The sequence below is a fragment of the Primulina eburnea genome, chromosome 7, assembly GCF_022965805.1.
Source record: "Primulina eburnea isolate SZY01 chromosome 7, ASM2296580v1, whole genome shotgun sequence".
Classification (NCBI taxonomy): Eukaryota; Viridiplantae; Streptophyta; class Magnoliopsida; order Lamiales; family Gesneriaceae; genus Primulina; species Primulina eburnea.
The window spans coordinates 2,772,550-2,903,553 of NC_133107.1; the positions used below are offsets into that span (position 1 = coordinate 2,772,550).

Below are 131,004 nucleotides of genomic sequence, written 5' to 3' on the forward strand. Positions count from 1 at the left end.
GACATATATTATTAACATCTGAATATCCATAAACAAATTTGTATTTATTTATTTTATCACATTTATTTATTTTTGAATCATTTTAAGTGTTTTACCAAACTATTTTTATACATCCAACTTTCATATCTTTTACAAAATATTTAATCGATTTCAGATATTATTTTTAGTTTACAAACTCGGTTTATTTTCTCGTTGCTCGGTAATCTTTTAACATTTCAAAAACAAATTATTATAGCTCTTTTAATCATAAAATATTTTAAAGTGTTTATTCACTCTATTAATATCTTTTTTATTCTAATACATTTTATATCCTAACAGGAAGACAGAAACAACAGACATAACTCTATATTACCAAATCAGGCTCCATCTATTTATCATCGATCCAAAGTTCGAACAAGATACAGTGTAAAAATAAGAAAAATCAACTAGATGGTGTCTTGTCTTTCTTCCCAGCCAAAATCATCGAAATCTGTAGTCCTCGACTGAAAGCTTGATTGAAAAGAAGCCTCGTCTGGAATTCGGATACGAAGGGGAACCAAGATAACACAACCACCGGCATGAAGATAATGAGCCCCATTATGGCTTCATACGCTCTAGACAGCTCCATCACCGAATCCCATATCCCAATACCCTTTAAACACGGCCTACATGCTTGAGCAATCTGTAAATATGAAAAGTAAGTACCAGAACTTGCCTGTCAAATCAATAAACTGTCGATAGCATATGAAACTTACCAGAATAAGGGCCCAACCAGTGGGCATGAAGGCCAAGAGAGCGGCAAATATATCACTAACAGTTAGATCACACACCACAAATAGTACAATCATAACCGATACAAATCCAAGGAACAAAAGCGCTTTTAGAATCCTGGACATAAGCTGAAAGTCGGTACCAAATCTTCGTCTACCCATTGACACCATCTGTTGTAAAAAAAAATGGTTATAAAAGCCAGTGAATATTTGTGTTAACGTAGAGGTGGCGAAGAACTGAGGAGATAAAGGCTTACCTTTAAGACCAGAAGAGCGGTTAACAAAACAAACCAAGAAAGGCCATAAACCTGTGGTGATGATAGCAAGAAAAAGCGATGACGGGAAACAGAGAAGAGAAGGATGAAAAGCAGAAGAAAATAACAAAATAGATATTAGAATAACAGAACAAAAAAGAGATTGCAATAACAGCTATTACCAAGATATTCTTGCTTCCATGTGATATCTTAAGCTGGTACACGATCCCGAATTGGTAAATGAAAAAGCGGAATGCAAGGACAATCTCAAGAATTATACCCCTCATATTTGTGTATTTCAAGTGTTCTTGTTCTTCATTCCACCAGGATTCCCAGCTTTTATCAGGAGAGATCCCAATCCCACCACGGTTTCCCATCCACCTTTTCCAATCCGTCCAATCATCCACTGTTTTTTGCCACTCGAATCCGGATGGATTAAAAATAAAAGGTGCAAATAACCAGGAAGCAACGAGGAACCACATTGAAAAGGTGATGAAGAAGTACAGCGATGAATTGCGATAAGAATGTCCGTAGAGCTCATAAACTATCAACAGTATTAAAAGCTCTAAACCCTTTACAAAGTGACTACGAGAATACATTCTGTAATTATCAGCAAACTTGTCATGAAAAACAACAAAACCACGACCGGTGGCTCGGTATTTGGCGCCTCCATGCAGAATAGTTCTGCCATAATAATGGGCTTTAGTCCCAAGCTGAAATGTGAAGAATACAGACGCCAGCTGCAGTTGCATGATTATGAAATCACCAATAGCAGTGCGAAATCCTCTTTCGAGAGCAATTTCCATCACCATAGGTAGCACAAGCAACAAGCCAAGCTGAAAGAAGGACTGGGTAGCCAAAGCCTCCTCCAGAGCTTTACTCTGACGCAAAGATGGATCCTCTAGAATTCGTCTTTCCAACCCACTCAAGACCATATATAGGCGTCCATATAAGAACACATAAACGGTAAGAACAGTAACCTGGAAATTTCCAGGTCGAACCCAAATTAATTAAGGTTGATTTAATAAGACGCAAATGATGGAAAATGCAAGGACACAACTTGATCAGACAGATTGGCACTTGGATTATATCACTGATCGCCAATGTTCTTCATAAAAAGGGAAGGTGGGGATATACTTCAACAAGATTATCTAAGGAGATTAAACAAGTAGCTTAGATCGTATATGGATTGAGTCGTTGAAATTCCATGAGTTTCAATATATAATAGTTGTTTGGTAAATTTTGGTTTAGAGAATTCATATTCTTTCAATTTTAACCCTGATTATGATGGATTCCAAATACATTCAACATGGTGTCATTTAAAAGTCATTTTCTAAATCATTCCTCGAATCAAATATCTTTTTTCAAATCAAATCTTTCCATCCAAATACAACTTCTGGATACATTTGGATGGGATGATTAAAAATAAAAGGATTTTAAAACCAAGAATAAAATGCATCCCACTTATTTAGGTAATTTTGATATCCACAAATTTGAAATCCCTCTCCTTATATTTGTTTATTAAGTAATAAAATGCATTTCAAATTCCTACAAAATTGAGTCATTTGAATCATTTCCTCGAATTATTTTCACAAATCCAAATACGACCTCTGTTCACTTGTGAATTTTCATATTGATAAATCTAATATTAAAGCTAATTTAAGTAACTGCTGATATTAGCAACAATGAGCATCGAACGACATATAATTTGAGAAAGCATGATAAGAAGTGTGAGTAATCTTGTGTATACCATACTACTGAAGTAAAAGCCCACAGTGGTGAAGTAGAAGGACAACATTCTATAAAAATCAAAGCGACGTCCAAGTCTGTAGACATCTCGGCTAAGCGTCTGCTCACCATTGCCATTTGCAACCTTTGCCTCAAAAAGAGATATCTGGTTCATACCAACATCTCGGCCCTTGCCTACTTGAATGTATTCATGATGTGTTACATAGCCCCTACGTAAAGTTGAATTGTAACCTAGAGAAAGCAATAAAGTTAAGTAGCAACCTAGAGAAAGTAACTCAATCAACAAGTTAAATAACAAAAAAGTAACTTAGATTGCACTTGGATTGATGGATTTAAGGATTGGATTTTTACTAAAAAAATTATTGAAATTGCATAACTTGATATGGAGTGGATTTTCACTTTAATGTTATTCATCCAAATTCCAAGCAAGTCATGGAATTTGAAATTCATCAATCCAAGCACAACTTTAAAGAAAATTAAAAATAAAATCACCAGAAAATATATCTTCACTCAAGTTTATTACTCTCGAAGCTTTGCTTATGCCCCCTCTTGTCAAATGAAAGAGTCTATCAAAAATGTCAGGATGCCCATAGTGGAACCTTACCCTGTTTAAGAAAAATGTGATATTGAAAACAAAAATATATCACCAAAATTTAATTGAGTTCAGACTAGCCTTAAAACCATGAGGTGCAGATCAACAATCATCAGCAAAATCAACACCAGAATGCAGGACAAGCTTAAGAGTTAAGACACTATCTGAAGCATTTAGAAGCATCGACAACATCAAGTTAACAAACCAAGAATGAAAATTTCATTTGAATTGATACATCACAAACAAAGTTATAATGCCGCAATGTTAAAGAAATTGGCTGTTGTGGAAAACCATTTACCTTAAAGGGTTTGCCAAAATTCTTTGACCAATGGTGACAAAACTAGTTTCTTGATTGGACATGAACCAGGCGAGTGAAGAAACGCTGTGATAAAAAGAAAGGAGTCAATCAAGTACAAATTTACCATACCTATTAGTCGATATAGAGCAGCCCTGTGAATCCAAAAACAAACCTTCCAGTGAAAATATGCTCCCTTATACCCAATATTGTGGGCCTTCTTTGTCCATGATGAGTTTTTAAAAATTCCTCCAACACATTACGCATCTTGAAAGCTTCCTCAAAATAATTATCCTGAGGAATAAAAATTATTGATAGAATTATGTTCATTTAGATGGACAGTTATAATATAAGATCTATTTCCCCTCCAGCAGGAGAAAAGAGAGCCAATTGTCGACAATACTGCTATGCTACATCCATTAGCCTTGCCTGGATTCTATCATAGAATCCATTTGGGAGAAAATGAATATCATTTTTTATTATTATAATTTTACTAATGTTACATCGTTAAGATAGGTTCTTTGTTTGAATTGAGACCTTCTAAAAGTAGTTTGGTATTACTACAGTAGCAATCCAAACATCGCCTTATTATTCGTTCTACCACAGACTGCCACACAGAACAACAGGGACAACTGTTGCTACCCGACAAAAATTAACAGCAGCTGCTGGAAAGAATATCGGTACCGGCATCACTCGAGTGTTAAAAATTAAGAAGTGTCTCCCATGAGTTTATTCATACTAGCATCTCCCGAGTATTTTTGTTTTGAACGTAAAAAAAAAGGTTTTTTTCGGTAGATACTCACCCAAACCAATTTCCAATCTTGTATGTCGACAAAGAAAATTACACTGACCTGATTCATGTCTATGGTCTGCAAAGCTTCTCCACGAGTAAAAATAATAGCATGATTTTGATTTTCAGGTTTACCCTCACCAATTTTTGGATTACCGGGAAGCTTGATACGATATATTTCCTGGCAACAAGGCATTTAGACATCAACAAAGCAAGCAAAAAGATGAGTCATAGTTGAACTAGAGTTCACAGATCCTTTATTTCTTTCCACCAAAAAATTTCTTTGCAGAAGGCCTAGTCATGGTGAACTTCATACCTCATCCAACTTGTCCCCTCCCTTGACCAGGACAGAATAATAAATCTTCTCAGAGTTTCCATTGACTGTCTCTTCCCTCTCATCTATATAAGCAACACGAAGAGATGCATGCCTACAAGGATTTATCTGAAAATTTGTAAAAACTATATCGATATTTCCAAAATTGAGTCATTTCTTAGATTGAAACTTACGTCAGCATTAGATTCAAAATATTGGCATAGCAGCGCTGATCTCGAATATCCCTGGATTTTTTCTGCATACCGTAAACTTGACAAGACACTACATAGGTGAATTTCAGATCGGCCAAAGCTTGTGCTTGTTCCTTGAGTATCCTGTAGTCACTCTGATTTTTATCAATTGCCCGATAACCACCAAAAATAGCTGGATAAGAACCATGAAATGTTGGTTAACCTATGACTTTGCACCAATTGAAAGCTTATAAAAAGAAACCCAAAAATAGTGAAAATTTACAGTTAAAAGATTAGAGAAAGAGATCCACCAACCCTTATCATCAGCAAAATCCAAAAAGCATTGAAGTTCCAAAGCCTCCCTATAGTACATCATCCCTCTAACTGGTGTTCCAACAAGAAAAACATAGAATTAATGGCCAAAACAAAAGCATTGTAACCTTATTATTTTTAAATGTAAAGCCAATAATTGACTGACCTGTCCGAGATAGAGTCTGAGCCCGGTTAGATACCCATTGACGAACCAATTCTGCCTGGTCTTTCCCGGCATAAACCAATTTCGAATCATTGATCCGTTCCTCGTAGTTTTTCCACTCGTCTTTTAATGAGACAGTCAGCAGTGCAAGAGTATATTACAATAGCCATAATGATAATCTAAAGCACAGAAGTGAAGAATCCAAAACTCACCCGGATATATTTTCTGGAGGTAAAATAGAATACTTATGCCGTCCTCATTTTCCTTGTTAAGCTCGTCGGTCGAATAAAGAACCTCTTCTTTATAGTATGGTGTCAAAATACTGAGGAATATAAATGACATTGAACTTTTACGAGAATAGCGAATGACCGTTCATCGTTACTATTATGTTTCTCATATAATATAGAAATTAAAGTTATTCATTAACAGATAAAAAATCCTTAAAATACATTTCCAATTCACATAAACTGGTAAAAGATGAAGTCGCGGCATAATGGGGACACTTTTCATCTTCTGCGATATAGTTTGACCAAACTCTTCTACAGAAGCACAAAATATTTCTTCAAACTGACGCATTTCAATTGAATGAAATTTACAATCAAAACTTCTAATTGCACACATAACAATGGAATAAAATATTTAGGTGATGCATCATCAAGCGCCAAAGGGTAGGGTAATGTGATCCTAAAAAAAGCAAACAAAGTCTCATTTGTCAGAGTGCATGTAAGATTCTAAAACCGTTATATGCCACTTTGTTGTTTGAATGACAAGATCTTGGGCAAAATTGTCAATTCTCACGTTCATAACAACCCAAGGTTCCTCCAGAAATCAAAGACTGCTCAGATAATCCAGTCTAAGAAATACTGACATATTTTTTGTTTCTAAAATTCTAAATGAACTATAAGCTTTATATAAAATACTACAAAAACATCTCATATATACATATTTATTGAGATGTCAGACCTTTTAAAAACTATTTTCGGTACATCAAAAGCGAATTCACTAAACATAGCACCAAAATCATATGATAACTAGATTAAAATGATAGGATTTAATAAATACATTCCATTCCCACATTCTTCATGTAATTCAAGTTACTAATATCCACCATTTTTCCTCGCCCCACGTGTCACTAAATCATTCACAATCTTACCAAAAAAGTCTAGCAACATTACTTTTTCAAAAAATTCAGTAAAGAAGTACATATTTAAAAGAATCAATCAATTGTGCAACTTAATACAGAAATGCATGTATTTTGCCCGAAATTTTTACCACGTCCTATATATCATTCGTATGATTTCAAATGGAAAAAAACAGACTTGAGGTTTTAAATTATATTTCTCGTATCTAATTTGTTTCCTTTCCAAAATCCTATTGACTAAATCAATGATGTCTAGCTTTCCAAGGTAAATGATACATCTTTGTTATATCTATATCTATCAGGTAAACAATATTTAGTCCACATTAGTTAGAGTGTGGATCCTTTGCGCAACATCAAAAATACCAAGGACATTCGAATTGAGGCCCAAGACTTGAAGACTTCTCATGAAGCCACACCTCTTAACAGGATAAAATTTAGCTGCGTAATTAATAAATTACAGTGTTTTCCTTGAACATATCAAATTCATTGAAATGTGAGTCAGCACACAAGAAATGTGAGGCTTTCTGGTTGAGAACTGACCTAAAAGAGAGCATGTTACGAACTTTTGGGGCTCTAGGCATTATCATAAATAAGGAATTGGCAAAAAAAGTCAGGCGTCGACGAGCTTCTAAATTCATGGGCACATTTATTGCTGATTCTTTCACTGTCAAAAGCAAATGAAGTCTGACAACCTACACAATATTTAAAACATAAGGAAAAAATTTCCAAAAACAAAGAAAAATTAATAAAAGAAAATATCAAAATAGAATTGTGAAATTTATCAAAGTGACGGCCCAATACCTTTTCCCTCCACGACCTGCTATGTAAGAGATCAATGTTTATGTTTTGAAACTTCTCCTCTTTTTTGTTATTTTCTTGAAATGTATAAACTTCCTTCAGAACCCTGACAGAAGAAAGGAAATAGTACATCTAAAAACATTGAAAGTAAACTGTTATAAAGAAAGCAGTTAACATTATCGACAGAGATACATACTCATGGCCATTATTCATCACATCCTGGATGATAATCTCTATAATATCCTGGAAAGTGTTAATTATATGAGATCTATATGACTGATCATCTCCATTTTCTTCCATCTGCAAACATACAACATTTGTAACACAGAAATGGCAAGACAAAAATTGATTTCCATAAGGAATTTGGTGAAGAAGACACTTCAATAATCAAACTTACAAGAAGGTTTAAAAATTTATCCAATTTATCACTTAGCAAAGGCAGGCCACTCATCCGAAATTCCTTCAAGAATCTTTGATTCCCAATGCTCCTTTCCACTTCACGACATATTCTCCAAATAACTCTAAAAATGGACAAAGATTCAATAAAATAAAAAACTATTTCATCAAGGATAACACTAGATTTCCTTGTCCATGAACAAATATAATCATAAATTCAGGATCATTAAGAGTTTATGGGGCAAAAGGAAAGTTAACCAATCATGTCTCTTACTTCTTTTCCCCGTCATTCACCAGAAGGGCAATTAGGATGTCCCTCAGTGTCTCATAGCATTCAATAATTGCAAAATACATGAAATCGTCAGTCTTAATTTTCTTGAAGAGATCAGCATCTTCCCTCTCATTGTAGTCTTTTGCCATGTCTAATGCGATTGGAATCTACTCGCAAAATGAAGTAATGAGTAGAGAAGAAAAGCACTTGACAGTTCAATAAGGGGGAACCAAACTAATTTCACCTTGCTAGCAAGTAAGAAAGGAGGCCACTGGACAACAGAGACTTCACCAGATGAATATGGAACAAGAAGCAGGTCTCTTTCCCTGAAAATTTGATGCAGAGATAAACTTTCCAACAATTAGGTTTTAAAACATGCTGACAACAAGAAATCAAAATACCAACTTGTGGCTGATCAAATCCTCGTTTCTCATAGATAGTATAAATTCATTCCACATTTGCGAGAACTTTGCAATGCTTATCCTTTCTGTCGTGTCATCCTGCCATAACAGCTTACACATCAACCAGCAAAAGAGTACATAGGTGTAAATTTCAATAGACAAATCACAAAAGACAGAAAATGATTTGTGAGATATTAAATAAAGAATAACGACCATGAAATATGTTTCTCGCATACCTAAATAGATATATTCAAACCATCCAATGATCATGAGAACACGCACAAATTTTATTACCTGCAGATTTTGTCTGGCTTCCTCTTTGGAATATGGAACAAGGCGCTCGCTGAAAGCTGACGGAACAGATTCGAATCTAGCCCTTATCATACCAAGTGTCCGGATCTACAATTTGGGGGGAGAGAAAGAGAGGAAGAAAGACAGAGAAAAATTAGTATGACAGCAAAGTTAACCATGAACATCATCTTTTCCACTCTGTAAAGCACTCAATGAGTTCTGTAACTAAGCATGACAGCAAACAAACAGATTTTAACAATATCAAACCAAATTATAAAATAAGAACCCTTTACCTCTCCAAGATGACTGAATGCTCCATGTATCCCACCCACAAGAGTTGCGAAAATGGCATACCATATTTGGGTATCCATAAAATAGACCTAAATGCAAGTAATCATTTGATATGATATAAATTCGCATTTCGGGAATAAATTTTCACATTGATATATGTTTTATTACGTACCAAAACAATTGGAGCCCATATTGCAATAACAACACCAATATTATGGGTAACTGCATCATGTAACAAAAGCAAATTGATTCCATCACAATCTTGAAAGTAACAAACAATAAATTTTTCTTGCGGAAAAGAAGTTGCCATTAGGAAAAATTCATGAAAGTGCAAATAATATTTTTTCCAAGCGGCAAAGAAATTACCATTAGGAAAAAATTCATGCCAATCATAGCTACTGACAGTGAGATTCATGATGGTCTTTGTTGGTTCAATTAATGGCAATATCTAATCAGATAAAAAAGAAGGTGTTAAAAATATGAATAAAACTGATACAACACATTTTTAACACAAAAATACAAGATCTTGAGTGTGCATTTAAAAAGAATCCTCCCCATTCTAAGACATGCTTATGTCTGGAAACCGAAACAAAAGAATTGAATACAATATGCACTATGCAGGTAGATCAAGCCTTGATCTCATAAGAAAAAGTAAGCTGGTATGTCAAATTTAAAGTCAGAACCTGTAATTGAGTGTAAAATTAAACTTGTTTATTTTATTCCTGGTTTTGGACACTAGAACTGAGAGTCAAAATACATATTTACAAAAAGTATTTTGAGCTTCTCCATGAATTCTCCAATCCACACCAGCTTACTTGGAGCGAGAAACCTTGTATATTGATTCATATAAAAATATGATGAATACAAGTAATCTCAGAAGACTCTATATCTGTCTGTTCAGTACAGAAAGCAAAATAGGCCTAAGCGATTGTCCAGATTTCACGTCATCCCCCCAAATTCATTGAAGATGCTCTCTCTTGACATCATCAATCTTTGTATGTACAATTCTATCTTCAATAAACAATGAATAATTCTATCTTCAAGAAACAATGAATATGCCACATAAAGTTTCCATCGTGGTACAAGCAGAAGTGAAATAATGCTCAGAAACAGCTAGAGAACAGTTTTAGTTTCAGGAACATAATGCCTAGGGTAGAAGCCTATGGCTTGAGAGAAATACATATTCAATGCTATAAGAATGAAAAAAGTCCAATACTCACCAAGTGTTGCTCGATATATCAAAGAAATAAAATATGAAACTCCTACAATACAGAAAGATATTACCTCAACATAAAAGCTGAATGCTAGCTTGCTTATTAGCAGTGTAATCCAAAAGAGTGTGTATCTAAACATAAAGAAGGTTACAGATAAAATTAGGCAAAACTAGGAAAGATGAACTTGAACTTGTTCAGATCTTCTTATCCATATGCTTCTTACTTTAGAAGAGAACACATGTCTTCATGCATGCCTCTTCCAACATATAGCTTCGGCTAAAAATACAGTGATGACACTCGAAATTATCCACTAAAACATCAATTTCATCAATAGCATAGATTTGCAAAGAAACATACCTGAGCCCACCACATCAACATGATAATAATACGCCAATCTGAACGTTCCATGGATCTCCTCAGGAAAGGAAATAGAAACAGAAAGGCAGCTAATATATTTGGTATTAAATAAATTGCAACACAGTAATAATACAATGAATGGCTCTGCCAATCTGCTCCCAAATTATTGAAGAATTTCAGTAGCCCCGATGGATTCTGAAAAGATCTTGAATAAGTAACTGGCATGATCACTAGCCAAAATGCAGCAACTATAAATTTCAGGAGATACCGGAGTATCTGGAATGACTTTAGGCTCCTCCAGGCCTTAAAACTAAGGACTATATCCAGGACAGCTGCAGTAAAGAAAGGTAGACTTGTAGTGAATTTTATTACAGCTATAGTGGAAGACACTCTTTAGTCTGTTAAAACACAACTGGAAAAATAACTGACACTGATTAGAGACTTTAGTCAGAGATAGAAGAAACAAAAATCAAAATATCAAAGAGACAGAACGTATAGACAAAAAAAATAAAAAGATTTTCAGCAGCTCTTCCGCTTCCAGGATAAATTCTGAACATGGAGTCATGGACACAACAGTGAACACATAAAAGATTATCACAAGTACCTCTCAAAAAATTTAAAAAGGCTGCGGTGACAAATATGCTTGAAACACTTCGATAGACAACATCATCGAAAAGAACACTTGAGGATCCACGCTGATGCCATGCAATTATTATCATCGCCTGAAATATAAAGGGGGGTTCATATCTACACCAACCAACCAACCAAGTAAAAATCGAGAAAAAAATAGCGACTCAAAACATATTAATGAATAAAATAATCAAATTACAAGCTTTCATAATGTTGCACCATTTAGATGGGGTCCACAACCGAAGATGCTAAATAAATATAATAGGATATGAAGTTACAAGGGTGGATTTCTTGCCGTTTTACTCGAATACCCTTTAACAGAAACAGCTGATACAAATCTTCATTTCATTCTATTACAACCCCATTCACTAAGCATAAGCACATGCCAATCCTCACTTCACAAATTATAGCAGGTCAAACAACAAATCTAACCTGATATACAAACCATAAAATGCAAATCCAGATATAAAAAAAAAACAATTGTAATAAGGATGGAGATTCTAGACCAGGTCATCCAGTGATCCAACATAGCTTAAAATCGATAGAGAGAAATTTTTTACGTTCTTAATTATTGCTCATCCCTCTTCATCTCTCAGGCACCCATCATCTCCCTGATGAAGTTATTTGTTCTTAATTATTGCTCATCCCTCTTCATCTCTCAGGCACCCATCATCTCCCTGATGAAGTTATTTGTTCTAGATGTTTCCATTAAAAGGCATCAATTAAAATCTAATTAGATTCCAAAACCTTTTTTCCTCCTATTCTTCTACCAAAAATCCTTCTTCGGTTGTGCTCTATGATTTGAATGCAAGGGAAGTTTTCTTAGAGCTGATCAACATAACATCAATTAAGATAAATATAAGCCAACAAATCCATACATGGAAGATTAACAGAAAGATGTATGAAATTGAAGTACCTGGAGAGCCAATATAAAAAAAATCCACATTCTGTCAAAGTCCCGATAAAGGTGCCAAAATGTACGAACTTCAACAAAATTTGTCTTGGGTTTTCCCACAGGCTGGTTATCCTTCTGCGAGACTAATGAAATCAGTATGCTCTTCATTTTAGCAGATAGAATAGTATATAGGCAGTAACAAGTGAAGTAACACTCTCATAAGAATGTTATGTGATTGAGCAGCAATCTTTTTTTCTGTTTTTTTCTTGAAAGTTAGTTTTCATGTAACTAGATCAATAACAAAGACAAGGAAGCAACATGCAAGATATCAGGAAAGGCAGCTTACTTGTTATCGAATAAGAATTGAACATCGAAGTTAAGTGAATGTGTTGTTCATCAAATAAACATGCATGGAAAGTTAACTTTGCTACAAAACAGCATGTTGAAATCAATGGTTCAGGACACATCTAAAAATTCCTAGATTCCTACTTATTGCATACGAAACCATGTCAAACTGCACCTGAAGGTAATCTAGGGTGGTTTCAGTATAAAATAAGAGACGCAAAGAAAAATGAGGACGAGACATGAAAAGAAAACCCTTATACTTCTCTTTTATGTGCAAACAAATTGCAGAAAATACCTTATTTGCTGGCTTAGCCGTATCTGAATGCACAAAAAAATCCCCTTTTCCATCCAATGGCCATTTTAGCTTTGAACTCTTTCCACTCCTGTATAAGGAGTAAAAGGAATGTCAAGAACCAACAAAGGTAAATCAAAGAATGAGAGATCTACTAAACTAGAAAGATAGGATTGATAATCCATTAAATCACCAAAAGTATTCATTAAGATCATCATAGTTTCTCCAGGTTGAATGGCTTGCTTTCCCATCTTTGTTCCCACTGGCTTCCTTCATGAATGAAGATTATTGATTTAGAAAGCAAAACAATGTATATGACCAAAAGTAGGTAAGTAAAGATGTACCTTTCGAAGAACCTCATAAAGAGGTGTCACAACTTCCTTGAGAAATGCTTCCTCGCCTTTGGGATTTATTATAAATGTATCTCCAGTGACTTGTTGGACATTGCCAAACAGAAATCCATGCATCTCTTTTGCCATCTTGTATGCAGAAGAAATGAGAGTCACATTTTCCATTAAAGAAGACAAACACAAAAGAACCAATAAGTGGTGGACAGCTTACTGATTAAAAATAGAAATCATAAATAAAAATAAATATTCGAGATGTTTAAACATTAGCTTGTTTACTATTTCATTATTTTAAGAAAGGAGCTACCCTTTTTAATGATAGTTAAAAGTTGCATGTCAGGAAACATGCAAAATCAAATAACGTGATATCAAACGCGTCAAAGCCAACAATCTGTGGTCAAGATGTCATTTTAAAGCATAATATTACTCTTATGACTATCTTCCCATAAAGAGTTAACCATTGAGAGTGTATAAATTTATTTTCATCATCAAGCTCCCTTTCACGAGCTGAGCAAAATTCTATATGAGAACAAGCAATATAAAATGCAGCATATTATCATATCCAATTTGAAGCCAGGCCACTGAGCCTCATGGATGGCGCACTAACATTCTATGATATACGTACGGATTAAAAACAACACAGGCAAGTAACATAATATTTCAACATAATATTTCCCTTTTCTTGACATTATAAACAAACTATCAACATATATAGTTCCATAGCGAGGAAGATGTAATAGTTAATTACTGAAAAGGAACATACATGGTGAAAAATAAAGCATATGCATTCTGGCATAAAACGAATATTTGAAGCTTCACCCCAAATCAGAAGATAAAGTCCAATATAAAGAAGTCGTGCCTGTTGCCTCCTATCCCGAGGAGACCTGCTAGAATAAGATTGATTATCATCACCTGGTATGAGGTGATAATGTAGCTGTAAAGAATTCAACTTACTCTAGAATTGGGTCAAAATGTAAGTATTTACACCATGACCGATAGTTTTTAAAAATTTTGTTCATCAATTCCTTGATCGTTTCGTCATCCAACTGCAGTAACATTTATCATCATTATTCCAGATACATCATAAAGAAAAGAAAAGGCATGCAGTTCTCATAAAAATAGAGGCAAGGGGACAGTAAACATATTATAATTATCTGATTTTATTGGTGCAATAATAGGATGAATGAAATACTTACTTGCTCATAGCCATGAGGATTTTTCTTTCTTACATCCATATTTGCAAGAAGCAATATCAAGTGCTCCCGCTGATTTGCTACATTTCCTTTCTTTAATACCCAACAATGAACAAAAAATATGTAATCAACTGCCAAATTCATGAATATGTCAAAACGAAAAAATGAATAAAGTTGCATCGGATTCAAGTCAGTATGCTGATGATTAAAACTTACTATGTCAAAATTCCCATAGAAGTTAAATTTTAGAATAAATATTTTATTGTTGTCCCCCAAAGTCAAGATCCCCGAGACATTGATTAACCATTACTTTTTCCTATTGCCTTTTCTTTTCATTTTGTTTTTACTTTATTTTGGGTATATTTAGTCTTCTATTCAATTTCTTTTGATTACCCCAACATTGGAAGGAATAGCACACAAGTAAGGTCACAAGACAATTTCAATCTGCTTTTATTGAAACAAATTCCTGGTGCTACATGGCACGTTCGTATCACTCTGCTTAGCCACATAAACGAGATCATTTTCACTGAAGTGGTCAGTGGGAAAGTGGATGAGAAAAAATGAAATGTTTTTTAAGCATATTCAAAATATCACATCGATCGTGATAATTTAAATATCCATTGCTTATTACAATACGACACAAAATTATGCAATAGAATGGATAATAAGATAAAGAAACATAAAAATAAGAAACCATCCCTGTTAAAATCATAATATTATATATATGCTTTGAAGGACTGTATTTATACTTTGTAGATTATTCTGTTTTTTTAGGTGTAGTATTCTTTATTGGTTCTATTCTTTTTGTTTTTCAAGTTGATGTGATTAATATTCGCACGAATGAAATGAGACTATTAATAAAAAAACATATAGTAAATAATTCCATCCCATGGAATTGGATAATTAGATTTATTTTTTGAACCAAACAAGCTATAAATACTATTAATCAAACCTACACTAATCAAGGTAACTAAATTAAAAATTATATTATTTTGTACCAAATAATTTGGGATAATGGTTATCAATTTAAGAAAACTTTATGTACATAAATAGGTGACCATGTACCCTAGTTTTTATTCAAGAAAACCAACTTAATAACAGCAGAACCGTGTCTAGTTATTCTCCTTGTTTATTTCCTTTCAGATATGCGTTCACTATACATCCATTATTACCCAGATGGATGGCATCGTGGTGTGAATTCACTACCACCATTTAAAACTCAAGTTGCATATCTAGCTCATTGTAGCCAAAAAACAACTTATTGTTAACAAGTAGTCAAATACATCTACCAAAATCCTCACGAGACATGTATCTTGCTGTACAATTAAGTTACCTGAGTTTACCTGAAAACCAAATATTACAGCAAGCCATTCAAGAATGTCATGGGTGGGCCTCTCCTTCTCTGTAGAAGTTAGAAATGATGGAAGACCTTCCATATTACGAATTGCTCGGAGGGCTGCTTTAATCTGGTCAAGAAAATTAATGGTAAAAGGAACATAGATATCTGTAGACATCAACAATACTCGACATTTGAGGAGCATTTCGTAATATAACCTCAGGAAGTTTCATAATTTCTGGCTCAACTCCGACAGCGTACAAGGGAAGAATATTGTAGTGCTCGTTTTGCTCTTTCTTCTCCTCGACATCTTTGGCATATTTTTGGGTCTGCATACATTGTATTAATCAAGAGCAAATATATCATGGAATACTGAAGTAAAAAATACTCCAAAATTTTGAGAATCACAGAGAATACCATAAATCAAACCTCATTATCAACTTTTGATGAAGGTACCACTGTCTTCAGCACATCATACAACACAGTTGCAATCTGATAAATCTTAGCTATCTCCTCCCTTTAAAAAGAAAAACAAAATAAAAGGAGCAATAATTAAACAGTGACATATAAGTCCTTAAATGTGGATCAAAAATAGAACTGGTTAGAGGTAAAGCCTCACGGTTTTTTTGTATATTGGCCCTCTCTTATGTTTTTCTTGCAGAAGTTCTGGTAATATTTCTGGATTTCTCTAGGATCATCATTAGCAAGTATATGTTCTGTTTCAAGTTCTTCCTGCGATAATTGAAGAAGTAAAGAAGAACAAATTAGAGTTGAACCAATAAAAGATTATATCAAGCTTATCAGATAGAAAGTATCAAGATAACTCTGTAATGTCTGATATAAATTAAATATTTGCAAATTTCTTTCTGGTGATTCATTGTCATCAACTTTATATATCCTAGGAAATTTGAAATTAGGACACCACTAACTGAAATATTTATATAAAAAAAAATTAAATAATTATGAAATACTACACTGAACTCTTATTACTTTTTTTTATATAAGAAACGATATTTTATTATAATAATGTGTCAAATTACAATAGTGGACTAGTGGTAGGATTGAATTATAAGAATCTATAATATAGGGATAATATATGAAATATAAGTATAATAACATAATTATTTTTTTAACTCCAATAATCATAGTACTCAAGCGAAATGCTGCCTTAGACAAGAACATGGAGTCTTATCATTCGCACAAAACGACAAGAGGATTGAATTATAAGAATCTATAATATAGGGATAATATATTGATACATAAGTATAACATAATTATTTTTTTAACTCCAATAATCATAGTACTCAAGCGAAATGCTGGATTAGACAAGGACACGGAGTCTTATCATTCGCACCAAATGACAAAAAACTAATGAATTTTACACATTCTAATTTGCGAACATGACGAACATGACTCGGGATTGTGGAACTTCCGTTTACTTCAGCCGTTAAAAAGAAACTACATGGAGTTGGTTAAGTTTCAACCAGAATACACTTCTAAGTCTTCTTTTGACTATTAGTTTTATTGGTTTCTAAATATTGCGAATACCAAAACCAACTTAAGCATTACAGACCCACCTTTTGAAGTCTATGTAGTAAATATGTCTTAAACTGTCGAACACCCCGTCCGCTTGAAGTTGGATCCATTCGGTGCGCCTTCTCAAATGCATGGAAGCGACCTACAAATAAATGTAACAAGAAGAAGAACAAGTTAACTTCTGAACATATTGATTAGGGAATGAATAATAAAAATTTATACACTGTTAATTCTTTTGCATGGTTTCAATTAAAAAAAAAGGTTCCAGATTCAAAAGATAAAAATTTGCCCATGTCTAGTCGATTTCTTATTTTAAGTAGTAGTAAAGAAAATCAAACAAGAGGTAGAAGTGGACATGATTGTGAGTGAGGGTGAAAATGACAGCTGGGAATGACAAAACGGATCTATTGTGGCTTTACCAGCATTTAATCTAAAGTTCATTTTCCATGACATGGATCGGAGTCCAATTATCTATATTCTACAGTGACATCAAGGACTTACATGAGAAAAAAGATAAATTGAAGAGCAATTAATGACTCAGCAAAACTAGCAAACAGATCTTCATCGAGAGCCGAGAGGATATTTAGCAGGAACAGAATGGATTCTTCCCTTTGAAAGAGAGCAGAAAGAACCAAGCTGTAATCACCCTATGCATTATGTTAAGTTCATAAATGAAAGAACCAAATATTGTTTTCTTAAATAAAACAAAAGAAAAGCACCGAACTGTATGGGATGGATATGTCAGATAATAATTTTTTCAAACTAATAAAAAACTGGTTGTGAATGTTATACATTGCAGTACCATATTTTAACAAGTAGATGCCAATAATGCAATTACAGAGAGAATCTTGGATAGCAATCAAATAGACACAAAAATGCAATTAATTATCGAAGCCGCGAAGTTTATTAAAGTTCTCTTAAAGTAGGAAAATTTTGAAAACTGCTGAATATATAAAACTACGGTCATCCTTCCTACAACATGCTTGAACTTTACAGCAACTTAATGGAAAAACTAGTCTTAAAATGGTGAGAATTTGCAAACCATCCGTGTTCAAACTATGGCAAGAATCTCACTCTTACACATCATTTAACGCCAAATATTTGCTTAGATGTCCGCAAATCTAAGACATTAATTCACTATTTAGGTAACAATTATTTGATTGGTTTGTACCGACTACAAATGAAACACTACAATCCTAGCAAGTCAGACGAGATAAACCAAATGAAAATATAGTACGCGTGTATGTGTGCTCAAACTTCAATATATACTCGATCTTACAGAGATAAGCAACACGGCGATTCTCTGGCTCAATCTCATTCGCCACACGCAGGATAGGGGCAATGGAAGCAAGAGACGATGGCACTGTCTCACTGTCCACGGTGGTGTTATCATCACCTGCCTCCACCATGGAGGCCATTTTTGTCATCCTCCTCGACATAGATCTTTGCGGGCCCACATCTTTGGTCCCACTTGAACTCGCCATATTAACAAGCTACCATTAAAAATCCTCTCTTTTTTCTTCTTTTTCCTTCTGAAACTGATAGAACCATCAAAACCCTTCTGAATTTCCCCGGAGAAAGCGTAAAAGAACATGTCAATTGGTGTGCATATATACACACAATAAAGAAAAGGGTACACGGAGATGGATACTTTGGAGCAGCGGTGGGGCAAAACCTTTAAATTTTTCTAACGGGTTTTCTCTAGGAAGAAGAAAAGAATGTGGGTGAATAACGATGTGTAAAGAAATATTTGTCTGATCTGTGATCATGGGGGTGTTTCTATACGCTTTGCTTTAGTGATGTTTAAGAGTAGTGGGAAGCAAGTGGGGTATTGCTCGCTTTAAAAACTTCGTTCAAATCGCACCATTGATTATTGGCTTCGATGAGAGGATTTGGAGGAGGGTGGAATTTTCGAGGGAGAATTGCACAACGTTATAACCATTTCTACGACATTTGTTTCTCCCTCCTCTTTACATTGCATTCATCAAAAGTACATAATCTCAAGAAGATTGAATATCAATCCATAATCTTGGTCAAATTTAATTTTTTAAAAATAACTTTTTAAAATATATTGGATTGTTTTTTTCAACACAAATATGATATTGTTTTAAATTAGAAATTTATATTATTTTATTAAGTTTGAGACACTTAAACTAATTAACTAATTAACTCATAGTATATTTTAATAATTATATATACTAATAAAATGTTAGAATTTTAATGCAAGTTATATGTAGTTAAATGTTAGAATTTTAATGTAAGTTATATGTAGTCCATCGGATAGAGTCATTGTTTCTTGGTGTTTATATTATAGGTTCAATTTTCACTGAGTTCATTTTTTTATTCTTTTATTTTTCAATTTCTTCACTATTTTTTATAAATATATTTTGATCCTCATTTAAATATGAATCAAAAGAATTATAAAAAAATATTATACAAGCATACAACGCGTGCGTTGCGTACGTCGATGTACTAGTATATAATATAATTGTATACACTACTGACATGACTTGAGCTTGAAGTGTTTTTCTTTTCTTTTTTAGAATAGGAGAATGATATTGTTTCAATTACAGAGATATAATATAACTGAGCTTGAAGTGTTTTCTTTTTTCCTTTTTTTTAAGAATATAAGTATGGTCATAGCCTCATCGGCATATTGGAGTGTTTTCAATTAAACATGAGAATGTATGTTTGACCGATGACAATATTATTTTATTCATGACACAATAAACTAACGTCTTCTAATAAAATATTTAATTCATACCTTAAAAAGTTAAGGAATTGATTGACTGGAGAGAATCATCAAATTGAAAAAGGAAAGTATCCATTATTTCTATGGATTAAAAATGTTTCCGATTCTATGTGACTGCATCAGACTTTGGTCAAGAAAATCGATTTGTATAGTATTTTAAAGGGAAAAAATAATAAAATTTATATGCTTTGTTTAAATACAACACGTCTTGCTCTCTTTTTCAAGAAAATTATTATATAATTCGAAGATCTTAAATTTTGTATAATTAATTCGAAGAAATGAGAGTGCCATATCATCTGTTGAAGACGATTGGGAGAATAAATACAGCACTGCAAGGTTTGTATCACCGTGAAGCCCAGCCCAAACCTTGTATGAACATAAAATATATCGGCCTTCAAAAAAAGTGGAAAAAAAAATATTGTTATTGTTGAAATATTATTTAAAATGTGAAAAATATTTGTGTTGAAAATGTGAATGTTGAATATTGAAAAATAGGTGTTGAATATTGAAAATTAGTGTGTGATGATGTAGGTAATGATGTATTTTATTTTTGGATTATGTGTAAAGATTTCCTATAAATAGATCTCTCATTTGTGAAGAAAATCACAATTGAGTAGAGAGAAAAATATTATAAAGTGTGTAGTTTGGTAAATTTTGAGAGTTTGAGATTTTTACTTTTTACCATAAATTTTTACTTTTTCACAACACGTTATCAGCACGAAGCTCTAAAAGTCCTACATATTTTTCCAAGCTCCAAACAGAAGAAAAAGGTAACAAAAGTAATTATATTTATTTTACTGTTATTTGTTTATTGTGTATTTATTTAATATACAATATAATGTTATTATTAGAAATAATAAAAATAAATTTTTCATAAACTTGTTATAAATCTTGGGAGGATGTTAAGACGACATCCCACACTCCCGGCAAGGGATACGACAAGTATAAAAGCCTATAAGGTTTTTAAACAAAATAAATTATGACAGTCGTTATAATATTATGATATGATATATATAATTATTTAAACATGTCTAATATTATATATACCATATTATTACCATAAAATTATACAAATACATACATTTATTCTTTTATTCACCAACGGTCATAAACGGTAACAAAACGGCTAGTTTTTGCCCTATAAATATGATCTCTCAAACTCATTCAATCACCCCAACTTTCTCTTCTTCTCTAAAAATTATTCTTCATCAAATTTTCGGAGAAAAAAGAAGATGGCTTTCGCAAGGTTATTTTTAATTATTTTAGTTATCATACTCACGAGTCTTGTATTTATCGGAGAATATCCTCCTCGTGTGTTTTCTTTATTTTTACGAATACTTGTGCTTGTTGTTTATCCATTACTTTGTATTGCAATATTCATTAACTAATAAAATGCATCGTGATTTTTAGTACCACCATGGCAAACTTGACAAAGCTCGAATTCATCGCTCTTGACATTACTGGGAAAAATTATATGCCATGGACTCTCGATGTAGAAATGCATCTTGAGTCATTAGGTCTAAATGAGACCATAAAAGAAAATGGCATATGCACATCACAAGAAAAGGCAAGAGCCATGATATTTTTGCGTCGACATCTCGACGATGGATTAAAATGTGAATATATGACTGAAAAAGATCCCATGGCTTTATGGAAGGGATTAAAAGAAAGATTCGAACATATAAGGGAAGTTATACTTCCGATCGCTAGGGATGAATGGAATACGTTAAGATTCCAAGACTTTAAAAAAGTCAGCGATTACAACTCGGCGATGTATAGAATAATCTCGCAGTTGAAATTTTGTGGGCACGAGATTACAGAATTGGAAAAGCTTGAGAAAACATTTTCCACTTTTCACGCATCGAATATAACTCTACAACAACAATATAGAGTGCGTGGATTTTTGAGATATTCTGAACTTATCGACTGTCTCCTTGTGGCGGAAAAGAATAACGAGCTATTAATGAGAAATCATCAGGCACGACCTACTGGTTCAACGGCATTTCCTGAAGCAAATGTCGTAAGCAAAAATGAATTTAAATCTGGCAACCAAAATCAAAGTTATAGACAAGATTTTGGTCGAGGACGAAATCGAGGTCGTGGTCGTGGACGTGGTCGGGGACGTGGAAATAGTCGTGGTCGTGGACGCGGTCGTGGTTTTGAAAATAATCGAGATAGTTACTTCAATAACTCATCTCAAAGGAACGTCCCAAATCATCCACCGAAAAGGCATCAAGAGAACATGAGTGTAAATGAAAATCACTCAAAAAGATTTGAAAGTTCTTGTTTCAGATGTGGTACTCCAGGACATTGGTCCCGTATTTGTCGAGCCCCTGAGCACCTTTGCAAACTTTATAAAGAATCAATAAAGGGGAAAGAAAAGAAGACCAACTTCGCTGAAAACAGTGAACATTTGAGTAATTCAACTCATTTTGATGCTGGAGATTTTCTGATTGATTTCTCAGACAATGATCAATTTGCGGGTGGAATAAATATGTAAAACATTTTATTTTTCATGTAATTGTATGATAATATTTTATCGTGTGTTATATTTTGGCATATGTATTGTATTGTATTTTTATAAATGTATTGTCAGTAATTTTATTTCATTACATATTTTTTTGAAGTTCAAATATGGAAAATACTATGAACAAAGATGAAGTTTGCATACCTGATAGTGGTACAACGCACACTATCCTCCGAGATAAAAGATATTTCTTGGAACTAAAACCAACAAAAACAATAGTGAATACAATATCAGGTCCTGTAGACTTGATTAAAGGTTGTGGTAAAGCACAATTTTTGTTACCTAATGGTACAAAATTTTTGATCAATGATGCTTTATATTCACCACAATCGAAAAGAAATTTGTTGAGTTTTAATGATATATATTCCAATGGGTATGATACTCAAACAATGAATGAAGGGAATGAGAAATATATGTGTCTTACCACATATAAATCAGGAAAGAAATATGTAGTTGAAAAACTACCAATGCTACCTACTGGATTGCATTATACATATATAAGTCCAATTGAATCAAACATGGTAGTTGATAATTCTTCAATACTGATCAATTGGCATGATCGATTAGAACATCCTGGTTCAACAATGATGCGAAGAATTATAGAAAATACACATGGTCATCCATTGAAAGACCAGAAGATCTTTCAGAATAATAAGTTTCAATGTAAAGCATGTTCTCTCGGAAAACTTATTATAAGACCATCACCAACCAAAATCCAAACTGAATCACCAATGTTTCTTGAACGTATTCAGGGTGATATTTGTGGACCAATCCATCCACCATGTGGACCATTCAGATACTTTATGGTATTGATTGATGCCTCCAGCAGATGGTCACATGTATGTTTATTGTCAACTCGAAATGTTGCATTTGCAAGATTACTTGCTCAAATAATAAAATTGAGGAATCAATTTCCCGATTATACAATCAAGAAAATTAGACTTGATAATGCTGGTGAATTTACTTCCCAGACTTTCAATGATTATTGTATGTCTATGGGAATCATTGTTGAGCATCCTGTTGCTCATGTACATACACAGAATGGATTGGCTGAATCATTGATTAAACGTCTGCAAATGATTGCTAGACCAATGATTATGAAAACAAAACTCCCTATTTCTATATGGGGACATGCAATTTTACATGCCGCTGCATTAATTCGCATCAGACCAAGTGCATATCATAAATACTCCCCATTACAGCTTGCATTTGGTCAAGAACCAGACATTTCTCATCTGAGAATTTTTGGATGTATGGTGTATGTGCCTATTGCACCACCGCAACGAAAGAAAATGGGACCTCAAAGAAAGGTTGGAATTTATATCGGTTATGATAGTCCATCAATCATTCGATATCTTGAACCTCAGACAGGAGACGTGTTCACAGCACGTTTTGCTGATTGTCATTTTAATGAGGAAATCTTCCCAATGTTAGGGGGAGAACAGAAACATACCGAAAAGGAAATTACGTGGTATGTATCATCATTGTTACATATGGATCCAAGAACAAAACAATGTGAAAAGGATGTACAGCAGATTGTGCACTTGCAAAGAATAGCAAATCAAATACCAGATGCATTTGCAGACACAAAAGGGGTAACTAAATCATATATACATGCTGCAAATGCCCCTGCTCGAATTGAAATTCCAAAGAAACAAATTGAAAATACTCATGATGTCATTAAACGCCTGAAGCGTGGAAGGCCAGTCGGTTCCAAGGATAAAAATCCTCGAAAAAGAAAATTCATAGAGAAACACGATGATCACAAAATAGAGAATGATGTTCCTGAAGAAACACATGATGATCACAAAATAGATAATGATGTTCCTGAAGAAACACATGATGATGAAAATGTTCTGTCAGAACCACAAACTGACGAGAATCGTGAAATATCTATCAATTACATTAATACTGGAAAAATATGGAACCGAAAAGATATAGAAGAAATTGATGATATATTTTCTTATAATGTGGCAATCGACATCATAAATGATAATGAAGATCATGAACCAAAATCTTTTGGTGAATGTAAAAATCGACAGGATTGGGTAAAATGGAAAGATGCTATCCAGGTTGAATTGGATTCGCTAAATAAACGTAATGTTTTTGGACCTATAGTCCTTACACCTGAAGGTGTAAAACCTGTTGGATACAAATGGGTTTTTATTCGAAAGCGAAATGAGAAAAATGAAATAGTAAGATATAAAGCTCGACTTGTTGCACAAGGTTTTTCTCAAAGGCCTGGAATTGATTATGAAGAAACGTATTCTCCCGTGATGGATGCAATTACGTTTCGGTATTTGATTAGCTTGGCGGTATCTGAAAATTTAGAAATGCGTCTTATGGATGTTGTTACAGCTTACTTATATGGATCACTTGATAGTAATATATATATATGAAAATCCCTGAAGGATTTAAGATGTCTGAAGCACAAAGTTCAAAACTCAGGGAATGTTATTCTGTGAAATTACAAAGATCATTATATGGGTTAAAGCAATCAGGTCGAATATGGTATAATCGACTAAGTGATCATTTGATGAAAAAGAGATATGTAAATAATTCAATATGCCCTTGTGTTTTCATTAAGAAAACAACATCCGGATGCGTAATTATTGCTGTATATGTTGATGATTTAAACATCATTGGAACGAATAAGGAAATTCAAGAAGTTGTGTCATACTTGAAGGAAGAATTTGAAATGAAGGATCTTGGAAAAACCAAGTATTGTCTGGGTTTACAAATTGAACAAAAAAAATGTGGAATGTTTGTTCACCAGACAAATTATACAGAAAAGATCCTTAAACGTTTTAATATAGATAAAGCAAATCCTTTAAGTACTCCAATGGTTGTTAGATCATTAAACATAGAAAAGGATCCATTCCGTCCATGTGAAGATGATGAAGATATTCTTGGTCCAGAAGTACCATATCTAAGTGCCATTGGTGCCCTTATGTACCTTACAAATTGTACAAGGCCTGATATATCTTTTGCCGTAAATCTGTTGGCAAGATTTAGCACATATCCAACAAAGAGACACTGGAACGGAATTAAACATATATTCCGTTATCTACGAGGAACGACAGACTTGGGACTTTTGTATTCAAAAGATGCTAATTCAAGTATGATTGGTTATGCTGATGCTGGATACTTATCTGATCCACACAAGGCACGTTCCCAAACTGGATATGTATTTACTCGTGGAGGCACTGCAATTTCTTGGCGTTCACAGAAACAAACGCTCGTAACTACTTCATCAAATCATGCTGAGATTATTGCACTACATGAAGCAAGTCGTGAATGTGTGTGGTTAAAATCAATGACCCAACATATCCAAATCTCATGCGGATTATCATTCGATGAGAAACCTGTGATACTATATGAAGATAATGCTGCATGTGTTGCTCAAATGAAAGAAGGATACATAAAAAGCGACAGAACTAAACATATTCCTCCTAAGTTCTTCGCATTCACCAAGGAGCTTGAGAAGAATAAATGTATTGATGTTCGTCACATTCAATCAAGTGAAAACTCATCAGATCTCTTCACAAAGGCACTTCCTACGTCAATATTCAGAAAGCACATATAATATTGGGATGCGCAATCTACGAAATTTGTGAAGAATTGTTCATGTCAACATCAGGGGGAGTTTACGTGACTGCACTCTTTTTCCCTTACTATGGTTTTTATCCCAATGGGTTTTTCCAAGTAAGGTTTTTAACGAGGCAGTACAAAACACGTAATGAAGACATCATCGTATCATGATCATCATCACAAGGGGGAGTGTTGAAATATTATTTAAAATGTGAAAAATATTTGTGTTGAAAATGTGAATGTTGAATGTTGAAAAATAGGTGTTGAATATTGAAAATTAGTGTGTGATGATGTAGGTAATGATGTATTTTATTTTTGGATTATGTGTAAAGATTTCCTATAAATAGATCTCTCATTTGTGAAGAAAATCACAATTGAGTAGAGAGAAAAATATTATAAAGTGTGTAGTTTGGTAAATTTTGAGAGTTTGAGATTTATACTTTTTACCATAAATTTTTACTTTTTCACAACAGTTATTAGGTTATATCTCTTTTGTTACATATTATAATCAATTAAAAAAATTAAATTTTAAGTTATAATAAAAAAATTAACGAGATATGGGACAGAAAATTTTAAAACATAAAATCGAAATATCATTTTAAAATTAAAATAGAAGTAATAATAAGTTTAAAATTCTGTTTTGTATATTTTTTTTTTACATTTGATAATATTAAAAAATTTAATTATATTCTTTTGAGTAATTAATATTATAAATAATTTGAAGTACTAACGAATTTACTAAAAAAAAATTCACGGGATACAATTGTCATTATTTGGTATTAAATTAAATTTGAGTGTATTTAACAAAATGTGAAGTTTAAGTAATGCTTTTCTATTTATAATAACTGATTTAAAAAATATGACATCGATACGATGAAGAAATTCATTCGACTTGAAAACGAGAAACGAAACATAATCGTATTATGTAACTTAACTAATAAAAGTATATTCTCCTGAAATATTTTTTGTGAGACCAGAAATAAGACTAAGATCTCCTGATTTTGAATAAAACATGCACGAAATGCTATTAAATAAAATTATTCAAAAAACCTTTTTTTAAAGGAAAATTATTCAAAACCTTTTTTTAAAAAAAAAATATTCAAAACCTAAGACATGGTGTTTGGGAGTAAAACGACGAGTAAAGACAATTTATCAAATTTTGGTAGTGTCCAGCAGAATGTATTGTCTATTCATATTGGAATGTAATTGCTATTCTTAATTGGGTTATGGAAAATATATTACAAAAAATTGGATTCTATTCAACTTCCACTAAAAATTCGAGTGTGATAAAGTTGGGCGAACTCTACTATTTGACGTGTGATGTGTACATTTCGGTAGCGTGCAAATTATTTTAGTGAAATAAATAATGTTGGACAAGCATTGTGCAATAAATTCGTTGGAGAACTGAACTCGCGAATCATTGATCAAACTTTCACATATTCTATCAACTCGAACACTCTCAGAAAGACAATATTGATCCATGTTTTATTATTACAGGATTTTTTGCATCAAACTCTCATGTTAAATATCAAGAAATGCACATTTCTCTCATGTGAAAATTAAGCAGGTATTATAGGTCTTAACATTTTATACAAATTGTACGAACACCCTCTGCACCACTTGAAATTTAAGTCTTTCGATTATATATCATGGAACAACTATCAAAATAACCAGCGGGAAAAACTTTAAGAAATAACACCTTATTTTCTACCAACAGTATTTCAGGCTTAATAAATTTGTTCGGACGTTATCTATGCTAACCAGAAGTTGCAAGATCGAGCTGGATGACACAAATACAGCAATCGACGGCGTCTGATTAGTATATATAATGTTCGAACTGATCCAGTCATCCTAAAATATGACTTGTAAAAAATTATTTTGTTCGTTGGTCATTTTGATCACTAATTTATGAGATAAAATAAAAATATTTCGAGTAGGTCTCTTGTGAGACGGTACTATTATAATAGAAAGTAATACATTTTCATGGATGACCCAAATAAAAGATCAGTCTCATAAAATACGATTTGTGAGATCGTCTCACACAAATTTTTGTCAAATATTTCAGCGGGTTATATATCCAAATAATGCAGAGTATGTTCGTGTAACTTTTATGAAAATACTGAGATCTAGAATATTTGTTTAATTTCGATATTTCACCTCGAGTTTGGTGTAAATAACTCTATTATTATTATATTATATAAATGAACCGTTCTTCCGTGAGTATATATCATAAGTTGTTCTACAATACGTGTTGCAAATTAGATTCAATGTACGTACGTATATGCTCCTCGAAAAAGGAGGTAGATAAATAAATACAAATACGTACACTGCCAACAATTTTTGAATTATTATTTTTTTAATATACGGAACAGTGCTGCCACCAATTATAAATTAAAAACCTTTTTTTAATATACGGAACAGTGCTGCTCCTCGAAATTAAAGTGATACGGATTGTGTTAGTGGAATAATTATGGATGGATCATCCAATAAATTATTGTTTTTAATCAAATAAATTAAAATTATATTTTAAAAGCAAAGTTATCATGTCACGTGTAATGGTATTCATTCGTTCACTTTAACGTGTGTTGATTTAATGTATGAACTGCTGCTCTTCTTTATGAATGGGAAAAAGGCTAATACGTAGGCTTAGTTGGAAAATCTTGTTAAAAGCTTTTTTATACTACTTATATTATTATTTAATAGCAGTAACTATATATACATATATATATTTATATAGACACACACTATGTGATATAAAAAATATGATAGTTTATTAGAAAATTGTGACGTGACGCTGACATATTCAATATCACGTCAGTATTCTAAAGATGAATAAAATAAAAAATTTATATATTAGCAGAGGCCAAATAGATAGATAACACAACACCATTATAATGAAGTGAAATGTGGTTTGCATCCACTATAGTAAAATGTTCAATTAATTTTATAAGAATGATTCAGAAGTAGAGCGTCATGTTCTCTAAATCGCAATTTGAAAGATATACCAAAATTTTTTTACTGCACATACACAATATATACATACACAAGCAAGCAAACCCGAAATCCCGTCCATCTGTTGCCTCAAATTCGAGCTAATGGTTCTTTTTGTGGTGGTGACTGGTGAGTGAACCTTAAACCCTCGTGTAGCCTAGAAAATCGGGTCAGGCCGGGCAAGAAAAAATGCTACCGGACAAAATCCAGTATCCGATCCAAACTATTCGAAATCTGAAAAAATCCGACGGGTGCCCACCACACCATTTCAAAAATTAATGTAAAAGATCCAATATGCATGGTTACCTTGAAAGTTGTAGCACCAGTTCAATATTTAATGTGAATTATCGAAATTTGCATAAATAAAGTGGAAAATGTATTCCTTTTGCTTGCTTTTTCTCTCTTCCCAAATAAATAAACATCGTCGCCTTGTTTTTATTCGCTCTCAATTTATCATACAATACGTACGACTCGAATTGTCGATTCCCATTGTCTGGGTACGCAGGTTGCATACTTTAGACTATTTTTTTGGTAATGGGTAAAGACAATAATTTCAGGTAAATCATTCAGAGGTGCAAAAAATTAAACAACACTTCTTTTTACTGGCCAAGGGAAAACACTTTCTTGACCAATTATATAACTTTTTCTTTTATTTTTTAAAAAGTGAAATGTGTAATAATGGGATGATATTTTCTTTAAATTTTTGACCCCACTAGTTTATTATCTAATTTATATTTATATAATAGTTGTCATCTCCAACGATTTTACGGAATTAAAAATAATATTTTTGACATAAAAATAATAAATTTTCCAAAAAAGATCAACTAAAATCATTCGTGAGACGGTGAGATTCGAATGTTAATGTTATTTCTCTTTTAAAATTTTTTTATAATTTACTTGGTTCGGGAAATTGCCCCTTTAAATTAAAATTTTATTAGATAGTATAAGTTAAATTTTAAATTGTTCCAAAAAAAGTAATAAAAACACAAAAAAACTTATTTCTTTAATACAATATATACACATTTAATGCCAACCACATTCAAACACTACATGTTTAGTCAAACAAAAAGTTTCACAATTTTGTCTTCTCGACTTACATCAAACATTATCCAATAATTTCAACAGATATTTTCATAAAACTCGACAGACCATGCCCTACGGGAAGTTTACATGATATTTTAACATCATATTATATACACGAGTTAAAATACTAATCGTTTTGATATATACAAAATTAATCACAAACTTTACAAAATAATCTTATATTCGAAAGTTCATATCGACTATGGGTTTTTTATAAAAATAATTTAATTTTTAAAATTAATTTCAAAAGTAATTTAAAAAAAATGTTTTCAAAAATAATGTAATCAGTGCTTTGGAAGCGCGGACGCTGCGCACGTGGAGCAGCGTCCGCGCTTACGAAGCGCGGACAATGGTCCAGTCAGCGACACAAGGTTTTAGCGACGGACTGCATATAACAACCGTCTCTAAATTCATCGGCGACGGTTTACAACACCGTCGCTAAAATATAGCGACAGTTTCAAAACCGTTGCTCATATGAACTGAGCGACGGTTTAAAATTGTCGCTATATTTTAGCGACGGTTAACTCACCGTCGCTAAATGCCAAAATTTTTGGAGTCAAAAAATAAAATTTTAATTTAAAAATTAAATTAGTTTTTTAAAAAACCCATCCAATATATTTCTCATATTTACAGACAAATGACAATGTCAATTAATCGTGAACATATCTTGATTCCAAAATTTTTAATTAATTCAACGGCTTACATCTTTGCAGCGTGCAATGTGCGCTGCGGAAAAAAAGTTTGCGCGCTGCGCAAAACCAAAAGGAGTCGATAAAATGAAATTTTAATTTAAAAATTAAATTATTTTTTAAAAAAACTCATCCAATATATTTCTCATATTTACAGACAAATTACAATGTCAATTAATCGTGAACATAACTTGATTCCAAAATTTTCAATTAATTCAACGGCTCACATCTTTGCAGCGTGCAATGTGCGCTGCGGAAGGAAATATGCGCGCTGCCAAAAGTCAAAAAAATGAAATTTTAATTTAAAAATTAAATTATTTTTTTTAAAAAAATCCCTCCAATAACAAATGAAAATGTCATTTTGTTAATTAATTGAAAATTTTGGAATCAAGCTATGTTCGATTAATTGGAAAATTTGAAATCAAGGTTTGTTCACTGATTAATTGACATTGTCATTTGTCTATAAATATAAGAAATATATTGGAGGGGTTTTTTTTTAAAAAAAAATAATTTAATTTTTAAATTAAAATTCCATTTTTTCGACTTTATGTGGTTTTTCGCTACACGCAAATTCTCTTTCCGCAGCTCACATGGTACGCTGCAAAGATGTAAGCAGTTCGATTAATTGAAAATTTTGGAATCAAGGTATGTTCACGATGAATTGACATTGTCATTTGTCTGAAAATATGAGAAATATAACGGAGGGGTTTTTTTTTTTTAAAAAATAATATCATTTTTTTTGATTTTGTGAAATTTTTGACATATAGCGACGATTTACAAACTGTCGCTGTGTCCATAGCACCGACAAAGGTAGCGACGGTTGTAAAAATCGTCGCCGATTTAGATTTAGCGACGGTATGAGAACGGTCGCTGATGCCGTTTGAGCGACGGTGTTTATATACAGTCCGTCGCTAAAAATTTCGTCACTCACTGACTGGACCATCGTCCGTGCTTCGTAAGCGCGGACGCTGCTCCACGTGAGCATCATCCGTCAGCGTCCGCGCTTACAAATCGCGGATTACATTACTTTTGAAAACGTTTTTTTTTAAAATTATTTTTGAAATTAATTTTAAAAATTAAATTATTTAAAAAAAAAAACCCTATCGACTATCGACTAATGGGATAAATGTTTGTGCTTCGTCATCATTGTGGTATTCGAAAATTACTGACTTGAGAATTTTAGCTAAAATATACATTGTACTAATTCTAGCAGCAAAATAATCAGTTCGATTTTTTTGACAACCCCATATGGAACACTTTGATATGTGATGGAAAAATGAATGTCAAGTCTATTTACAATGTGATTATATGTTCCTAGATTAATGGGGAATAGTCGATATATACCCCACTATTTTGATTGGTTTACACATTCTCGTTTTCCTTTTTTTTTTTTTATTTACCTTTCCCCCTCCTTTAAATTTTTTAAAATATTTTAATAATAAATATTTATCAATTGTTTTTAAAAACATCACCAATACATAAAATAATAATGATAATGATTGTCGTGATAATTACCATAATCATTATTATAATCAGAAATATTAATAAGCAATAAACTAACAAAACATTGAAAACAATAACAAATAAATGCTAAAACTTAATATCAGTACCATTAATTATAAATTAACAAATAAGTTTAACGTATTGAATGACTATTATTCTGAAAAAAATTAATTGAAAGGTAATTGTATTGTTATAAATAATCACATTCCATTAATTTTTTTTTTCTACTACCAATAATAGGAATGATGTACATTTACATTTTACCATTCCGTTTTTTATTCTTATTAATTTAATGTCAAATCTGATTGTGTTTTTATACTACGAGAAATCCACGGTGGTTACCTTTCAAGTAAACCTCGAGCTAATATAATATCATGTACATCACGCTTGTGAGATAAAACTACAATGAACAAGTCATGTGTGACAATTACCCACCCAAAAAGATGTTGATAGCTTTAGTTGAATCCCGATCATTAGTCAAACGTTCATTATGATTATGCTATTTTTTTTATTACACTAAGCATGAAATGAAAGTGATGTTTATTGAATTTAGATAAGAATTCTAAAATAAATTTATAAATCATAATATTATATATAATATGTAAAAAAAAAATAAAGAGTAAGTAACTTGTGAGATGGTCTCACGAAATTTTTATCTGTCAGACGGGTCAACCCTACCGATATTCAAAATAAAAAGTAATACTCTTATAATAAAAGGTAATATTTTTTCATGGAGGACTCATATAAGAGATCTGTCTCACAAAATACGACCTGTGAGACCGTCTAACACAATTTTTTTGTCAAAAATAAATAAACAAATAAATGTATATTCATTGTTGTTTATTTGTTGCAAATTTAAAAGGATACAATTTATTTTGTTATAACTTAATCAACTACTCAACATTAACGCTAACGAACCATAAGTTTATCTCATTAAGATTAAGAAATCAAATCAAACAAAATTTAAAGAAAGATATATAAGAATATAATCACGAGAGTTGCAGTAACTTTACTCATAATTGATTGAAGTTTCATGCTTATCAAAAATCATAATATCCACATAATCGATACTATATAATTAACGAGACAGAATATCTTGGTACAAAATATTTCATATTACATTTAAGATCATACTCAAAAGTGTATACAAAATTGAATATTTAGTAGTTTATTGGAAATTTTTAGATCTTATATATATTGATAAATAATCACTCTTAATTGTACGTTACAAATATATATATATATATATATATTTGAAAAACAATGCAGTCTGCAATCATATGGATCGGAGGACAAGTTGGTATATTTGCGTTTCCCTCCTTCCCAGTAAAGTTGACTGTTCAAATTCTGTGTCTTTTTAATTTAATGGAGGTTCACACCACTTTCTTTCTTGTGTAATTACTTTCACTTTTTTACTATCTCTGTAAATTATTCGTTTTTCTCACTCAACTCCTATAAATGTAGTATACAGTGTACAGTTAATACTTCCTCATTTGCTTTCTCTTTACTATTTACTCTGTCTTTCTCCCTCTCTCTCTCTCTCTCACCGGTTTCCTCCATTGTAAACCAAGCTTCCGCCCCAGCTTCTTTGATGCACCTCTTTCCCCACATTCACACAATCCCAACTAAGGTTTCACCATACTCTTGCTTTTATTAGCCAATTCTGAAGTGAACTCTGTAATTCCACCATTGAAGTTAATTGAGATGTCTCTGCTTATAAAGATTGGGTTTTTTGTCTGCCATTGTTTGAGTTAATTTGGTTCCGTTCTTACATTTTTTATGTATATTTTTTTCTTGAATGCGCTTTGGCCCACTGCCGGTTACACCTTTTGACTTGTAAACTACTCTTCTTTAGCTTAGTTGCTCAACTTTCTTGTGGGGTGCTGCTTGTTCTTTTCTTTTTCTTTTTTTCGTTTTTCGGTTGGGTTTTTGGTATTTCATGGACACATTTTTGTATAGGTTCATCGACCCCTGTCGGCAAAAGCAAGGGCCTTTTAACTGGGTTGTTTCTCAAAGTAGAAGATTAAGGGGTGTTAAGTTCAGATCACTTGCGAAGGTGAGATTTTCTCGTCTTGGATTTTGAATTTATACTGCTTTATGTATAGCTTACTTACACTCCGCCTGTATCACGAGTCACACTTTCTTGATTTTGCTATCTTCGCCCCTCTTATGATTTTGATTTGGGATGTGATGTATTCATTGAATGCCGCTGATTAAAGGGCTGAGAATGTTTTCCCTTTTATCTGCCTTCTAAAATTCTCTGAGAAGCGGACATGCAATTCAGACATTAATGAATTAAATTTCACGTTTGAGATTTTTTCTTATCAGCGGACCACCTCCTTTCTGAACCCAGAAGGCTCGGCCCTGGTTATAAATCTTTGTTTGTGTGATAATTTTTGCATTGCTTAGTTTGATCCAAAAATGGCTTCTATTGATTGATTTAACGATGGATGAAAAGGTCTTATTGGTTCATGATGCTGTTTTGTTCATGCTATTTTGCTTCCTAACTCGTGACTCTTCCGGGATGAGAAAAGCAATTAATATGATATATCTTTCAATTTTGGATGTTTTCTTTTTGGCGTGACACGTTTCTGGGATCCAGGATTGAGTTTGTTATCTTTTTTGTCCAGTACCAAGAGTAAAAGCAAGATTTCTTCATTGCATCTGATTTGAAGAAAATGTCAACCGAAAGTTTAAGCACCGAGTTATCAAAGAAATATGGGGCTCTGAAACTATGGGTTTTGATTTGTGTGTGTATTAGTGCCTTTATAGTATTAATTCTTGGAATATTATCTATATGGGTCATGTGTACCAAAAAATCTCGAAAGACCTCAGACAAATATTCACTCTCTCAAATCCCTAATGTCTCAAAAGAAATCGAAGTTGACAAAGTTGGGAATCAATGTATGAACGATCACACCAAGAGTCTATTCTTGACCATTGATGACAAAGCAAATGATAAGAAATCGGAGAAGATGTTAGTTCATTTAAGTAGGAGTAAATCAAGTGATGGTGATAATATCAGCCAATGCAGTTCAATATATCATCACGAAAGGGCCTTTAGTTCTCAGTCAGGAGAGGAAGGAAGTTCAGGGAATACCCGCAAACAATCTTCATTTTCTTACGGGGTTGTTATGGCATCTCCTTTAGTTGGCTTGCCCGAAACGTCTCATCTTGGATGGGGACACTGGTTCACTCTTAGGGACCTCGAAATTGCAACAAGTCGCTTCTCAGCTGATTATATTATTGGAGAAGGTGGATATGGGATCGTTTATCGAGGAAAATTGGTCAATGGGAGTGAGGTTGCGGTTAAGAAACTTCTTAACAATCTGTAAGTATCCATTTTCTGTTTCCAACATTTCTAAAACTTGTCCCATTTTGTCAGCAAGGCTTGTATACTTACTTTTTATAATTGAAATGCGAATTATATTCCAGTGGCCAAGCGGAGAAAGAATTTAGGGTCGAAGTAGAGGCTATTGGCCATGTTCGACACAAGAATCTTGTGCGTCTTCTTGGCTATTGCATAGAAGGAGTTCACAGGTAAGCTTATTTGCTAGTGTAAATCTGAAACCAAATTTTAAATACCGTATGTTTGATATTTATGTTGCAATCAAATGCAATTGTTATTTTCTTTTCTTTATTCTACTTTCATTTTAATTGCCCAAGTTTAAATTTTCCTTCCACGCAGAATGTTGGTGTATGAGTATGTCAACAAAGGCAACTTGGAACAGTGGCTTCACGGATCTATGAAACAACTTGGTACTTTTACATGGGAAGCCCGCATGAAAGTTCTTCTTGGCACAGCAAAGGCGTAAGTAGATTTAGATTTTAACTCTAAACTACTCGTTTATGTGATTTTGTTTGCTGATGTACAGAGAGTTATTGACGTATTTCAGGAATGGGTGTTAAGACTCGGATAAATAACACAATTGGACATTCGCTACTCATGACAGTATTTATTTCTCGTTTTACATGCATTTTCATCTTTCAGTGGTCTCTATTAAAAAATATCTCATTTGGTTTTTGCAGGCTGGCTTATTTGCATGAAGCTATTGAACCAAAAGTTGTTCATCGCGACATAAAATCTAGTAACATCTTGATTGACGATGAGTTCAACGCAAAGGTTTCTGATTTTGGATTGGCTAAGCTCTTGGGATCTGGAGAAAGCCATATAACAACAAGAGTTATGGGGACATTTGGGTATTCACTTCTGCACCCTCGCTTGAATATATCCCAACTCTATTTGTTGTAAATTGTGAAATTAATTCATAACCGCATGTGAATTTTAGTTACGTCGCTCCCGAATATGCAAATACTGGCTTGTTGAATGAAAAGAGTGATGTTTATAGTTTTGGTGTTCTGCTACTAGAAGCTGTCACAGGAAGAGACCCGGTGGATTATGGGCGTCCAGCAAATGAGGTACTTTATTTATTTTCTTTCTGGTAATCCAGCTACTTAATATTCCTTGGTGGGAAGAAGAAACACACATGGATATATGAACCGTGACTTAGAAATCGAGCATGTTCCTGTTAACCCACCAAGATTGTGCATTTGGCAGGTTAATCTTGTTGAGTGGCTCAAAATGATGGTTGGGAACCGGAGAGCTGAGGAAGTCGTGGATCCTGATCTTGAAGTTAGGCCCACAACCCGTTCCTTGAAACGTGCCCTTTTGGTTGCTCTTAGGTGTGTTGACCCTGATTCAGAGAAACGCCCGAAAATGAGTCAGGTGGTTCAAATGCTTGAAACTGAGGAGTTCCCTTATCGTGAGGTGAGATTTAATCCCTTGTTCACACTTACTATGCTAGGAGGATTTCTCTTTTTAGTTGTTCCAGCTGTATCTCTTTTAGCTCTGTTAGCGCGTAAAAGATTTGATGATATTGTGAATCCGAGTGTGTGTGCTAGACAACTAGTAAGTTCTTGCAAACCGAAAGTCAATAAATGGATGAGTAAACAACTAAAGTTTCCTTCCTTGCAGGATCGAAGGAATAGGAAAACCAGAACAGCAAGCATGGAAATCGAATCCATGAAGGAAAGTTCTGATTCTGTTGAGATGGAAGGCAAGGTTTGTCCATCACAGAACCATTCGTCCGAGACAAACAATTGAAATACTCTGCCCGACAGCTAGTTTGGGGTAAAAAAAAAATTGATTTTTATCCCTTAGATATGTAGATATTTTAGTGACCATCCCGTCCTATACTAATAACATTCTCCAAGTTTGGTTTCGGAAATATTCTTGTTGCATCTCAGAGAGCCGTGAAGCGAAAAAAGACGGCCGGGTAAAAAATTTTGTGCCTAACGTAGCATTCATCATTTTTGTTTATCTCATTTTAGTTACACTGGACGTTTTCTAGGCAATGCTGTAACTATGCGGGACCTTTTGTGTAATTTAACAAAGCAGCAGTAGCACTCTGTATCTGTGTGATATACTGTATCCGTGTGATATATACCATTCATTAATGGCGATTTAATATATCAACGTTATATAATCATCATTCTTAATATTATGACGTGTGTAGTGTTAAATAAGCATTTTCAATGAAAAATGATTAAAATTATAAAAAATAAAATATTCAAGATTAAGGTTGAAGATTAAATTTGCTAAGATAAAGATGATGTCATGATTTAGCTATTTTGATTTTGAAAGCTTAATAAATGTTTTTATGAAATATGTCATCTTTAGACCGTTTATTTTTACGACTCCTACAACAAAATAACACAAAAATGTATCAATTAAGTACGTCGGAAGAGACAACGATTGAGAAATATGATAACAAAAATACAAGGGTCCTTGGAGCACTCTGAGCGCGGCCAGGAATTTTTCGCAAGGTTGAATCGAAGCATCAAATATGGTTGGCATGTTGTCATGTTTGTGTTGCCTTAGGAATGCCGGTTCATGATCTGTGTGTACAAGCTTTGAGTCGTTAAGGCACAACTTCTCCAGCTTCTAGTACAAGATCCTTAGCGCGGAAATTATTTTCCGAACATGTTTTCTCCTTAGTTCGATTCCAATCTAAAACAAAATTATTGGTACAATGACATAAACATCTTTTCTCCTTAGTTCGATTCCAATCTAAAACAAAAACCCCATCCCATTGGAAAAAAGCAACCTCGTGGCTAGTTACCAAAAATCAAACAATTATTGGATAGAACATGTAACAGCGACTTCACCACATCAAATCAAACGGTAGAGATTGAAGCTATATAAGATGAATGGGCCCCGTGTTGTCATTTTAAAAAAATAAATCAATTCTGACATGTGGTAAAAATTTAAGTGAGACGGTTTCATGTGTCGTATTTTGTGAGACAGATCTCTTATTTTGATCATATATGAAAAGGTATTATTTTTTATGCTAAGAGTATTACTTTTTATTGTAAATATCGATAGAGTTGATCCGCCGCCACGTTCAAAAATATTGTCACATCTCGTATTTTGTGAGACATCTCTCTTATTTGGGTCATCAATGAAAAAAATATTATTTTTTATGCTAAAAGTATTACCTTTTATTGTAAATATCGGTGGAGTAAACCAGCCCCCACTTTCGAAAATATTATCACATGTCGTATTTTTGTGAGACGACTCTCTTATTTGGGTCATCCATGAAAAAATGTTATTTTTTATGCTAAAAATGTTACTTTTTATTTTAAATATCGATAGAGTTGAGCCGCTCCCACTTTCAAAAATTTTGTTATAGTGTGGAATCTACAAGCCATGAATCATACTTTATACACACCCGCATATTGATTTTATTAATATAACGCAACATGAAACAAAATAACACCAATAAATTATATTATTATTTTTTGACAACTTTGTACGAAATGCTTTTCGTCTGCACAAAAATTGGATTTTCAAATTTCATTTTGGTATAACTAAAAAATCCAAACCTTTTTCAACTGAAATTTTGGGGGGCTTTGTCGAATTTAAAACAGTTCTTGCTTCATTCTCCGGAGTTACGTTTCTTGCTTTTTGTGTATTTGGTGGCAGTGATACTGTAGTCAGCCTTCTTTGGTTCGGATAAATGGGGCGTCCCCTCTTGAAGCAAAATACAACAAAATCCTACATTGAATACAAGGACCCAAAAACACTCTAGTGTATGAACCTCACGTTGTAACAAAGTTAGAGACACCAGAAAAAATAAATAGTGATAAAGGGTACATTGAAAACCCCAGGAGACCAGCATTAGCTCCCATGGTTTCACCCTACTTTCCCGTGTACGAATCGAGTTCAGGTCCCTCCCACCCCATAGATTAGGATAAAAAAAAAAAAAAAAAAACTTAAAGCCCAGGATATAAGAGGTATCATTCACTTGACGATCCATCATCGTTATCATCTACATGGTCTCTAACAACCCTCTCCACGAGCTTCTTCCGCACTTCATCAAGGACGGCTTCCCTGGATTGCTCACTACCATACCCATCATTTAGTACAGGATCCCGCTGACAGAGAACTAAGGCAACACCTACAAGCAGACACATGCATGAAGATTCGATCACCTCCAAAGCAAGTAAAGATCATTATCGACATAATAGAGAGCATGGGGTGAAATAGAATAGGAAGTCCAGGAGTTGAACTTCTGTTCTCGATCTTCATTTAGTTTAAGGTGTGGTGCGTCTTCCTTCCCTTCCGTGTTTCACCTTTTGAGAATCTAAACCCTTCAAAAATTAGAATAGCTTATTTTGTACCAGTTGCTCTAACAATCACAAGCAGTCAAGGACCGAAAAACTTCAAATGGATTGAACTTATTGTCCATGTCTCATTCTTCATGACATCTACCAGAACATGATAGACATCTTCCAAACTCAAAAGGCATTTTCCTACTGGGTGGTCTAACTTTCTTCCACGTCCACCCATCACCAAATTTTCCTCGGTCTAGTTTTCATCCTTTTGGCCTCAATTTATTTTGAGTTTAAAGTGAAGTATAATACCATAATCGTTCATATGCAAGAGATTAAACTTTCAAGATAAAACACATATGCTTGATGTGTAGAAATAGACGTCCCCATAGGGAATAAAAAGGAATTTATGAAGAAGTACAGAAATGGAATGAGATGCATGACATACTTTCAGGGGTTGATCTCCGACCAAAGCTGCGCACTCCCACATGAGTTGCCTTAACAGCACCATTATTATAGACAAGCAAAGTGGGAAGGTTACAATCTGGATAGTTGGGAATGCACTCTGTAGATATGATTTTGACAAATTTTGTAGCGGGATATCTTGTCGCCAATTGTTCTAAACATTGTAAAAGCAGCCGACATTCTGGATATCTACCAAAGAAATAACAGATGTATTATGAATGAAATATGTTGATGCTAGCAGACAGCAGTAGGCAATTTCTTGGAACACAACCAAGAGAAACAGAAATTTTGTGACTAATGAGTTCGATTTACCCATCTTTGAATAGCATCACAACAACCCAAACTTCTGGCGGGGCTTGGGAAACTTCACGGACGAAATCCGATCCAGAGATAGGAATCACCGTTCCAAACCTCACAATCTTGGCTGATTTTCTCATCTCAGACAACCTCTTCTTCCTATAACAATCAGACAAGTTTTTATTTTTCAAGCAAAGCAGTACCTCAGTAATTAAAGTTTTTATTTTTCAAGCAAAGCAGTACCTCAGTAATTAAGCAACACAGCAGAGGAGTTCCAGATTAGATTTAGGAAAAAGATATTAAGTTCAGAAACAGAAGCCAAACCGGTACACATGAACTAAAACAAAGTATTACGAGCAAACACCAGTAACATCTCAATAAAAATCGATTCTTGCAACCAGAAGCTCGAGGAATTAATTAAATTCAGAGGAGATTGAGCACGAGGAAGTCCCAAATCTCCCCAAAATCAATTTCACCAAATTATCAATAGACTAAGAAAAACGGTCCTCAGATAGCGATCACAGAAGCGTAAATATTTTAAATTTTCAAATAAACACAACAAGGGAATAGGATTGCAAACAGGACCTATATTCTTGGAGGAAGCGATCGTCATCTAGATCATCTTCGAGGTCTTCAAGCTCATGCTCTGTCTTCTGATCGATCCAGGCCTTGCCTTTGGGCTTCAAATCTTCATCCTCAGATGGTGCAAAAGCCGGTGGCTTGAATGGTGGCGGTTTTGGGGGAAGATTTCCCAGTTTTCTTTGAATGTCATCCCACTGTGTCGACGCCCCTTCCACATCTTTGTAAACATGGTGATAATCCGCCATCGATGCGATCCTTTCACTTTTCTTTTCTTTTTTAACTTTCCATATACGATAACCCAAAACTTCATTAAAAAAATTAATTAAAATAATAATAAAGATTAATTCCTAGGCCCACTGCATTAATATTATTTTTTTTCAATATTAATATCATGTGTTAGATTCGGTTTAGTCTAAAACTTGAATCAAACAAAAAAACAATTTTTAAAACCAATCAAAATTGTAATAAATTAGTTAACGATCTGATCATTTAACTTTACTCTTAACTCTTTTGGGTTTGATTTTCTCAACTAAAATATAAAAAAACATTCAAATTGGTTTGAGAAATCATTGAAGAAAATGAAAAAACTCAGCAACTGATTATCTGCATGAAATACAGCTGTTATAGGTATTAACCAAGTCAAGAAGCCTGTTTGTCTAACCTCAAGTACAATACTGGAACCAAAAACTTTCCCTATACTTGAAATCTCAGCTCCATATTTGCTGAAGTAAACAAAAAGAAATTGCAAAGAGAAAAAATTGTATTAGAATCTCCGTCATAAATATTACTGATATAGTACATTAACTGGAACCTGAAAGCCAAATTCAATATATACAAAGACCATGAAAAAGTGAGTTCATTGCCACAACGATGAGTTTCTGAGACAGCACACAGTTCATACATATTTCTGACCTTCAACCCAGCTTTATAAACCACTATACAATTACTAGAATAAAGGCGTCCAAATGGGACAAACCAAAAATGAAATTCGCCTCGCCTTGGTCCTAGTCTCCCATTGTTAGCGGTCAGTCTCCGAAGCAAAAACGTCATCCTGTACTGCCCAGCGATATAATTATCCATCACAAAAGCGGCCGTTGCCTTCTACCTCTTACTGGCTTATGTACGCTAAAAAAGAAACGAAATATACAAAAGTTGGCACATATTCCCCTACAATTCTCACTGAGAGTCAGTAAAGTCAAGAGCACATTGCAACTGCTACAACTTATCATCTGAAACGCCATTTGGGCTGTCCAGTGAATCTCCAGCATAAGATCCGTCTGGTTGACGGATAAAGATGTTTAAATTGCCAGATGAGACAGATACCTAATTGATGCATAGAAACGTAAAGAAAAGATTATCACATATTTCTACCAACTTCCAAGTGTTCAGGAATCAGGAGACATACTCATAGAGTACTATGAAAAAGAAACGATAACATACTAGACCACTGGTTCCTTGGCCCTCTGATTGGAAAATGATCGGCCGGCAACGTTTATCTTCATTCATGAGACTTGAATTCTGGAAGTGTGAGATAAGGCCCGCCTTTCCTTGAATTCTTGCATATGCCAATGAGGCAACCTTTTCACTATTGAACTTTTCCCATTTCTTCCCATTAAACGCCTATGAAAAGAAGATAATTGATTTGTCACCAAACAGAGTCCGGTGGTTTAGCAAAGAAAAAATCTAGTGATTGCATGGATTGCCAGGGTTATCAAAGAACAATTAACATAAAAAAATTATATCAAAAACAAAATACAAACCTCGAAGAAGGTAACTATGTGTGAAGAAGACACCATATTGATGAAGGCATACCCAACATTGCACTTATTCTGGACCAAGACAAATGTACAAAATTGCAGTTTCAAATTCACTAAAGACGGGGGAGTTATAAAACATACACAAAGTTACCTTGAAATCTATCGGTAAATAGAGAAAGTCATATGTTCCCTTGTGGGTTTCATCAATAGCTGCAAGTAGCATCTTTGAAGTGTACCTTCAGAGGAGGACCAAATAAAATCCATAAGAGATAAGCCATTTGAAGAAAAAATCCGCATACAAAGAAAATTTTCTCTGATCTCACTTGTTCGGTATGTTTTTAATCATCAAAGTTGTTCTACTATCTTCGCCATTTACTATCTTTTCCAGATCAAGTTGATACTGCCTTTTGTTGTGGATCTGGCCTTCACTTTCAGCCCTTCTACTTCGAGCACGGTCAATCAATCCATCATTAGTAATTCCGCCAATGCCTCCAAAAGAGCCATTGACAAAATATAAAGGTCCATTTCTTGCCATTGGCATCATTCTAGAGTGAGGAGAACCACTTTCAGTGAAGTTTCTAGCAAAACCAATTCCCATGTTCATGTTTCCAGGACTACCAATACTCATAGTATGATTGCCATTGCTGTAACCAAATTTTTTTATTCCATATGCCTGGTTTACATAAGATGCTTCCGGGGACCCAGGGAAGAGACCAAAATTCCTTTCAATTTGAATTCCAGGTGGAGCAGATCCCACGTGATGATGTGAACTAAGAAATGAACCATGCTGACTTGTGTATGGAAAACCAACGCCATGTCCATTCGATGAGAATGGACGTCCTTTCGGTGATGATGACCAGGGTGAGGGTGAAGAATTGATGTGCTCAGAATGAATTGTGGTATTTCCCCAGAGAAACTGAGGACCAGAGAGGGTCCCAACACTAGAGGACTGGGAATCAATGTATGGAGAGATCGGTTCGCAACTTGAACTTATCTTAGGATCATAGGATGAGCAATGATACTGATAAGCTGCTCCTTGTGTGGTATCAGTCTTAGTCAGAACTTGGTTAATCCGTCTTGGATCTTTACCTATCGGAGCAATCTTCACAGGAGCTGATACTTGCGATGGGAGAATAGAGGCCAAACCAGTTAAGTGATTGCCTCCCACAGGGCTGGGACTTCCGACAATGGGCTTAGGACTATAGCCATGCGATGAGTTGAGCTCAACTGGACTGCCAAGATTAGGCCAGTTACCTGCAAAGAACGTTCCACCGGTTACATATCATGCAACAGATTGTTAAACAAATTTAGACCATCCATTAACATACCTGGAGGAGAGTTGGTTATGGGTGAACCAACTTGATGCCGAAAACTTAGAGACTCATCTTGCTCCTGATCTTGACCCAATTGCTGCAATAAACTGTGCATGCAAAGCACATTAAATATCCTTTTGACTCGACATGCAACATGATGCCAGCACATAAACGAATATAAGAGCACCAACAAAGATGTAATCCCCAAAGAACGAAAAAAAGTGACAGCACCGGAAACAACAGTGGAGAAAACTAACATATACATTACAATGTTGCAGATTTCAAGGGAAAAATTAATTTAGGCAGTAAACATCTGAATTAAAACCTCTTCATTGTACAGCATGCATAATTTGTACAGCAGATTGAGCAAGATGACAACAGAACAGAGAAGACCAGGCATGCCAAAAGATAACCTAGATATACTGATGGATGTGGAGGACTATTACCAGACATGGTGGGTAACAAAGAGTCCACTGATATTATTTCACGAGTCAATGTTAGTAATTTAGTATAAGTTAACAGAATTAAAACTCAGTCTAAGAGTTGAGATGCATCAAAAAAAAAAAAAATATCCAACGAAAAATGTCATACAAGGGAGTTCTATTGCAAACAAATTCAATTTTCTAACACAAACTCGTATTTATAATAGTATATTATCATCATTATGAGGCAGGGCCGCCAGGACCTTTTAAAACTTTACTTTTTGGCTATGTACCAACTTCACATCAGAGCCATATATACAAGCAATAAAATGTTGTGCATCACCTATTCTAAACACCAGCAAGATAGGTTAATTTATTGCCAAAGAAAGAAGAAAAATGAACATACTACATTACGACGACGACAAACTTGGCACCCAAAAATGAAATTTCAAATGTACCTCCGACGGGCACCGCCAGGTCGGCTAGGTTCAAGCTTTATACGCTTCCCAGCAATGTCACTTCTATTTAAAGCCTTCAGAGCTGCCTCCGCAGCTCTAACGTCATAGAACTCGATAAACTTATGGTGCCGTTTGTGAGGTGTTTCCCTTATCTGCGGTAAGTGCATCAGACAGCCAATACAATTTTACCCATAGGAAGCAGATAATTTTTTTCGAAGACAAACAATATTAGACAAGTTGGCAAAGTTAAATTCCACCTCCTTCACTTCCCCATAAGCTCCAAATATTTGGAGAAGGTCATCATTAGAAACAGATGCATCCAAATTGAACACCACCAAAGTTCCCTGATTAACATCCTTTTCTGACGGGTTATCCTGCACGTACAAAGAAAATCTGAAGACTGGAGGTCATGTTTCAGAGACAAGATTTTAAAAGAAAAGACATCTTGGCTAGCACCTTTGGGATTGAAAAATGAATATCAAGTTTCCTGCGTCTTAAAGGCTTGTTCTGTAATCCACGCATCGCAGATCGAGCAGCTCTTATATCATAGTAAGATATCATCACAAATCCCCTGTGCTTACATGCAGTATAAAGAGTTCTGATATCTCCAAATTGCTATACAGAGAGAACAAGTGAAAGGTGAGAGTGACAAACTAATATTTTTTAAATTGCATTTTGCAAACAGAAATTAACGAAAAAAGAAGCAACTGACAAGTACATCACCACTGCAATCTAAAATCACTTAAGCCCATGAGCATCTTCACTAGATATACTTATCATCTCCTTTGGAAGATCCACTTCGATGTCTTTGCATAAACATACATTTTCAAGAAAACATATCCAAGTGCCAAAGGCAATGCATACTTCCACGAATGGCCAAACATAATATTGTTCAGAAATGGAAGAATGAGTTTAACCATAGGTGGATGATACATAACATAATCTTATCGATCATAGTACTTTTCCCAAGATAAGAATTTTTTCCTATTTCGCGCAAAACATCTACTAGAAAGAAAAACAATTGAAAATATTGAACTGACGAACATACATTATTCGCAAAAAAAAAAGTGATAAGAGAACACGAATTCAAGGAATTCAAATTTTTATCCAACATACCTCAAAAAGAGTCTTAAGCTCAGAGTCCTCGGCATTACTATTGATATTCCGAACAAACAATGTCCTTGAAGGGTGCTCTCCATATGGGTGTTCACCACTAACAGTTCCGACACCGTTTGCCAAACCATAATGAGAAATGCCAACAGTACAATCAGATGCTTCTGCTCTTGATACACCGTTGACTAAAATCTCTGGACTTTCGGATTCTATCTCCAACCCCCCTCCACTTTCAAAGAAATCATCATCCAAATCCTCGAGTTGAGTCGGCAACCCACTAAGATCAAAATCATCCACAAGACCAGCTAAAAGTTCATCTTCATCGCCTGGAAGAAAGCTTCCAATTGCTCTTGGTTCAATATCGTCAAGTGGATCCTTAACTTCATCTTCCAGTTGAACATTACCAAGATTAGGGAAGACATCATGAATCAATTGGCCATTTTGTTCAGATTTGTTAAAATTAACTGCGAATGAAATAACTTATTGTAAATGATTGTTTAAGATAAAAAAAGAAAAAAAGAAAAAAGAAAAATTCACGGCCCATAACAAATTAGTCGATAGCCCAATTGCTGCTGCTTACAGTTCCCATGTCGTAGGACAGGCAGCGAGGTAGAAAACAAGCTAGCATCGCTTGACGCATTGTATGCATCAGTTCCATTAGGAAATCTCCATGCACTTTTTTCTTTTCCAAAAGAGGTTGTAAATGGAATTTTAGAGCCACCTACAAATAAAAATATGTGGTAATCCAGATAGTCAAGATATAGAAATACGTTCCTTGAAAACAAACATTCACATATGCTTGTGATGCATCGATCAATTGATAAGCAACCATTGTCACTTACCAGAAATGAAATTTGGCGATGGTTGTTCCATTGGCCTAACTCACTTCTGCAAATGCATTACACACAAACAAATTATCATGATAGTTCCAAACTGCCAAGTCCATAAACAAAATAAATACGTAAACATATGGAGTAGGAGTAGAAGTAGAAGTAAAAGTAATGATTAAGAGACACGGTGAACAGAGAAAAAAATGTTGATCCTAGGATATTACAACTTGCATAAAATGGTGTGACCAGCAGCAGAAAACTAAATCTGATGACAGAGAAGCAAGAAATAAATGAAAACGTCTTGACCAAGTTCAGGAATAGCTAGATAAGGCTAACTATTTCAAAAGAAAAACAAATGACAGGTTCACTGATTTGACTTTTTAGCACTCAATACATCAACTTTTTACAAGCAACGTCAATAAACACACAGAAAAATAAAGAAGAGAACACATGAAAAGCAAATCTAATTTCTCGCTTCAATCCTACACAAGGACACAAACAGTCCACATGCATATCAAAATGACGAATGAAAAAAAATGGACTGCACGCTTTATCGATTTCAGAAATAGATAAAATATACAGTGGAAAAATATATATTAAAGCAGGAATTACAAAAAAAGAAACACTTTATCAGTCTCAACTTTTATTTTCTAGTAAAGAAAAACCCTCGCTGCTTAATCACAGAAAACACCTCAATTCAAGTGAAATCTCCTCCAAGAATTAGTGCAATCTAAACAATATTTAAAAATCACCTCGGTTAATGATTTAACTCAATTTAATTTCGGTCAACCAACGCACAAACTACACGTAAAGATTGCAACTTTAACATCGAAGTATATAATTTGATGTTTCGAACAAATATTAATCAATGAACAAAAAAACCCACCTCAATTAAAAGGATTAAATGGAATACAAACACTCCAAAACCACACCGACAGAACACAGGAGGAAAAGTGTGCCTCGTAACCTTTATGAAGATGACCGATAACTGACAAAAGAAAGATAAATTAAAAACATAAGTGGAATAAGAAAAAAAAACGAAAATTGGAGAAAGAAAAATCACAGGCCAGAGTAAGAAAATAATTCACAAAAATCCAAACCAACAACGAAGGGGAAAAATATTTTAAAAAAATACAGTTTCGTAGAAGCAGAAGAATCACTTTCTTGCACTCTTTCACTTCATTCTCTCCCGCCGGAACACGAGAAAATGTGACGACAAAATGACTCGCAAAATTTTTATAAATAAAAATAAAAACAAAAACAAGAAATTCTAGAGAGAGAAGCCCACGAAGCAGAAAGTCCAAAGGAAACACGGTGGAGAATGATTGGTGGGAAAGGATATATATGATTAACTTCAGAGTCCATAATTTAATGTTTTTTTCTCATCATTATTATTGCTTACTGAATCAGATCTTTTTATTTTATGGCAGATCGGAAGCAAAACTCACTCCTTCAATGTCAACAAAAAATAGTCAAATAATGTGTGACAAAATGTGAAAAAAAAAAATCGAATTTTTAATCATCGATCAAACATTTATCTATTTCGCCAAATCGAACATTTCTTTGAAGATAACACTTGTGCTCTTTAATTCATATGTACATATGTATATATTTGGGTTTCATTTAATGAGGCAATAATCTTTTTTACATGCATATAGCCATCAAGTAATCGATATATTTTAAGTTTATAACGAAATATGTGATTTGATAATTATTTGTAACAAATCTCACTCGAAAAAAAATATATTTTATTTTCTTTAAAGTACAAGTATTCTTCTCACGAAACATTTTTGACCGTCCTTGTATTTGTACATTTATTCAATATCTTATTTTAATTTTGTTTGCATTTAAACTTTGGTGGAGACCCTTGAGACTATGACCTTTTTGTAATATGATTCACTGTTTATTCTAGTATTCTATCTATGGATGAAACTGATAAATTACTGGTTCGAATTAGAATTTTAAGTTTGAAAATGTCGTCTTGGTAATGACGAAAATAATTATTATACGTTGTATATAACTTTCAATAAAAAAAATACAATACTTTAAAAAAATAGTCAAAGTTCATATTAGTATATTACCAAATGAAAAAAACCAACAGTTCATTTTAAAGATATATCTAAGTATCAAATATGATTGAGTGATGTTAATGTCGATGTAATAACTAAAAAGGAAAAATGGAGTCACCTCTGATTCATGGGTCGGTTTCATATTTGGTATCACTAAAAGATGTACACGTGTTGCATGTATTATTATTTTTTTTAATTTGAACGAATAACATTAAATAGTTAACATGAAATTTTTTCAATCTAAAAGACTTGTTTGATTAAAAAATGAAGTTTTTTTTATATTTTTGTCTATTTAAAATATGAAGTGATTTGATGGGATTTTTAGTATAGTAAGGAGGGTGGAAATTAAATATTTTGATTCACTTCAAAGTAGTTATTCTAAAGTCTCAAACTTAATAATATAACGTAGATGAAAAATATAGAAACGAAAACAATTTGAGATATAAAGCACTCGAATTTGAGTCAGAGTGTAAAAAAATGTCTTATGGACAAATCTATTATATATATTTTATTTTTAGGGAAATATTATATATACTTGAAAAAACAATATCCTATATAGTAATAATGTTATTAAAAATTTTGAGGTGGCCATCTTAATGTAAATCTGCCTGATTATCTTTTAATAAGTATTGGGTAAATCCTCAAATTACCCTACTGACATGCAAACGCCACATTTTGGTAATTATGAGCATGAGTGATGGAGATGAACATTGTACACGATGGAGTGGAAAGTATTTTACCTTTGGATAAAGCATTAAAAAACTTCATTTTTTTTTAAAAAATTCACTTTTTTTGTTTTAAAGAAAAAAATCAACTTTTAATATTCAGTTACCTGTAAGATTGGTTGTGATTTAAAAATAAATTAATTAATTAATGACAAGGGGATGATTCAAATAAGGTTTTAATATCAAGAAAATCACATATCACATATGCAAAATGCAATAACATATCATTGTCTTAATAAAACTAATCACAACGTTTATCTACTCCAAATCAACTAAATAATATCGTGTAACCTCTTTGATCTGACACATTTAATTTTATTGACGATAATAATAGCTATATATTATACATAAAAACTTTTGTGAGACAGATCTCTTGTTTAAGTCACTCATGAAAAAATATTAATTTTTATGTCAAAAGTATTACTTATTACTCGTCTCATGGATAAAAATCCATAAAAATAACTAACAAAAACTACTATTACATAGCCATCACCCAATAATTAAGCAAGAAAGGTATGTGTACCGATACACAATTTTAGGAGTGAGTTTTATGTGAGACCGTCTCACGGATCATAATCTGTGAGATGGGTCAGCCCTATCCATATTCATAATAAAAAGTAATACTCTTAGCATAAAGAGTGATACTTTTTATGGGTGACCCAGATAAAAGATCCGTCTCACAAATACGTCTCGTGAGACCGTCTCACACAAATTTTTGTCCAATTTTAGATTCTTGGTGAAATTAATTTGCAAATATGTGACCGGGAGTTGAGCCATCGAGATCATGCAGTTCAAACGATGTTTTTTTTTAATCCATTTTATTACATAAATATTTCCCAACAAATCTGGATAATAAATTTTGAGAAGAGGCTAATCCATTACTTCGAATATACGAGCAAAACATGATCAAAATTATTACTCAGATTTTTTATTTTTATTTTCGATAAAACAAAGACTCTCCATACTTTAATGATTTCCACTTTATTTTACTTGTGGAGTAGGTCTCTTGTGAAATGATATCACGAATCTTTATCTGTGAGACGGATCAACTCTACTGATATTCACAATAAAAAGCAATACTCTTAGCATAAAAAGTAATATTTTTTCATGGATGATCAAAACAAGATATATATCTCACAAATACGACCCGTAAGTTCTTTTCATATAAGTTTTTGTGTTAGGTGTGAGGGGCTTTAATTGATTAATTAAGAGCAATAAAATGTCGATAGGCAAGGTCCCTTTCTAAGAAGTTGACCGAAAAGTACGTCATTTTCAGCTATTGGAAGAAAGGTGCTCGTATTATTATCCTCCATTTAGAGAATACATTTTGATAATGAGATACTATATTTCAATTTTGATCCTTCATATGTGATACCGAATTAAATAATTGGTCCGTAGTCACGATAATGATCATTAATAGATTAAGTTTATTAATAAATTTTTTATAGTTTGAAATTATTATCTGGATAACGACGATGAAATTATATTAAATATATAATTTGTAGATGTAATATGTAAGTTTTTCCATTTTTTAAGTGGATTAAATATTGTAGTTATTGGTGAATTATATAAAAATGTTACTTATCTAGATAATGTATTTTCGTAAAAAACTAATTTATGTCATAAAAACAGGTTCGGTTTTTTTAGAAGATCGATCTCTCGTTATTTTTACAACAGGTAGAAGTTTCATATGGAAAAAATATCATACGACAATTATTTTCAATTGATCTGACTATGATCTACCATGATTTTTGGATCGGTGTGAAATCCATATTAATATTTTTACTCGATATAACTATGATCTACTGTGATTTTTGGATCGATGTAAAATTCACATCAATAAAAATCGAAGTATTAACCCAAGTGTAACGTAAAATCACTCGTACCTCACATATAACGAATGTTTAATATTTTTGTTATTTTGAGAATTTTTTTTTAAATTTGTATGATTTAGTGAAAGTTTGAGACGAATGTTTAATATTTTTGTTATTTTGAGAATTTTTTTTTTTTAATTTGTATGATTTAGTGAAAGTTTGAGCTGGGCGTGAACGTACAAACAAACGTACACCGTATAAATCGAAACGTACAAGCAGGTGAAATTCAATTCAATCAGCTGCACCGCACTTGTCTGTCTTTTCAAAACCTCTCCCTCTCCATCTCCTGTCGGTCACAGATCTCAACAACACCGCCCTTCATCTACCCCGCACCCCACCACCAGAGATATATTCTGCCTTCAGATCCATAAATCCGCGAGCGAGGCTTTCGGACTCTTTGTATGGGTCATCTTCTTTATATTAATCTCTTGGGGTGTATTTGATGGTCGGTATTGTTGTTCTATGATTGTGGGTGAGAAAGGAGGAGCGGGATTGTGTTGTATGAAGGATCGGTTCCTTTTTGGCTCTACCGATAATTCGAAGCGTACGAGGTGGGACTTTTCGTTTGACATCCGGAGCCGCGGTCGGTGGGGGAAATGCGGCTGAGTTTTCTTTGAGATCTTCTGGGGAATGCAATTGGGTTTTCTTCTGGATTTCGTTGTTGAAAGGGTGTCCGATAATATCTTTTGTGGGTTTTGAAATTCTTTCACAATGCAGCCGGAACATCGAAAGAAAGTGAGCGTGTTATCCAGTGATTTTATATTCGACTTCGACAGAAATTGCGAATCTAAAAGAAATTCATTTTGGTTTTGAGTTCGTGTTTCGTGTGCATGAAATTTTGTGCGCGTGCGTCAATTTGAGATTTGGCTGTTCTTGTTTTATTGTTCTGTTAAATTACAAAATTGAGTTTAATTACTGGAAATTTTACATATTGCTGCGTAGCTATAGTTGAGCTATTCACGGCGTGATGTTTAAAGTGAATCGGGTGAAAGGGTTCCGTGTAGTATCACTAGTATGGTATATGTTGGCTGGATGATTGGTTTGCTAAGTTAATACATAATAGGTTAGGCTGATGATGGCGAAGTGATGGATATGATTTTTTGTTATTCAGATATTTTAACTAATTTTCAAGTGAATGTTTTGCATTGGAAATTCTTAATAAAATAAATAAGTCATAGATTGTTTTCCTCTTTACATCTTCTGGTATTTTTTTATCTACTTCTCACTTTCATCATAAATACTTAAATTTTTTTGGCATAAAGTGGGTGGTTAAATTTCACTCGTCGTATTTTTTCTTATATTTCCTTTGGATCGGAGTTATTTAATTCGTATGGTTGCTTTTTTCTCCTGGTTGAAATCTGTAGTGTTTACTGAGGTAGAAAAATCTTTGAGTTTCATGCTGCATGTTATTTTATTAACTATTTGAGTATAATGTATATCAGTTTCATCTAATAAATCTCATTTATAGCTGTTTCTTGTGGGAGGGCTAATTATCGCAGCTGTATATGTTGGTCTTACATTTGTATTAACCTTCAAAGGGGAGAGAAACAATAATTTTTATCTCTAATTTTTGCCATAAGAAATAGTTTTTTTTGTGTGTAATGCCTATTGAACATCTGGAAAGAGATGCTGTTGGATCCACCTGAATTATCAAACTTTTATTGATCTGATTTTTAGCCAGGTTTGCTGTAAATTGGAAACTTCTAAATGCTCTTTTTTGACTGGGGCAATTCACACATGTTTTTTATTCCTTTCATAGAATCATATTAGTTGACGTGCTGTTGTAGTTAGCTGTTTACTACTCTTGTGTGCATTTCTACTAGTAAGTTTAGGAATTGACTTTTTTTATAGCCAATCTCTCTGTGGGATTCCATGGCACAAAAGCCACTGACATATTATTTTTGAAGTTTCAGAGATAAGGGATTGACCATTAACTTTTACTAATATTGGAAGTGTTCTCTGTGATTCCTGACCATTTTTTTTGGAAAACCTTCTGTTAATTTTCAGCTCGTATGTGCTTTTGTGGTGCGTTGCTCTGCATATGCAGAAGGAGCATATGTACCGCATAAGTTATTTGCATTGCATATAAAGGCACATTTATTCGTACTTGTTCTTTGATGTTCAACACAAACTGTTAATTTAATAATTAAAAACTAAAAAATTTCTTCTTCTATGCAACAGAGTTCGACAGAAATGGATTTCTTCTCGGAATATGGTGATGCAAGCAGGTATAAAATTCAGGAGGTCATAGGGAGAGGAAGCTATGGTGTTGTTTGCTCAGCAATCGATACTCATACTGGTGAAAAAGTGGCAATAAAGAAAATACGTGACATTTTTGAACACATTTCTGATGCTGCACGGATTCTTCGAGAGATAAAGCTTCTCAGGCTTCTGCGACACCCCGACATTGTTGATATTAAACACATTATGCTTCCACCTTCCAGAAGAGAATTCAAAGATATATATGTTGTTTTTGAGCTAATGGAATCTGATCTACATCAAGTCATCAAGGCTAATGATGATTTGACACGGGAACATTATCAGTTTTTCCTTTACCAATTGCTTCGTGCCCTTAAATATATCCATACAGGTGATCCCTTCTGCTGTTTTTCATTTTTCTATGTATTCTCTTGTTGAAAATAATGGTAGATTGCAAGATATGACTGATTTCATATCAGTGGTCATCCGCCAGTTCTGTATAATCTTGAGCTTCTACCATGACCAGTTACCAGTGTAAATATGCATAAAAATTGATTTCTACAGAGAGACGATGCCAATATGTGTGGACTGATTTTGGTGCTGTTCGGAAGTCTTGTTATATAATCTATGATTAAGGCCACTATTTGTACATTGCGAGATTGTGAAGATTCTTGATGTTCAAGGTTTTTCCCTGCAGCTAATGTTTATCATCGAGATTTAAAACCGAAAAATATTCTGGCAAATGCAAATTGTAAACTCAAGATATGCGATTTTGGACTGGCAAGAGTTGCCTTTAATGACACACCTACAACGATATTTTGGACGGTATGTAAATAAAGTCTTTACCTACCGTCCTACCCTCATTTCTGTTTGCTTGCTTCTATTTTTCAAAAGTTTGATGGCATCAAAAACAGGATTACGTTGCTACAAGATGGTATAGGGCTCCAGAATTGTGTGGCTCGTTTTTCTCAAAGGTATAGTTCTACAATTTTTCCTGCTACCCAGTCATTATTTTTTAGTCAAAGGTCTGTGCATACTTTCGGGATTTGACTTATTTTTCATCAAGTGTATCATGTATGATTCTCGCATTTCCATGTCAGCGTATTTCAGTTTTCTCTGATTTCGTGGAATTTGCAGTTTCCTTTCGAGGTTGTTTAAAGATCATTTTGGTAGTCCATAAAAACATGATTCCTGAAATGGGATTTAGGTTGACGTGTTGATAACTTTTTGCCAAGTTGTGAACCTTTTCATAGCATCATATAGTTCAAAATTGAGGGTCTTATGTATGAGTACAAATTTACAGTAGACTTACAGTTGTCAGATAGATGGGAACAACTGAATTGTAAGTATGAATTTAAGTGGTTGGTTGTTTTTTTAATATTCTAATATTAGTTCTACACCCTCATCCAGTAGTTAGTTCTCATACATGCAGCTGTACATTTATAGGCTTGTTATTTATTGATGCTTTATAGCATTTACATTTCCACATTAATAAGTGCTGATATATCAAGGTTTCTGTTTGTATCTTTTTGTTCAGTATACTCCGGCTATTGACATATGGAGTATCGGCTGCATTTTTGCTGAAGTTTTGACTGGGAGGCCACTTTTTCCTGGAAAGAATGTTGTTCACCAACTGGATATGATAACTGATCTTCTCGGCACACCTTCAATGGATACCATTTCTCGAGTATGCAACAGTGAAACTTGTTCAGTAGTGTCTTTAATATTACAAGTGTTTGACTAAAGCTGTGATTATCCCATCTGTTCATTGTTTTAAAATCTGGTTTCCTGTTTAAGGTGCGTAATGAAAAGGCTAGGAGATATCTTACAAGCATGAGGAAGAAGCAAGCTGTTCCCTTTGCGCAGAAATTTCCAAATGCTGATCCTTTGGCCATTCGACTCTTGGAGAGGTTGCTCGCTTTTGATCCCAAGGACCGTCCAACTGCTGAAGAGGTTTGTTATGGCCTTAAGAACTATTGTTTCCTTTTTAAGTCCTTTGAAATTCAGGAGCCCTGGTTGTTTACCCCCAAAACAAATGTACACCTGTTCTAGAACACTTCCCATTAATCCAGTTAAGACTTGAGAAGAAATATAATTGTCGTTGTAATTTTCTATATAATCTTCAATTATCTAGGATACTTCTAAATGCTTGACCACTCGTTCTCTTTTATTAGTTTTATATGGTATGTTTTTGAAACCATGAAATTTCAGTGACCGAAAAATTTAAATTTCGTAAAAGTCGGTGATCTGCTGTCTAAATTCATATATTTTGAAAAGTAAAATGTTTTAATTTCTCAAAAAACACTAATTGCTACTGTTTTTCTTCAAATAAGAAATTATAGAACACAAGAAGATAGAAATATGGCAGAGTGCTAAAAAAATTCTGTTAACTTTTACCCTTAATGAGTGGTTTCCTGGAGACAAAAAACATCGTTAAATGTAGATGAAGCTATGACGAAGGATGGGCCTTGTTTCATTCCTTTGACCATTGTGAAGAGATATGATATAATTTTGGTTGCTAGCTTCATTGTCGTGATTACATGAGCTGTTGCTCAATGTGGCTCTGTCAATCACCTGATTCCCTGTCTTGGTATAAATCTACTTCTGGGGAATACCTTTTTCTGCCCTGCTGAAATTGACAGGATAGAAAGTATGAAGGAAAAGAAATGTGAGGACTGACAAGGGAGGACATGATAAGTTATATGCAGAAGTAAATCCTATCCGGAGTTGTTCCAAGTCACACTTGGTGCAATTTATTTTGGGTGAGGGGACCTTATCTGGAATGGTTATAGAAAAATCTTTTCAAACCAGAAGCAAAAGGATGGTCATATCTGTTAGGTCATTCAAATAATTACCTTGGACTTTCATTTGATCACTCCCATCCTTCATTCTTGGCCATTCATCTATCTACCATGATTCTAATTGTTTATATAAGGGTTTTGAGATATGATTAATCTCGTTTGATATATGATATCCTTTTATTGATATTTTGTTTTTACAAATATTTATTTATTTTCCTTTTTCAGGCACTTGGTGATCCTTATTTTCAGGGGTTGGCCAAAGTTGAGAGAGAACCGTCTTGCCAGCCAATTTCGAAGATGGAATTCGAATTTGAGAGGCGAAGGGTGACAAAGGAGGATGTTCGAGAGTTAATATTCCGTGAGATATTAGAGTACCATCCTCAGCTGCTGAAGGATTACATTAATGGAATTGAGAGAACTAATTTTCTCTATCCCAGGTGATAGCTCTCCTCTATTTTCCAACTCTCCTTGTTGTAGATGTTACTGATCTTGGAACATTAACCTTTTATGTAGTGCTGTCGACCAATTTAAAAAGCAATTCGCGCATCTGGAAGAAAATGGTGGTAAAAGTGGACCGGTGATTCCACTTGACAGGAAGCATGTTTCTCTTCCTAGGTATATGCAAAACTTGGCCTTTTTGGCACTGCTTTGTTTCTGTTCTGATATAAAAATCATTGAAAAGTGTCCTCCATACACATATCCTGGTAAATTTACTACTGGTTACCTTCTAGGCTTCTACTCAGAATTTTTCTGAACTGGTAGCGTTTAGTGATTGCTGTTGATTTTACTAATTCTTGAGTTAACGAGTTTCATTTCAAGTAATTATTTATAAACAGTCCTTAATATATTATGGTCCTTTATTACTTTTTTGTAGTAGGGTCCCTTCTGGTGCTTTCCATATGTTGGAGACGATAATTATATAACCTGACTTGGGATTTTTGAACTGAATTCATAAGTATGGTTTTCTCCCACGTCATGGAACTTGGTGCAATTCTCTGACCTGTTAGTTAGACCCTCATGTGTGTCTAAGTGTCACCAACATAGCATGAGTAGATGAGTAGATCTCTGTATTCTAAACTAATAGTTGACTTATCCTGACAAAATCATCCCACCTTATTATAATTCAGCTCATTTTACTTCCATAAAACCAACTGGTACCCATTGTCTTGTAGTCTATCTGCGGTCATGTTTGGGCTTATATGTGCCAGACCTTTTGTGCGGTTGTGCATTATCAATTCTGGTGATGATGCAGGTCTACTATTGTACATTCGAATATAATTCCTCCTAAAGAACCATCGATCATTGCAAATGCAGTAGATAGACAAAATGGTGAAGAGTTATGTAGTTGGAACTCTAGAGAGCTTACCGGACTTCACAGTGGATCATCAAGAACCACACAACCACAACAGAGATTTACACAAGGTATTTTTGGTTTTTAAATACCAAAACTTCACCTATTGTTCTGTCCTGATTGTCATTCTTGTTTTATCAGTAGTATTAACCACTGCTTGCGAAATTTTTCGGCTCTTAGCTAAAACTGGGAAAGTTGCTGGTCCAGTTTTGCCTTACGAGAACGGAAGTGTCATCAAAGATACATATGATCCTAGAAATCTAGTCAGTAGTACAGTCCTTCCCAACCAACCTCCTCCGTTAACTTACTATTACCATAGAAACGGTACAGGAGTGCCAGAAAGATCGGCTGCCAAGACACACAGAGAACTACCATCATCACACAACAAACAAACACCAAACTGCAGCATGGCCTCCAAGTTAGCTCCCGATATAGCTATAAACATAGATAGCAATTCATATTATATTGCTCGAGCAGGGGTGACTAAGGTGGACCATGTTGAGGATAGAGCTGTCATGATCGACACAAATCTGCTACAGTCGAAAGGTCAATACAGCGGGCTCGGTGTAGCAGCTGCTGCTTCAAATATGGCTACCCATAGAAAAGTTGGCGGGATTCAGTATGGTGTGGCAAGGATGTACTCATGAAAGGCTTATCATCGTTTGAGCCGGCTGAGGATTTGTTGTCAGGGAGAACCATCTCCACTCTTTTTAGAGGATGTTTTGTGTACATTGTGGTTGCTGGTTGTGCATGGTGTACAGAAAGGGAAAACTTTGGTGCTTACTGCTTAGTTTCCTTGAAAAGAAGACAGTTCTTCTTTAGTTACGGAGTTGGGAAAATTTTACTTGCTAGAGATAATCAGATAGCAACGATTATACCGTCTCAAAATTTATATTTTGCCCAGTTTGATGCTATGTTATAACGTCTAGCGATTCTCTTTTTTCTTTTTTTTTTTTTTTTTTTTGCGTATTTTTCTCATCGTGGTATTGAGAACATATTTTCTCAAAATTTTTTTCTCCTTGCATTTCATTTTTACATTTTTATGTCATCATCATTAGCTGTTATAAATTAATTTGACGCATCGAAATGCTAACAAATTAACAACTCTCCATCGATAAAACGGCAAGCCATTGCTATACTACTTTTTTGTCGCTTAAGATGTGCATTTACATGATTGTATAATGCGACGAGAACATAAAATCTAATATAAGAATTTTGTCTCGCGAGTAATTTTATGAGATTAATATCTAATTTGATCTGTACAAAATACTTTTATATTTAAATTATTATATTTTACTGTAAAAATATTATTTTTGTTAATGTTATGAATAAATGTTGGGCGATCTAGTTATGATTTAAACGAAAATAACAATTTTTACTATAAAAAATATTCGATCAAGTCGATTCGTCGCATGAATATATATTCACGAGTTTATTAGGTCAGAAAGATCATTAAATTTGTTGGTCATAGGTGAAAAAATACCGCGTTTGATACATGTATTTTTCATATATTTTATGATCTAATTTCAAATTAATACCCACGACATATCAGAATCAGTCATAAAATTTGCGATATTAATGCTTCAAAAGTTACGAAGTGATACTAACAAGCTAATTATTTAAGGTTCTTAGATTATTGTCATTATTACTAGATAATGCAGTTTATGAAGGTTAATTCGGGAAATGAGTAAAACTGTAATAAGATGCAGATGATTTAATTCGTAAAATAAGACGGATTATTTCACCCTACCCCTACAGGCACTGCCTGTAGGGGTACATCCAAGGGCCAGAATTTTTTCTGGCCCAATTTTTTATTTTTTTTAAATTTTTTTATTCCCCATGATATGAATCTCAACCTTTGATCTTGGGTGTGGGCACTGCCCCCACAACCAGGATCGAACCTTCCAAATAAGACATCACTGATTATAGAAAAAACTGAGTTTATATAGAATAAATAAATAAAATTTGTACTTTGACACATCATATTACATATAGATCACACGTGGGGACAATGATGTTGACACATGATAGCATTAAAAAATTGTTCAACCCGACCCAACATGAACCAATTCGAAAACTTCAAATCCGAACCCTACTCAAAGTCCGATTTTAATTTTTTAAAAAATAATTAAATAAAAATTCATGAATTTTCTACTCTTTAGATGCATAATTCAATTTCCCCGCTGGATAGAAGCGTAAAATATGAAATAATAACGTTTTGTTTAGATCCTATAGTTTTTGGGCTTAGGTACTAATGGGCTAAAACTGCATTAGGTGTGAGGATCCAGCATTTCAACCGATGGTCCACTAACAGGATGCCATACAAATATTTGGGCTCCACGCGACTTCGAGTAATTCTTCTGATTATATTTTTAAAAAAATTCCAACCCTAAATTGCATCAGCTTTTGAGTTCAATCCTCCACGACGGTGAGTCCAAATTTTTATATTCCATCTAATTTCTAACCAAAAATCTAATTGGAATTTGATTTTGAGCCCACAATACCTGATAATCATGATTTGAAAAGCCTTTTTTTTCCACTTTGATTTTTCTCTGGGGTCTGGGACGATTTTTCAGGTTCCTTTGTGCTTATAGTTGTAGGTAGGGAAACTGAGTTGAAGAATTCCCTTCTTTCGTCCCTTTGTGTTGATAATTGTAGGGGACTATTAATTTTTGGAAATTAGTTTCTTTTTAGCCTTTTACTCGAAATTAGAAATGTTTTTCTTATTTATTAATTCGATCGACATTTTGTTTTGTTTTGTTCGTTTGCAGGGTGAGAAATGGCTGATGAGACGACGATCGATGGAGAATTATCTGGTCATCGTGAAGTGGAAATATCTGGTGATAATTCTGATAAAATTTCGGGGCTTACTCTGAAGGTCAGCGATCTTGAACAAGAAAATGATAAAATCAATGAGCAAAACAAGGAATATAAGCAGCAGATTGAGGAGTTGGAGGACTCCGTCAAGGTTTTAAGCAATGAGAATGACGAGTTCAAAAAACACGTCCACGAACTGGAAACAGAAAATAAGGCTTTGGGAGCCGTGGTCGCTAGAGCTGCAGAGTTGGAAGCTGATGTGTCTAGGTTGCAGCACGATTTGGTTTCCACCATAAGCGATTTGCAAGAGACAATGGCCGAGTTGTCAGATATGAAGAGTGAACTGGCGGGGATTAAACAGAGGGAGGAGGAAAAGGATGTTAAGTTGGAGGCAATCGAGAAGGAAAGAAATTTGCTGGTTTCTAAAGTTGAGAATTTGGAGGGAGTGGAGAGTAGTATGAGGAATGAGTTGGAGGGCAAAGAAAGGGAACCGGGTGATTTAAAGAAGAGGGTTGAGGAGTTGGAGACAATGGTAGGAAGTAGCAAGAATTTGGAGAAGTTAAAGAATGATCTGGAGAAGACCGTCGAGAAAATGAAAGTGGAAATCAGTCTTCTGCAGACTTGTTTGGATGAGAAAGAGAAGATGATTATTGCATATGAAGTGAAGGAAAGAGCAGTTGTGGATGCTGTGAATGGTGGTATTGAACGCGATGGTGGAGTTCGGGTTGGAAAGAATGGATTTTTTGGTGACTCGAGCCAAAAAGATTGGTTGTTAGTGGCGGGCTCAACCTTTTCCGCCATTGTTGTTGTAGGGGTTGCTTGCTACGTTCAACATATTTCAAGAAAATAATGGCTTGCATGGCGTAACTTTGCATATTGGTGGTGGTTGGGAGAATATTTTTCTTTCCGTAAGAGAAAATATTAGTTTTGATTAGTGGTATTTTTCTTCCCGGTTGTGACTTGGATTTCTTTATTAGGAAGTTTGGTGATCTCAGCTGAATGTTCGGTTTTATTGTGGATCACTGCTGAAGAAATATGTTCTCAGAAAACTGCACGCATTGAATATTCTTTAGAATTACTTTGTAAGTTTTATTTTAACTCTGGTCGAGCAGATTTTGAAGCTTGCGTTGATTGATGTATGATCATATAGTTTGTGTAGACCCTTGTATTTGCTTATTATTTTGTATTTTATTCCTTTTATTGATTCAACCAATTATATATTTGCAGTTTCTGAGGCTATGAGTGAATCTTAGATATTAAGTGTTTAGAATTGTGCTTGAATATATGAGGTTGCGATTCACTGTCTTTAGTGAAAGTTATAGTTGTGCTCTCTTTTCTCAAAGGGCTTGTTCACGAAACTAGATTTAGAACTGAAACTCATAAATTCCATTTCACATGTGCTGCTGTGGACAAAAAGGTGATTAATGCATTTTTGCTTCCTTTAGCTTTCAGGAAAATGCTTGAACTCTTCCATTGCTCTTTGTCCTGCTCTTGGTTAAAAACAATTGCTCCTTATCATTGCCAACTAGGTGAAGCCATATGACGAAAGCTGCATGAAACGAATCTGGACACAATAGGGAGAGTCGTAACTTCATAGTAGATCCAGCTACCTGGAATAGTAGGAAGGGGAATATGGCCAGGTTTTCTATTTTGTAAATCCAATATTTTTTAAATAAGATGCATGATAATACTTGAAGCTTATCTTTAACTTGTGACCAGAAAGGTCTGGTATATGTTTCGTGTATTGTAGAGATGATTGGAATTTTCAATACATATAAATCTCATACATGGATTATATCTACAAAATGGATGGTTTGTAATCTGTCGGTGTAGGTTATTAAATAAAAAATATTGTAATGGATTCCTAAGTAATTTCTTCTTGCTTTTGTTTACATACATTTGGTTTTCTATAAAGAGGGAATTTAGCCAAACGTAATTTTAAGCAATAAGACGTGAAATAAAAAAATTTCAGAAAAAAATCACGTGTACACAACAAGTAAAAACCTCAACCTTACCCCCCACAAATACAAAAGCTTCCTCACAATCAAATGAACAAATCAAACGCAAAACAATCCCAATAAACTTCGATTGATTCAATAGTGCTTCTCGCCACACAGTTGCTCCATATTCTTTTGGATCCTGCCGAAAACCACACCCAACAATGAAGCTCAACAACATATAAGAACAAGTAAATTTCTAACAAAGGGAACAACTGCCCCGTTTGGGCTGATCTATCTGAGTTTGTCGAAAACCGAAACATACCAAAACTTAAATCACTGGTTGGAAGGTTTCAGAAAGTCCAGCAAACCGCAGCAATTCGCCCAAGAAGCCTTTGATCGAGCACTTGCAGCAACAAATGGCTGCTCCAGGCATGTTTCAGTCAGACCAAATGTTTAACTTTTGTGTACGTAACTCATAGTTCAAATGATGATGTGAAAAAACAAATTAATCAAGACAAATTTTTATCGTTGGAAGACAAACAAAGCAACCTGGTGAATCAAATAAACAAATATCCGAAACAGGCATCAATGGATATGTTTGCAACTCTTTCAAATCAAATCGGAGCCTTTTTCTTTTAAATGAATATTTTACAAGCTACTGTTAAAATTTAATACTCATCCATTAACGGGCATATTTAAAGTGTCAACAAAGAATAATATATATCAAGCTCGATTCATATAATTTCGAATGAAATTGACAATGAAACCCAACATCATACGTACCTGAGTGTGTGTGGCTTTTTGATTTTCATGCAGATCATCCGTTTCTCGCTCTTTTGAGGCCACGACCTGAGTTTTGTCGGAGATTTTCTCCGTGGATTCTCCAACGTTTTCATCTGAAGCTGGCAACGTGATCTCCTCCGGCACCTCCTTATTCTCTTCATCTTTGTGACCACCTAAATTCTTGAGAGCATCCCATGGATCCGACACATGAACCAACTTCTCAACTTCTTCAACAAAAGAAGACTCTGCCACCTTGTCCACCACTGATCTTGCCGCTTCACCGAATTCCTCCTCCAAAGACTTCACGATCGAATCCTTTAGAGACCCTGATTCCGCAACCGGAACCGTCTCCTCCCTCCTGGCTTCTTCACATTGGTCCACACTTCCATTTTTCTCAAACTCAGCCATATTCTCGGATCGCTTCATTCTTCGTTGAACTGAGTTGGAAGATGCGTCGAGCTTTAAGAAAAGCTGTAAATACCATAAAGAAGTAATTAATGTTGCTTTAAAGATTTGGAGTGGGATTTGTTTGAAATTGTGGATGAGCACTGCAGTAGGGAAGCCAAGGATTTGACAAGTTCGCACGTTGAGCTTGAGAGGTAACAAGCTCAGTTGTCTTTCATTATAAGTATATTATACATACATCATTCGTGTCAAACTCTATATTCATCAATGATATATCACTCATCTATTGAACATATATTAATTTGGATATATTTATCACATTCAATAAGCGAGTGTACGAGCACAAAGTTGAGTAACAAAACTCTATATTACTATACAAAGATACCTTGTTGATTACATTATTCGGTAAGAATAGATTAAGGGGGGATGTATTCAACGTGAGAAATTTATTGATTTTAATGACTTTTGTAGATTTTAAAAATCTAGAGGTATTCAATCAAGACTTTTGCATACTCTATAGAAGTCTTGTGGTATTCAAAATAGACTTTCATGGAGTTTTAAAAAATCAACTGGTATTCAACATTGACTTTTATAAACTCTATAAAAGTCTACAGGTATTGAAATTTTCCATGGACTTTTAATAACTCCATGGAATTCATTGACATACAAACATTAAAGCCAAAGGTACAACTACAAATTGTAAAAAAATTGTATTTGGTTCACCCCAAAGATTTGAATGGATTTTTAAAACTTCTAACTCTCTCTGTCACTTCACATCACATATCTTCATATCTTCTCTCCTCTCATCTATTTCTATTACTCTCTCAAATTTTCGAAGTGTATCTCTATATATATTTTCATCTTTCTTTTTCAAATTTTTCATTTTTTGGCTGATTGTTCATTTAATAACTTTTTATTTTAATAACACGGGGAAATTTTGAATTATAGAATTGATTTTGTGATTTTTAATTTATGATTTATATAAATTAATGTAATATTCAATAATAATAAAAGATGATCAAAAAAATGTTGTTTAATTCTTAATAATTGAATAATAACAACAATGATTTTTTAAATTCATTTTCGTATTTTTAATTAATATGTAAGCTATGATATTTTTATACAAAATTATATTCACACAATAATAAATAATATTATTTTTACATTTATATTATCAATTTAAAAATAAGATTACATGTTAATCAATTGATGTATTTTAAAAAATTTACAAACATGCATATAAACCCACATATATATACATGTATGGATTAAACGATTTAATTTTTAAATAAGTAAATTTATTTATTAATATAAATATTAAAAATAATTTCAAATTGAATATGTTATATATGTCAATTAATTATTAGTTCAAAGAAATTAATAAAAAATCACATGTTATAGTTAAGTACAAAATTTATAAAATTCTATAAAAAAAAATCTACAAAAGTCTATAAAAATCTTGCAAAAAAGTCTACATAAATCCACATAAATCTGTTTATAAATATGTGAAATTCCATAAAAATTAATAAAAATTTATCAAATCCATAAAAGTTTATCATTTAAAAAAATCATTAAAAGTCATCAAAACTCTGAATTGAATACACCTCACTAAATAGGGTTTTGGCAACATGCAAGCATTGAATGGTTGTTTTCAATGCTTTATTTCTTTACCTTTTTGAAATGGGTGGGCACAGCTGCCTGTTTCAATTTCGTTTTAAATATTTCAGGGTTGGATATTTATTTTCTTAGCTACTAAATTTGAATTCGATCAAATAATTGACTAGTAGTTAGTTAACTTATTATAATGATTATTATGAGTATTTTCCTATATAAGAACCTAATCAAGTAAACAAAATTTTAAAATGAATTCTTTAAAATGTATTATTTGTAGAAGGGAATTTCTTGACGTTTATACTATTAAATAAATTTAATCCTCAATGGTGACTACTTTTGGTGTGATGATGAAATATTTTTTCAAAACTCCTTAAATGTCACACGTACTTTGTCAAGGCCAAATGTATTCGAAATTTAACTAAATATTTCGTCATTTTCATCCAAATTAAAATACCACGTCTCTTTTCAACATCCCACCCAAATAAAAGCAAGCAATATATATAATTTCACATGTAGATTCACAATGTGTTTGATATCATGGAATTGGATGGAATTTGGTGAGAGATTTGGAATTGTAAATATCATTTTAATGTTTGTCAAAATGAAATTTCAAAAACATGATTGATTTCATGTGATTTCATTTCACTGAGATAAATCTTTACAAAATCGGTAGTATTTCATCGAATTTCATGAAATTTGAGTTCTAAAAGCAATCAAATTATTTTTCACTATTAAAATATAAGTTGCTTATAGGTTTTAAGTCTTTTTTTAAAATATTTTTTTTTACTAAAAACCATTTATCCAAAATCTATGTTATCATCAGTTCACATTATTATTATTATTTTAGAAAATCAAATATTTTCAAATCCAATTCCAAATATTTAATATAAGTTCATGAGTGTACGTTTGGGCTTGTGCCCATGTATGCTGGCCCATGTACATTTGAATTAGGCTTTGGGCTTGTGCCCATGTATGCTGGCCCATGTACATTTAAATTGGGCTTTCATGCAACCACCAATTTAACTCCCCTACCGAAACTCCACTTAACACACATCCCCTGCACGCCGCCGCCGCACTCCTTCGTTCTCTGCAAAAAATGGCCGCTCAACAACGAGCTGGGGAGGTATCTAGAGTTGACAAATCAACTATTGAGAGGGCTGTTAGCGCTCTTCTGAAGTACAAGTCGTCTTCCAGCCAAAAGCCGCAGCTTTTCCCCGACGACGACTACGTCTACCTGAACCTCACCCTCAAGAAAATTCCGTCAAAATCGCGTACCAAACCGTTTCAAATTTCGCTTCCTCACCCCCTCTTGGACCTTTCGTCGCAGATTTGCTTGATCATAGACGATAGGGCTAAATCACCGACTCCTCTTTCTGAAGACATTAAGAAACTTGTGAAATCACAGAACATTCCCATCTCGAAAGTTCTTAAGATTTCCAAATTGAAGACTAATTACAAGCCTTTTGAAGCAAAAAGGAAGCTCTGTCATAGCTACGACTTATTCTTGGTGGACAGAAGGGTTGTTCACTTGCTGCCCAAGTTGATAGGTAAGGAGTTTTTCAAGAAAAAGAAGCTTCCTTTGGGGGTGGATTTCAGCAGAAAAAATTTGAAGTTTCAAGTGGAGAGGGCTTTGGGAAGTGCGTTACTGTACATGAGGACCGGGACATGTTCTGTGGTGAAGGTCGGAAAAGTGTCGATGGATAAGGATGAAGTTGTGGATAATGTGTTTGATGCGATTGTGGGGGCTATTGAGAAGGTGCCAAAGAAGTGGAATGGTGTGAGGAGTCTACACCTGAAGTTGTATGACTCTGTGTCGCTGCCGATTTATCAAGCTTTGCCAGACGTCAAGTTGAAAATAGAGGGTGCGAAAAGTGAGAAGGGAGCCGAGCTAGTGAAATTGGGTGATAATGCCGCCGAGTCTAAGGAAATGAGTGGGATCAAGGATGGTGATAGTGGGAAGAAGAAGAAGAAGAAGACCGGGAGAATTCATGAGCTTCAATATATGGATGTTGGCGATGTTATGGAGAGGGCTGATGATAAAGATGATATGAATGAGAATGAACCAGTGGGGAGTGAGGATAACTGATGAATTTGCGGGACAGAAGAAGGAAGGAATTTTGAAGAACGATAGTGACGCTGATGGTAATGAAGAGACAAATGTTATTGAGGATGATGATTTAACAATTCAAGAAAATATGGGGAATAAAAGGAAAAAGAGGGAAACTTTGAAGAGAGGAGTTTTGGATGAGTTGAACGGGAAAACGCTGGCGAAGAAAAAGGCCAAAGCAGAGAAGGTGGAGGGTAGGAAGTCAAAGAAAGATAGGTTAACAGGTTTAGAGAAGTCCGGTGGAAAGAAGGGAAAGAAAAATATGGAGCATCATGGAAAAACAAGTGGAAGGATTGCAAAGGTGAAGGATGTGAAACCAAAGAAAGGTACCTCATCAGAATGATCAAGTTAGATGCAGAATTGCTTTGGCTTTTATGCTGAATGGTTAAGGATCTACTGCTGAAGAATTTGGAGTCCCTTTTAAACTTGGTTTATACTGGGTCATAAATTTTTGCCAGAATGTTGGGACTAATATTTTGTTTGTTTTCTTGAAGTGTTGTTTTATTATTAGAATTATGCTATCATGTCATCTTGAGATTTTAATCTGATAAAAACCAAACTTTATACAATGGAGACGGTGGGAGTTTGAGTTTTGAATTTAGTTTCTGGTTTTGGCTGGGTATGTCTTGGATTTTTATGTCCTTGTTAACTTCTACTAACATATATGTTTCCATTCTTTTGCATAATCGATAACACTTGTGCAGGGAGAATAGCAAACAGTTTTGGGCCATAAAATTCAGATTGAAGTAATTTTACAATCTCCGGTTCTCCGCCATAATCTAGAATTACTTTTTTTTATTTAATGTGTTGTTTGTGTATAGAAGTACTTGCAGTGGATTGCTTGATAAAATGTTCAAACTTTTGGTATGTTTTCCTTTTCCTTGTTATTCGTATTAAGTGCTAAATTAACTATCACGTGAGTTCTTAATATTAAGTTTCACACAATCAAATGGTTGTCAATAATGTGGGTAAATTAAGGCAGACATAAGAATGGGTTTCTGTTGTAGTGGTTCAGTGGTTCTCAAATCCAGGTTGGAACTGGTAACTATAGCTGTGGACTTGATTTTTGGTTTTAGAAGAGAATTGATACAATTATCCTCTGTGGAGAATGCTTGCAAGTTGCAAGCGAGACCAAAGAGCTTCGGTCAGACAATTAGTCTTTAATAACTTGTTTTTGTAGGCCCTAGTAAAATGTTATTCCAGTCTTTCGAATCAAACCTAACACACAACTCATATTGTAGAAAGGCCCTTCTTACTGGGTGTCTCTCTCCACAAAGGCGTTTCTTTCTGTATGAAAAATAAGATAACTGGGCAATAAATGAAATAGAATGAATTCTCTCTAGTGACAGTGCAATGCCAGGTGAGAAGAACATTTTGGAAAGGGGATCTTGCTTGGTTGAGTAAGTTTCCTTTCTTATATTTAAAACACAGTTCATTTATAGATTTCCTCGTATCATCTTTAATGAATATGATCTTGCTGAGGATGAATGTATTGGGACTTCAAACTTCTTTCTTGGATGAAACTCAAAACTGGATTAAAATCGAAAAGGGACCAAATGCTGTGGTACACGATACTATTACCTGTATGTGTTCTTACCCTGATGGAGTATTCCTTGTTAAAAAATGTCTTTTTACTCGCTGAAGAAAATTTTCTTCCATTTTTTAAGTGTTGTATCTATCTTCATTTCTCACCTTGGCTTTTGAACTCGATGCAAAATCTTAGGATTCTGCTACTGCTTTTTCTTTGGAGTAGAACTTTTACTTTTTCGTCTTTTTTTGCATTTGTTGCTTGACAGTCGAAGATCATGATTCTTTTTGTAGGAACACCGATGTTCTTAGGGTGAGGGTAACATGAGATATCATATTAGGAATTGACTTTGAATTTGTATTCGAGTCAAGCATAAAAAACATTCTCGAAGCCTTGAATTCTTGCAGCATCCTTTTCGTGCTTCAGTTCTACAACAATTAGAGTTAAAAATATTCTCATCTTGTTCCAAAAGAGCCAGGCTTCGCCCAAGATGGAGAACCTGTGAGGATATCTGTGTTTTACCTTTCGCATTTGATATTCTCATGGAGGGTGGTATAATAACTAATACGTTTCGCAGCATTAAGTGACCAAAAAATTTCTTACTGAATTGACAAATCTGTAAGATTATGAATTTGATTAAACTATAGTCGAAGCCATTATAAAACTTATCTGCCGATCACTTCTTGTCGATATAAAACTGTTGAAATCCTGTCGATGATTTAGTATAAAATGGTCTAGTTTTTATTACAAAAGAGGACAAAAGTCTTAAATTTGATTCCAAGTATTTTGTTTGACACCCTACAAGTTCTGCAAAATCAAGAATTTGCAGAGGCAGCATGTGATAATCTTATGTGGTTTCTGTAAAAATCTCAAGAGGAGCATCAAGCCCCACTAGAAGGAATATACTGGACAGGATACCTGTGTAATCGCCATCTGTTTTGAGAATTTAATCTGTAAGTACAAAATCAAAGGTATACATGGGCGTGGAATCTGACATTTCCTATGGCAACATAGATGTTAAAATGTTGGCAAAAATATGATTCTGAAATAAGTAAGTCCCAAAATTCAGACCTTGAGTTGTACGAGGAAGTAAATAAATTGACAAGCCTTCTCTCTTTCTGAGATGCTGCACAATGCATATTTTGGTCCATTTAATTAATGATGATCATGATGAATATGTCCATTACTCTTCTCAGAAGGATAAATAGAGACATGATAAGAGTCTAGAGATTAAGTCCAAACTCTAAACACACACACACACACACACACACACACACATTTTAAAAATGAACTAATGGAATACCACAAAAATATATGCAGAAAAATTAAAGAATTAGACTTTCAGATTTGAGAATGACATCTGAGAGTCAAAAGTGCAAATAAAAAGACAGTTCAAAACAAGAAAATAGTGGGATGCCATTGCTCACTATTTAAGACAAAAATTAAACCCATTTTGCTGCAGTTTTATCCTTTAGTGGGATGCCATTGCTCATTATTTAAGACAAAAATTATACACATTTTGCTGCAGTTTTATCCTTTACCTTTGTTCAGATTTTGAACCGTTGCCTTCTTCCTCGTGATTCGTGCAGTCCGAAAAACCTATACACAAAATGACACAACACATACACCAGTTACATCACGGATAGGAGCGAGTATCAAATGTGTAAGCACTGTTGCCTGGGTCTCTGTAGCCGTAGTGGGGAAAAATATGAAGACTCGGTCTTGCTAAAAAAAACCTTGGGAACCAATACTATTCCTACTTAACGCTTCTGCTGCTTCCAAATTCTCACCTTTCTCTGTTTCTTTTCTCTCTGTGGAAGTCGAACAAACGCCCCATAGCAGTTTTTTTGATCTTGCTATTTACAAAAAAAACAGCTAATGGCCATGGCATTAGATTGTGCTCTTTGTCTTGGAACACGGGTTTTCATCCCCAAAGGTAAAACTTAGGTTCGAAATTTTTTTTTCAAGATTTTTTGTTTGGGTTTGTTATTTAGTTCGTATTCTTGATGGGTTCATTGATATCTTGTTAGTCTCTTAAAACATCAATTTTTAATTGCTGAGGTACAGAGCAGATGATTTCTTTACCGGACCTTCCTTTCATGTCTTATCTTGTTTAGCTGGTTTGTCTCTTATTTCCAGACATTAGAAACATTGTTCCCTCGCACGTTCGTAGCATTCATATTGATGAAAATTGGTTATATTTGTCAGAGTCTCTTTACTGGGAGATGGATTTAAAATTGTCGCTCCAAAACTGGAAAAAAATGCCCTTGCCAATTTCTTTTTGGTCAATCCTTGGAGGATGTGTTTTTCCATTGTTTAATTCTTAGCTTTTGTTCTGGGTTGCTTCTAAGCTCAAACAGTTATTTGGCTAGTTGAGAATGGTCCTAGTTTTCTTATATACAAAATTTAGGACAAAGATTTTGATATTCGATTAACATCAGATGTGGTTGAAGCCACTGGTGCTCAGAAGTTAACGAGTGCCATACTATTATGTCATCCATGGTAGTTTCCTATAGTTTAAAGAGGTTGCCTTACAGAACATTCTGCTTGAATTCACCCTCTTTGGTTTTGCTCTTTTATTTATGATTTAAAGAATTAGTCCTAAAGAACCACAAACTAACTCGAAATGCTAGCCGCTAGCGTCTCAGGGAAAAAACAGTTACCACATGTCGTTCTTCAACATCAACTGTTCATATTGGAATTTGATGGATGGAGAATCGATTGAGTTATGTATCCTAGAATAATCATTTACCACCGCCTTCAATTTATCCGTAGTACATATTTGTTCTTGAAGGGTTAGATAAGAAACTCATTATGTATTTGATTTTAGAGGACATGGATGAAATTTGGGGAGAAACGAAACTCACAAAATAAAATTGGGAGAATTATCTTGGCTGCGGTATGAATGGGAAACCTTGCAAATGTTATTACTGTGTTCTTGAGAGTATTCTTGTGGAACTACATTTTCAGTTTCTTTCTTTTGCATCTGATTCTATGCTTAAATTGTATCACAGGCATTTTGCATGCTTTTTAAATTATCTTGGTTTGTAATTCGAAATTTCGGTTGCTATGCACATTGTGTTTACCTGCGGAGATGTCATCTTATAGAAAGACACACAGAAGCGGGCATCGTGCTAGTTAATGTTATAGAAAGACACACAGAAGTGGGTATCGTGCTAGTTAAAACAACTCGATCAATATCTACACTATGTCCTTGTTTACTCTTTCTTGCTAAGTCCTGATTTCGTGCATGCCAATATAATCAGAATCTTTGTGAATAAGGTTGCATACTTCTTCGTGAACCTCCTTTCCAGGTCCCAATATTGCTGGAATGCTCACTTGAGGGATTGGAGTCGTTCCACGTTTACATATGAGTAGGCTGGCTCGTTTGTGAATGGCATTCACTATTGTCTTAGGGAATGAAGTCATTGGTCCGTGAAGCACATGAGCCACTGTAACATATTGACAATTATTTGATACGAAGGTGCATTTTTATTTTTGAGGTATCATAGATTTTCCGCAATTTCATTTGTTGTGCATCTTTTGCTGCTTAAAATTTAGTATCCATCAAGTGCTGGTATGGTCATATCAGTACAAGGTATGCAAGATGACTATTTTCAGCCAGTTTGTTTGGGGTGAAAATATTTCCTCTCATCTATATAGCCATTTTATATCAATAACACTTCCTTCTATGCTATTGATCTTGAAGCTATTTATTAATTACAATTTTTATACTTAAATTACTGTACACCAAGATTAGTTAATAGCTTCAAGATCAATAGTATATATATAAACTGATGTAAAATAAATTATAAATGAGTATTTTTTGATCTCTCTCATTTGAACTGATGTATTTGTTTCAAAAAAATGTACATCAGATAGTTAAAATTAAGATTTTTATTACCAAACTAATATGGTGTTTTGCTGAACTTATAAACTCTGAAATTTTGGTTAGTTAAAATTTTTAATAACTCACATGATCAAAAAAATTGTTTAATAGTTATAAGTTTTACTCAACTTATTTTTTAAGATTTTATTTGAAAGTCTTTTATTGACCAAATTATCATTTTATAATGTAATATCTCAACATATCATGATATAAAATAACATAAATGGATTAATATCCAATTTTCTTTTTATATTCCAAAATTGTTGTTAATTATAATTATATTATGATTAGTATTAATTATTATTATCATTATACTATTAGTATTAGTGTTATAATTATAATTAATATTATTAATTATAGAATCATATTAATAATAGTAATATTTTTATTAAAGGAATTATTATTTGTACTTCATTTATTATTGCCTTAAGTTTTACTTTATTAACAGATTTTACACATATAGTGGAATGTATGTAACATAAAATAGAGTACGAATAAAAATCCTCTTTTATTAATTATAAAATTACAATTAGATTAATAATACTTAATATTTATTATAGTTACTATTGTTACATGAATATTAATAAATATAATTATAATTCTGTAATGTTATATTTTGATAATTATCGCAACAATAAGATATTATAACATCAAATATATCAACAATTTTAAGCTCAATTATCTTATTTTATCCAAATATTTTAATAGTTTAGTTTTAAAATAAGATTATACAACTTATAATCTTATATAACTTCTTATAAGACATATGATCTTATAATATATTTTAAATAATTTTAGTCAAACATCCTCTGAATCAATTAATATAATATATTATATGATTTTTAATGCAAAATTTAAAATTTTAGAATAGGAAGAATTGTAGAAAAATCTCTAATGAGAATGTACAAGGATTTTTGAATTATTATTGTTATTAGAATATTATTTGTAATAATATAATTAATTATATGATATTAATTGGAAAAAGAAAACAAAAAGTGAGATGACTGACTGAAAATGGCTTGATTTATATATACGGACAGCTGTGTGAAGAAAAAGGTGTGAAATTGAGCTGAAATCTCTTACAAACAATTACAGCTATCAGGTTCTCACACGAAGCTTCTTCTTCCATACGGGGACAATAAAAATATTTTCTATTGTTGAACTTTATAAATTTTTTAATATTTTTTTTACTGTATGGATATTAATAAATTTCACTATCATTTTTTGAGTAATCAAATATAACTTATATTGAATATTAATACCATTTACTTAAAATAAGAACATTCAATAAAAAAAATGTACTAAGTCTAGTTAAAAAATAAAAAATCAAAGCAGAGCACATTCAATTTTTTTATAAATAAAATGTAAATAACACTCCAATACAAATTACTCTTAAAATTACATGTATATATCGTTGTATCGATATTTACAATTTTTATTCAACATACATATATTTCATTTGAAAAAGTGTGTTTTTGGCTACGCAATGACTTCAATAAGTAGGGTATGTCTTTTGTGAGACGGTCTCAAGAATATTTATCTGTGAGACGGGTGAATCATACCGATATTCACAATAAAAAATAATACTCTTAACATAAAAATTAATATTTTTTCATGAATGATTCAAATAAGATATCTGTATCACAAAATACGACACGTGATATTTTCTCACACATTTATGCCCAAGAAGAATAAATTCTTTTGGGGGGAAAAATTATGGCATGAGAGAGATACGATTGCTAATTTAGCCTAGCCCATCCGAGAAGACCAGTCTGCGTCGAGCAGTCCTAACCCAGAATAATATGGACCAGGATTTTTTGCCTTCTTTATTTGGCCCAAGATATGATAATAATAATAATAATAATAATAATAATAATAATAATAATAATAATAATAATAATAATAATAATAATAATAATAATAATAATAAATTTTGCACCAGTTTTATAAGTTCCATCGAATTTACTTTTGTAAATATAAAGCTTCTTGTTATTTTCTATTAATAATTTTTTTGAAAGATATTAATCACATTTTTAAAAATAATTTAAATTACATTTTGACACACTAATTTATTTCCGAAATATTTCGAGCCAATTATCTAGTAATACAAAAGGCCAAATAAAATAGTACAGCAAGCGTTACTTAGAACACATACAAGCATACATATGAATTAAAATCTTACTATATATATATGTCTGTAATTAGCCTATGTTGGTAATTGGCTATAATTGTATCAAATATTACAAATCCGACAATAAATTTCAAATTTCAAATAGTTATTTTTTGAATTATTCAAATTTCAAATATGGAATCATATCAAATTCTAAATTCAAACCGTAAAACCATGTTTGGGTCAATTTAAATAAATGTTATTAGAGTAGGTCTCATGTGAGACAGTCTCACCAATCTTTATTTTTATTTTGGTCTCATGATTTTATAAAATGTTCGTTCACAGCATTTTTAACTTCAAAAATTATATCTTTACATCAATAGTTATCTTACTCTGATCATAAATGTCACTCTTTTTCTATTTTTTTTTTTAAATTTAATTTTCGAATAGCTGAACCATGTATTTGATTCTCATACTTGATATAATTCCATATTGAATATTCCTATTCCACCATTATTAAAGTACGTGATAACATCAAAATTCCAATATGATTTTAGATAGTGATTAGATTCGATGAGGATTCTCAAACACTGCACAACATCATTCTTATGTAACATCGTGTCATGTGTTATAAAATCATATGATCCATACATCGGATTACTAGATTTACGATCAACCAAAAAATTTGAAAATAAGGGTGCATGCAATTAGAATTATCAATTTATAAATGAAATATTGTGATATCTAATATTTTCCCTATTCAAATAGGAATGATAATTTTAAATTTATAAAATTTAAAATACTTTAATTTATATTTGTAACGCCAAATTCGGGACTGCGACGTGTTCGAATACGAGAATGTTTCAAAGTGGTGTGCGGAATTTGTGGGCCTATAAATATCCTTTTCAATATTCTTCGCGTCACCTCCTCCGTCTCGCGCTTCGATTCTGCGCTCTTTCCGAATCGAAGAAGAATCGATCGGTCGGTATTTGCATTCCCTCTGTTTACAAGTTTAATGCGCGTAAGTACCACACTACCACATTCCACGCGAGAAACACAGCTGGGGATTGAAACCTTTTCTTTCTCATTCGTACGATTCAACGATCCTATTTTTTCTGGTAAGTTTGAACGAACTTTTTGATTTCATCCATGCGTCAAATGGGTGTTTTTTTTTTTTTTTTTTTGTTTTATGTTGTAATTGGGTGTGGATCCATGACCCATTTTGAAATATTGCAGAAAGTTCGAGTCTTTAATTTGTGTTTTATTCTGAATATTTGCATTGAATCACAAAGGTCAGATTCTGATTAGATGGTGTTTCTTTCTATTTAAAATTTTGTTCATTCGGGATGGGTTTGTTGTGATTTTGGCAAATTATGATTTTATATGAGGGTCTGTCATCAATGTATAAGGATTTCAATTTAATGAATAATTAATTGATCGGAGTATATATAAATCGACGTCCCTTGTGTATGATGTAGCTTTTTATTTATCGATTGACTGTGGTTCACCAGTTCTTATTTTAATTTTTTCCACAGCTGAATTTTGTTGTGTGATTGATATTTTGCCTTTGATAACTGTAATTTCTTTGTGTATCTAAGGACTTTTCCCCTTCGTTTTTAAAAGATTGAAGGGGCATTCTGGATTTAGTTTCTTTATGGCGAAATATAAACCAAAGAATATCCTGATCACTGGAGCTGCTGGATTTATAGCGTCACATGTTGCGAATAGGCTAATTCGGAATTACCCGGAGTACCGAATAATTGTTCTTGATAAGCTAGCTTACTGCTCAAATTTTAAAAACCTTGAACCTTCCCGATCTTTTCCCAATTTTAAATTCGTAGAGGGAGATGTTTGTAGTGCTGACCTTGTGAAGTATATACTCGACACAGAGAACGTCGACACTATTATGCACTTTGCCGCACAAACACATGTAGACAATTCATTTGGCAATAGTTTTGAGTTTATCAAGAACAATGTTTATGGTACTTGTGTACTTCTTGAAGCTTGCAAAGTTTTCGGGAAAATTAAGAGATTCGTCCATGTGAGCACTGATGAGGTCTATGGGGAGACGGATGAAAATGCCACTGTGGGTAACCATGAGGCTTCACAGCTCCTCCCAACAAACCCTTATTCTGCATCTAAAGCCGGGGCTGAAATGCTTGTTATGGCATATGGACGGTCATATGGTTTACCGGTTATAATCACGAGAGGAAACAATGTATATGGTCCCCACCAATTTCCTGAGAAGTTGGTCCCAAAGTTTATTCTCTTAGCTATGAAAGGAAAGCCCCTTCCAATTCACGGGGATGGATCCAATGTTAGAAGTTATCTTTATTGTGAAGATGTTGCCGAGGCTTTTGAGATCGTTCTTCACCGGGGTGAAGTGGGACATGTTTATAATGTTGGGACGGATGAGGAAAAGAGAGTTCTTGATGTAGCAACAGATATTTGTCGACTCTTTTCATTAGATCCTTCCGAAACAATAAAGTTTGTGGAGAATAGGCCTTTTAATGATCAAAGATACTTCTTGGACACCCAAAAGCTGAAAAAATTGGGATGGTCAGAACGAACTAAATGGGAAAACGGTCTGAGGAAAACTATGGAGTGGTATGTGAGAAATTTTGACTGGTGGGGTGATGTTTCTGCAGCATTACTCCCTCATCCTAGAATGCTTTCGTGCCATGTCACTGAGAAAGATCATCCCAATGCTGGCCGATGTAATGAAAAAGAATCGACAAATGTACCCAAAAGTCGCCTTTGATTGATATTGTGATTTAGCAGCATAAGGTTGCGGTAGATATAAACTCAATTGTTGCTGGAGTGACGAAAATCTATTTAATCTTTGGATTCGTCCTCTGGAAAGGATTTTACTTGACCTAGCCCCTAGGTGTATACCTCCTAATTGATTGTTTTGTTTAATGATTTTGCACAATTGTTATTATATATATGTAGTGGAAAATATACCAATGTACTTGTTTCGCGATCATAAGTCTCATTTGTAGTATAAGAACATACATTTTAATACATCGATCTTGCTATTATAAGCAGGTAGAGTCAGTTCTGTTTCCAGGAAGAGCATATTCTAGACTAAATATCCCTCTAGTACTCGTGCTGATCCGATGATAAGTCATTTTTTACTGCTGTCAGTTTTGCTCGAACAATGGTTTAACCGAACTGGAAGTTCAAATTACGTTCACAATCTTTATCTCGTGAATTTACAATAAGGTGATACAACTGCTAGCGCTACTGAAAGAAAATAATCTTGAGTATCACTGAAATAACTCACAAAAATAATGATTTACTAATCTCCCAAACACACACACACGGAGGGAACATTTAACAAGATAGTTATGTTAAGAAGATAATAGCAAATAAGTTGGTGTATTTCAAGGATTCAATCTTCAAAGAGCAAGAGTTGCCCTAACTTCAAAGTAATTTTGTTATTTTACATTGCATAAATGTCTGCAAACAAGATACTGATCATCTTCAACTTTTTTCTTGCATGCCATGATCCAAGTGCACTTAGTAGAAGCGGGATGTAAAATTTTTCCCATTACCAGGTCCTTTCCAACCACTGTCAACTGCAACACAAAGTTATAGGCTGCATAAGTGTTGGGAGCGACAAATGAACTAGAGTTTAGAGAAGCAAAAACCCAAGGTTTTGGTCCACAAAACCAAGTTATAACAACAGCTAATAACACGAAATGGGTATCATACACTAGTTGGAGAGGAGTTTGGTCCTGGCGAGAGTAGGGGTGATTGGGTTCAAGAAGGTTGACGACTGGGAGGAAGTTGTGAACATCGTATGTCTGAGATGACATAGGCTGATACTCCGAGCCTCCGGCTGCTGCAGGATTGATCATGTTCATTTGATGCTGTGCTCTCTCATTCTCAGCTATCTGCACCTTCAAATTATTTTCAAGTATATACAAATTTACGTTTTCTTATCATTCCTAATTTCCAGTTTAAGAAACTATGTTGGTGCGTAACGGAGGCAAAGAGGCTTAGCTTTATGACCTTTGCTCGCAGATACATGTTAGCATTGTGCAGCTCCAGCTCCTGTTACAATATGATCAAATTCATGATTTGCCATAAATTTTCAGCATTATGATCTCAAAGCTAATCTCAATCTCAACTTTAATTAAAGACCGAGAAAAATTACAATATTAATCCTGTAAAAAAAGCATATAAAGGATAAATTTCAAAAGAAAATATATTTAACATATTTATTTCTATTTAAGAAAGTGTGAAAACATCAGTAAAAAAAACTAACAAATTTTTTGAATCCAAACTTAGAATTTTGAGATTAACTGAATGCAAAAAATATTTCGAAAATCAATAATATGCAAACATAGATAGTATTCCACTACAAAACTTGAACATTTAGCTTTTTTTTTTTGCTCCATGAATTTATGTGTGTGCTTGTTTTTTTTTTTAAGAAAATGATTCAAATAAAATGTAACAAAATAATTATTTTTATTCACTAATTAGTAATATAAAGTCCAGCCAAAGTTCTACAACAATCACAAAAATACATGAAGTATATGTCTGATCATGCATTTAATGAACAGAGATAGAGACACATACCCTCTTCTGCATAAGCTCTATCTCAGCAAATAGCAATTCATTCTGCGAAATTTCAACAATTTGACTTAAAAACACATTTATTTTGAAAAACAAATAATAAAATTCTTTTGTGAGCATGGAAAAAAAATTCAAATGTTATATTAATTTTGTCGCCACATTCCCAAATGCTGTTTTCTCAAATACGTTTTGATGCTGTTAATTGATTTTTCAAATAATCTGTGTAATTAAAATTATAAAAGATATTATATTGTGATATAATAAGGTATTTTATGGGAGAGATTAATTCATCATGAATTAAAAATAATAAGTTTTTACCTTCTTGGAACGGATTCTGCTGATAGCTTTCTCCACTTTACTTTCAGTATTCTTCAGTTCTTTCAAAGACATGGAGCTTACACCATCCCCAAGAATTTGCCTAGAATACACACACACTCTCTCTCTTAATCAGATGTCTGAAAAAATCTTATTCATAAGAGTGTGTGTGTGTGTGTGTATATATATATATTTTATGCACACACATATTTAAAATTCTGAAACAATCTATATATATATATATATATATATATATATATATATATATATATATATATATATATATATATATTACACCTGTTTGAAGTCTGTATCTCTCTTATTTGTCTGCGCAGCTTGGCGGCTTCTTGCTGGTAAAACTGGTAATTCAACAACCGATCATCACTTGTGGAAGGGGATCAAATTAATATATATATATATAATTTATATAATTTATGTTTTTGTTTTTGTTTTTTTTCCTTGAATTATTTAATTTGTTTAGGTTGCTTAGTAAACATTTCAATTAGATTTTCAAAACGAGAGCTTTTGAATGATCACCATCACTACATTACTTACTATTGTATAAAATAAAAAGTTTGTACATAATATATTTATTAATTTATTTTTTCACTTCTTTAGCCTGAATATTTGATAAGCATCATTTTATAATATAAATTCCAAAAGGGTATTTATTTCTAATTTTTGTTTGACAAATGTTTTCATTAATAACATAGATATCTATTTATTTGTTTCTTAACAAATATTAAATAAAAAATTGACAAATTAAAGATACAATTTCTTTAAAAAAGAGAGTTACCTGAGTGTTAGCTTCAGATGTTGACACAGTATTGGAGGGATCAGAGCTCGCTTTCTTGTACCTGTCAATAGTAGCCCTAACACTGCATCCACAAATTGTTAAGAAAAACATTTGGTGTTTCTATTTCAATAAAATTTTCAAAGTTCTTCTCTAAAAAATAGTAGTAAAATATAAAAAAAAAATTATGTGGTACAAAACTATTGTGAAATTAATTATAAAAACCATTATGATTTTGATATTCTTAATCAGACTAGATTCCAAGTTAGCATATATGCTTGAGGTTAAAGGTATTCTTAATTTATAACAACAGACCATTTTGAACCATTTATAAATCTCATATGAATCATAATATATGCGAATTAACAAAGTTAGCCATGTAAAATTTGCCAAGAATTAGGCTAATTCAGTACACTTTGAAAAATAAATCTTGATCAGTCTGTAATTTTCTTGAGGTAGTATAGGATTCCTTGCCAACCTAAAAAAGTCTCCTCTTCTTTAAAAACAAGACATAAATGTATAATCAACATCTCAGTTTCACAGAAACATCACAGTGAAAACACATACATGCACTTTCAGTCAGGACAAGTTGGGGGGAAAAACCTTAATTTCCTCGACAAACTGATTGGCTGCCCTCTGCCACGCTGGCGCAAGATCCCACAATATGATTGGCTCTAGCATCTTTGTTTCAGGATCTTGCCACGTGTACCCCCACCCTTTTACCCCCAGGTTAATACCTCACATCAGGACCCCGATTGGATATTACCCACCTCGATTGATTCAAAATCCCGATAATGCTCTCATCCCTTCAGTTTCTCCACTTTATTACAGCATTTTTATATGGTTTTAAACGCATAAAAAATTTGCATTTCTTCACCTGTTTACTGAAATTCTATGTACATTTAGTAAGTCTTGTTTGCCTGTAATCTCTTCTTCTGTAGCGTGTTGAGTGCATCAGGGATGCTGTCTGTTCATCAGAGCAGCCATTTTTTGCAAAATTTATTAAGTACTTAAATATTTCCCATCTAATTAAACTTGAGCGGCATACATTAAATTCAGCCTTTTTTTCCATATCCCCTTTCTTGAAAGTTTTGGCAACAATGGGGTGGGGTAGTTTTGCTTTATTTCCTTTCTATACTACAACCCATTTTCTATTTCAAGAAACCCTTAACATTAATGTCTTTTTTGAAGAAACTGATACGGCCACTTTAGCTGTGTCATTTTTCATGCTTCCCCCCTCTTCTTCCCATTTTTCTGAGCTAAATAAGTTCTTTTTGAGCTTCAAAAGGTAGAGTTTGAGAGGGTAGAAAGAAAAGAAATCTTAGTAGAACAAATCCACCGGAATACAGAAAGGGTAATATTTTCACCTTTAGAGATAAAAAAGAAAAGGCTTTGGGGGAATGAAGGAGAAAACCGAAGAAAAGGGGGAATATGATGACAACCCGTCTCTCCTTGTCTTCAAGTGTAGAACTGAAATATCATGTCTGACATGACCAAAGATTCTATGGTTAAAACACATCACTTTAGGCACAAATTGTTTCAAACCCTAACCACAGTCCCCATGCCCTAATCCTACTTCACTAGGGGTAAAACGGTGAAAATGGGAGATGCCCATCTTGCGAAAATGAGATATCATATGTTTGACCAACCTAAAATGGTGTGTTAACAAGTTTTTAGCTCCTGCACTTTCGAAATTCGAAACCCTATAGTGCTAATTTTTATGTTTAAAAATGAGACTTTGATTTGTTGAAATGACGCGAGATTAAGGAAGGGTCAAGAAGAACAAGGGAATGGGCAAATAGGAACTTGACAGCTTTGCAGATGAGTTTCTTGAGCTGACAGATGATATGTGGAGAAGAGAGAAAGAAAGAAAACAAACAAAGCATTACATACATACATACATACATACAAACATTCACTAGGAAACAGATTTTTAAGAAATTTTCGTGTATAATTTCTTGACCGTATAAGTACTCTAGAACTGTTAAATACATCACACTTCTATTTTTTGTTAATCACGACAGATCTTGGAGGCGTATCCAACAGGGAACTGAGAGATAGCACATAAAAGAAAGGAGAACGCAGTGGAACTCAGAAAGGAAAGACAGCAAAAAAGAAGCAAGAAAAACAAGTGAATCTGAAAATGGTGATGGAAGACTCGATCTTTAACCGCATAAAATTTATGTTTTAATTTTTATGTCAAAAAAGTTCCATGTATTTACATGACAGAAGGTTAGATTCTAGCAATATTCATGTGATCATCAAATTTAGCTTTCCAAAAAACCATCAAAACAGAGAAAAAAAGAGAGTAAGAAATAACAGCTCGAAACCTTTCCTAAAATTTTCTTGATGCCAAAAAAACACAGAAATATAGAAAACTACGATCTTCTCTCAAATGCCAAGAAAATCAGACGGCCAATGACCTAGATTCATGTGAATGCAACATAAAAATGTTTAAAAAAAAAAAATCAAAACATAAGATCGTAAGCTTCAAAAAAAAAAACCTTAAATTAAATGCCATAAAAAAGTAAGAAAGAATGAATATTTAACCTGTTATTAGCATATTCATATAGCCTTCCACGGCTTGAGAAGACAACAAGGGCAACTTCAGCATCACACAAAACAGACAACTCATAGGCCTTCTTAAGCAACCCATTTCTCCTTTTGCAGAAGGTGACCTGTCGATTCGTGGTGTTTTCAATCCTCTTGATCTCAATCTTTCCTCTCCCATTTTTCCTCAATGAATTCGATGACTCAGATTCTTGATTAGGAAAAGCCATCCTCACGAAAGCTGAAATAAGCAAAACAAAATTGAATGCTTGTTCTTGAAAAGTTTATCAAGATTGTAGCCTGGTTTAAGGAATGGACGTTCTATAAAACAGGAAAAAAAAAATTTAGAAGCATCCAAAATAAGCTAAACAAGAATTTTGTAGTCAATGGTTTGAATTAGTTTTAGTCACTAACCTGGTAAGGAAACTATGGAAGGGGGAGAAGAAGGGAAGCTAAAAGGGAGAGCATGAAATATTGTAAGAGTTGTTGATTTTAATTTCTTGTCAATTTTACACTATGCCATACAACAGTTGTGAACAGAAGTGTTGCAGAAAATGGAATTGAGTAGTTCCAGCAGGCAGGTATTTATAGCTAAAATATAGACTCCAACTACACTCTTTCAATTTATTTTGTGTTGTGTATATTCAGTATATGTACATAATACTCACTCAAATCGACTGGTTTCTAGATTTTTAACCTGTTTAGAATATACAGCGACTTTTCGCATTGAAATTATGGGGACGATGAACCGTTTCGTCCCGTGCCTGAAATACGATTTCAACGTGAGGATTGATGGTTTTCACGGGCTGGTTTAACATTTTTTTTAGATTTTTAATGGTAAAATTTTGAAATTATGTTGAAATGTAGTTAAATTCAACAAGAAAATGTAATTAAATAAGTTGATTAAATTGTTCATTGATCTGTTCTAAAAATTAATTTGACAAATTGGTTGTATCAAATGTAAAACTCTTTAGTCAAATAAAAATAATGTAAAACTCTTTAGCAACCTAGAGGGAGAAACAAGAGGTATTATGTACAATAATAATTGGCTACGTGCGTATACTATGAGTCTATAATATAAATCAAGGTTCTAAAAAGCGTGAAACACTCATAAGCGCAGATGTCGAGCTCCAAACTTTTCAAGTTTAAGCGAAATTAACACATACTTAAGCGTGAAAAGCATTTTTTATCTTTAATGTAATTGTAATTATCTCAAACCAATAAATAAATATAATAATACATAAATATGATAAATTTAAGTCTGATGCATTAATTCTCATATTTAAAAGCATAAAATCTCAAAATTACAATCTTTAATTGTTTTTGCAATTATACCACATTAAAAAATGCTAAATATTTGTCATATCATTATCAGACACGCTTAATTATAATTAAAATTTAAAAATAAACATCAAAATTATAAACATAATTTATTATTTTTAAATAAAAAGACACACCTTCAAAATAAAAAAATTTCAAAATAAATAGATGCGATTAAATTAAACGTCTTAATTACGCTTAATTCGGTCAAACAATAATTAACCGTTTTTTTCCATTTTTTTTCGAGGCGTTTTTGTCGAGTTTCAAGCTTAAACGAGCTTTTTAGAACAATGATATAATTTAAGATAAACATATTTTTGTCACTAATTATTTCCTCGTGAAATTAGATTTAGACATCAATATTTCACTCGTATATCTTTAACTTACATAAAATTGAAACTTAGCTTACCACACTATATATATATATATATTTTAAAAAAAAAAATATAATATATAATATATTTTTTTAAAAAAAATTTAATTTATTCTATGAACCTCAAAAAGTACTAGATAATCATTGAGGTAGGAGAGAAGAGGGCATTGTTGTCCACTTATTTTAAAAGCCCATTAAACATCCATTTCTCTAAGTATGGGAAAAAGGAGGAGAGATAATGAGATGTTCTTTTGGAAAGTGACTATTAAAGTATTAATGGTATTGAATGAGACCTTGGTTAGGTTACACTCAAGCCATTACACAAATGGACTCATCAAGAAAACATATTTCAAAGAATTTTGGATAACTATTTAAAAAATCATAATAAGTATGTTTTTTATGAGACGATTTCAGATATTTTTATAAGTGATACAGATCGACGCGATTTGTATTTGAATTGCAAAATTTTACTTTTGACATAAAAAATAATAATATTTCATGATTTATGTCGGATAATAGACATATATCACATGAGATGATCTCGAATTTATAAAATGTTTTTAGAGTTTTATAAGTGAAAAAACTTAAAACATGTGTTTGGACAAAAAATTTGCAAAAAGTTCGTGATTTTTTTTTAAAAATTTTGTTCTCCAAATATAATTGTTAAAGAACAATTTAAAGGTATTTTTTATGTTTTAAAAATAAAAAAGCATATAAAACAGGTAATATTAAATCACAAACAAGAAAAAAGGAGAAAAAAAAATATAATTATTTTTTATAGCATAAATGTCCAAACACATCTTCAATTATTTTTACCTATAAAAATGTTTTAACAGTAATTGTCCAAAGATATCCTTAAATATTTCATTTTTCCGTTTAAAACTTTGTATTTTATGATATTTAATATTTTTATTATCCTCTATATGTATTTTAATTGGAGTTATGGCATTAATAATAATGTACTTGCATTAATTTCATGTTCCATACATACTTTCCATGCATTGATATTTAGTAAATTATATCGTCAATTTTGTGTGCTGTTCAATTAATGAGCATCGACGATAATATGGCTGAGTTCATTACTTCTATATCTCGAACCAGGTGGATAGAAGCATTCGGTCCTTTTTAGAAAGAAAAAAAAAATTTTAATGACGACGATTTAATCAAAGGAAAATTGCCAAAATGGTATCTAAATCGACCAATTTTGGGTTTTGATTCTCTAAAAGTTGTAAAAATTGGGTCTTGAGCCTGTAAGTTATATTTTTTTTGTCTTTGGTTATATATTGTCGGAGTGCTGATAGTTTCCGGCACTTCAGTCTTTTTCGGTGTGATATAAGATTTTTTGTTATCATTTCATTATTTTTTAGTACCATATCGGCACACACAAAAACCTAAGTTACATGACCAAAATCTAATTTGATAATTTAAAGCATCAAAAATCAAAATATGGAAACTTAGATGAGAAATTTGGCTATTTTTCCCATTTAAATTATATCACGATAATCTGGTGATATAATGAGATTTCAAGTTTAGTGAGACAAAGGACTATAAGTGAATAAAAATGATCGACAAATCGGACTGAGAACAAAATTTAACGATTTACTAGACCAAATGCGAAATTAACTCACACGACAATTTTTAGTTTTTCCTTAAAAAAATCTCATTAAATCGTACAAATAATTTTTTTTTCTCCCAATACTCATTATTCTTTTTTTTTTTTAAATTTTACTACTAGGTCTAAAAAAGTACATTTTTTAGTCCTATAATGAGCGAACTTTTTATTTTTTGTCATGTTGTCGGTTAATTTACGATTTTTATTTATTAATTTGCATTTATTTAAATTTCATTCTTTTTTAATCAAAGGGTGATGCTACAAGATAAAAGATGACGTGACATCTAAAAATGATGAAATGACACAAAAAACATGTCCAATTCTATGTTAGCACTCGAGCAAAAAATGATTAAAAATGCAAACTAGTTAACTAAAACCGTGAAATAACTCATAATAAGACCGACCAAAAATGAAAAACATGCGAATTACAGAACCAAAAGTGTAATTTTCTTCCCCAAATGTATTCTTTAACAACTTGATTAAAGATAAACCATGGTATGCTTATTTTATTTTTTTATGAGATAATATAGAATAATTATATGGTGACGTTAATTTTTTTTATTTTTTATTTTAAAAAAGCAGCAAATAGTAAATTTTGGTGTATATATGACTACACTACGATGAAATATTTTTATATTTCATATAAATCTAATATTGCCCCAATTGGTTATGGCATGGATTATCCTGGTGAGTGCGGATCGATTGACAGTTAAAAGATAAAACTTGAATTATTTTTGCAAATCCAACGATCTAAATATAAATAATATCTATCGTATGTGATTTGCTTTTAATAAATCCTTGAAAGGTGTTAATGAAAATTGCAATAAACGAACTTTAGTACTAATTGAGATTAGATGCGTAAATGAACCAAATCAAGTTTAAGAATACATTTTAAGGTACAAATTAGGCATATTCGAGCTCAAATTTATTTCGAACCTCAAAATTTTAAATTTTTTTTGCTCAAATTCAGTTCAAATCAAGGTTCGAAATATTCAAATATGTTCACGAGTTGCTCAAAAATAAAAAGCTCAAAATATTTTTATTTAATAGTAGAAGTATATTTTATCAATAAAATATTAAAGTTCACGAGTGGTCTGGCAGAAATGTTTGGTTAAAATTCGATAATTCGAATAAAAATCAAATATTTTTTTGAGCTGGCTCAAAAAGATTGCGAACTGACTCGATTTGTTTACGCCGAAGAAATTTGAAAGGGAAAACGAGGTTTGGAAAAAGAGATCGAAGATAGATATTTATTCTAAACGAGGTTACTCAAACGTGATGAATATATCTTTTGACGTAAGTGTTCTCTTCATAGAGTATTGTTTCTGAAACATTGAAGTAATCTGTCTTTCAGTTCTACCAATATACTATTTTAATCAAACACAAAAAACTCCCCAATTTTTCGGTGTAATAGTGCCCTTAACTCTTGCGGAACTAGAGTGGATGACAAAGGACCATTGTCTCGATTAAGAAAAAATTATAATTTTAGTCTTATAAATTGAAATATTTTTAGTTCTAATATTATAACTTGTCAAAGTTTGTTTTTGATCTAGATTTTTGTTTTGGTTTTGGTTTTTTCTTCGAAATCATTAAATCAACAAAATATTGTTTATTTGACATTAATACTCTCCTAAGTAGCTCATGTGACAACAATAACACCTCTATTACACACGATAAAATCTATCTGGAGAAACAACACATTTTTTCCTCTAGCTCGTTTTGAAGTATTAGTTACATATTGTTTTGCTTAATTTTCCCTTTATTTTTGCTTAGATGAATTTTGATATGTGTTAGATTGTATTTTCTCCACATAACGTTGGAAAGTATCGGTGCAAAATAAAAAACATATTCGATGTATTTAGCAGTTTACGACAAAAATACAAATTACTAGATAAAAACCAAACTTTGACAACTTAAACTACTAAAACTCAAAACATATCAATTTACATTACTAAAATTGCACTTCCCAATTCACCCACATGCATGGAAATATTTAGAATTTATTTACAAAAAAATTATCTGAAAAACATATAATTTTTCTCGATTGAATAACATCTTTGTGATTAATTTGAATTTTTATATAAATATACAAAATATCATAAAAAATCTTATGAGAATGTCTAACAGATCAATTTTGTGATACAAATATCTTATCTGACCCGACCCATGAAAAAATTATTAATTTTTACATTAAAAAATTACTTTTGACTCCAAACATAGATCAAGTCGATATGTCTCAAATATATAGATCCGTAAGACCGTCTCACTGTAAATCTACTTATATGATATATAGTGGCCTGAGTTAAATGGCGACTTATTTGGGACGATGCAACGACTTTCGAAATGATCTTGCGTCACAGTTGGAACTTATTATAAGTTGCGTTCATGAAATATGCACGTTTCTTTGTGGCGAATTTGATGGCCTTCTTGTTGAAATTTCGTGTTTGTATTTTTGTTATTTTTAAAATGATCAATTTAAAATTTTATTATTTCATAAAACTAATATAATTGTAAACATATCACTTGATTCCTATATTTCTGATTACATTTCACCAAATTTACTCTTTCGGATCTAAAATTTAAAAATTTCTTCTCTTGTTGTGTGATTTTTACGAATGACTGAGTTCGGATGATGTTGTCGATACATCATACATAGTTTTTTCATTATATAATATACAAGATTGGGGATTATATTTATTTGTGTATGGAATTTTATTTAATTTGGATGAAAAGTTGAATAAAAAATTGAAAAATATTTAAATAAAAGACTATTTTTTTTTTTATATTAGTAAATGTAATTTTGAAATTAAATGTGTTCCCAATCCAATCCGACGTTTTGGGTTTAGGAGTGTAGGACGTCTGAATTTTCAACCCCTGAAAAAGGACACCCTTTGAAAATGCTGTAATTTCTATTCCAAGACATTTAAAGATATCACTTTATTATTGAAAACGACCATCATCGTTTCATATCCTCATTACATGTCATGAAAAACATCATCAATTAATACACATTATTATTAATATTTTTTATTAAGATTTTATATATTAAAAAAAATCAATTTATTTGATATTTTAAATTATTTTAGATAAATAATTAAATAATTAATCACCCTCCCCTGAAAGATGGTGGAAGTGTGACAGAGAAAGGAAGGGGCTTGACGCATTGAATGGTGTTTGCATTCAATTTCATTGCCACCTTTCACCATCATCATTACATCTTCTCGTTGCATTCATTCATGGTCCCGCCTCAATTTTTGTACAAATTCACCATTTTCTTCGTTCTATTTTTCGATTGCTTCTTAAATTTTAACTTGCAGTTGAAATTTACGGGCATAGTTTTTTCGTACCGGTTTTGAGTTTTATGTGCAGCTATAATTGTAAGTTGTCTGGATTTGGACAAAGGAAGCTACATCACAGGAGCATGACCATAAAATGCTACAATGTGGATGCATGTATTAGAATTTTTATAGGAAGTCTTGTTTATCGAGTGTCATGACCATAAAAAATTTATGGTATTTTGTAGCTACACTTTTAGGAAGAAACCTACGAATCGATATTAATAATCGACCAAAACGAAATGCAATAAAAAAAAAAAACAGTGATGATTCTTTACACAAAAACCCTTTTTTCTATAAGACATGCATAGACACATGCTCAAAGTAGCCGATCAAAAGATCACGAAGTTGTAAAGGAAAAGTAAGAAGAATACAAAGAAGCAACTCGAAAGAAACATGAAATTAAGGGTTTTTAGTCGTAGTTTGGTTCACAATCATCAAAGTGGAATTAATGTACAAGAAAAAGACTGATCCTATAGTGTTGTCACTGTTGAAGGTGAAGAATATTGAGGGATATACATCATGAATGTAACATGTGATTAGAGTTCACGAAAAAGTTGGGTACATGGGCCATCCAAAAATTATGTGATTTATGGCCTTTAGTACATCAATGTCTATATATAGATACGGAAACAATCAAGTGTATGCATGCTGTGTTAAATTAAATTTAACATCACCAAGGAATTTATCCGTATGAATCTTTAGTGAGCCATCTTTAACTTGAAAACGTTGAAATCACCGAGTTTCAAACCCGATTATGACAAACCCCCTGGCTAAAAAAAAAAAAAGAGGCAAATGTAATTGCGATGTAGGAAGAATATCGGGATGTTGGAATTAATATGGGATGAAGTAGAGATTTAATGGGCTTCGGGGAAAAGTAGAAGTTCGGTCCAATGGACTGGGTTGGACCAAAATATTATAAAACTAAATAATAGTGACAACGACGACAAAAATATAAAAAAATGGGGGTTTTTTTTTTTTTTTTTTTTATAAAAATGAAAATAGAAACTTCGATTTTCAAATGTAGTGGTAGTAGTACTGAAAATTGGTGTAACTCGAAGGTGTCCAGGCCGAAAACCTCGGCAATGGGTTTATTTGGATTTGACGATTATTATGTTAAAACACGTACGTGTGTGTTTTTTGTTCACCGACTAATAATAGATATTGTAATATTTTATACACATTCATAATAGACGTTCGAGATTAAATCAACTAGGACTTTTTGTCTTTCAAAAGTGACTTGTAAAATAAATTTCGTGGTCTAAGTATGACTCATATGTCTTCATGTTAAACGTGTTGTTGGAATAGGAAGTCAGCCTAGCCTTTGGATTTTGCATAAACTAATTTATACCTTTGGCAAGTTATTAAAAACATTTGACTTACTTGCGTGTGGTAACAAAGTTTGTTTAGTTTATGGAAGTGTCCTATCCAAATCCCAATCCGCGCCGGCTGTGCACAATGACAGTAGTTATCCTTAGTTATTGTGCATCCCAAGATGTTCGCTTCATCCACAAATTCTTCGAAAAGTAGTTATCCTTAGTTTTGTTTAGTTTATGGAAGTGTCCCAAATCCGAAATTATTCATTAATCGGATCGGTTGAAAATTTGACATGTAAAATTGACTCGTGATATTAAGTTTTTTGTAATTAAAGTTTACAATGCCGTCAACCACAACAAATAAAAAACCAAAACTACTCTATAAAATAACCAAAATAACTCTGCTCGAATTTTTTTAAGATGCCTTATTCTTGTCTATCAAAATTTTTAATTTTATTTTAAAAAATAATAGAAAAAATATTATACAAATACACAAAGATGAATGACTCTTAGCATTCATAAATGAAAAATTGACCACGTGTATGGGAAAAATTTTGTGAGACGAGTTGACGAATTAATTTTAAAATATAATAATAATAATAATAATAATGATAATAATAACCATAAAATAAACCGAAGCGAGCCATTTCGCTGCAAATCCCGATGACCGTGTAATATATGATTTGCATACGAAGCTTGCATTTCTCAAGCGATTTGCGAGGCAAGTTCAGAGCAAATAATCGAATCAAATGGGAAGCGTGGATCATTCTACGGTTGCTCGAGGCCGCTTAGCTGTGCTATCAGCTCATCTCTCAGCTCCAAATGATAAATCCGGCACCGTTTCAACCGGAATCCTGGAATCTTCCACCTGCTCCGCCGCCGTAGAGCCTCCTGTGGATGTCAGAGGATCACTGGAAATTATCGATCAGCGTACGGGTAAAAGGTACCAGGTTCAGGTATCCGAAGAAGGCACTCTCAAAGCCACCGACTTGAAAAAGGTTATACAGAATTGGACTACGGCGGTGTGATCTTTTGTGTTTTGATTATAATTAAGTTGCAATTGGTATTTGAAGATTGTTCATTCGTGGATAATTGTGATGGGTATTAAATTGAGTAACATGAAAATGAAGTGCTTTTAAAAATTTAACTCAAAATTACAGATAACGACGGGTAACAATGATAAGGGGCTCAAGCTTTATGATCCTGGATATCTTAATACGGCTCCGGTTCGATCGTCCGTTTCCTACATTGATGGTGATGAAGGGGTTCTTAGATACAGGGGTTATCCTATCGAGGAACTGGCCGAGGGGAGTTCCTTTCTGGAAGTGGCTTATCTTTTGAGTAAGTGTTAACATTCTCTTCGTTGTTTGAATCTCAGTTAATCAACTTAAGATATACATTTGTGCTCCACCCCGTATGCAAACTGTCTAATTTGTGTATATGGATGATTCTTTAGAACTTTGAACTTAGATCTTGTACATCTTTCATTCACTTTATGAAAAAAATCATCTTTCAAAGCGGCATCTTATGATTTTCTATGTCTTGTTAATTAACAATCCATGCATGCATTTGTCACACTGTTCTGTCCCACATCCGCTTGATTGAGTTTCTGGAACTTGTATACAAACCTGGACAATTCTAGCTAGCTTTTGGGTGTAGGTAGACCCAAGTTGATGATCTTAACATGCACCATTATGTGTTGGACTATTTTTATGAGTCACCCACTTATGTGTAGTAAACTTCAAGTTTCAGTTCATTCCTGGACTGGACGTGAAAGGTGAGTTAGATGTTTCATATCCTTGAGCTTGCCTTTCGGTGTACACGATCTTATCAATTTCAGAATTTGATCTTCCAATTCTTAGTACCAGTAATTGGCCGCAATGACTGGCAACTGATTTTTCTGAACTAATTACCTTTTAAACATTTACTCATTATTTTTTATAATAAATTTATTTCCCTTTCTATGGCAGTGTACGGTAATTTACCATCTGAAAGCCAGTTGGCAGATTGGGAATTTAATGTTTCACAGCATTCAGCTGTTCCGCAAGGGTTATTGGTACGCTTGTCTTTTCCCCTCCACATATGTTCAATAAGAACAAATTATTTATTGAAATTCTTTCTATCATGCTCATCTATGGCGGAGAATCACTTATAAATCACTCTTTTCTTTTAACCACCCTTATTTTTTGCCTCTGTTGCTCAATCTAATTCCTGTTAGAAAGACATGGTATGTTTGCTCAATGTATTTTCACCATGTTTTGCAGGATATTATACAGTCGATGCCCCATGATGCACACCCAATGGGTGTCCTTGTCAGTGCAATGAGTGCTCTTTCTGTCTTTCATCCAGATGCTAATCCAGCTTTAAGAGTAAGCCATTAGCTTGAGAATCCTTGTTTCTTACTGCCCTACTTCTCCTTTAATTATATGTTTTGCACAGTTGTCCTTGTTTTGGAAGTTGAAGCTGAGAGACCAATCTCACTTCAAAGTGTGGGTTATTTTTAGCATGAATTCCAGGACCCCGCTTCCATATCATGGCGTGGACACGTTGAAGATACTAACTTTTGGTTACGTAGAATGTTTTTGTGACGTTCTGGGCTTTTAGAAATGTCGCTAGAATCAAGATTGCATAACATTTCCTTTTCTTAAAGTTCTTAAGCTGCTTGCATCCTTCAGAAAAGTGGCCATTTTTTTCTCTCTTTGAGTCTGGCAGATCATCATCCTGTTGCTAGACATCTTATTTCCTTGATGGTTTTTCAACTTATATCAATAATCTGCAAGTTGGTTGATTTGTTTTGTATTTTGTTTAGGGGCAAGACTTATACAATTCTAAACAAGTGAGAGACAAACAAATAGTACGCATACTGGGGAAGGTGATGTCTTTGTTCTTTACTTTTCAGTTCTAACAACTACTCTGTTACCGAGTTCATGACTAGATATTGTCCTTCTTGTGAGAGAGACTATTGTTTCTGAATTCTTTGTCATATTTATCATGACCTCTTGTGGTGATAGCACTAACGTACATTCTAATAATGCAGGCGCCAACTATAGCTGCTGCCGCTTATTTGAGGATGGCTGGTAGGCCACCGGTTCTACCATCTGGCAACCTTTCATACTCAGAGAACTTCTTATACATGCTTGATTCATTGTACGACCTATTTTCTACCTTCTTTCCGAACCGTTTCAATATATTGGATTCATGATATTTGATTTACTTTCTGTTTTCACTTTCTTTTCAAACCAAGAGAATATCCACTTTAAAACACAAAAATACATTGGCAAGTGTTTATTTTTTAAGATTAAGATGCTCTATAACTGGAGGTTTTCATTATGCAACGAACAGGGGCAACAGAACTTATAAACCAAATCCTCGACTTGCTCGGGCCCTCGATATTCTTTTTGTATTGCATGCAGAACATGAAATGAATTGCTCCACTGCTGCTGCTAGGCACCTAGCTTCAAGGTTGTATCTTCTTGCTTGCCTGAGATGGAGAAAATCATTCTTTCAACTTTTAACTAACGTTATCTTGCTTGGTCAGTGGTGTTGATGTGTATACAGCCCTTTCTGGAGCAGTTGGAGCCTTGTATGGTCCCCTTCATGGTGGAGCTAATGAGGTATGAAGTATTTTAGTGCCCTTGTAGCTGCTCTTCAGAAACTTTGGCCTTTCGTTGGGCGGGAAAAGAAGTCTCTATAAGTAAATAAATATGTAGTAGTAGTCGCATGCTTATTTGTACTTGCCACCCTCGAATGGTTTCTCTTTTCTTGTGTACGTATAGGCTGTGCTCAAGATGCTGGGTGAGGTTGGAAGTATTGACAACGTACCAGAGTTCATTGAAGGTGTAAAAAATAGGTTGGTATCCTAGTATCCTTCCATGGTGGTTATTTTTTCTTGCAAGTACAAATTTTACTATGCAGGATCAAGTCCTACAAATGACATGTTTGTGGAAATAAACCCAGGAAGCGTAAAATGTCTGGTTTCGGGCACCGTGTCTACAAGAACTACGATCCCCGAGCGAAGGTTATCAAGAAACTTGCTGAAGAAGTATTTTCAATTGTTGGTAGGGATCCTCTAATAGAGGTTGGTTCTGTTGATTACAAAAGTAAATTTAGAGGTTTTATTTAAATGAATGGGAAGTGCTGCATTAGAAATTGCGCCTATGATAAACCTATTTGCAGCCGATTTGACATTCTATACTGAGTTCTAAAATGAAAACTAAAAGTGCCGAAAACTATAATTTTTTTTTGGTTCTAAACAGAAGATTGAGAATCATTTCATATCAAACTTAGGAGGATATATTTTCCTCTTTTTTCCCTGGGAAAAAAATTTGAGCTGATCGATTTTAAATGCAATAACATGAGGGTGTTTGGAATGTTATCCTTCTGTGTAAGGAACTTCACCACTTTCTTGATTATCACACCAAGGACCAAATGGTGCAATGACCTATTTTGTCAGGTTATAAAAGCAAAATTACGATTAGCATGTAGGGAGGGGGGTTGGCTGTTCCAATCAGGTCCTAGGTAGGCACTTGGTGGTGTCTTCAGCCTGTGGTTGTATGTTATGCATTGATCCGATTATGAATTCGGAAGAAACTATTTTCGCATCATGAAACACATCTATGCATGGCTGATGCTTATTATTTTTTGGTAGCTTTTCCTCGCTTTTGTTTATGATTTTCATGTACTTTGCAGGTGGCCATGGCTTTGGAAAAAGCTGCCCTATCTGACGAATATTTTGTAAAGCGGAAGTTGTATCCCAATGTTGACTTCTATTCTGGGTTAATTTATAGGTACGCACAAAAATTTACCGTCTTTATAATTCTTCCTGTGTTTTAGCGTTAAATAATTATTCATTGATGTATATTATCCTTTACTTTTATCAGGGCAATGGGTTTTCCCACAGAGTTCTTTCCTGTTTTGTTTGCAATTCCTCGAATGGCTGGTTATTTATCCCACTGGAAAGAATCTCTGGATGACCCCGACACAAAGATAATGAGACCAGCGCAGGTTATCTATTACGTTGCTTTTTTCTTTTAGTGCTTCCCTGGGCTTTCACAAGTCAGCTTAAATTTACCTTTAGCACGTCCCCGTGTCATTATGTAGTTAAGCTAAATGAAAAGAAAGAAATGCTTTTTACGCTTCGTTGTACCTCATGCCTGTAAATATCACAAGGGAAACAGGGAAAAACTAAGTAGATATCCACCTTTTCTCATCGGATATTGATCCTTGCCTTGTTTTATACTTCAAGGTGTACACTGGAGTATGGCTACGGCACTACATGCCACTGAAAGAACGGATGTCGTCTGCAGAAACTGATAAACTTGGTCAAGTGTCCGTCTCGAATGCGACAAAGAGGCGATTGTCTGGATCCGAAGCCTAGGTTCTTCACACATCTACATTAGATTATCCTCTTTTTAATAAGTATCAAAAGAATTTGGTGCGTTTGGAACCATCAGCTGGAAATAATTTTATTATTAGAAGGGGTTTGGTCTGATTTTTGTGTGTTTTGGATGCAGAAATCAGAATAAGATAAATACGAGTTAGCACACTGTCTTGTCATTTTTTTACGGTAATGTCCTCATATATCACTTTCCTTATATTATAATTAATATTTTTCCCCAAAATTATATTGTAATTTTGATTCCGCAAAATTCAAATACAATGCTCTTGAATGGTAACAACTCAAATTTGGTTAACTATCATGATTCAAATGAGACTCCCAAGTCGCAACCGTCGCTTAAAATCTTTTCTGCATTGGCTTTGCCAATTTGGATAAAGCAGCAGCAGCTAACCCAGAACCCAAACTTGGTTTCTTCGCGGACGGAACACTGAAAGAATTGCTTTGGCATAAAATAACATCATCAGAAACTCCGAAAAGTAGAGATTAATGATCCAAGTGTGTGGGGTTATTGAGAGTATTACCTGTAGTTCCTTTGCACCGCCTTACGCTTCATTGCTGCTAAGTTCTTAACCTCTTGACTGCCGTAAGAACAAGCACCAAAATAGATGTCAGGATGGGGCCAAAGATAAATTACTTAGATGAAGAAATTACCATAAAGGGGTATACATGCAGCAATGGTTTTTTATAAAAATGTCACACTTCAAATCCCCACGGAAATAAAATATGCAACTCGAATGTAGATCTTGAAATTAATATGTTGCGAGTAGAGTTTAAGCCAATATGTGGAACGCTACTTAGAGGATACCATAAAAAGTAAATCGAAATGGCACCCAAATGCAAATAATTTACTTCATCAGCAAGTTACCTGTTGAGGAATTCTAGCTTTGACTTCTTCATCAAGCCACTCTTAGCATTACAAATGCTGCTTCCACCTATAAATGATTTATCACGCATCACTTAACTTATGCTCTCTATTATGTTTGAAACAGTTCAAAACCATATGAAGAAGCTTTAATTCATCAAATTTGCCAAGGGGAAGAAATACCTTCAAAGCTTCTTTTTGTTCTAGAAGGTGGAACCTTTGTGCACAGCTGCACTTGTCGACTTTGCTTCCCTACAAGATAAGTAGTCAATATGAGTAAGTGTTTAATTTAGTGCTCAAGAAGCACCTACCCAAAAAAATAATGACACTCTCATTAATAGTTTAATGCTTGATTTCAGTGGCAATCTTGGTGCACAGGACACTACACATTAAGTTGAAGGAAGCTGTTACATCAGCTACTTCTTAGTGGATTTTGGATAGCAAAAAATTGATCAGTATGTAATCAAGTAAAAGTAGCAGGCATAGAGATTTATAACATGATTATAATAATGAAATTTGACGGTGGGGAAAAGAAATTCAAGGTAATCATATGCACAAAATGGTCAAGGTTTCAACACGAAGAAAATAGAAAGGGAAACATAAAGATGGTTGTCATAAATGACAAATACAAAGATATCAAGAAACCACTATTGATATGAATTAAAAGGCTTCATACAACTGACCCCACCATGGTACAAGACTATGCAAAGATGAGTCAAGGTGAAGTGACTTCATTTTCTGGATGCGTCCTATATTTGTGAGCATATATCACCAAACTTCAGAATGCCAATAAACATGAAAAAGCAGCTTACTAGCATCCTCTTCTTGATATCTTTTCTTTATTCGGTCAAGAGACTTTTGTGTTGCCTCTTCTATATCTTTTAACTTTGCCTATATAAAACAACACATCAAGAATGAAAACTCTGCAATTGCTCATAAACAAGTAGGCAGAAAGTGTTACCTCGTACAATTTCTTCCATTTAAAGACTACTCGTTTCTGTCTCATCTTTTCAACCACGATATTGACACTTTCGTTACCAAATAGGCGCATGTAAAACTTTTTCCACAGCTCATCAGTTGCAGGGCTTAGATCTCTCCCCTGCGATAACACCACAAAGTTCAGGTCATGATCTGATAGTGAAAAATGTAGCAGTGTAATCTTACTATCTAAGAACAGAAAAATGGATGGCAAATAAATATTACTTTTGTACTGTTCTCAATATGCATCAATTGGTCAAGTGTACAGTGGGGTAGAATGCGCTCTAAGAGATGAAAGTCTGTCTCTCCAACATCTCCCAGATATCTAACATTATCTACTGCCACCTGAATGCATAAATCAACTAAAGAAGGTACTTTATGCATCATCCTTGAAGTTCTTCCCGAGAATGTTAAATGCGCTATCGTCCCCTCGCACCTCCTGCAAAAACCAGTTCTTCCAAAAGGAGAAGAAAATGAAACAAAGTTCAGATACTCGCATGACACTCAGCAAGTATTAGTCATAACTCATAAAGTCCAAATCATAAGCTATTTGTCATCCCATTTAATGAAACAGAGCAATGTATTTCATTCATTCCACACAGATACGTAACATGCAAATAATTCCTACTACCACACTTTAGAATAATCCCAGTACTTAACCATGATTAAAAACAAGGGATCGTAGCAGCTGAATCATAAATTTTGAAATCTGATTCCTTCAAGCCATGGATGCTCAATAACCGAATCGGATTATATCCCATTGCATCAAATAGCAAATACTTAACGAAACCCAAAAAGAAAAGAAAAAGAAAAAGAAAAAGAAAGAAACCGCACAAACTACCAAAAAATAAAGGATTACAGTATTACACATACCTGGTCTTCAACGCACGATACGATTCACTTCACGAGAGGATCGTAGAATACGTGAGTAAATATGGAATAAATCTGTAAGTTGTATTAGTCTGTAGATGAAGCAGTAATATTCGGGAGCAGAAAAAAGTGAAACAATTATCTGGCGAATGAACAAGGACGAATGATTTGGTGGGAATCTTGAAGGATGGAATGGGTTACAACATGAGATGATTATATCAACAACAAGTTTCCTCGTAATCAAAGGAATATTCTCTCTTAAAAACTTTCCTTCAAAAATATGATATGATTAACTAATTGGATTTGAATAAGATTTAAATTTATTTGTGTGTTAGACAATACATTTTTCTTGGATAATGAGTGTTAAATAAAATAAAGATAAATTTGGTGTTAATAAAAAGACGATCTTGATTTCAAAATTAATTTGTTTGGATAAGGCCTCAAGTCTAATAATAATAATAATAATAATAATAATAATAATAATAATAATATCAATTATATATTATAGATAATATAAAAAATTGCTTAAAATTTAGACAAAAATTTATGTGAGACGGTCTCACAAGTCATATTTTGTGAGACGGGTCTTTTATTTGGGTCATTCATTAAAAAATATTACTTTTTATGCTAAAAATATTACTTTTTATTGTGAATATCGGTATGATTGACCCGTCTCACAGATAAAGATTCGTGAGGCCTTCACACACATATTAAGTACTTCGGCGCACATATTTTGTCGTATTTGTATTTTTTATATAAAAAAGAAGAAATTTCTTTTGAAGGTTAATCCATTTTTTTTATAATTAATTTGATTTATATTTCCGTTTCACCCGATTTTGAATTGGAATATTAACTTAGGAATTGATTTTCTACGCATTTGATCCAACAAGTTAAGACATCACGTTCGTTACCGTTATAATACTCACCACTCCTTCAAAAATAGTAGGGTCCGCATGCCACATACACATTATATTAAGTATTAACACATCTATTCTCTCATATCCATTTTAACATTAACACTCATTATTTAGAAGTCTTGTTGTCTACTCATTCATCTTATTTTTATTTAAAAGTAAATAAATTCAATTTCAAATTATTTACAAAATTTAAAATTTTATTCTTTTATATAAATAATAATATATTTTTATATATTTACTGCGTAATTTTATCTTATTTTCTAAGTGTCATTTATTTAAAATTATATTTTATTATAAACTTAAAATGAAATTAAATTTTCTAAGTCCATAGATCCATAAAAAATAAAAAATCTTTATTTCATTTATTTAAATAAATTATTAAATTAAATAATATACATATATATTATATATAAATACATGTAATGGGACCATTCTTTCACTTTTAAATTAAAAAAATATTAAAAAAAAGAAAAGAAAATGAAGTGACATTTGAACGCCTACGTCATGTTGCACAAGTGGGTGAGTGTTCAACACAAGCGGGTGGGTATTTTATATATATATATATAAAACAAGAGTTTTATCGAATCTATTTTATGAAATTTTGTATCAGAAATAAATAAAAACTTATGTGAGACGGATCTCTTATTTGGATCATCCATGAAAAAGTATTACTTTTTATGCTAAGGCCTAAGAGTATTACTTTTTATTGTGAATATCCGTATGATTGACCCGTCTCACAGATTAAGATCCGTCTCACATGAGACGCACTCTTAGAAATATCGATTCATTTCGTCAAAATCTAATTATTTGTAAATATTAATATTAGGGATTTACTTGCTTCATAAAAATATATCTTTTTTTAAAAAAAGAGATCTTTCAAATTAATCATTATAATGACAATCTGTAAGAATAATTTCAAATAATTAATATATTAAATCAACAATATCAAAATTTGTAATCTGATATCGGTATAATTACATTGAATTAAAATAAATCAATATACTATAGATTATATAACAATGAAGATAAATTATATATAAATATATTTATATAGAAATGAACAAAAAATTAAAATATTATAAAATAAAAAATTATAACAAACAATAGATTTTGTATCAAAAAATGTATTACAATGTAATATCATCGCATCAAGTACATACAGTTAATTTTCAGAAAGAAAATAAATAAATATGAGTTTATATATCCTATATTTTCAATTGTATGTACTAAAGTTTTGGTATGAAGTAAGATTTTCATTAATCAAGTGCAGCATATAAGAATTCATTCCAGATATCAGGAACCCCAGCAATGCACCAATGGCTGCAGTCGGGTGAGCTGTGACCTCCCTGCCCGTAAACAGAAGGATGGCCGTCGATCCTCAGCTGTGAAAGTGTCGTAATATTCAGCAGATACACTGGTTTCTCCATCGCACACAGGACTTTCTCCAGCACTATTTCTGCTGGATGGGGGCCGACTCCGGTTTTCAGTGGCTGCGTTTGTCCCACACAGTTCTTGGCAGTTGATCCCTGTCCGCTGAAAATATAGAAGGGAATTGATTGTGATTAAAAGTGCTCCAGTTCGAATCATTCATGAAATCGTAATTTGAAGTTGTTGAGAATCCAACCAAAATTATATATTAAAAATACAATGAGAAATATTACGTGTTAATAAGATGGAAAAATATCTTCATATTTCACGTAAAGAGTGACCTTGATTGGAGTATATGATTCTCCAAGTGGAAAGATGGATGAACGGGCTTGAAGGGAGGCTTCGACCATGTGAATAATGGTGGTATTTCGTTTGAAGGAAAAATTGTAGCGAATTCAACCAAAATCCCACGTTGGAATTCCATGGGAAAACCATGTTTAGGTTCATATTATATTATCATTGAGATATGTGGGTTTTATTGTTCAACAGAAGTGTGTTACCAGGTGTGTGTGTGTGTAAGACGGTCTTATTATCATTGAGATATGTGTGTTTTATTGAACCAAAATCCCACGTTGGAATTCCCTGGAAAAACACTCTGGTCTTTGTTGGATCCACATTGGAATCTATCCACGTAGCCCAAGTATTCAGTGCTATTGTATATGCTGTCATACGATCCATGTCTGGAACGCTATAATTCCCATACACAATCAAATCCCACCTGCACCAGATTATGAAAAACAAAATAACATTTCAAGTTGCTAATCATATTAATGTGTGTATGTATATATATATATATATATACACACACACATGTACACTCACGGTTGTTTTCTGCCGGTGTGAAGCCACCAATGCCAGGAGTCGAAGATCATGATATCCATGTCACCCCAGATCTCAGTGGTGCTGATGGAATCCAGCCTCAATACCCTCCCACTCTCATCTTTCGTGATGTCGACGAGGAATGCGTTTCGGAAGAACAACAACGAAACTTCGTACTCCTGATTAACATGATTCAACACAAATTAACATATATGGCAAAACAGTACGTACTACCAATGTTCGTCATGAATAAAATGATCTCACAGGGAAAGTGAAGTTTGAGAGGCCACCGGTTCTTTCTGATATGTATGTGGCATGGGGTACTGCTACGTGAAGCATACATGTAAGAGATTGCCACTGATTCAGACTAAGTGAATCTCCCACTGATACCCTCGGATGGAGGATGGGCTCGGCCCGCTCTCGATAGCCCATCCCGAGGGAAGCTCAGCATTCAGAGAAGCATTTGCGATAATCCGCGGGAGGTCATCCCGGGAGGTCATCCCTGGCCGACATCCCAAGCCAGCAGTTACGACGACAAGAGAGGTCGGCCGAGCTCCCGAGCCGACCTACATGTCCGACCTCCCAAGCCGAGCCGAGCTCCAAGAAGGTGATATCAGGACGATTGGGGATCCTCGGCCGACCTCCCGAGCCGAGCTCCCATAAAGTCCTATCTTCAAGCGGGCTCATACCGACGTGAGCTTTTGCACAGATGATAAACGCGTAGCCCACAGGAGATCAAAGCCCAGAAAGGTGAAGCCCATCTAATCAAATCTATCGTGATATCTAATCAAATCTGGCACAAGATCTCAACAAATCTTCCGAAGATTCTGAGGATCTAAACCTGCCAAAACTAGGACTCTACGATTCACCTATAAATACCAGGTTTCGTTAACTCTTTATTCATTCAATTCATACTTCACATTCTCTTAGCACACACATTCCTCTCTAAATTTTCTATTCTCTGACTTGAGCGTCGGAGGGGCTACGCCGGAACAACCTTCCGGCCCCCTTCTAACACTCTCTCTTGTGTTTCTGCATTTCGAGGTGTCTTAGCTGAGCTCCCAGGGTGAAGATCCGACCTCTCAACCATCCCTCGAAGTTTCGATCCGAGCTCCACCAGTGAAGGTCTGATCTCCCAGTTAGCATCACCGATTTTAGCAACATCAATTGGCGCCGTCTGTGGGAATACGGAGCAAAGACGTAGACATGTGGGGACGAACAGGTAAAAGAACAGGCCCTAGGGGTGCCCAAGGAGGCCAGAGGGGTAATCAGGGAGGCCGGGGAGGTGCCCAGGGGGAAGAAGCAGTTGTTCTCAGCCTCGAACAGCTGACCCAGTTGATCAACACATCTATAAATGAGGCCCTCCATCGAGAGCGAGCTCAATCACCTCCATTGCAACCACCTCCCCCTCCTCCCCTTGGACACCTAGACGCTGTCTGGGATGAAATCAGGAGGTTGAGCAGACAAGTGGGGGGCCGACCTCCGCCGCAAGACAGGGAGAGTCCTCTCTCCCTGGAGATACTGAACGAGGACCTCCCGCCCAACTTTCGTCAGCCCACTGTTAGAGATTATGACGGGAGTACTGACCCCGAAGAACACTTGGGAAGATTCAACAATGCTGCCCTGCTCCACCGGTACTCAGACGGGGTGAAATGTCGTGTCTTCCTCACCACATTGGTGGGACCAGCTCAGAGGTGGTTCGACCTGTTGCCACCTCGTTCCGTCACCAGCTTCCGAGAGTTCAGTACTGTCTTTATGAACCAATACGCCACTAGCAAGAGACATCTGAAGACCTCCCTCGGTTTGTTCAGTGTGAAACAAGGTGATACGGACTCTTTGAGGGATTTCATAAGACGGTTCAACAGCGCAGCTTTGGAGGTCCCCTCCGCAGCTACGGAGACCTTGGTGAACGCATTCACTCAGGGTCTCCGGGGAGGACAGTTCTTCAATTCCTTGGTGAAAAAGCCCCCTCATAGCTATGATGAGCTCCTGAGCCGAGCTGATAAATATGTAAACCTCGAAGACGCACAGAGGCAGAGGCGCACGGAGGGCAAACCAGGAGATAAAGACAAAGGAAAGGAAAAAGTCGAGCTAAGCAGGAAGAGACCTGCAGAAAGAACGGAGGAAAGGGCCCGAGGTCCTGGACCCTTCCCTTATGCCCCACTGGCCATGAGCTTGGAAAGAGCCATGCAAATTTGTGAAGAAAGAAGGAAACTAGAGCGCCCAAAACAAGCTGAAAAGGGACCGCGTCTGCCTCCCTCAGATAAGTTTTGTGAGTTCCACCAAGAGTACGGTCATATTACGAATGATTGCCAGAGATTGGGGGAGGAGGTCCAAAGAATCATGCAAAGAGACCCTCACATGAAGAACCTCTTGGCCCGATCAGAACGAAGATACCAAGACGATAGAAGAGGCTGGGGACCTCCTGGGGCGAATCAAAGACCACCACCTAGAGAGAACCGACCAAACCAGGGGGGTCGAGATAACCCCCCGCGACAACAAGGGCCTCAGGTCCAACAGATTGCTAATGACCCAACCCGAGGTATAATCCATATGATAACTGGTGGTGCCACCGACGGGGATTCAGGCAGAGCTCGCAAAGCTCATGGGCGGAGACTGGAGAGTTTGGGGTTGGACCTTGCCCCCAAAGATGACCCCATTATTGGCTTCGGGCCGGATGACCTGAAAGGTGTTGTGGCACCTCATAACGACGCTTTATTAGTCACTCTTACTGTCGCCAACTATGATGTCGCAAGAATCTTTGTCGACACTGGAAGCTCAGTTAATATTCTCTTCAAAAGAACCCTTGACCAAATGAAGGTGGAGGGTTTCGAGTTTGATCATATCTCTACGCCTTTATTTGGCTTCACAGGACATGCGGTCCAGACTATTGGACAAATCATGCTCCCCTTATCTTTAGGGACGGGACCGCACCGCATCACCAAAATGACCTGTTTTACTGTGGTGGATGCCCCTTCTTCTTACAACGGTATACTTGGCCGACCTGCCCTGGCTGACTTCCGGGCTGTGAGCTCCACTTATCATCAAAAGCTGAAATATCCTACGGGTAACCAAGTAGGAGTTGTTTGCGGGGACCAGAGGTCCTCACGCCGCTGCTATGTAGATGAGGTAAAACAGGAAGTCAAAAGATCTCGGACCGAGGTGGGGATGATTGTGACACAACCAAAGGTGATCTCCCGAAAAGAGGTTCAGCTCACATCGGAAGAAGAGCCAGAAATAATAGAAATAGGGGTCCAACAGAGCGTCAGGGTGGCGCCTGATCTTGACCCGGAAACTAAGCATGATCTGCTGACTTGTTTGAAAACTAATCTCGATGTATTTGCTTGGTCCTCCCAAGAGCTTCGGGGGATCAGCCCCAGGGTAATGGAACACCGTCTCAATATAATTCCTGAAGCTCGGCCAGTCAAACAGAAGAAAAGGCATTTTGGTCCCGAGAAAGACAAGGTAATAAAAGAGCAGGTAGACGAGCTCCTTAGAGCAGGGCACATTAAGGAGATCTTTTTCCCAACGTGGCTATCGAATGTTGTCCTGGTCCCTAAGAGCTCTGGAAAATGGAGAATGTGTGTCGATTTCAGAGATCTTAACAAAGCCTGTCCAAAAGATTGTTACCCTCTGCCGAGGATAGATCAGCTGGTCGACTCCACAGCAGGTCATCAGTACCTATGTTTAATGGATGCTTATCAGGGATACCATCAGATCCCACTAGCAGAGGAAGACCAAGACAAAGTGAGCTTCATCACCTCCGAAGGGACATTCTGTTATGTGGTAATGCCTTTCGGGTTAAAAAATGCTGGGGCCACCTACCAAAGGCTCATGGACAAAGTTTTCTCGGCTCAAGTCGGGAGAAACGTGGAAGTCTATGTGGATGACATTCTGATAAAATCCAAAAGTTCAGCCGACCTTACGGAGGACCTCCGTGAAACCTTTGCCACTCTAAGATCCTATGGGCTAAAGCTGAACCCCCAGAAATGCACTTTCGGGGTCAAGAGTGGAAAATTCCTTGGATATATGGTAACAGAAAGGGGAATCGAGGCCAATCCTGAAAAGGTGAAAGCTATTCAATCTATGTCACCTCCTGGGAATCTCCAGGAGGTCCAGAAGCTGGCCGGGAGAATTGCAGCTTTATCGCGGTTTATTTCAAGAGCGGCGCATCGAAGTCTGCCTTTCTTCCGAGTTCTCAGAAAAGCTAAGAAGTTCGAGTGGGATGAAGAATGCGGGAAAGCATTTGATGATCTAAAGAAGTATTTGGCGGAGCTCCCCATACTAGCCAAGCCAGCCTCAGGAGAACCATTATATGTTTATCTCTCGGCCACTGAGATGGCTGTCAGCTCGGTCTTGATCAGACAGGAAGGCACCGAACAGAGTCCCGTATATTACATTTCTCATGCCCTCAAAGGAGCGGAGCTCAGATATACAACTGTGGAGAAGCTTGCTCTAGCTTTGGTCACAACAGCTCGAAGATTAAGGCCATACTTCCTATCTCATCCGATTATGGTCCTCACCAACAGCCCTCTCGGGAAGATAATGACTCATGCTGATATCTCGGGAAGGTTGGTGAAATGGACCACCGAGCTAGGGGAATATGACATTCAATATGGACCCAGGACCGCAATAAAGGCCCAAGCCCTGGCCGATTTTCTTGCTGAGACTTTGCATGTTGATATAGAAGATCTTTGGAAAATATATGTGGATGGTTCATCCACCAATGAAGGCAGTGGTGTTGGTGTATTATTGATCTCTCCGAAAGGGGATGAACTAAAGTTAGCTGTGAGGCTGGACTTCAGGGCATCCAACAATGAAGCGGAATATGAGGCAGTCCTAGCGGGTCTAAGGGCAGCCCGGCAGGTCGGGGCCGCCCGGGTTCACATTTTCTCTGATTCTCAGTTGGTGGCTCATCAAGTGAATGGATCTTATGATATCAAGAATGAAAGATTGATGGAGTACGTAAAGGCAGTAGAGGCGGCTAAAGAGCTCTTTTCCGAACTTGTATTCAAGCAGATCCCTCGAGAGGAGAATGAAGGAGCTGACGCCCTTGCAAAATTGGCAAGCTCACTTCACAGTTGGAAATCTAGAGATGTGGTAGTACAAGTAGAATTAAGTCCTTCCCTGTACTACCCCTCTCCCGAGCCCGAAGATGGTGACTGGCGCGCCGAGTTACTGGATTACATGAGAGATGGAGTGCTCCCCACAGATCCAAAAAAGGCATACAGGATGAAGCGAAGGAGCCTTCGATTTGTACTCATTAATGAGAATCTTTACAAGAGATCAGTCTCTCGACCTCTTCTCAAGTGCTTGGGTCCCAAGCAAGCTAACTATGTGCTAAGGGAGATTCATGAGGGCTGTTGCGGAAATCATTTGGGATCTTACTTTCTAGCACGGAAGGCACTCTTGGCCGGGTATTTCTGGCCCACTATGTTGAAAGATGCTCTAGCCATCGTCATATCATGCAATAGCTGCCAGCGTCATGCTAAGCTCCAGCATCAACCGGCTGCACTAATGAAGGGTATTGTGGCGGCCTGCCCGTTTGATCAGTGGGGGATTGATATTGTGGGACCTTTTCCCCCGGCCCCAGCTCAGAAAAAGTTCTTGCTCGTTGCCATAGATTACTTTTCAAAATGGGTGGAGGCTGAGGCCTTGGCTAAGATAACTGAAAATGAGGTACTCAAATTTCTCTGGAAGAACATTGTCTGCAGGTTTGGGGTCCCGAGGAAGTTAATATCCGACAATGGAAGACAATTTCAAGGAAGTCGGATCCAAGCCTGGTGTAAAGAGATGAAGATCCAGCAGCACTTCACCTCGGTGGCCTACCCTCAGTGCAATGGCCAAGTAGAAGTCACCAACAGGTCCTTAGTACAGAGCCTGAAGACCAGACTTGGAAGCGCAAAAGGTAATTGGGTGGAGGAACTCCCCAGCGTGCTTTGGTCATACAGGACTACTCCCAAGATAGGCACGGGGGAGACGCCTTTCAGCCTAGTCTATGGAAATGAAGCCGTGCTTCCGACGGAGATCGGTGAAGAGACACCTCGCGTAACATTCTATGATGAGCAAAACAATGAGAGGCGTGCAGCGGACCTAGATTTCGTGGAAGAGAAGAGGGGAGCCGCGGCCATAAGGATGGAAGCTTACAAGAGACGCATAGCCCAAACCTACAATAAGAGGGTCATTCAGAGGAGCTTCCAGGTTGGAGACCTAGTTTGGAAGAAGGTTCAGGAAGAGAAAGTCGGAAAGCTCGATCCAAAATGGGAAGGACCGTTCAAAGTGGTGGAAAAGCTCAGCTCAGGTGCCTATTACTTAGAAGATTGGACAGGGAAGAAATTGAAGAGGCCATGGAATGCTTATCACCTTCGCAAATATTATGCTTAGATATTGTTAGAAGCTTTAATTAATTTTTTTTTTTTTTTTTTTATGTCATTTACTTTCAATGCAAGGACGTCGGGTTTTGATGCTTTATTCAGATACATTAATAAAAGTATGCATTTTTGTTAGAGATTATTGTTATTGCAGATAAGGGTTTTCACCCTCAGTCAGTTCAGGAGCCCAGAGCTCATCTCATTTCAGGAGCCCAGAGCTCACCTCATCTTGGTTACGCCAAGTATGATAATGATAAGGGTTTTCACCCTCAGTCAGTTCAGGAGCCCAGAGCTCATCTCATTTCAGGAGCCCAGAGCTCACCTCATCTTGGTTACGCCAAGTATGATAATGATAAGGGTTTTCACCCTCAGTCAGTTCAGGAGCCCAGAGCTCATCTCATTTCAGGAGCCCAGAGCTCACCTCATCTTGGTTACGCCAAGTATGATAATGATAAGGGTTTTCACCCTCAGTCAGGTCAGGAGCCCAGAGCTCATCTCATCTCAGGAGCCCAGAGCTCACGTCATCTTGGTTACGCCAAGTATGATAATGATAAGGGTTTTCACCCTCAGTCAGGTCAGGAGCCCAGAGCTCATCTCATCTCAGGAGCCCAGAGCTCACCTCATCTTGGTTACGCCAAGTATGATAATGATAAGGGTTTTCACCCTCAGTCAGTTCAGGAGCCCAGAGCTCATCTCATTTCAGGAGCCCAGAGCTCACCTCATCTTGGTTACGCCAAGTATGATAATGATAAGGGTTTTCACCCTCAGTCAGTTCAGGAGCCCAGAGCTCATCTCATTTCAGGAGCCCAGAGCTCACCTCATCTTGGTTACGCCAAGTATGATAATGATAAGGGTTTTCACCCTCAGTCAGGTCAGGAGCCCAGAGCTCATCTCATCTCAGGAGCCCAGAGCTCACGTCATCTTGGTTACGCCAAGTATGATAATGATAAGGGTTTTCACCCTCAGTCAGGTCAGGAGCCCAGAGCTCATCTCATCTCAGGAGCCCAGAGCTCACCTCATCTTGGTTACGCCAAGTATGATAATGATAAGGGTTTTCACCCTCAGTCAGTTCAGGAGCCCAGAGCTCATCTCATTTCAGGAGCCCAGAGCTCACCTCATCTTGGTTACGCCAAGTATGATAATGATAAGGGTTTTCACCCTCAGTCAGTTCAGGAGCCCAGAGCTCATCTCATCTCAGGAGCCCAGAGCTCACCTCATCTTGGTTACGCCAAGTATGATAATGATAAGGGTTTTCACCCTCAGTCAGGTCAGGAGCCCAGAGCTCATCTCATCTCAGGAGCCCAGAGCTCACGTCATCTTGGTTACGCCGAGTATGATAATGATAAGGGTTTTGGCCCTCAGTCAGTTCAGGAGCCCAGAGCTCATCTCATTTCAGGAGCCCAGAGCTCACCTCATCTTGGTTACACCAAGTATAAGGGTTTTCACCCTAAGATAGCTCAGGAGCTCCAGAGCTCATCAGAATCATGCCAAGCATGTGTACCCGAACCTCAGCTCGGCGAGAACTTTACGATTTACAACCATTCAGCGGGAAGATCGTGCCGAGCTCCCAAGGCCGAGCGCACCTCTCACGGCGTTATCATTTATTATTTTGTTAAGTGTCGTGCCGATCTCCCAAGGCCGAGCTCACCTCTCAGGGCGTGATCATTTATTATTTTGTTAAGTATCGTGCCGAGCTCCCAAGGCCGAGCTCACCTCTCAAGGTGTGATCATTTATTATTTTACTGTGGCCAAGCTCTAAGAGCCCAGCCGACCCCTCTGCATAATCAATTTGTTATTTCTGACCTGACCTACAACTAACTAGCCTTTAACTAAGGTACGACAACAAGAATGCGATAAAGTATAAGTTAAATTCAGTCCAAACTAAGTACAAAACAGGGGGAGACTGCGCTGATCAAGCATCGGGGGGGAGGTTCTCCACAACCTTCTTGGCATCCAGAAAGTCAGCTGAGGTCCCCTCTGGAGGATAGCCAGCATCTTTGAATTGGGCCACTGCACCATCAAAACCTACGTAAATGAAGTTAAGGGCCTTTTCAGCAACGACGTCCCAAAACCCCTCGGACTTCAGGAAAGTCTCTTTGAATACCTCAGTCCCATTGGCAAGGTCAGCTCGGGCTGAAACGATCTCCTGCTGAGCCACGTTAAGTTCCTCCTTAACAGCCTTCGCCTCCTCCTGAGCAGCATCTAGACGAACCTCAACCAAGCGCAGCTCATTCTTCAGCTTCCTTGCCTCGGCGGCAAAGCCCTCCCTCATGTCAGCCTCCCTCCTCTGGGAGTTGGCTTGTTCCTTCTGCAGAGCCTCCGTTAGGTCAGCAAGTTTGCTCTCCAACTCAGCAGAGGTTGTCTGGAAGGACCTGGCATCCTTCGAGGACTGCTTCCGGAAATTGTTAGCCCGGAATGCCACCTCAGCATTCAGAAGGGCGGCCTGTATGAGAAAAATGTTAGGCAAATTTAGATAGCACAAGGAATTAATCTTAACCAAATTACCTCAGCACTGGCGCTAGTGGACCTCCTGACGAGCTCAGGCCAGTCCAGCCCATCCAGGAACTCGGCATCAGCCTTCGAAGCGATATCCCGGAGAACAGCCCCGCCCAGGGGAGACGGCCCTGACCCGACGATGCGCAGGTCCTCCCGGTACATATCGTACAGATTCGAGCGACAACGGAGGACTTGGGAGGTGGTAGACGGTCTCACCTCCCGAAGGGGCCGAGCCTCAGTTCGGACGCGCTCGATCTCCCCGCTACTTGCAGACTGTCCGTGAGAACGAGGGGTCTCAGGAGCTCGACGCTTCTTCGAAGAGGTTGGAGGAACCGTGCGCGTCTCGGCAACAGAAACGACGGTGACCTCAGTGACGGCCTCAGCTACGGCCTCCTTGCCTTTGCCCGCGCCACTCGAGCTGGCCTTCTGTTGTCTTCGAGCCTCAGCCCTCTTAATAAGAGCATTCATGACTCTGGCAGCTGAGACAAAAATAAAAGATCAGTAACAACAGAAATAATAATAATAATTATGGAAATAGGAAGGTGAGAAGAGCTGGGAAGATCTGGGGAGGTCGGGCTAGGTTCCATACCCTCGTTGCCTTGACGCGTAACTTTGGCCGAGCTGAGCCCATAGTAACACAAGAGGTCCTCGGCTAGGAGGGTAGGAGTATGGAAACGCCGACCCCTAATTGCCCCAAAGGGCCCCAGAAAAGTTTCACTCTTACGGAAGCCCGAGATGGGGCACGGAAGCTCAGGAAGGGAAACCCTCCATTGGGAACAGATGTCCCACTGGTCGGAGGGCTGAACAAAGAAGAAATGATTCTTCCAGTGTTTGTTGGAGCTCGGGGCCCCTTCAAAAAATTGACAGTTCGGCCGAGCTGAGAAGTAGAAAGGACCCTCTTCTGACCTCTTAGGGAGATAGAAATGGGAGAAAGAAATAGGGTCGACCTCATAACCTAAGGCTTTGAAAAGGACTACATAATTACATAATGTACGGAAGGCGTTGGGGGTGAACTGACCTAGGTGAATTTGGTAAAAGCTGCTGAGCTGTTGGAAGAAAAGAGGAAGAGGAAATCGGAGCCCCGCATCCAATTGGTCTTGGTAAAAGGTGTAATAACCCAAGGGAGGGTTGTTGGCCCTCTCTTCAGAGTGAGGAAAGATAAAATCGTAGTCGGTAGGGGCATGAGAAAGAGCTCGGATGCGAAGCTCATCTGAGGCATCCAACCATGACGGGTGGAGCTCGAACCAGGGATCAGACGTCCTGATTGGCTCTTGAGAGTGACTGAGACTGAGCTGGTCCAGGGCTGCGCCATCATCACCAGTAGCAAGGCGGGAGCTGACCCCCACAGTCTCAGGACACCCACCTGACCCCGAGGCTACCTCCATGAGGGGATCATACTGGTCCACCTCTCGGAATATCCCCTCGGAGGTCGACAGGGAAGAACGGTTTGGGGAGGCCATAGAGTAATACCTATTAAAGATCGGGAGAGTTGGAGTAGGGAGTTGGAAAAGAATTCTTTCGGAAGGTCGGAGCCGAGGTGAAGAAATGGAAACGCAATAGTATGATCGAGTGGGGGCTGGATAAGTATTTATAGAGGGACCTTGAAGAGATCGGACCGTTGGTTTCAGGCGACGTGGACGGCTAGGATCGTCTTGACAAGCGTGCAAGCCAACTATTGACGGACAGGTGGCAGCGACGCTTCATTTATAGCTCGGGAACCATCCAGGGTATAAGCTGCGAACCTCAGCTCTTGATCAGCTCAGCAGGGGTAAATACTTAGTCAGCGTGGGGTACTTTGTCCAGCAGTTCAGTTCCGTGCAGCACAAATCAGGATTCAGCTCAGCTGAGAAAATTCGCTCTGTGGGGGTCAGAACACCCCCTAACCTGGTCATTTTAGATTAGCACGGCTGAAAGTTTCTAAGAATGGCAGGCACCTGGACCTAGTTACCTCAGATCGGTATAATTGAAATCTTCTAAGCTCAGCTAAAAGATCTCATTCTTCAGAACGTCCATCAGCTGGGTTACCTTAAGTCCAGAACAGCTACGGAGCTCAGTTCAAAGTTGTAGCCCCTCACATCAGGACATACCAAGACTGTCACACGAGATCAGCACGACAATAAACCACAAGGCTCAGCATACCTAAAGGTCCTTGAGAAATGCAACCATGAGCCTCTGATCTACAATGTCAGATCATCTTGTAACTCGGACACAGTAAGCTCAGTACAGCCAAGAGGCATTAAAAATCAGATCAATCCTGGGCTACCGAGAGCTCAGACAACCACGAGCTTTGGGTCTACAACGTCAGCTCGACTTGAAGGGGGGGACTTGTGATACCCTCGGATGGAGGATGGGCTCGGCCCGCTCTCGATAGCCCATCCCGAGGGAAGCTCAGCATTCAGAGAAGCATTTGCGATAATCCGCGGGAGGTCATCCCGGGAGGTCATCCCTGGCCGACATCCCAAGCCAGCAGTTACGACGACAAGAGAGGTCGGCCGAGCTCCCGAGCCGACCTACATGTCCGACCTCCCAAGCCGAGCCGAGCTCCAAGAAGGTGATATCAGGACGATTGGGGATCCTCGGCCGACCTCCCGAGCCGAGCTCCCATAAAGTCCTATCTTCAAGCGGGCTCATACCGACGTGAGCTTTTGCACAGATGATAAACGCGTAGCCCACAGGAGATCAAAGCCCAGAAAGGTGAAGCCCATCTAATCAAATCTATCGTGATATCTAATCAAATCTGGCACAAGATCTCAACAAATCTTCCGAAGATTCTGAGGATCTAAACCTGCCAAAACTAGGACTCTACGATTCACCTATAAATACCAGGTTTCGTTAACTCTTTATTCATTCAATTCATACTTCACATTCTCTTAGCACACACATTCCTCTCTAAATTTTCTATTCTCTGACTTGAGCGTCGGAGGGGCTACGCCGGAACAACCTTCCGGCCCCCTTCTAACACTCTCTCTTGTGTTTCTGCATTTCGAGGTGTCTTAGCTGAGCTCCCAGGGTGAAGATCCGACCTCTCAACCATCCCTCGAAGTTTCGATCCGAGCTCCACCAGTGAAGGTCTGATCTCCCAGTTAGCATCACCGATTTTAGCAACATCACCCACAAATATCAGACTCTTCCCCTTCAATTTTCTCAAAAAATCCACGCCGTCGAACCTGCATTTCAACGACAAATCCACTCCGCACCTTAAATTTATTTTCTTGATGCGCCGAAGTAAAATAAAATATATATAAAAAATTCTGTAAAATATTTGTGTATCTCAACCTAGCTCAATTACATCACCAACTTACACAAAACAAAATTTGTAATTACTTTTTTTTTTTATATATTTTTTAATATTATGAAAATATATAATTCTGTGTTGAAATTAAAATATTTTTCAGAAAATTCGAAAAGAAATTTTTATATAATTAAGGGATTAATCTTGCTCTAATGGTTGTGCTTTTTTCATGCTAATTATATGTCTATTATTTATGTTTAATTCAATCAGTAATAATTATGAGAGACACAATTACCAAGAAATTAATTTTGGCCCCCTCCTTAATTACGAGTGTCCTATCGGAATATTGAATGATCTTGACTACATATATTTCTGCAAAAAAAAAAATTTGAGGTTGACGTTGATTTTAACACTGAGATGTGAAAATAAAATCTAATCAAATTTTAGTCGTTCCATTTTCTTCTCTTGTGACTACAAAATCCTGATTTCAAACCACACCGTGAGAAATGAGTAGGTCTTTTGTAAGACGGTTTCACGAATCTATATCTGTGAGACATGTTAATAAAAAGTAATACTCTTAGCATAAAAAATAATATTTTTTCATGGATGACCCAAATAAAATATTCGCCTCACAAAATACGACACGTGAGACTGTCCTGCACAAGTTTTTGCCGTAAGAAATTATAATCCGAATTTCTCGAGTTTTAGTCTATCACGATTTGAATTAATATTAAAATCAACCAAACCATAAAATCAAAACTGATTTATTAATATTTTGTTTAGTTATTCAAAGAAGGCGATTGGTTGAGAGCTTATATAAAATTCCAACTCTTCCGGTTTTTTGTCATTAATAAAAGATTCAACTAATTTATCCATTTGTTCATATTAATATGAATTTTTGCTACTTAGTCTAAAAAATCAAATTAAACTTCGAAGTCGATGTATATTCAACAGAAGAAAATTTTAAAATCTCGAATAATTTTTTATTATGATAAAATTTTGGCTTAATATTGAAAAAATGCATCCACGAGTAAAACATTTGATGATTAATAATATAATTAATTACCTTGGTAACACGCATCCGTCATTTGGTTTCCATTTGTATTTCAAGTAATCTTGATCGGGTCTACCGTTTTTCTTGCACTCGAACTGATGTTCGACGAAAGGGCATTCGGAGGGATCGTAGAGAGGATAAGAATCGTCGTAAACCCAGTTTCCTTGGTAGAGATCACAACCCTTCTCCGAAAATTTGGAATTCGCAACGTTGTTAATGAGGAAAATAATATTTAGGACAAGCAACGCAGCAAGAGAAGTATCGGCGGTGATTAATCCCATTGTAAGGACTGTGGTATTGCTTCTAAGGAGTCAAAAAGAGGCCATATTTATAGTATTCCACTACAGTGGAAGACTTTTAATTTAAGTTTCACAAGATACATTTAATATTTAATTGTCATCATTATATTATGTAAATCATATGTGTGCTTTATGTAAAATCTTTGACGGGTTTTTTTTATTTATATGTGGAATTAATAATTCAAGTATAAATTCAGAGATTTCAAGGTGAAGATGTGCTAAAAAATGAGATTAATAATGGGTACTTTTTTGCTAATTAAGTTTGTGTTTATAAAAATACATATTATTATTTGGTTTTAGTATAAATTAAATGAGATATTTAGTGAATTTTTCCGTAAATTTGTGATATATAGTATTCAATTTAATATTTCAACATGGATTTCATATATATGATATATCCAATATTTTTAATTACGTAAATTTTAGGTCCATAATATACAGTATTTAATATTTTTGTTTGCCAGAGTTAACGTTCGTGTGTATATAATATGATGTTTATTTTAAAAGTATTTTTTTTTAAAAAAAATATATGATTTGTACACTCTAAAGGAATGTTATATCTAGTGGAAATTATAAATATTTTTCAATAAAAAAAATAAATTAGTGTCCAAATGTGTATCGCAACAGCGATATGCTGAGGCATAGACCCCATGACCATGATAGACAATATTCATGGTTAGTGTAATTCACTTTATTTTTTAAAATTTAGTATGTAAAAAAACCCGAATAGATGTTTTAGGTGTTTCAATTATCGAAAGTGCCGTGTTACATTAAAAGTTGTTATTACATCAATTCATGAATAAATAACAACAGTCGGTTCTTGTTCATCTCATATGATCTCGTCATGGAACATAGCATAACCTTTTTTTTATTTATTTAACTACCAATATCAATTCAATATTTCGTATCAAACTTGAGACATAGATGTAAGATCAACTCTCATGCTTTGAGACTGAGACGTATGATACCGACATTATGTCACAATCACATAATTCCTTAACATATCAAATTTGGATATATTATTCATCTTTTAATTGATCTTATTTCTATCTGAGAGGAGCTCAGTGAGTGAATGATATGATCATCACTTAGTAAGAAGGTGAATTTTTCCAACCTTTAAAATCATATTTTTTTTCAAAAACAATAATAAAATATATATACTGAAATATTCTTTTTAGGAATAAAAATGTATCCGAATTATGCATTGAACAAATTTTTTTGAATTTCATTACTAATTGGTATCAACCTTTATATGTTCTCTTCTCTAAAGGTTGAGGCCAAGAATCAGGAATCAAGAATAAAAAATGCTCAAAATATATATTTACATCATTAGTTCACAAAATTTCAGTACTTCATAAATACAAATTTCAAATCAGATTTTAAAAACATATAATACATATACACTGGTTGATTTTAAAACATATATATATATATCGAGTTAAAATATAAAGTTCACTTACCGAAATGTGCTCCAAAAACTTGAAGAAATTGCTAGATTTTTCTCTAATAGATCGCCTAAACAAAAAACCTAAGATACTCGAATAGGATAAAACTTTGGCTCGATAATTGACAATAATCTTTCTCGAAATTTTAGTGTGATTTTCTTACATGTTCTGTCGTTTTATTTATAAGCCTATGAGTGTGAGATCGATGAATAGTCACTCAGTTCATGGTCATTTATGTCACCTTAAATATCATTATTCATGATCATTATCTCCTCTTAAAGACACCTATGAATAACCATTAACCTCTTCTTAAAAATATTATTCTATCAAATAAATGATATAATGCAACTTTTAATCTTTATTATCACTCATTAATCACCATTAACTGTGATAATTACAATATATATGATCGATGTGAAGGATCTCACATTACCTATAAACTAGCCATCGACCAGTAATAGAAAAGGTATGCAAGATCAAGTGTCGCACAATTTTGAGTTCTCAGCGAATCTTGCTACATGCATAGCCTATAACCTATATGCGTGCCTTCCGCAGCCACCGTAGACCTGAAAGTTTGGGAATTGTAATCCTCAGTAGTCCATCCCTGCGCCAGAAAATACTCACAAGAATCAGCACCCTATGGAACATGCCATTGAAATTTAAACACATTTACGGTAACTTATAATTTCACAGCTAGCAATTAACAAAAACCCGAAAAAAACACCCACAAATTGAGGTGTCTTGTCATCAAGTATGAATGCCTTAAACTTACTGTATCTCGGCTGAGACATTCTCCTTGTCTGCATCAGTTGGGAGAGGCCAAATTACTTGATAAGGTCCCTGTGCAATCTCTTGTTTATGGAAAGCAGATTTATTCGAATTACAACTTCCAACTCCGCAAGACAAGGTTGATCGATTGCCACTTACTATCAAGCTGTAAGAGAACAGATCGCGTCTCGTTAAAACTAAAAGCATGCAGCAGTTCACATGTATTACGCGAGAAGCGATATCTCAAACAAAAAGTTGAGTCGAAACCCAACTAGTTGAAAGCTTATAAAGTTCGTTAGATGTTCATTTCTTACCTTTTCTCATTGATCTCTACCTTTATGCTGTCAGAACTGACGCCTGGAATTTCTAGTGTAACAAAATGGTTGTATCCGGATTCTTCAACATTCATTCTTGGCGACCACTTAAAGCCTGCACGATGATCCGAATAAACCAAATAATGTAGGTATTTTCGACGAAACAGGTTAAATACACAGAACCATACAACACACATTTTAAAGAAAACAAAATTCGAAGTTCAAACAAGCTAAGTACTCACTCTTTGATGCAAAATCGTGTGTAATACTTTCACTTGTATGAAACTGGGGTTGACCACATTTAGATTTTGGGTTCGGCCGAGCAAACAACGGAGCTTCCAGAGGAGGCTCTGTGGGGATATGGAATTCGGCCTGATCAGGTCCAGAAAACATGGGTGGTTTAGATCCCTTGTTCCCACAACTAGTGGATTTTAAAGGCAAGCTATGTTGTGCATAGTCCTGTCCAAGGTCGATAACATAGTTTACCACTTCCGTCAAACAAATACAACTCCAGAAATATAGCAGACATATTTCACACCTGCCCACATGAAGCTTGCCTCATGAAACAACCTTGAGAACTAGACCCTTGCCGAGCAAAATATGTTCTGTTGTCACATCTCCGCGTGGCAGAATTCAGACTGTTGCTGCAGCTCTGAGGGAACAAGTCAAGCACGAGCACAAAAAATTAGTTCAGCAAGAACTGATTCAAGAATAACAGAAGCATTGGATCAAACCAAACTTATTCTAACAACTTTAGTTTCTTGAGAAATGGACGTTCGTCACAATTGAATCTCGAACTTGTCTCGAGAGCATTCTTTTTTCGTTTTTCCATTATGCAAGGACAGTCTTATTTCAGGCCATGCAATAATCAAAATCAGGTTTATAACTAATCCATGTACCTTGATATATTAATAATAATCGATTCTTCAATTCTCACACACTGTTATCATTACTCTCTTATAAAAGTAAAACATAAAACAAATAAAAAGCTTCAAAACAATTAACCAAATGCAGTCGAGAATCAACAGAAGACCATATATAATGATAAATCACTCGATTCAATCTACGCTATAAACAAGAAATGGAAGAAGATATCATACCATGGGGAAAACATGGGTGGCACTCGCAGATATATCTTCGTGAGAGACCAAATGCGTCGCAATAACATTCGCTCTTCGTCTCACCGCATGATTATTCTCCATTTTTTTCTGTTCTCTAATTTTCCACACAGCGAAGTGAAGATATAGTAGAGAGCGGATAATATTTCAAGGGATGCTTTGATTTCATGCAATTTGCAGATATTTTTGGAGAGCTTTCGAGCGCTCTGTACGTTTCGTTTTCACAATTATTAAAAACCGTTAAATATATATAAAAAAAATCATACAATAATTTTTCAAATACATATTTTCTTTTCTTAAAATTTTTTTTGTAAGATTTTATATATATATATATATATATATATATATATATATATATATATATATATATATAAATTGTACAAAAACTTCTATAAAAACTGCATTCGACTTTTGCAAATATCTTCCTCCTAAAATATACAATGATTCCAAACCATAAAATATTCGTAAGATAATTATTAAATAATGAGGAATATATTAATTTAAATTAGCTCGTGAATGATATTTTTAATCGATATTTCTTTCAGATTGTTGCTAGGATTGAATCAACCAATCGTCATATTTGACTGGCTAAATAACCTTCTTGATTTGGTTGACGTTGACGACATGATAAAGTTGCTATAAGCAAATACCATCTCGTCGGGCTGGAAATTTCCAGGAACTTTTATTATACACAAATATAATCGAAGGTAGTCAACCAAAAATTATACAACAAAATGCAAGTCCACTCTTTCTAGAGTAAGGATTAGATAAATATTGCGCTGATGTAATATTTTATAAATCATGTTAACTAGATAAATTGAAATTAAACTAGTCATATGTGATAGGATAATCATATATATATATATATATATATATATATATATATATATATATATATACTAGAAAAATGCACGTGCGTTGCACGTAAAAAACTAAACTACTGAAAATATATGTACGAAATTTTAATAATATTTAAATGAATTAAAACATGGTTATTAACATTTATCAACTGAAACAAACTAAGCCATAAAAAATAAAAAAAATCATGACCATAGACGGTATATAAATCAGAGAAAGTATCTTATCCACTTGACACACTTTCCAATATGCTTCTTGGTTGATTTTGACAACTCAACAGCTCTTTGTCGTAGTTTGTTATAATATACATATAATTATTTTGATATGCTCAACAAGTATCTGATCGTCTTTAACATCTATTATGTTATTTACAATCCTTATCCAGGATCTGACAACATTTTTTCGATTTTCTATATTGTTTTTATTTGATAATCTTATTTTTCCGACTATTTTTTTGTTGTTAAATGATTTTTCAGCTTTTGACAATAATCAACTATAACTCCTAAGAAAAAATGCTTTTACTCGTGATAAGTTTTCACTTGTGACTAAAAGTATTTATAACCTATATATTCTTCAACAACATTACCAATGAATGGTGTTGCACCTTCTTCAAATATTGTGATATTTGTGATATCATTTTTATATATTTAGTATCAATATTATCAACATATACCTGTAAGGTTAATAAATTTTTAACAACTATTTCTCAATCAGTGTGAGAAAAATACTTGAATTTTTTCAAATGGATATATCTTAGAATTGTGTCCTCATTTAATTTGACACAATTCAAGAAAGTCATCTTGATCGTCATTTTTTGGAAGCTTTGAAATAATGATTGCGAGCATCATGTCATGATGATGATATAGTTTCAATCTCATTTGTTGCGTTTAGAACATAATATTATATTATTCATTGAAACAAAACAAATTTTCTTCTATCGAGTTTATATTTTGTTTTATAATATTTTATATCTTGTGGAACGATATACAAAATTAATTATTGTATTTTAAAAAGCTTGAGAAGATATACGAATAATGTAATTAAGATATGCATATGAGATATCATTCAAATATATGTCAAAGTATTTGTCTTATTCAATATCTAATCTAATAATATAACCATTTAGATTTGATGAGCATTTTATGATAGTCAAAATTAATTTGATGAAATATTGTAGAATTTTATTTGAATTTCAATATTTTGCTAAGTGAATTTATTTGACGAGGATTTTTCTATGTTACCATCATATATGCTATAAATTAGCTAGTTAGACACTTTGACTAAAAAAAGTGACAAAAACAATCTCGTATCACCTCGAAATATATCGAGATAATATTGGAGAAAATAAAGTGAAACTGACTCAATGTCTCAATAAAATGCACATAATTGTTCTGTTATATTGTGTCAACAAAGTTTTAGAATTGTTCTCATACCATTATAAATAGAATGAGAATTATGCACAATTTGTTTTTCATGTATTTCTTTTTCTAAATGAATAATTTTTTCTTTTTGAAAAAAATTATTTTATTGAGAAATATTGATATTTTATATGACATTCATATGTCGCACAACCATGAAGTAGCAACATAATCATTATATAACACTTAACGTACACATACAATTCTTCAATTCCTTCTTCATTATGTTTCGTTGAAATTTAAATCCGAATCATTCTTAATCTTAACATTTTGCTTTAAATATGATTTAATATATATATATATATATGTATATGTTTCATGTTACTTAATTAGACCTACTTTCAAATATCTATAAAAAATGTGCTTCAATTATATCATACAGAAATTAGAACATAGTATGTAGGACCGAACGCTTGCCGCTTTACCAAAAGCTATAGCTAATAGTAATGGTGCAACTCAAATTTTTTAAATCGCGCAGCAGCTCAAGCACCACAGTTCGGCCACTCAAGCAAGCATGGATAATTATTGCATCCAACAATCTTCCTCTCAATAATTGCACTCCTTGCAATCAATGGGAATCGAACCCGTGACCTTGGCTCTGATACCAATTGTAAGATCGATCGCTTGTCGTTTTACCAAAAGCTATAGCTAGTAGTAATTATGCAACTCAAATCTTTTAAACCGCACAGCAGCTCAAGCACCACGGTTCGACCGCTCTACCAAGCAGGGACAATTATCGCACCCAACATAATAATACACAACATTATTTTTTTTTATTTAACATGTCTTTTTTTTCATCAACTATGTTTGTCAAAACTTTTTTGTTCAAAATTTGACGCATTTCATAGACTATATGTATGAAAAACCAAGAAATTATATAATTCACAGAAACCATTTACTATTCTCTTCGTAGAACAGAAGACCCAAAATACGTGGCTTTGATTGATGTACTCTCATACTTATTTTTATATAAACAACAAGACACATGATATAATATCAGAAAAATCAATTACCACCAACAATACTAACCAAAACGAATAAAAAAATCATAACACAAACAATCTCGATAAGAAAAAAAAATTATAACTCAAAGTTTAAAAATAATTTATTTAGTACAATAACAAAAAAATTGAAGTATATACGAACAATAAAAAGCATAAATCACTCTCAAATTAAATATTAACTCATATTATTCACAATTTGTATAAATTTTCCAATATTTTTTTCAAATAAAGAGAAGAAGCCTTATTAATGTCATCGTTTTATAGATATTCATTTCACTTCTTTAAAAAACACATGAAAAATGGTGCCTTGAAATCATAATAAAACCATTTAGAAAAGCAGCCGTAAAAATATAATACAAAGTCACACAATTTTTCTTGAACCATAGAAACATATTAGACTATTGACTAAATATATCTAGCAACAACAAAGCATGCGTTAACTTGTGATATAATTAAAATTTAGAATCATGTATAATCATTGAATTAGAGCAAAATCGCATGCCAAAAATCTACTGGATATTATATATTTTAATAATTTATCCATATTTGTCGTTCACCAGAGGACTCTTAGACCTACCAAATTTTGTAGTTCACCTATTATTTTCATGATAAATAATATTACAAAAATAATATAAGCAAGAACACAAAAACTCAAATTAAAATGCCTTCTATCAATTTAAGTAAAAAAAAATTGATTAGAGAATATAATAATGTCGTAAAAAATTTAAATATTGATTTATAGACAGAAGTTTTAAAATACATTTGCCCTAATAAATAAAAAATGTTATCTCTTGATATTATGAGACATAAGGTAAAAACGAATAAATATTTCAATCTTTTTAATATTTTCTAAGTCACTTCAAACTAAGTAATCTAAGCAAACAGAAAACATGCATTATGTGTTTAAAAATTAACAAAATATCTCAACAATAAAAAATTGAAAAATAACCGTTTTTGTTGGATATTTGATTTTGTTTTCTCTTTTCTTTGTGCAAACAAACAAATCACATAAACAATGCAAACACAATTACATGATCAATACAAAAGACATATAACAATCAAACATGTTAACGCTAGGGTAAAAAAAAAAACTCCTCTCATTGCAAGAACACAAAATGATCAAATGGAGCATATTATTTAGTAATATTTATTTAGCAGCATTTATAAAAAAATTGACTAAATAACTTAAAAACATTGTTTGAAACCACTTAAAGACAAATATTTCTCTCAATCACATATCTTTATTGACACTTAAAAGTCTGAAAATATTTTTATTCTAAATAGGAGAAAGAAATTTTGTATGACATTAATATTTATAAATAATTTATTTTTATTCAATCCGACTCATTTCCCTTTGTCTTCCTGTTATTATTTGATGACAATGTATAAATTTAAGTAATTAAAATTAAATCTAAAGTAAATTAAAAAAATATTTAGTTTGATTGAGTTAAATACACTATTAATGATCTTATTAAACTAAGAAAAAAAATGAATTAAATAACACCATTAACATGAAAAATTGTAAAACAACGGCTATTGAATTTAAAAGTTTAGTAATTAGTAAATAAATAATAAGGATAATGATTAAAATTTTAGTAATTAGTAAATAAATAATAAGGATAAGGACAAAAGAGTAAATGCATAATTGTAATTAATAGATAATAATAAGGATAAGGACAATAGAGTAAATTCACAATTCAATTGGTATATTTATATAGATATAGATATATATATATATATATATAGTTTTTATATCCTGCACACCTACCGTGTACATCTATGTGAGCACCGATGAAATGTCACTCACTCATTGAATGGTTGTGTTCCAGCTCACTCAAGAATGGCGTCAACTATAAGTTTGATCAAATCACATTTAATTTGGGCTGGGTGAAGAAAAGTTTGCAATCAGTGGAGGATATCTTATTTAAATAAAAAAAATAAAAATAAAATTCTATACTTGGTCAATATTTTTCTTAATTGGACACACTCTGAAGTTGAGAATTGGTAAAAAATGAAGTAGAAGACCTATAGTCCTGGTGAACAAATTCAAACTTGAAAAATACTTTTCTGATTCGAGAGAAATGAGGGACAAAGTGATTAATCAGGAAAGATTTCTTATTCTTATTATAGGATCATGGCTGGATATACGTGTGTTTGATGAATAAAATAATAAAAATTAAAAAATGTTTAATTGAAATTCGAAAGCCGACTAAATTGATCTTAATTAGAATGGAAGAAAGGAGTTAATTTGTGTATCCGATAAATTCGAAAGAATTGAATGAAGTGATGTATGATAGAGAAATGGAAATCTAATGATTAACAGTAAAAGTGACTTATTTATCGACATTTTCAAAGAAAACAATCTCAATTTTGAATAGATCTTTTGTCATAAAATCTCATAAATCTTTATCTGAGACAGTAACTCTACCGATATTCACAATAAAAAATAATATTCTTAGCATAAAAAGTAATACTTTTTCATGGATTACCCAAATAATATATATCTCACAAAATACAACCCATGAAACCGTCTCACACATATTTTTACTTATGCACTTTTTAACTTGTAAACAAAGTGCGAGACGGAACTGAAGTCATGAAAAGTGACTCCTATGAATTCAAGTAAATATTATTATAATTATAAATTGAGAAAAAGTCATATTTCGTTTTAAATTATTCAACACTTGAGTTGTGTTCTCACCTATCGGCCATGTGCAATGGTTCTCATACCAATAAAAAAAACCAGAAACCGAGCATCGATTACTCATTCAAATCTCCTGGTGTTCCTCTTTGATCAATGCATATATATATTTTTCTTCACTGATTTTTGGTCCAAAAGCCTCCAAAGATACGATCATGTCTCCACATTGGATTGTATTTTTGACCATACTGGCTTGCTGCTATCCTGCCTGTGTAATCTCTCAGCCATATGATTACCCAACTGCAAACCTCTCCACAAGATGGATCAACAGTGTCACTGCAAATCATTCGGTCAACTTTACAGATTTTTCGACGGTTCGAGCCATACTTCTCAGAGGAACTTTTGGTCCAAGATATGCTTGTGGGTTCTATTGTAATGGGAATTGTGACACATACCTGTTTGCCATTTTTATTGTCCAAACCAACAGTGGTGGAGGCATCACTTCTCCTGCAATCGGATTCCCGCAGGTCGTGTGGTCTGCTAATCGGGACAATCCCGTTCCAATTAATTCGACTTTGGAGCTCACGGCAGAAGGTGATTTGGAGCTCAGAGATGCCGATGGGTTATTGGTGTGGTCTACAAACACCGCCGGTTTGTCAGTTGCAGGCATGAACATGACAGAAATTGGAAATCTTGTTCTCTTTGATTCCAAAAATGCGGTGATTTGGCAATCTTTTGATCATCCGACGGATGCTTTGGTTCCGGGGCAGATCTTGATATCAGGTAAAAGTCTCACCGCTAGTGTTTCTTCAACTAATTGGACAGAAGGGGGTCTGTTCAATTTATCGATGACTCCACAGGGCTTGATAGCTTCGATAGAGTCGAATCCTCCACAGGTGTACTATGAAAACTTGGATGTTGGCACTAAGCAAAACAAAGAAGCCAGTTATGTTAAATTTCAAAATGGGAGTCTGCAGTTATATATAAACTCCGTCGAACCAAGCGATCCCGATATTTCAGTAACGGTTCCTGTGGCTAAATCAGCACAGTATATGAAATTGGGGCCTGATGGGCATCTTAGAGTTTATGAGTGGGGAACAGGATGGAATGAGGTGTCTGATATCTTTACAGGTTATCTTGGTGAGTGCAATTATCCAATGGTTTGTGGGAAATATGGAATTTGCTCGAATAGCCAATGTAGTTGCCCCAGAACAAGCTCGAATTCGGGATCTTTTAGGCAGGTAAATGACAGGCAGCCCGATCTTGGTTGTTCTGAAGTAACTCCCCTGACTTGTGATGCTTCAAGAACTCAGAGTTTCTTGGACCTCGAGGATGTAACATATTTCACCTTTATCACAGACATGGAGAATACTAATATGGATAATTGTAAACAGGCATGCTTGAAAAATTGTTCCTGCAAAGCTGCTATATTTCAATATGGCTCAGATTCTTCCAACGGGAATTGCTATTTGCCATCCCAAATCTTCTCATTGATGAATAACGAAAAGGACAAGACCCACTACAATTCTTCGGTATCTGTCAAAATCCAAGTTGCTCAGACTGCGGGATCCCCTGCCTCAGAAACAGAATCGCCGGTTAATGTAGAGGGAAAGAAAAGCCTTTTAGGGCCAATCTTAGGATCCACCTCGGGAGGATTTGTTTTAGCCGTTGCTGGATTGACCTTTTATGTAAGATGGAGAAAGAGGAAAGATGAAGTTGAGGAGGATTATTTAGATCATGTACCAGGTATGCCCACCAGATTTTCTTACGAGGAGTTGGTGAGTGCAACTGACAACTTCACTAAGAAGCTCGGTGAAGGAGGATTTGGGTCGGTTTTCGAAGGGACATTGAAGGATGGCGAAAGGATCGCTGTGAAATGTCTGGATGGACTTGGCCAAATCAAGAAGTCATTTCTAGCTGAAGTAGAAAGCATTGGCAGCATCCACCATGTTAACTTGGTAAGACTAATTGGGTTTTGCGCGGATAAATCCCACAGGCTTTTAGTCTACGAATACATGTGCAACGTATCCTTGGACAGATGGATCTACACTCCCACATCTCTTGACTGGAATCTTAGGAGAAGAATCATACTCGACATAGCCAAAGGATTAGCTTACCTCCACGAAGATTGCAGGCAAAAGATCATTCACCTAGACATCAAGCCCCAAAACATTCTTCTGGATGAGAACTTCAACGCGAAACTTTCGGATTTCGGCCTTTCCAAGCTCATTGACAGGAACCAAAGCCAAGTCGTGACCACCATGAGAGGCACGCCCGGTTATCTCGCCCCGGAATGGCTCAGTTCAATCATTACTGAGAAAGTAGATGTGTACAGCTTTGGAGTGGTAATCTTAGAAACTTTGTGCGGCAGGAAGAATTTCGATTTCTTTAAGCCAGAGGAGGAAGCACATTTACTATCCCTTTTCACGAAAAAAGCCGAGGAAGAACGATTGCTGGATATAATAGACAAAAGCTGCGAGGGCATGGAATCAAATGGAGCAGAAGTTTTGAAAGTGATGCAACTTGCGGCATGGTGTTTGCAAAGTGATCATGCCAAGAGGCCGGCCATGTCAGTGGTGATCAATGTGTTGGAAGGTGTTCAAAATGTGCAGAAAGATTTGGATTACAACTTCTTTAATCCACAGATCTCTGTTAACAAAATCCAGGTTGTTGCTTCTGATCAAGATACGACTCTATTACTTCCTTCTGTTCTTTCGGGGCCACGATGATTTGATCACATTCACCCACGCCTGCGGTTTAGTGTATTTGAAAAGTTGTAATATGTATGTATGTTTTAAAAATTTTGAAAATCAATTTAATAGATTATATTGGATAATATTTATAGTTTTCAAAAATATTGTTGGTTAGATGATTCCCAAATTAAAATGATTTAACATTCATATTTTTACTTCATTATAAAAAAAAAATGAAGCTACGATTGCAAATTTGGTATTAAAAAATGGTTGAATGAATCATAAATCTCCAAGAATAATCTCTGAAACAAAACGGACGAGGAAAACCCGGTTAGAAATGGAGGACTGTTACATGTATTTCCAATTTTCAGCCAATAACATTAATGATTGTCAGGGCAAATTGGTACCATTTGATTTCAATAATTAAAAAGGATATATTTTTCATTAAAAAAAGTTCTTCTATATATAAATAGAGAAGGAAAGTACATGCAAGAATTATCAAATTATTTAAGTTAAAATTTTGCAACAAGTTTAATTTTCGTATAATTATACGAAAATCCTGAAGTTCCTGGCTTGGAATTTCAATATAATTAATTAGCCAGCTAAAAAGTTTTGACCTTTCTTTTAAGTTGTTTGCTATTCTAACAGCATTTACACACCTTTGTACAATTTATATGGTCTGATGGCGGCTTCGTGTAAGTTCATTTTTTGCTTTTATTTCGTGTGGGACGGGTAGAATTCACGCATCTTATGAAAAATACATTTCAGCCAATTGAGAATGGTAGTTGTTTGGGATTGTTGATTATGAACTGCATGCAATTGTTTCCCTTTTTTCTCTTTATAATTCTGGTGCGGAACGCGGCTGTGCAAATGTAACTTGTATTTCCCAAGCCTGGGAAACTCCCAAATCACTATAAGGACATGAAAACTAGATCCACTGGTGCAAGTTCTTGTTTCAGTTGAATATGTGCAAGTACTTCTTAACATTCCTTTCCTGTTTCAGTTTGGTTGGGGGCTCATATAAGCTCATATTAATTTAGTTTCAGTAATTTCTGGTCATGTTGCGCATATGGCTGCTTAAATGACACCATTTCTGAGCAATGCAGCTATCTGAGAAAAACTGAAGTAGTAGTGAAAAAGTTGGAGGAGAAACTGAAATTGCTTACTAGTTACAGCTCAAGAAACTGATATGAGAACAGAGTTAACAATGAAAGGATTTTGTGAGGGAGAGGTCCCACAGCTGAAGTGAACCTGCGGTTGACTATTGTACAAAAGATCAAAGAGACTAGCTAATTTAAAACGCAAACAAGAAAACAAGAGTTTTTTATGCATATGTTTTCCTAAGGTTTACCGTAGACTAAAGTTAGGGAACTTTATCAGGATTAAAATTTAAAATGCTCGAAGTTGACAAGCTCCTGGATCAGATAAACTTTTCTGGAAGTACATTGGTCACAATGCTGCCAGAAAGGGGAAAGGCCTTGCCTGCAAGTACTTTAAATGCGGAAGACAGTTCGAAAGGTTTTAAAGTCAACCTGGGAGTAACTGATGGACATAAATATTGGAATAAGGTCAACAATAAGCTTTTAACTGAAAATAATAATTTCGATTATGTCATTTGTGTCATAGAATTAAGGATTCTGACATGCGAAAGTTACAAAAGGATATATAACAAAAGCAATAGGGGGTAAGTTTAGATGGTTCTGATTCTGTGAAGTCGAGGGATACATAATTATTTAGTGGTTTGATGCGGCAGGGAAGATTTTTGCTGATAATTGATGATATATGGGAAGCATTTCATCCTGATGAAATTGGAATACCTGTTCCCTCACGTGAAAATGCTTGCAAAATTTTAATAATTACTAGATCACTGAGAGTACATGCCATGACATCGAGACTGATGCCGAGATTGAAGTTCACATGATTTCTCAAAGAGACGCGTGGGCCTTGTTTCAACAAAAGGTTGGTCAAGAAGTACTGTCATCCCCAAGAATACAAGTTGTTACCCAGGAAGTTGCAAAAGAATAATTGCAACAGGAGAAGAGGATGGTGGAGCAACAGAACAAATCATCCTGATATTCTCCTCCCCATGTCACAGAGAATAAAACTAAGTTGTTTGCCAGAGGAGTAATGATTTGCGACTCGTTTGGAGGTTTTGGCTTGTCCAGGATTGATGACATTACCCTTCCTTGTGGGTACGAGGGAACAGCTGGTCGGCTCTCTAGGAAATAAGAAGGAACCACAGAGCCCGAGACTTGTTATCCATAATCAGTTGCGGCTCTGGAGGAGTTCATCTTTCGGTCCATGCTATTCTAATTAATACCGAGTCTTTTTCTTACTGTTATTTGTCTCCAAGTTTTTGACCAATTCGAATGGTAATACGTAATTGTAATTATTTTTTTTTACAAAATTAAGGATGTATGACATGAACTTTTCAAGTTTAATTTCTTAATACCTTCTTATGACTAATAAGTCCAAAAAATAA

At 34.7% G+C, this 131,004-nt stretch overlaps 15 protein-coding genes across 28 annotated transcripts; 7 read left to right on the forward strand and 8 right to left on the reverse strand.

The window, feature by feature from the left end:
- Nucleotides 1–348: 348 nt before the first annotated feature.
- LOC140836593 (callose synthase 7-like) lies at nt 349–19,093 on the reverse strand. The gene is made up of 42 exons (XM_073202228.1): nt 18,422–19,093; nt 17,184–17,284; nt 16,226–16,338; nt 16,036–16,123; nt 15,825–15,935; nt 15,614–15,736; nt 14,274–14,363; nt 14,032–14,123; nt 13,841–13,961; nt 13,075–13,209; nt 12,924–13,000; nt 12,734–12,821; nt 12,115–12,228; nt 11,173–11,290; nt 10,569–10,900; nt 10,435–10,487; nt 10,282–10,342; nt 9,364–9,445; nt 9,170–9,219; nt 9,000–9,086; nt 8,710–8,814; nt 8,420–8,514; nt 8,259–8,340; nt 8,018–8,181; nt 7,745–7,868; nt 7,544–7,647; nt 7,351–7,453; nt 7,090–7,241; nt 5,621–5,730; nt 5,412–5,531; nt 5,249–5,317; nt 4,937–5,126; nt 4,746–4,857; nt 4,491–4,610; nt 3,815–3,933; nt 3,643–3,726; nt 3,245–3,357; nt 2,754–2,983; nt 1,186–1,983; nt 1,007–1,057; nt 735–920; nt 349–661 (listed from the first exon to the last, which is right to left on the reverse strand). Exons 1-42 carry the CDS (start codon nt 18,624–18,626, stop codon nt 422–424), a joined length of 5,712 nt encoding a protein of 1,903 aa, XP_073058329.1. The 5' UTR covers nt 18,627–19,093; the 3' UTR covers nt 349–421.
- Nucleotides 19,094–33,761: 14,668 nt separating this feature from the next.
- On the forward strand, nt 33,762–37,384 carry LOC140836594 (probable receptor-like protein kinase At2g42960). Of its 2 annotated transcripts, none has more exons than XM_073202229.1 (9): nt 33,762–33,908; nt 34,238–34,334; nt 34,909–35,609; nt 35,714–35,818; nt 35,967–36,089; nt 36,308–36,478; nt 36,568–36,697; nt 36,837–37,046; nt 37,254–37,384. In XM_073202229.1, exons 3-9 carry the CDS (start codon nt 34,957–34,959, stop codon nt 37,380–37,382), a joined length of 1,521 nt encoding a protein of 506 aa, XP_073058330.1. In that variant the 5' UTR covers nt 33,762–33,908; nt 34,238–34,334; nt 34,909–34,956; the 3' UTR covers nt 37,383–37,384. The 2 variants fall into 2 exon arrangements, with proteins under 2 accessions (XP_073058330.1, XP_073058331.1); XM_073202230.1 differs by having other exon boundaries at nt 34,238–34,331; nt 34,907–35,609.
- A 1,718-nt stretch (nt 37,385–39,102) lies between these two features.
- LOC140836595 (uncharacterized) lies at nt 39,103–41,536 on the reverse strand. The gene is made up of 4 exons (XM_073202231.1): nt 41,240–41,536; nt 40,670–40,813; nt 40,341–40,546; nt 39,103–39,738 (listed from the first exon to the last, which is right to left on the reverse strand). The coding sequence occupies exons 1-4, from the start codon at nt 41,479–41,481 to the stop codon at nt 39,578–39,580; spliced, it is 753 nt and encodes a 250-aa protein (XP_073058332.1). The 5' UTR covers nt 41,482–41,536; the 3' UTR covers nt 39,103–39,577.
- A 475-nt stretch (nt 41,537–42,011) lies between these two features.
- Nucleotides 42,012–48,447, reverse strand: LOC140836596 (protein MEI2-like 5). Of its 3 annotated transcripts, none has more exons than XM_073202233.1 (14): nt 48,290–48,447; nt 48,016–48,117; nt 47,142–47,187; nt 46,880–47,020; nt 46,303–46,763; nt 45,643–45,801; nt 45,444–45,560; nt 45,187–45,338; nt 44,322–44,413; nt 43,317–44,247; nt 43,145–43,229; nt 42,997–43,065; nt 42,677–42,856; nt 42,012–42,559 (listed from the first exon to the last, which is right to left on the reverse strand). In XM_073202233.1, the coding sequence occupies exons 3-14, from the start codon at nt 47,170–47,172 to the stop codon at nt 42,452–42,454; spliced, it is 2,526 nt and encodes an 841-aa protein (XP_073058334.1). In that variant the 5' UTR covers nt 47,173–47,187; nt 48,016–48,117; nt 48,290–48,447; the 3' UTR covers nt 42,012–42,451. The 3 variants fall into 3 exon arrangements, with proteins under 3 accessions (XP_073058334.1, XP_073058333.1, XP_073058336.1); XM_073202232.1 differs by having other exon boundaries at nt 48,265–48,439; XM_073202235.1 differs by lacking the exon at nt 48,016–48,117 and having other exon boundaries at nt 48,265–48,439.
- Nucleotides 48,448–52,021: 3,574 nt separating this feature from the next.
- Nucleotides 52,022–59,062, forward strand: LOC140836597 (mitogen-activated protein kinase 20-like). 2 transcript variants are annotated; one of them, XM_073202236.1, is made up of 10 exons: nt 52,022–52,532; nt 53,979–54,387; nt 54,694–54,821; nt 54,911–54,970; nt 55,534–55,683; nt 55,794–55,949; nt 57,023–57,234; nt 57,311–57,412; nt 58,050–58,219; nt 58,290–59,062. In XM_073202236.1, exons 1-10 carry the CDS (start codon nt 52,509–52,511, stop codon nt 58,793–58,795), a joined length of 1,917 nt encoding a protein of 638 aa, XP_073058337.1. In that variant the 5' UTR covers nt 52,022–52,508; the 3' UTR covers nt 58,796–59,062. The 2 variants fall into 2 exon arrangements, with proteins under 2 accessions (XP_073058337.1, XP_073058338.1); XM_073202237.1 differs by having other exon boundaries at nt 58,329–59,062.
- Nucleotides 59,063–60,477: 1,415 nt separating this feature from the next.
- On the forward strand, nt 60,478–62,837 carry LOC140836598 (peroxisomal and mitochondrial division factor 2-like). 7 transcript variants are annotated; one of them, XR_012119141.1, is made up of 4 exons: nt 60,478–60,576; nt 60,920–61,873; nt 61,943–62,047; nt 62,411–62,837. XR_012119141.1 is itself a non-coding variant. In XM_073202238.1 (2 exons), the coding sequence occupies exon 2, from the start codon at nt 60,928–60,930 to the stop codon at nt 61,813–61,815; it is 888 nt and encodes a 295-aa protein (XP_073058339.1). In that variant the 5' UTR covers nt 60,478–60,576; nt 60,920–60,927; the 3' UTR covers nt 61,816–62,204. The 7 variants fall into 7 exon arrangements, 1 of the variants encoding a protein (XP_073058339.1); XR_012119142.1 differs by having other exon boundaries at nt 62,495–62,837; XR_012119137.1 differs by having other exon boundaries at nt 60,920–62,047.
- A 215-nt stretch (nt 62,838–63,052) lies between these two features.
- Nucleotides 63,053–64,319, reverse strand: LOC140836599 (uncharacterized). Its single transcript, XM_073202239.1, has 3 exons — nt 63,689–64,319; nt 63,228–63,325; nt 63,053–63,104 (listed from the first exon to the last, which is right to left on the reverse strand). Exons 1-2 carry the CDS (start codon nt 64,112–64,114, stop codon nt 63,239–63,241), a joined length of 513 nt encoding a protein of 170 aa, XP_073058340.1. The 5' UTR covers nt 64,115–64,319; the 3' UTR covers nt 63,053–63,104; nt 63,228–63,238.
- A 2,428-nt stretch (nt 64,320–66,747) lies between these two features.
- Nucleotides 66,748–68,436, forward strand: LOC140836600 (uncharacterized). Its single transcript, XM_073202241.1, has one exon. The coding sequence runs from the start codon at nt 66,804–66,806 to the stop codon at nt 67,791–67,793; it is 990 nt and encodes a 329-aa protein (XP_073058342.1). The 5' UTR covers nt 66,748–66,803; the 3' UTR covers nt 67,794–68,436.
- A 7,794-nt stretch (nt 68,437–76,230) lies between these two features.
- Nucleotides 76,231–78,398, forward strand: LOC140836601 (trifunctional UDP-glucose 4,6-dehydratase/UDP-4-keto-6-deoxy-D-glucose 3,5-epimerase/UDP-4-keto-L-rhamnose-reductase RHM3-like). Its single transcript, XM_073202242.1, has 2 exons — nt 76,231–76,459; nt 76,965–78,398. The coding sequence occupies exon 2, from the start codon at nt 76,996–76,998 to the stop codon at nt 78,100–78,102; it is 1,107 nt and encodes a 368-aa protein (XP_073058343.1). The 5' UTR covers nt 76,231–76,459; nt 76,965–76,995; the 3' UTR covers nt 78,103–78,398.
- A 482-nt stretch (nt 78,399–78,880) lies between these two features.
- Nucleotides 78,881–84,142, reverse strand: LOC140836602 (agamous-like MADS-box protein MADS1). 2 transcript variants are annotated; one of them, XM_073202244.1, is made up of 9 exons: nt 83,998–84,142; nt 83,584–83,824; nt 81,037–81,118; nt 80,538–80,599; nt 80,244–80,343; nt 79,929–79,970; nt 79,359–79,400; nt 79,059–79,240; nt 78,881–78,922 (listed from the first exon to the last, which is right to left on the reverse strand). In XM_073202244.1, the coding sequence occupies exons 2-9, from the start codon at nt 83,811–83,813 to the stop codon at nt 78,919–78,921; spliced, it is 744 nt and encodes a 247-aa protein (XP_073058345.1). In that variant the 5' UTR covers nt 83,814–83,824; nt 83,998–84,142; the 3' UTR covers nt 78,881–78,918. The 2 variants fall into 2 exon arrangements, with proteins under 2 accessions (XP_073058345.1, XP_073058344.1); XM_073202243.1 differs by having other exon boundaries at nt 79,059–79,246.
- Nucleotides 84,143–92,172: 8,030 nt separating this feature from the next.
- Nucleotides 92,173–97,097, forward strand: LOC140836603 (citrate synthase, glyoxysomal-like). The gene is made up of 13 exons (XM_073202245.1): nt 92,173–92,537; nt 92,700–92,880; nt 93,510–93,595; nt 93,804–93,908; nt 94,349–94,411; nt 94,577–94,686; nt 94,882–95,001; nt 95,078–95,153; nt 95,316–95,389; nt 95,497–95,617; nt 96,229–96,326; nt 96,420–96,543; nt 96,785–97,097. The coding sequence occupies exons 1-13, from the start codon at nt 92,289–92,291 to the stop codon at nt 96,914–96,916; spliced, it is 1,539 nt and encodes a 512-aa protein (XP_073058346.1). The 5' UTR covers nt 92,173–92,288; the 3' UTR covers nt 96,917–97,097.
- A 124-nt stretch (nt 97,098–97,221) lies between these two features.
- LOC140836604 (elongin-A-like) lies at nt 97,222–99,883 on the reverse strand. Of its 3 annotated transcripts, none has more exons than XM_073202247.1 (8): nt 99,651–99,883; nt 99,003–99,216; nt 98,761–98,898; nt 98,612–98,690; nt 97,983–98,051; nt 97,803–97,869; nt 97,459–97,515; nt 97,222–97,376 (listed from the first exon to the last, which is right to left on the reverse strand). In XM_073202247.1, exons 2-8 carry the CDS (start codon nt 99,162–99,164, stop codon nt 97,274–97,276), a joined length of 675 nt encoding a protein of 224 aa, XP_073058348.1. In that variant the 5' UTR covers nt 99,165–99,216; nt 99,651–99,883; the 3' UTR covers nt 97,222–97,273. The 3 variants fall into 3 exon arrangements, with proteins under 3 accessions (XP_073058348.1, XP_073058347.1, XP_073058349.1); XM_073202246.1 differs by having other exon boundaries at nt 99,003–99,231; nt 99,651–99,880; XM_073202248.1 differs by having other exon boundaries at nt 97,222–97,364; nt 99,003–99,231; nt 99,651–99,878.
- Nucleotides 99,884–101,801: 1,918 nt separating this feature from the next.
- On the reverse strand, nt 101,802–103,243 carry LOC140837361 (protein trichome birefringence-like 43). Its single transcript, XM_073203499.1, has 4 exons — nt 103,076–103,243; nt 102,815–102,990; nt 102,564–102,710; nt 101,802–102,118 (listed from the first exon to the last, which is right to left on the reverse strand). Exons 1-4 carry the CDS (start codon nt 103,241–103,243, stop codon nt 101,821–101,823), a joined length of 789 nt encoding a protein of 262 aa, XP_073059600.1. The 3' UTR covers nt 101,802–101,820.
- Nucleotides 103,244–118,048: 14,805 nt separating this feature from the next.
- LOC140836605 (uncharacterized) lies at nt 118,049–120,056 on the reverse strand. The gene is made up of 6 exons (XM_073202250.1): nt 119,891–120,056; nt 119,329–119,442; nt 119,033–119,249; nt 118,791–118,905; nt 118,481–118,642; nt 118,049–118,312 (listed from the first exon to the last, which is right to left on the reverse strand). Exons 1-6 carry the CDS (start codon nt 119,990–119,992, stop codon nt 118,243–118,245), a joined length of 780 nt encoding a protein of 259 aa, XP_073058351.1. The 5' UTR covers nt 119,993–120,056; the 3' UTR covers nt 118,049–118,242.
- Nucleotides 120,057–125,856: 5,800 nt separating this feature from the next.
- Nucleotides 125,857–128,655, forward strand: LOC140836606 (G-type lectin S-receptor-like serine/threonine-protein kinase SD2-5). Its single transcript, XM_073202251.1, has one exon. It carries the CDS (start codon nt 126,045–126,047, stop codon nt 128,556–128,558), a length of 2,514 nt encoding a protein of 837 aa, XP_073058352.1. The 5' UTR covers nt 125,857–126,044; the 3' UTR covers nt 128,559–128,655.
- Nucleotides 128,656–131,004: the final 2,349 nt, after the last annotated feature.

Bases quoted from the DNA above. Each gene is read 5' to 3' on its own strand.
- LOC140836596 (XM_073202233.1), bottom strand. From the start codon at position 47,172: ATGGAACAACCATCGCCAAATTTCATTTCTG. The intron at 45,802-46,302 runs GTATGTTGGATA...CTCTCTGTATAG, and splicing joins AGCTTAAGACTCTTTTTGAG to CAATTTGGAGATATCAGAAC. The intron at 44,414-45,186 runs GTACATTTGAAA...TTGCATGCACAG, and splicing joins CCTGGCGGTGCCCGTCGGAG to TTTATTGCAGCAATTGGGTC.
- LOC140837361 (XM_073203499.1), bottom strand. From the start codon at position 103,243: ATGGGCTATCGAGAGCGGGCCGAGCCCATCCTCCATCCGAGGGTATCA. The intron at 102,711-102,814 runs GTGAGTGTACAT...AATCTGGTGCAG, and splicing joins CACACCGGCAGAAAACAACC to GTGGGATTTGATTGTGTATG. The intron at 102,119-102,563 runs GTGGGATTTTGG...TTAATCACAATC, and splicing joins TTTTTCCAGGGAATTCCAAC to AATTCCCTTCTATATTTTCA.
- LOC140836602 (XM_073202243.1), bottom strand. From the start codon at position 83,813: ATGGCTTTTCCTAATCAAGAATCTGAGTCATCGAATTCATTGAGGAAA. The intron at 81,119-83,583 runs GTTAAATATTCA...TTGTGGATGCAG, and splicing joins TATGAATATGCTAATAACAG to TGTTAGGGCTACTATTGACA. The intron at 79,401-79,928 runs GTATGTGTCTCT...ATATTGTAACAG, and splicing joins TAGAGCTTATGCAGAAGAGG to GAGCTGGAGCTGCACAATGC.
- LOC140836597 (XM_073202236.1), top strand. From the start codon at position 52,509: ATGCAGCCGGAACATCGAAAGAAA. The intron at 55,950-57,022 runs GTTTGTTATGGC...TTCCTTTTTCAG, and splicing joins ACCGTCCAACTGCTGAAGAG to GCACTTGGTGATCCTTATTT. The intron at 57,413-58,049 runs GTATATGCAAAA...GTGATGATGCAG, and splicing joins AAGCATGTTTCTCTTCCTAG to GTCTACTATTGTACATTCGA.
- LOC140836604 (XM_073202247.1), bottom strand. From the start codon at position 99,164: ATGATGCATAAAGTACCTTCTTTAGTTGATTTATGCATTCAGGTGGCA. The intron at 98,691-98,760 runs GTAACACTTTCT...TGTTTTATATAG, and splicing joins AATGGAAGAAATTGTACGAG to GCAAAGTTAAAAGATATAGA. The intron at 97,870-97,982 runs GTATTTCTTCCC...AATCATTTATAG, and splicing joins AACAAAAAGAAGCTTTGAAG to GTGGAAGCAGCATTTGTAAT.
- LOC140836594 (XM_073202229.1), top strand. From the start codon at position 34,957: ATGTCAACCGAAAGTTTAAGCACCGAGTTATCAAAGAAATATGGGGCT. The intron at 35,610-35,713 runs GTAAGTATCCAT...ATTATATTCCAG, and splicing joins AAGAAACTTCTTAACAATCT to TGGCCAAGCGGAGAAAGAAT. The intron at 37,047-37,253 runs GTGAGATTTAAT...CCTTCCTTGCAG, and splicing joins AGGAGTTCCCTTATCGTGAG to GATCGAAGGAATAGGAAAAC.
- LOC140836601 (XM_073202242.1), top strand. From the start codon at position 76,996: ATGGCGAAATATAAACCAAAGAATATCCTGATCACTGGAGCTGCTGGA.
- LOC140836595 (XM_073202231.1), bottom strand. From the start codon at position 41,481: ATGGCGGATTATCACCATGTTTACAAAGATGTGGAAGGGGCGTCGACA. The intron at 40,814-41,239 runs GTCCTGTTTGCA...TGATTGTTATAG, and splicing joins CGCTTCCTCCAAGAATATAG to GAAGAAGAGGTTGTCTGAGA. The intron at 40,547-40,669 runs GTAAATCGAACT...TTTCTTTGGTAG, and splicing joins GTGATGCTATTCAAAGATGG to ATATCCAGAATGTCGGCTGC.
- LOC140836598 (XM_073202238.1), top strand. From the start codon at position 60,928: ATGGCTGATGAGACGACGATCGATGGAGAATTATCTGGTCATCGTGAA.
- LOC140836593 (XM_073202228.1), bottom strand. From the start codon at position 18,626: ATGGCGAGTTCAAGTGGGACCAAAGATGTGGGCCCGCAAAGATCTATG. The intron at 5,731-7,089 runs GTCAGTTCTCAA...TATATTCCTCAG, and splicing joins CGTAACATGCTCTCTTTTAG to TATTTTGACACCATACTATA. The intron at 5,318-5,411 runs GTCAGTCAATTA...TTGGAACACCAG, and splicing joins TCAGACTCTATCTCGGACAG to TTAGAGGGATGATGTACTAT.
- LOC140836606 (XM_073202251.1), top strand. From the start codon at position 126,045: ATGTCTCCACATTGGATTGTATTTTTGACCATACTGGCTTGCTGCTAT.
- LOC140836600 (XM_073202241.1), top strand. From the start codon at position 66,804: ATGGCCGCTCAACAACGAGCTGGGGAGGTATCTAGAGTTGACAAATCA.
- LOC140836599 (XM_073202239.1), bottom strand. From the start codon at position 64,114: ATGAAGCGATCCGAGAATATGGCTGAGTTTGAGAAAAATGGAAGTGTG. The intron at 63,326-63,688 runs GTACGTATGATG...TGCCTGGAGCAG, and splicing joins AAAAAGCCACACACACTCAG to CCATTTGTTGCTGCAAGTGC.
- LOC140836603 (XM_073202245.1), top strand. From the start codon at position 92,289: ATGGGAAGCGTGGATCATTCTACGGTTGCTCGAGGCCGCTTAGCTGTG. The intron at 94,687-94,881 runs GTACGACCTATT...TGCAACGAACAG, and splicing joins TTATACATGCTTGATTCATT to GGGCAACAGAACTTATAAAC. The intron at 95,002-95,077 runs GTTGTATCTTCT...TTGCTTGGTCAG, and splicing joins GCTAGGCACCTAGCTTCAAG to TGGTGTTGATGTGTATACAG.
- LOC140836605 (XM_073202250.1), bottom strand. From the start codon at position 119,992: ATGGAGAATAATCATGCGGTGAGACGAAGAGCGAATGTTATTGCGACG. The intron at 119,443-119,890 runs GTATGATATCTT...TTGTTCCCTCAG, and splicing joins CCACCCATGTTTTCCCCATG to AGCTGCAGCAACAGTCTGAA. The intron at 118,643-118,790 runs GTAAGAAATGAA...GTTCTCTTACAG, and splicing joins GTAGAGATCAATGAGAAAAG to CTTGATAGTAAGTGGCAATC.